The following is a 144,179-nucleotide window of genomic DNA, read 5'->3' as shown; positions in this document are numbered from 1 at the left end:
GTAGATGGTTTTCTTTCTACTGACAAAGACACATATATACAGATGAAGTGTCTTTCTATTCCATTGTCAGCAACAAGCTGTTCTATTAGTAATAAAGCATGCCTCTGCCATGGGGCAGATCTGAACTCAGAGTCAGGCTCACCCTCCACACCAGTGCCAGTTTTGTTAATTAGATACCTACCATGTTTGGGGAGGGGAGTTTGTGTGAGTCGGAAGAAAAATCTTCCTGCTAGCTGAATACAAAATTAGATTTGGTATCTCCACCAGCTGGGCCTTCAGCATTTTATATGTTTTGTTCTGTTACTAGAATTTTTCCTCTTATCCATAGCTACTCCCCAGTAAATTCACCTTACCTTCAGCTAATAAAACCAGAAAGAACAAGTGTTGTGTTCTGAGAGTGATCTGATAAGGATTTGTTTAAAAACCATGCAACTGGCATTTCTGTCTCCCCTTCTTAATTTCCCTGTGGTCACTCAGGATTTAACATTTTCTTAGGCAGCAAGTGGCCTGGGACCTGGAATACTGAATTTCCATCTAAAGAGGCAAAAGGTGATGGTGCAAATACATGTTATAGTCTGTTATCCCTACTTGGGCAATTCTCCTTGGCTTTCTAATTAGTTTCTTATTGACTCGTTTCAGAAGGGAAAGAACCAGTCTACTTGAGGAATACCTGTGGCCTTCTATTATCTTTGGCATGATACAAATGGAATTATTTTCCCAGGAAATAGAATTGTTTGCAACAGACATAAATTAATTTTGCTAAGAATATTGGGGCTGATGTTTCCCTGGATGTTGGATTACTTTGTTCTTCAGAGAATTGTTATGAATTAAAGAGAAAGATTCCTCATCATGGCTGCTCCCAATATAACAATGAGTTTGTTGATGCCATAGATGATTTTTACTAGAAATTGTTGGTCTGTTTGTGTCCTTGTATACATTAATATAAAATACAAAAATTAATGCTTTCAGTACACTTCCTTTGAGCTGTCTTTCTGTGAGCCACATCTCAACTTAAGGCATCTCAGATGTGAAAGCAAAATTATGATTCTCTGCTCTGAGGATGAAGGCCAGGACAGGAATGCCATTGCTGATGTAGGGAGAGGAGAAGCACTAATGTAAGCAACTCTTCCTTTCCCCTCCAGGTAACTGCTGCCTACATACTCCAACTCTTCTCTTGCTCAGTGGGGCAGGAGTAATTGCCAACACAGCTGTCCTTGCCAGAGGTAAGGTGAAGTAGGAGCTGGCCCCATACTGCTACTCCCAACAATATGGTAACCTATACACAACAGCTTGGTTTCCCATGCGTTCGAACAGCCATCCATGAGCAAAACTGCAGCTATTAGGAAAAAAATTAATTTATTTTAAGGCAATAGCAAATCAGAGTAGGCGACCTGTAATTTTTAGTGCAGTGTCTTGGCTTAGTTTTGCCTAACATCTCTAAAACTTCAATCTGATGGAGTCCTATAAAACTCTTGCAGTAATAGTTCAGAACAGCTAGTAATTGGTGAGTGGAAAATAGCTTTTATTCCACCCAAATCTCCCTACTAAATGTTTGTTTCTGCCTTTTGTCTGTATGCTGTTCGAACAAGTAGTAACTGTGAGCTGACTAAACAATCCTAGTCTGCTAGGGAGGTGTTTTCCTTAGAAGCTGAGAGCTCCACGTGGCTGAACTGATACTTAAATCTTTGCTTCCAAATCTGTGCACAAGATCCTGATTTTTCCAGGATTCTGAGCAGATGTTAGTCCCTAACAGTTTTGATACCCAGACCAGCTGCATTCCTAAGTAAGACCTTACTGAACTTTCCGAGTAAATGGAAATGTTTTTGTTTTGAGAGCACACCTTACCTTCATATGTTCTTAGGTGTGCCTGTGTTGAGTTTGGGAACTGAAAAAGGAAGTGATTTTATAGTTGCCTCTGGATTATTCTTTTTTAGGCATGGAAGTAGAAGAAGAGCATGCTGTCCTGCTTACTTTGCATTTGTTTTTGCCAAATTAAAAGAAGAAAATCTTTGAAGAAGCTGAAGTGAGGTAGGATGAGCAATTTTCTGAATTTTGCATATTCAGTTACTGGTAGTACATTCCTCTGGGAATTTCTTGAATATATACCTGCTTGTGAATCTTTAACTCCAGATTATGGCTGAGATGAGTATTAATTAAATCATAAGTAGCCTTCCAAACTGCCTCTCTAGAGAGATTTCAAATCCAAAGCTCCACAAAGAAAGCACAAAGGCGTCAATTTCCTTAACAAAAGTGTTGCATAAAGCTACCCTGAATCTCCAGTTCCAACTTCTTTATAAAATGTGATTTATTGGAAAACAAATTTTGGATAGGAGATGATACTGAGGTTTACATAGCAGTCTGTTACTGATGCTACAGAATAATCTGTGTAACTTCATAGAGGCTTGCCTTTCCCAGACAATGATTAACATCTTGAAATCAGGTTTATATAATCTAGTTTCCCCATATAATGGATGTGGTTTGAGAAAGAGCACTGATAAAATCTTTGCATTAATTGAAATGGAAATTCTAAACCAATGTCAACAGAAATTTAGATCTAGAATATAAAATCACCTGGTCCCTGTGGAACTCAGTATAATGCAAGCCACCCATTAAATATTTTAGTTCACCTGTTTCCTCCACAGATTTTGTGACTATTAAAAAGACCATCTTTAGGGCTGAGTGCTAAAGAGATTCTTACTCCAAATGCTGATCAATCCTGCATTTTCAATGAGGAGCTTATAGGGGGGATGGAGACCATTTATGAAGTACTCTTCCCCTCCCTTTGCCCTAAGAAATTCTATACAAATCCTTCTCTATGAAGTGCCATGCTAAAGTACTAAATTTACAGATAGTGATGACTACCACATTTAACAAAATTATTTTATAAGAACAGCTAATACTAAAAGATTATAAGTTATTTGCTGTAATTAGCTAGTAATTGACTAAACAAAAAGTATCTCTGCTATGGTAGTTAACTAAATCTGAATTCTCTAGTCTGTTGCTAAATACTAGTATTTCAGAAGGACTTCCTCCTGACCTGGGCAGCCATGTTTCTGTAGCTGATAGTCTGCATTCAACAGGACCTGCTATTGTCCAGGACCAAGGATTCCAGAGTACAGCTAACAATTTCTTGGGGCAGTCATAGGTAAAATTGAGAGGTTTCTGCTGTTGAAAACTGTAGCAGTATTTTAAGAGTATTGTAATAACCAAATGGAACCTATATAAATCATTCTCCTTTGATTTTCCTGAGGTCATATGTAAAAAGGTGAACTAGGTATAAGCATGGGTGAATTAATTTCCCTTGCTCAGTAGAGATGCATATTTCTGATATCAGTTTTCTTTCCCACGCCTGGATAAAAGCAGGTGTTGGAGGGAACAGTTGTATGATCTTCTTCCCTAACAAGATGAGCAGGCCAGCACAGAAAGCCCATGTTTTTGCCTCATTCACTCCTTTATTTTCCCTGGAAGAGAAAGGGAGCTGCCTCTTCAAGAAATGTAGCTGAAGGAGTGGCATGCTCCCTCCTTTTCTTGTTCTAACAAGGGGTGGTGGCTGGGAAAGCATGAGCCAAGCTATGAGGAAGGGACTATTGCTGGAACGGGCAGTTTCAGTGCAGCCCCACCTATTCCCCTATCCACAGCAGTAGCAGCATCTGAATCTCTGGGATAGCAACAGCAGTTCTGCTATTTCTTAGTATGCTGATCCAAGAGAAAAACATTCTCATGGGCAAAACTGAACATGTCTGATTGGTCTTGTGAGCATTAGGCATTCCTGAGTTCTGTATTTGGCACCCAGTTTGTTCCTTGAGAGGCAGCAGAAGTTCTGGCTTAGTACAAGCAACCTACAAATCCCATCATACAACAGGAATGTCAGAGAGTCCTTAAAAGAACCCTGAAGACTGTAAGTACCTGTCTGATAGTGTATAGAATATAAGTGTAGCAGTGCAGAGTGACAGTGCCATTTGCACACGTGGATGCACCTATGAAGTAGTCAAAGGACAGAATGCACCTGACATTGTTGGAGATCCCAGAAGTGCTGTCCCTGATTTACTCATCCCTGCCTCCACATGCTCCCACTGGCAAGTAGTCTATAGCTTAGGCAACTGTCCTGGCTGCAATGAAGCTCTCCAGGCTTTTCTATAAACCCTGCCTCCTTACGTGACTCAGCTGAATAAAACATTATTTTTTAACCTATATGCTAACATTGGCTGCTGCTAAAATGGTCATAAAGGTGTTGAGCAGAGAGTCTTAACACCAGCAGTACAATGGGAAAGGACTGCATATGCCTGTTGGTCAAACATGCTTTTTTGACATTTTAGCAAAGAGTATTAATAATAAGGAGCTGGGGAAAAAAATTCCAGACTCGTGAAGTATGTCCTATGTCAATAACATATAGAGAACTTTTTTGTGTCCAGAATAGGATGGTGAGGTATCTCCAAGGGGTTTTTTTCTCTATCAGTTTGCTTCTGGACTGACAAGAATGTAAGAGATGAACTCTCATGCTAAGGCAAAATTTGCCTGTAATTGCAAGTTCAATTTTCCTTATCAATTAACAGTATTTTGTGTACTGGGAACATTTTTTGATTAATTCCTGTGGGAGATTTCTGTTGATAAATGTTGGTAAGGACTTACCAACTATGTATTGTAGTAGTTTCAGGATTGGTTTTGATTAAGATATTGCCAGCATTATGTCTTATTTGGAAAGCTCTGTTTAACAAGGAAGCCTGTGGGTAGTCTAGTAGATACTGTATTAAAAGTAATGTTGCTAATGCAAAAATTGAAGATGTTTTTATGTAATTGCTATGGACCTACTGAGTCACTACATACAGAGATTAAACTTCTGCTGTCTTGAATGTTTTTGATACCCTGTAAAGATGGCATTCTAAGTGCTACCAAATCAGTGTGAAAGCATTTCACACTAGGGCTTGTTCAGGTGTGAAGCAATGCTGGAGGGAGGCAACTCTGGAAGATTTAGTCATCAAATTCAGTCATTATCTCTGAGAAGAGCAGACGCTCTAGTCTAGAGGCAGGCAGGAGTGTGAACTGATTAGGTTCACGTTCATTGCAGTAAGTTGCTGATACTACTCAAATCCTGACTTACAGACATGCTACTCCTCAATGCTCTTTAACAGTGCAGTTCTGCTCAAACTGCATGGTGGGGAAATTGCTTCATGTGTAGGCAAGCATACTCATACACTCAGGTCTCACACCTGCTGGTTTTTGAGTATAGTCTCCTATACTCAAAACTACTACTTCAGCACAAAGTACCAAACATTTCATAGCTATTAAAATCTTTGTAAAGTGTAGCATTCTGGCTGTGATCCAGCCTTTACTGGCAAATACTTATTTCAAAATACCTCTCTTAATGCACTTTCGCAAGAACCTGGTGATGCAAAATTTCAGTTTAAAGGAATATATGTTCTTGGGTTTTACACTTCTTTGCTATGTATGTCAAAAACATGAATAACAGCCTCTTTAACTGGAAAGAGTTGGGGGAGTAATCAAACCAAATAAAATGTTTATTCTGATTGCTAAGTTCTTTGGGCCAAAAAGAACTGAATACTCTTACATATTTTGTGCAAAGTTAGGTGCTTGTGCTATGTTACTTTGTAGGCAACCATTAGGTTGTGGTACCCAGCAGATTAGCTTCCACAAACAAGCCTCGGGGGTTGCCACCATCATTATTTAGAAAAGGGGAGTTAAAATGAATTTCATGGTTTTGTCTAAATCTTGCAGAGACACTCTGAAAGGGTTTGAATGTCTTGTGAGCAGAGTGGCACCTGTAATAGCAATCAGAGCTTATCTGTAGTGCTGCTTATTTGGCATAATTAAGCTGAAGATGTGGTGAAGGCTGCCTGTGATACAACAAACTTCAGCTTGATGCTGTCTTTCTCACAGAGACCATTGAGTCATATGACAAATTCAAAATTAATCATTAGAGCTGCACAAAATCATAGAACCGTACAATGTCCTGAGTTGGAACTAACTCACAAGCATCATCGAAGTCCAACTCCTGATCCTGCACAGGACAACTCCAGGAAACATACCATTTTCCTGAGGATGTTGTCCAAATGTTTCTTGAACATGTGCTGTGACCACTTCCTTGGGGAGCCTGTTCCAGTGTCCAAAGACCCTGTGGGTGAAAAACCTTTTCCTAATATCCAACCTAAACTTCCCTTGACACTGGTTACCACAGAGTTCTGCTTCCCCACACGAGGAAGTTGCAGACTGCCATGAGATCACCCCTCAAGCTTCCTATTCTCCAGGGATTAATACAGAATATGAGCAAAATAATCATCATAGCAGAATGGGAACATGCGTTTACCCTCCTGTTTTGCTGTGTATTTCAGGAGCTTTGTTAAATACAGGCTTACACTTTAAGATAATGCATATCATCCTTTCTGAAAAATCAAGGCCCTGTAAATTTATCTCAGGTTAGACACCCCAAATGAACACTTTAAATTGTCAATTTTCCTCTTATTTTTCAAGGCTGGGAGAGATGGCATATTGCCATCCTTTCCTTACAACACTATCACATCAGACTCCTTGGGCCTTTGCATTGATCAGAGGTTTCTCATATATCAGTCTGACCTGGATAGGTCACTTGCTTTCCCTAGTCTAAGGACTCAGTTTTTCAACCTCTCACAAGACCCCTGCCTGCCCAGAGACTTCTTTGCAGAGGCTAATTCTCAATCCTTTTGATTCTAGGTAAGCATATTGGGGGAAAAAATGTCCTAAAATATTACCGAATTATACAAGTTAGACAAAGGGTTTTGATTATGCTCATCTATTTCCCTGCTGTCAGAAATATGTTCTTGAAGAGAAATGTTTCTCACAACATTGAGTGGTTTGGGGGATTGTTATTTGTACTTGGTATAACTAGGCACGTGTTAAACTGTCCAACTCTTAGAACTGTTCCCTAGTTAGCCAAGACTAATGTTTGTTAAAAGAAATGGTGGCTAAAATAGGAAATGAACATCCTGTTTTCAGGTCAACCACATTCCTTATTTGTAAGTATTAGTGTGCATATGAGACAGATAAGATGCAGTGAGGACAGACAAAGCTGAAAGCTCTTCATAACACCATGGGAAGGAAGGGTTGTGAAAAATAATGCCTCTAACAACAATGACCTAAATCCTTCATTCTCTCATCGCTCTGCATACATGTCAGTGAGAAAGAGAGAATTATTAGAAGGATTAAAAGGCAAAAATCTGTTTCTTAATTAACTGTATTTCAGTTTCCTGAGGGGACACACAATATGTTTCTGTGTGTTTTCTCAGATTTCAATGGTGATGAGAGACAGTGGATGAAAGATGTTGCCTCACTTAAATGGCCCTCAGTTCTTTGTGTTTACAGTAGATTATTTGCTACCTTTCCAGGTTTTGACTTTATTCCTGGAAATGTTATTTTTAGGGTTTCATTACTAACCTCCTTGTGAAATCTACTTGTAATGCAAGGAAAAAAAATTGAAAGAAATAAAAAAGGTTCATGGTTTTTTTTCTATCCGTATCACCAAGCAAAAATGTTTGTTGTTTTCATGCAAAAAATGTAGTGGTCAGAATCTTTCCACTTGCTAGGCTGATTGTATGGAAGTCTAAAGAACAGTGGTTCACTTCTGTGAGAAACAGTGATGTTTTGAATAGAAGGTTTAATATAAGTCTGTTGCACCCCTAAACCTTTAAAGTGCTTATTTGGGGGATGTTCCCTGCACCTTATTGCCACTGATTTCCAGAAAATTACCTATTATTCTAACTCTGGTCTCTTGTTATCCATGTCCACAAGGGCTAGGAATTCTGTGTTGGGAAAAATGTGCTCACACTTGAAACAGGCTGTGCCTGTCTCTATTCAGCAGGTGTTTTTGCAGCCTCTTGAGAGTTGTAGAGATGGACTCCAAACAGTGCAATAATACAAACAAAATTATAAATTATTTTTTTTTTAATTATTATCTCTCTGGTTACCCAGAAGTTCTACTTCTAATCTGTAGAGGACTACATATTACAGGTGCTCAGCCTTTAAGAAAATCAGAGCATGTACCTACAAGCAGATGTAAGTCTGACAGACACCCATTTTGAAAGTCTTGCCTGATGGGTGCAGTGTGGGTGATCAAGAAATTCTAATTAGGTTCTTTGGAGCTGAGAGATGGAACCATTCATATAAACCACTTTCTTCCTAGCTGGAAATAATTTTATAAGAAATGGCTAATTATTTCCTACTGTAGTGTGTTTCATTTTCCTTCCCTTGTTTTATAAGACATTCTTAATTTGATAGTGGGGAAATCAAACATGAAGTATTGATGTATCATGTGTCACAGCTGTCTCCACATCATTTTCTCTTCTATTTGCATAAGTCAGAACAGAACTGAAGTACTCTTCTTTCCAGAGAAGATTTCTGTTTTGGTGAGGAGGAAAAAAATCCCAGCAACTTGTATCATAGCCTTAGACACCTGTAGTTTCATCTTTACAAAAACACATTACAAAACAAAGGAAAACAGTGGCTTTTGCAAAGATTGTACAAGAGAGCAAGACTGGGGGAGCCAAGGGTATTTTATTTATTTCTGAAATGCAAATTGCAGAGAAGAAGGAACATTTTTTTTTTTGCCTTAAACCTCTGTCGCTTTTCCCATTCAGACAGCTCTGAATGTAGCAATGTAGTATTTGTCTTCTGTTTAGGATAAGCATGTGATTTGCATTAAGTATTTGAGCATGTGTCTTTCTTTTATCTCATACAAGTACTCTTTTCCATCTTTCTGTTCAGCTAAGTCATGTTGAGTATTTTATGCAACCTAGAAGAGTCTCTGTGTTCTTAATCTTATCTGCTCTCTCAACATTTATTCATTTTTCAGTCCTATGTAAGTGGAAAGGTTAAGATAAAGTAACTTGGTTCCCTGATGGTAAAATCTTTTCTTGTAAAACTCCTGCTTGCATTTTGCCCTCCATTTGCCTTTTTATTTTGTACACTTCAGCTCTAGGATAATCACATATTATGTTACATACAAGTCTTCTGTTCTTCCATAGGTGCATACAGCATGTTCATGGAATCAAAACACTGATGTATATAGGCAAAGTACAGCAGATATGCTAACCCATAAAATACATGACATAATGTTGTTGGTTGGAAAATACTAGCTGGTGTAAGTTATTCAACACAGAAAGTTTCCTGAAATTATCCATATTCTCTCAACTGAGTTTGTTATAGCTGTGTGTCTATACAACAGCATGTTACTGATGCATCAAATTATTTGTTTTGATACCCAGAAGTGTTGTTTGGGCTTTGATTTTCTTCCCTGTGTCCAGTCACACCCTATTATAAAGCTTTGGGTAAAGAATGTTCCTTGTAAGGCAAGTTAAGTCTGCAGACTGCATGCTTTTACTAATTATTTTCTGTATTCTCTGTTAGATGGATGCTCTTCAGGTTGGCCTTACTCTTATGCAAAATCATCTTGCTAGATGAGTAGCTCAGAGCAACATCTGTAGTTTATAGATATAGAAAATGCATGCAGTCTCTCACTGTCTTTACAGATGTGCTTTAGGGCAAGTGAAATGTTCAGATAATACAAAGACAGTGTGTTAATAAATCTCAGTCAGGAAGACAATACTTAGTTCTTTTCTTTAAAATAAATTCAAAGCTGAATTCCAAATTACTTTTTAAGACATCATTGGTGCTTTTTTCTTCATTCTATTGCTATTGTTAAATTCAATGCAAGATAATGTGCTTGATGTGTTATTCAAGAATACAAGTAATTATATTGGGATATTTGTTTTCCAAAACAGAATTGGTAAACCACTCAGATGCTATAAAAATGCAGACTAGTGCTTTTGACTAGTTGTTGGAGTTATTTAAGTTTCTATTGGTGTTTGTTTCAGAGAGTCTATTACCCTATATTGGAAATGACTGCTGCAGCATTAATAACATCATTGCAGTGCGTAAAGACTCTGAAGAAAACAGACTACACAGAAATTGTTGCTTTGGAAAAGACCAGTGATCTGTACAGTCTTGTATCTTGTCTCTGACAGCAACCAATATACGATGATTCAGAGGAAGAAATACACACAGCCAATTGTGTTATAGTGTACTACAGAGGTAAATTTCTTTCTGGCCCCAGATCGTGCTCACTTTATGCCTTAAAGCATGAAGATTGATAGTTACTGTAAATTTTACCTCAGCTAGTGTAACCAAATTGGATTGCTCCTTGTTGTCCATAACCTGCCCTTCACCTGGCCTTCAGAGAATTATAGAGCTCTTCCTTACTGCTGGATTCATAGCTTTTACCTTTTCTGTTTTAATCAGATGCAGTAATGCAACTCAAAGACTTGTGCCACCATTTTACATGTCACACACATTGCATTTTTTATCAATAACAGCCTGGTTCAATGCTTTTAGTTAAACTGAAAGTATTACTTTTCAGTGGGGCAGAGCAGATACCCACCACAGATATTCACCACTGTGTCAGTTCTCTGCTATTCTGAACACGGGAGCTTTAGTCATGGAAACAGTTGAAGATTATGCCTAGAACTGATGCTGTAACACTTCTGTGTCATTGCAGTTGCCTTGAAAGGATAAAAACTGGGTTTGGAGCATTACCACATCCTGCAAATCTTGACCTCAGCAGCCCCTGAAGACTCTTCACAGTGTTCTTTTATTTCCTATATTGCTACACTGGAGTGCAAGATGCTGTTAGAGAAGTCAATATTGTTCTGTTACTGTGTATATGGTGACATTTAGACCAAAACTTACCAAAGTACCCTGGGTTTAGCTGTAACAGAAGCAGAGACCAAGTTCTTTGTAGTAAGCTTTGGTACATTTAATTTGTTGTGCACCTATCTAATAAAACCCTGTAATCTGAGACGAGCTATCTGAGAGTCTGGTAAAATATTTGTTGCAGACAAAAGCTGACCTCATTTTAGTCTGTCATTCATAATGCAAAACAGCAGAGGCCTTTGAAACTGCTTGCATTGATGCTGCTCCCCTTCAAGACCTTAAGTACAAGCTGCTTTGATGGAGAACAATACTGCATGTCTTACTGGTTTGTGCACTGCCTTTTAGCAAGTCCCTTCCTGCATCCAGAGTAAGAGGAGTATGCAACAGTAGTTATGCAATTACTGTCCTTCTTGTCTTTGCCTCTGTGAGTGCAGATCAGTCTCTGACATCATGTATAATATTAAACAAAGCAGCAAGCAGTTATCACAGGAAGCAAATTTTGCTCAGCAACTTGCAAACTTGTTGTTAAGTCCTGCCTTTCTGCCCTCAAATGCATGCTTCACTATCTCATTTTGCTCCTTCTTGAGAAATAGTTAAACACTCGGGTCTCATTGCCAAATGACCAGTCAAAGCCAGGGAATCTGGGTATCCTGAATGACAGTGGAATATCATAACAATCTTGGGAGAAAAAAATTTGCTTTCTTACTGAAGAAGGGAGATTCAGATTTGTTTTATACTCCTTCAATATTACTGACTATGAATTTTCTGGAGGGATCATCTAGGTTTTAAATCAGCATAAAAAAATAACCATTTTGTTGGTTGGCAAGAGGCAGTTTTCATGTGGCCAACCTCTGAACCTCAGCTGATCAAATCCAGAAGGAATTGTCCTTGAGTTGTCAGACTCTATGAGCTGGAATATTGCCTCCTCCTTTACAGCAGATTCTAATTCTACCAGCACTGCAGCAGTTGAATACTCACTCAAAGTGATGACATTTTGTATGTTAGTGAGGAAGTTCTTCTTTGTCCTGTGAAAGAAGAGGCTTTTGGTGGTGATAATTTGCTGCCTAAACTTTGGAAAAGGCTTCTGTCATCCTGGACTTCCACTAGCTGGGTTGGCCCTCATGGGCTTGCATGGTCATGTCCTCTCACCCCAACTTCCCATTCTGAGCTAAAAAATAGGACTGTAGCCACTCAAGTGGAATTCCTTCTGAAGAATCCTTTAGGTTTTCTTCTCTAATACTCCTCCTTTCTTCCAGCCCATAATGGTTACACAGTGGGGCTTCTCGCTTGGAGCCATCTGGTTACGCAGCTGCAAATCTGGATACAGCAGTCTCTGCATTCAACAACTGCAGAGGTGCAGTTCATGTGCAGTCATGCTATGTGACAATTGAAAATTAGTGAGTTTTTTTAGATGGTAAATGAAGTGTTTTATGCTAGCAGATGAAATAAAAAAATTCTGCTGGCTAAATCTCAAGTCCCAGATTTCCTTACTCTTGATCTTCCATATAGATCCACAAAACATTTTAAAATGGTTCTTAGGTGTGATTCCAAGGTACTGCAGTCAGTAGACTGCATACTTTGGATTTAAAAGAAAAAAAATCAGTTTAGTGTGGTTTAAAGATGAGATGCAAAGACATACAAACAAGAAAAACACTTTTAAGCCTTCAGTGTACAAATTTTTCACTGAGTAAATCCAAGATTTCTGCAAAGTTCTTGCTCTTCCACTTGCTCTCTGTACCCTTAACTGCTTCATATTCCTCCTCATTTTAATTACTTTTTGTATGTTTGTATAGAAGTTGCAAAATTCAGAGATCCCTAGGTCATAGCTTTAAGAAAAAAAGCATGTTTCTATATTGAATAATGTAGATAAGTGTGAGGAGGTTGATGTGAATCCAGGACCTTCTTCAAGTCTCCCAGTCCAGGTTTGTAGTAAGCTTTGGTACACTCTGGCTGGGCTTTTGCAAAATGGCCAAATGACAAAAAAAGGTGTGTGGAGTGGTTGAACTCTCAGGGGGCCACGTCCTACAGTGGCACTCCCACAGCTGCAACAAGACATGCCTGCCGCTGCACCTGGTCATGCTACATTTCTTTCATTTTGATGGAGTACCACCCTGGGCTGTGGGAGCTTCCAGCAGTGTATTCAAGGGACTAGGGAAAGTCTTTCAAACTGAGCTCTCCTCAGTAAATCCTGGACAACTTCAGGCAAATGAAGATGAATAAAAATCTTCGTTTCTTGGTCCCATGCAGTCTTTTAGACCTTGTTGGCCTCAGCATGGTTGCTTTGAATCAATAGCCCCTCCTCAGCATGGAGGCAAATTCTTGTCTCTGGTGTTGGAAAGTTTCTCTGTTCCTGTTGACCTCAGGGTTCAGCTCTGCTGTGGAAGTGAGATGCTGCAAGTCAGCTGTGTGATTGTGTCTTTCAGCTGCCTGAAACAGTGGCCTCTTGGCCCACCTGTCCAGCAGAGCTGCAGGAATCCCAGAGCAACAGCAGCTCCCACTGCATTTCAGAAAGCTGTGACCAATACTTCACATGGCTCTGCTAGCTTCAGAATAAATCCATAATGGCATAATCACACTATTCAGGCAGGGCTTAGAAAGGGGGCCTGGTACAGGGGTGCTGAATGAGTTAAAAAATACTCATGGAATGGTGTTTCAGAATGAGGTGGGGAAATTCTCTGTGTAGGATAAGAAAACTGTTGTTTTGCATCATGTCCCAGCCAAAGCTGTGAGAAAGAAAAGAACATTCTTTCTCTCACTGATGTCTATTAGCCTCCCTTTACAGGAATGGGACTCATGCAGTGGCAATGCCAGGTTGCTGCAGGTTACTGAGGAGAGGGTTTATTGTACAAACATCAGGTTTCAGCAGTGCTGGATTTTGTTTGGGATTTTTCTTTTAAAAGAAGCATAACAACCATGTTAAATTGATTTGTGTGATCCATGGAAGCTATTCAATGAGAAGGAGGCCAATTGTTCATCAGTCTTTCTCCTGCCCCTGTGTGCATCCAGAGAATCTCAGATCTTCCATCCTAGAAACACATTCACACAGTGTGGTAAGATTTGTGTTTGATGAACTGTCTTGGTTTGAAGGACAGGTGTCTCCTAGGGAAGGCAAGAGCCTCCCTTAGATTGGAGAATGTAAACCCCCTCTCTCTGAATTAGTATAATTTTGAAATTAAGGGGCTCTCAGGCAAAGATACGGGGATAGAATAACAGTTCTTTACTAGTATGTACAACAAGACAAACAAAACAACAACTATGGAGTTAATGACAAACAGAACCAGGAACCCAGTGCCGGTTCCTCTCGGCCGCAGGCACTTTCCCTTTGGTGCAGTTCCCGTCACAGCCGGCAGGGAGCGCTGGCGGCTCCCGGTGCACGGGGCCGCTGCAATGATCCCCCCGGGGCTGCAGGGGGCGCTGTGCTGAGAGCTCGGGGAGCACGCGGTAATGGCGGCTGGGTCTGGGATGGGAAGGGATGGAAAAGAGAGGGTTTGCTTCATGAACCCTGGGGCAGTGTCGGTGCCGGTGCTCCAGCAGGACTCTCAGAAACAGCACGCTGCAATGGCAGCTGCTCTGCATAGTTGAGATCATGATGTCAGGCCCAGACAAGCTGTACTAAACACACCTTGCAATTTGTCTATGTTCAATGTCCTTCCTGGAAGATAGCTGACTTATTTTCTTTTCCTCCTATGTTTCTTCACCTTTTTTTTCAGTCCTATATGGCAAATCTACATCTGTGTGAGATGCCAGACTAGAATCTACTAGCTGCCAGAAATTCTCCTCCAGGAGAAACAAAGCAAACCCACCCATGCCTAGCACAGTCACTATTGTGAAAATTGATAAAATATTCGTGTTAATCATAAAAGCATGGGGGTTTGTATAAACCAGAATACTTAGGTCTGAAATGAAGCATGGACATTAGGTAGAGAAAAATATATATGATTAAATAATTTTGTTTAAATCCCCCTGTTATGTATATTTTGGTTTTTAGTAAATTGTATTTGATACCAGTTTGTAAAATGGGGGTTTCCCACGGCCTGAAAGATATTGCAAAATCAGATTTCCTGCCTTTGTATAATCAATTGCAACCTGAAAGATTTTGCAATACCAGATTTCCTGCCTTGGTGTAATCAATTGCAACCTATGTGTTAAGACCAGACCACCCATGTCTACTGTTCCTTATCTACCAAGACCACATGGCTACCTGACAAACTGTCTGGAGACTACAAGGAAAACCATATTATAAAAAGGAGCTGCAGACCAAGGTTCGACAGAGCGTGGACTGGGCAGTGACCCCTCACGTTCCCCAGCGCTGCTGGCTCCGTCTATATCAAATAAAGCAATCTAAATTTTGCTAAATATCAAGACTTTGGTTCTCATTTACAACACTATGTGCTATTAGAGTTCAGCCCTAGATTTGATGCCATTAAGAGGTGCTGTATGACTCCTAGGTGTTTCTTGGTAACACTGAGTAGAGGAGGGACAGTCATGTTACTGCTAATATTTAGTATTGAAATATGGACAGCCATGAAGCTACTTTTCTTAACAAAGTTGACTCATAAAAATATTTAATGTTAATGGACATATACATGTTAAAAATCTGATAATTTAGGAATTTGTTTGCTGTAAAGTTTATGAGCCAGACATCCTAGCTTGACACCATTGTGTGTGCTGTGCTTAGCTGTACTCATAGGGTACGTATATTACAGCTGTTCTCATTACATTAGTGCCTTGGGTTTTTTAGGAATAAGCATATTGTGAAAAAAACCCCATTTCAAACATTGTACACAGAAGTAATTTGTTTCATTACCCTGGAATTCTTCTACAGAAGATCTGCATGTCTTTTGATTCACTACTCTGTCTTTATCGTGTCATTCCCCAAGACACGCTGTCAGTATTCCTATGAAAATGTCCTCTAATGCAGAAAAAAGCATTAGCACCCACTAATCTCTTCTAAATTGCTCTTTTATGCTTTTGATTGCTGAAATGTGATAAAGTAAATAAAATTGCAGGCTTTTCTTACTTCTCTCATATTTCATGGATATTGCTATTATTTACTTTATTTATAAATAAATTAAGGCCAGCATGTTCACACACATACAATTGAAAGTGTCAGCTGGAGTCCCTTGCTGTTGCAAACTATAACATATCAAGCAGCACCATTAAAGTAGTGACTGTTTTCTAATGGATAAGACACTTTGGACAGTTTCTTCTTTTGCTCTGTCACTGTAGCAGTGATTGGTTTCTGCAACCAAATTGCCCTAATCTGAGACTGCCAATGTTCAGGCCAATGGCCAGTTCATAATGTGTTTTACTCATTTGTCAGCTTTTCTTTTCACTTCAGATAATATCCCAGTTTTCTATCAGTCTAAACATCTCATCTTCTCTGTCCTTCTCTTTTTAGATGTCCACTTCTAAATGGTTGCGGTAGCACTTTTCTGCCCTGTTCTGGTTTGTGAATCTGTGTCTTAAATGTTGAAGACACTATCACATACAGTTTTTGAAAGAAAGCCCTTGTACAATGGCAGTACTTTTCTATCCACACAAAATACCTTGACTGATGCTTCCTGGCATTACATTTGTCTCTTTCACCTCTGAATCTTACAGATCATTCATTCTCCCCACCTTAGTAATTTCTTATTGATGAGCTCTCAGCTTCTTACAGCAGTTTTTGCAGTTAGCTCCGAAGTGAAGAATCACAATATTTTTTTTTCATGTGGGACTCATGTCAAATTTCTATTGTTCTTGTCACCAAAGAAATCAATTTGTTTTGGGGTAGATATTGCAATCCTCTGATATTGGCAACAACACCCCCCATCACTGACTCTCTTTAGCCTGGTTGTTAATGCCAAGATTATTAAAGAAAATACTAAATTAGATTTATCCTTGAAAAACTCCAGTAGCCAAGCCCCCTGCTGTCTGAAATTCTTCCCCTTAGTACTTCTTTTCCTTTGCATAGCTGCCTACCCACTAGCTTTCTAAACTGACATGATTTCCAGTGGAAATGCTTTACTCAAACCTACCTATATAAGACTGACTGAATTTCTTTGTCTAAAATATAAATTATGTTGCCATGTCAATCTGGAGAACTCTTTAAATTTTAGCCCATTTTGCATTTAGGTCCATGTCACTCATAAACCATCCTTTCAAAATGTGTTCTAAATTCTCCCATACTCCTGAGGTCAAACTTACAGGACTGAATTAATTAACATTATTTTCCTGTTCTTAGTCAGACATTGCATATGCTGTTCTCCAGTCAAATGACATGGCTTCTAACTGGATAGACTACTATAAAAATACTTGCTACAAGGCTATAGCAGACAATTATTTCTATGATGTATCATTATAATGGAGCTGTGAAAATGAAAGATGTAGTTCTGTCTAGCTTTATTTTCTGAAAGAAACTTCTAATCATGGTAAGGTGAGAGAGCTTGGTTGTGTGCAATATGGTAATTCTTGTCTGTTTATTTTTACTTAGCCTTTAGTCTTTTTTAGTGTATACATGGGTTTTCATTTCAGTGGCTGTTTACAAAAACAGATCTTCTTGGAATAAGAATGGAAACAAAATGAATAGTACAGTGGTTTCTGTTAAAAAATAAAGAAGTCAACCTTTGTCATTTTATACAGAGAGGAAAATTACTTTGGTATCTCACTTCTCACAACCTGAGTTGGTAATAGCAATTGAGAAGCACTGAAATAATGTTCTTAAAGAGCCGTTCTCATTTTGATAGGGCTGTCTTTTCCTTACATTTTACCAGTTTTTGAGCATTCATAAACTATCTTGAATATGACCTGACATGACAGTACATGTTAAAATAATTTTATAGTATTTTATTAACATAGGCAGTATGATGACAAGTTATGCCAGCTGTGTATTTGTTCACAAATTGCGGTAAGCAGAATGTAATCCAAAATATCAATCTAATTTAATGACTTTGATGGGAAGTTTTTTTAACTGTCTTCTTCTTTGTTTGATGATGAACTTAACCTTAGAAAAACAGAATATCATCTTTTGATTTGAGTTTACAGGCAGCATTTAGACAGGACCTGTTCTCTTTTTAAGAAAAATCTGTGAATTCTCTAATAAACCAAGGCAGTGTTGGGGAGCACTGCATTACATTAATTTTTTCATAGTGCTTATATGTTGGTTTCCCATGGTATTAGGTAGGGAATTCCTACCTAGGAACAAACAAGGAACAGAGGAAGGGTAGTTCTGAGTCACTGGCAGTCCATCTGTGAAGGTGTTTAGTAATATGCTGACATCAGGGAAGATACTACCAGATGGTCCAACTATGGACCAAGGAATATTCTTTGATTTCACTCCATCTTCCATTTTAGTTTTTCAGTTTGCTGCATATGGATTTCTCAGATGTTGGGGTCTGTTTAAGGGGCAGTTGGACTTATTTCAGCTGAACTGTGCACATGGATATAATAAGCAAAATTTGTCCATTTTGTTTCAACTTATTTTGTCTTGCAGATATGTCCTTGAGCCAGAAAATTTCCACATTTAAAAACGTTCAGATCATCGTTTGCATTTTTTTTTCCTTTTTCAGAGCTTTGGAAAAGGGTAAAAAAAGAAAATCTAAGTATGATTATCATCTAAATTGTGTGATTGATTCTGTAATAATAAAAATTTCTACCAGAAACACATAAACTTGTACAGAAGTTCAGTGAAAAGATATGATTTGTAATAACTTCTCAAACCCCAATTCTTGCATGGTGGCAAATAAAAAATAGTAGAAAAGAAGTTTCTTGGCTTTGTTGCTAGCTCATAATGCAGAATTCATGAACATATTTAATAAAATTTTAAACAGAAAGGACAGTTGGATAAATGTGTGGGCCAGTATTGCAATCATACACAGAATGGACAGCTGTACTATCATTTCCCCATCAGTAATGCAGGGTTTACATTCATATCAGACACTGATGTAAATGTCTTTATGTTTTCCCTTTGCTTAGATATGAAATTATTTAGGTAATGGATCCTTTATTGCATTATGTCTTGTGGCTATGCAGCTCATTTAATTTGGTACCTTACCTACCATTTCCTATAGTAGGTGAGAAGATCATATAGTGTAGAAAGCTGTAATTTAATAAAATTTTTGAAGCCTTGACAAGGTGTGTTGTCCTTCAGGGATCTCCATCTCAGGTTAAATATTTACATGGCTTTGCAGCTACATATTCACATGGACATATAGCTTCCCATCTGTTGGGGTCTCGTACCTGAGGAAGAAGAGAATTTAAAAGCTATGTAAAACATTTTAAAAATTATTTTTGAAAGATTTCTAATTCTCTTAAGGCAGTCCCCAAATATTCATTATTTTATTGCCCCTCAGAGGTGACCAGCCATTATCTGTTTCTTGGCTGGATCTCATGCTTCATTTATGGATAGTCACAATATTATTATCTAATAATAAGCAAAATGGAGATTAATTTTCTGTAGACCTTGCAGCCTTTGTGTAAACCTTTGAAAAGATTTTAATGCACAAAGAAGGGTTAGCACTGGGCACCCCAAAAATGTACTGTACTCTTGCAGTTTGGCAAGTACCTAGTGGTCCAGATAAGCTTGATAATGTGATATTGAATTTTCCTTGCTTGTTTTGAGGCCAAAAAGCTGACAATGGGTTGCAATTCCTTTTGGTACTGTAATATATTGTTACAGAAATCTGCTAAGTGTAATTGAGCTTTGTTGAATGAAGAGATGAACTTAACCCTCCTATATTAAATCTTTCTCTGCAGGTATTTTTTCATATTACTTACAGGACAGTCAGATTTTTAAAATTATCTAAGTGACATAAGATCATAGATTTCATTCAGAATCAATTTTCAAGTCTCAATTTTTCTTAAAAGCAAACAAACAAAAACCCCCACCAACAAAAAAACGTCCAAACAAATTCTAGGTGTACTTTAGAAAAACTCAGGAGAGTTGATTTCATGTCTGCTTAGCCTTTTAAAAGCAGTGTGGCAAGCTGTTATTGTCAAATCCCAGCTTCTTTGGTTCTTCACCTACTGGTTGGCAGCTGAAACTTATGCTTTTCTGACTTGTGACACCTCATGAATCTGAATTTCCAGGTTCTCAGTGCTGCAGTTCCCACATTTCTCAGCTATGGAGTAGTCTAGCGGCACTGATTTACTTGAAAGGAAATCCTGAAAATCCTGTTTGGTAGGAAACGCAGATAATTTGAATTCTTCTTATTCCTTTAGGGAACAAATATTCCCTAGGTATGTTCTGAAGGTTGGTATTGTTTGTGTAGTAGAAACATGAGAATTGCTGCCCAGATATGCTCTGAAGTCCTTTAGATGACTTTTTGAAGTCCCATGCTGAAATCTCAGTTTTGAATAAGTAGATTTCTCTGGCTGCATTCAAGAAGGATCAAAAGCAGGAAGCAGTTATTGCCAAGTTTTCTGTGGCAATGAGAAGATCATGTATTGATGAGCTAAATTTGAGCTTTCGCTTCATTTTACCATTAGTGATCATTATTATCGCCTACACTAGAGTAATTCTCAGTTTGGCCAATGCTGCAGCTATTAAGGTCCATCTGTTGGAGAGATGCAAATATAAACAAGCAAAAAAATACCATCCCAAATTAATCCATGTATTCTGACATCAAGGCAAAAATTGCCACTTTTCAGTATACGAAACTTTACTTGTAAAAAATATTCTCTCTCTCTCTCCCTCTCTGCTTATCTTAGGTGATTTCATGTCTACTTATAGTACATCCATTCAATGCTTCAAGAAAAGCAAGAGTGGTGGGTGGTGCAGTGTAAGAAGGCCCTCGTGCCTACTGATGCATGAGGTTTATCAAACAAGCCTCCACTGAGTTTATTAATGCAGTGGTGCAAACAGTAGAAGCTGCCTAAGGCCCTCTCTGTTTCTTTGGAGTAATGGTGACATTTGGTGGAATAGTGGCAATAGTGGTGCTATTGATGCAATAGCAAAAAACGGGGGAAATGACAGCCAGTTAAGGTAGTGGCTGCTGCTTACTAGGTAAAATAGGGAAAAACAGCAAGTGCCTTGTGTTCTGTTTTTCCAGTGTGGTAACCACAGTACTTCAAGTGTTGTGGCCATGTGAATAAAATGGTAGCACCAGTTTGAAGGATGTTTTAGATCCTGCACTTGCAAAGTTCCATGCTGAAGGGACAAGTGCCACATCCCTTCACATCTGTATGTCCCTCCTTTCACTGTACTTGCTAACAACATCTCTAATTCCCTTGCTGTCCCTCTTTGAGCAAGGTATTCACGCTTTCATTGAGGCTTTCTGCAGAGGACATTGTGTTCTTTTGCTAGGGCTGTTAGTGATGCGCCTTAAATCTTCTTTACAATGTTGCTCTGCCTGTTGGAAAGCCAAGCAAAGTATTGACTGTGGATACAATGCAGCCTTGTTTGAAGTGCCAATTAAATAAGATGCAGTATATTGGAAGACAGAGTTGCCAAATGCCTAAGAAGGGAGTGAAAATTTTAATACTTTTGTGGTCTTCTCCCATCTTTCTCTTAGGAAAAATAGAAGGCATGGGAAATCTACTGTTTGGAAAGAAGTTCTAAACAAAATGTTTGTTTGCAGAAGCTCCTGTTTGCAGGCTCTTGTAAAAAGTAAAACCCTCAAAAGCTGCTCTCATACCAGTTTCCAGTGAAGCTCATATTGGATTATTTCTCATTTCCAGTTTCTTTGACAGCTCATCATCAGTCCCACCTCCTCCTCACAATTTTAAGATCCTGTTAAATAAGTAGAAAAAGTATAAACATGGTTCTGTACTCCAGTTATCCTGGCCGATGGGGAGGGAGGAGAGGAGGAAAGGAGGGGAGGGAGGAGGGGAGGAAAGGAGTGGATAAAAAACATGGAAAGACAAAACAGCATGTTCAGTGAGGAGTTTTAACAGGAGAAATCTCTCTTCCCTTTAAATTTGGAGTGTTGCCCTAACTTTGAAATTTTTTTTCTCTCTGTTTCTTCTGGCTAGACCTAGGTCCTTTTCATTTTTCTCTTCCCAGCATACGTTCCCCTTCCTTCATAAGCACTGCTGACTCTGCTCCTTCCTGTTTCTCCCTTGACTATGCTCTCAGAGTATCATTGCCTCACTTAGCCAGGACTGTGTTGTGAATACTGCATACTGTTCAAATGTGCATGTCTGATGTGCAAAGTTCTAAATTAAATGCTTCTGTAGATAGAAACTGTGGCGGAGGTATCACAAATCGGAGTCAAGAAAATTGCTGTATTTTCTAGAGAGAGAAAACACATTGAAAATAGTAATTTGTAAATGACACTTATGCCTAGTGAGTGAATCATATGCAATGTTCTAAAAACTAGTATTCATCAAAAAAATAATTTAAAAACAGGGATCTCAAGTTTGTGTTTAATCCCTATCTACAGGACAATTCAACTGTACCTCAAGTATTGCTACTCTATCCTTTTCAGAGGGATTTCTGTTATGCATATTAAGTTTGCTGATGGTTTGTTTTATACCTGAACAGAGAGGATATTTTAATTCTTCCTCTTTGCAGCAGCACTTCATATGCATGTTATAATATATTAGCTGATTTCCCAGTATCTCCCTTCCTCAGGAGCATCTCTCATACTTTCAGCATTTGCTCAAAGTTTTTTATCCAGACATAGTTCATCCTAGTTTTCTTACCTCTGAATTCTAAGTGGTGTACAGTAGGTGGATTTTATGAAATGTAAAATACTAAACTGACCAAACTACTTTAGGGGAGGTTTGTTAGCTCTTAATGCTGTGTAATGTTTAGGAATTTGATTTTCTTGTCCCGACAGTGTGATAGTGTTGATTGATACTTGATTTCTGAGCCATTCTAGCCCCCCCAGGTTGTCTTCTGTCTCCTTGCTCGTCATCCAGTATTTGTGCAGTTGATTGTGACTTACAGCTCACTGACAAGTGAAGTATAGCACTGAGTGTTTGTCTTTATTGAGGCACTCCTATTTATTTCAGACCACTTTTCCATTTTCTTAGATTTGTTTGGAATTATATACCTGATCTCCATTGGTTTTTGCCCTTTTCAACTTCCCTCGTCTGTACCCACAGCAGGTGTATTACATCACTCAAGGCATTAGTGAAATGACTGCTCACTGTGAGTTATAGTAAGACAATGAGCTAGTGATTATCTTTCAAATGCAGTTTTTGAATTAGGAATGTGCATGCTTTATGTTACTCACATTCTCTTTGGCTCACTATGGAAGGGCTGCATGACGTAGATCAGGGCACCACTGATACGTTCTAATAATGCCACAGGAGTTTGGATTGTAGTCATCTGTGTTGTCTGCTACTGATCACCTTGCTATCTTCTCCATGCCAGTAGAATAACAAATCTTCATTATTCTCTATCCTTGCCAAAAATTACAGTTAGGTGCACTGAAATCTGAGTCTCTGTGTTCTCCTCTTCCTACTCTGTGTATCTGCATTTTCCCAGTCTTTAAGTATCTCTTTGTCTTCCAAAACTTCTTGAAGACTTTTCTTGGAAACTTTTCTCGGAAACTTTTCTCATCAACAAGATTGTTGTGATTGCTTATATCAGGCTGACACTTTTTACTTATGCTTTCTTGAAATTATTTGCTCGTAGATGTCAGGTATTGTACAAGAAAATTTCAGCTTTTCAATTAATAGATTATTTTTAATTACTGTTACTGCCCCCTCACATTTAGCAAAGCCACTCTTTAGTAGCTTTTTGAGAAGAGACTTGTTATTTTTAGAAATTTGTGGTGTGCCTTTTCTATTTTATTCTGGAGACTTGGGGCCAGGTTCAGACCTAACCTCAATGTCTCAGTGTCTTTGGCTGTCAGGTTTGATCCTCAGTCAGAATGAGGAAAGGGCATTTAAACTGTCTTAAGGTAAATCATCCAAACTGTGCCCCAGGCCACATTTAGGAGGTGAAACCATCTTTTCTTTTTGTCCTTCAATGCAAGCTTAGCAGATATCTGTCTCATCTGGGAAATGAGCTCACTGAGTTTACATTAAATATTTCATTCACTTAACTTTTCTCCCCTTTGAATGTAGTACTTCTTTAAAGTGCCTTTGCAAAGTTATCTTTCTTCCCTTTTACCACACACTACAGGTGAAAAGGTTGCATGACTGAAATTGGTATAAGCTTCAGTTACGTCAGAAACTTCACCCTAGAATTTAAAGCACAATTATATTGTGCAAGCCTTAAGTAATATTCTCATTTTATTAAGCTCGCTTGTTCTGTCTAATGACTCTTCAGTCAAAACTAAGTAGAGAATAAAGAAAGCAGCACTTATAATCTTGATTTTGTATAGACAAAAACAATGTTACGAGCTAATTTTTATGTTTTCAGAACTAGGCCAAGTTCTCTGCAAATTTTTCATTGCATATTAAATAAATCTGGATAAAGAATGGATCTGTGTCTCCGCAAACAATCTCAGGAAGTCTGAGTTGAATTGATGACCTTGACATTGGCATTACATTCTCATCTTTTATCTTTTCCATCTGTAAAATGAGAACAATGATGCCAGTATTTCTTTAAGGCCTTTGGCTGAGAACTTTTTTGGCTATAGAAGTGACATACACAAAAAAAAAAAATCATCTTTTTGTGCTAGCAATTGCAGACTTCAGTGTTACTAGACCAGGGATATTTTTGTAAAAATGAGTCACGAGAAATGGGCTCTTTCTTTTGCAGCTCTTGGTCTTGCAGCTACCAGTTTTGAAGCTCTCAGGGAACAAGCATGACAGTTCTCTTGCAGTTGGAAAAGGAAGCCTGTGTAGGACTCTCCTCTTTGAGCATTTTGTTTTGTTTTGTTTTGTTTTTGGAGTCCAAGTAGAGACCTAAGTGTCTTTTAGAATATATTTAAATAATGAAGGGATTAAAGGATATTGATGCTTTAAAATAGCACAGAGCTGTTCATAATGACATAGAATAATGGTTCAGAATAAAACAGTTCTGACTACAGAACATAAGAAACAAGGAGAAATGTAAGAAACAAGGCTCTTACATAAGAAATGAGAAAAGAAATCGTTTGCTTGAAGACCAAAATCCCGCATTTGTAGGAGAGGAAGATAAAGAAACTGAGGGATCTTGTTGCATTGTTGCAGTTTCTGGTAGACTATGAAAGGGAAGCTTTTCTAATTATCAGGAGGTTGAGGGGGAGTGTTGTGTGGGTTTATGTTTTGTTAAACAATTGAGGATTTCAAATGAGAGAAGTAGCTGTTACATAATATTTAGCACAGAAAGATCCCAAGGTTTCTGTGAGATTCCCTTGGCATGGAGTCAAGCAGGGGTAAAGCACTTATGTTTCTATGTTTCTTAAAATGACTTTTTAAACACTCTGAATGGTTCTGGTATCTCAGGGGAGCAGTCTAGGCCAGACTTGATGGTGGAGTTGCATCATAGGCAATATTCCCAATGGAGATGGGAATAAGCAGACAGCTTCCATTAGAGACCACTGTTGAGATTACAGCAACTTGTCGGAAGTACTGTTTGCATTCCAAAGAGAAATTGCACATCACTAGAACACATCCCTCTCTGTTTCATGGCAGAAAAAGTCAATATTGGCTTGGCAGGGAAAGGAAAGAGAATTGCTTACTGCAAGTGGGCAAAGCTTCAGACCCATATTTCTATCCCATAGAGAGACGTATTCTCTCTCCTTCCTTGCAGAAGCCTATAAGAGCTTGTACACTTCTATTCTCAAAGTTTTACAGCCTTATATGTTTTCCAGGTTATGGATATAAATTGCTATTCTGGTTTGTTGTGTTCTTTTTTGTTTTAATGTACTTTCAAAGCCAAGGTTCTGCAAACTTCAGCTGCTTGCTTGGGAGGAAACCATTCCACTGCCTATTAAATTTTACAGTGAAGCAACTTTTTCCCAATGATCTGATTTTTCTTGATATCTTCCTGTAAATCCTTAGATTCTTCTCTTTATTTTAACCCACAGATTTCCTAGTTTCACATCTTCAAATATTTGTAGTTTTTTTTTTGTAAGCTGTTCTTATGTCCTCTTCATTTTAGGTCTATTGAACTCTTTGGAAATCTGCCCTGTGAATCCTTTTTAATTATTTTCCCACATTAAAGTGATTGGCACTGAATGCATAGTCTTAAAATGATCCTTTCCTATGTACATCTTCTGCTTACACCTCTGTTTGTGCAGCCTAATCTTTCATTTGATGATTTGTTGCCAAAGTATTTGGCAAATTTGTCTTTCACAAATAGCTTTTGCAGGTCATTCTTAAAAGTTTCCTGCCTTGCTCTGGTGCCAAAATGCAAGTTGGCTAATTTAAATTCTTGAAACACATTAGCATACTGAAATGATTGAAAAGTTTATTGAGTAGTGGAAAGCTTTCAGGTTAACAGTTTTGCATTCATAGGTGATTGCAAGGAAAGGAAGTTGGGAAGAGAAGAATATCTGGGTAATATCTGTACCTAAGGAAAACCTATGGTAGCCTGTGACTGCTGTAATGACTCTTGAGGTCACTGGTAGTTGGCATCTTTCAGCTCCTCAACCTTACTCTGGAAGGCTGGACCACCATGAAGTAGCTACAAGATGAGTAGTAGAGCGCAAAATCTAATTTAAAACTGCAGCTGCCTTTTCCTCCCTGTTTTTGCCAAATATTTTGTGAACAGCATTGCTGCCTCCCTGAGTGCTCACCTTTGGAGGGCACAGGCCTCAGCTCGATGACAGCTCACACACCCTTTGTAACTGCACAGGTGCTGCTTGCCTTTATTGCAGCTGGTGTTCACTTGGCCAGTTATGTACAAGGGTGAATGATCCTGCACAATACAGTATGTCCCTTTTCTTAATAGCTATCTCAAACATTTGCTTATAGTTTTCAAGCTGTATCTTCTTTATATCTGTAGCTGAGACTGCTGCCTTCCCTAAATCCTGGTATGGGATTCTCTTTAAGGCATTTGGAATCTTTTACCAGTCTGTGTTTCCTTAGCCTATTTCTCAAGGCATTTTTGTTACTATAAGAACAGTAGTGAAATAAAATATAAAGGGGATTTACAAGAAAGATTGTAAGATTGATAGAGGGTTTTCTACCAAGGCTTCTAGTGACAACACAAGGAGCAATGGTTTTAAACTAAAAAAGAGTAGAATTAGATTTTACATAAAGAGGCTTTTAAAAATTATTATTATGAGAGTGGTCAGACTCTGAAACACATTGTTGTGGATGTAGTTTTGTTGGAAATGTTGAAAGTCAGGTTGGATGGAACTTTGAGCAACCTGATCTAGCAGAAGATGCCCCTGCCTATCACAGAGGGGTCGGGCTAGATGAAATTTAAAGGTCCTCCCCAAGCCAAACCATTTTATGATTCAGTCCTGAAAGTAATTCAGCCTATTTGACAGGTATCTAGGTGTTGAAAGTCATGTCTGTTCATTGTTCAGGGGTGTAATGTTTAATGTCCTGCTCAAGTTATCTGAATTCTGTTGTTTTTTTTTTCCCTCAGCCAGCAAGACCTGGGATGAAACTGTTTTCTTTCTGGGTACTAATGCTTGATTCATCTGTACACGTTCTCACTGCCTCTTTTGTCAGCCTATGACGATTGTATATGGGAAGTCCTTGTTGCACCTTGGGTATTTTATCATATGCTTCTGTTCAAGTGAATGGTCTGTGCTGTGTTTGCTTAGCTAGAAGAAGCAAGCATTTCAATTTCAAGGTGTTGGACAGACTGTGTGCTGCAATCCAAACCTCCTTTTACCAGTGCTGCATTTCTCTCCTTGATGGTATATTGATTTACCTTACTTAGTTGAGTTGGGCAAGGCCCAGCTTTCTGCCCAATTATGTGTCTCAGTATTTTTTTAATTTCACGTCTTAAGCAGAGCTCAGACTTGTTCCTCCATGCTGGGATCAATTTCTGTCACTGCAAGTTCTTGTTGTGCATTTCATTTGGGCTCATAATGAGCAGACACGGTGCAGATACATCGGGAGGTAAAACAAGTGGGGTCCGCTGCAGATACTGAACATCTTCTGAGCAGCATGTGGGGCTTATGCTCCTCCAGCAGGTTCTTGCTTTTCCATGCAGCATCATGGAAATGAGCAGGGCTGAGCACAGAGATGGATTTGAAAGTTTAGTTTATGGGTGCTTGATTTGTCTCTGCAAAAGGTGGTGTGGAGAGGGCACAGCCTATGGTGTCGTGAGCATAGGTCTTTCTATTTCCTCCAGAAGTGTTCTTTCTTTCCCTACTAGCAGCACGTAGGTCAGTATTCAGAATGTGTGTCTTAGGTTGCAATACACAATATGACCAAAAGTATGTATTCTATCGTCATCTGTTGAAACCAGGTGGGGCAGTGATCCTCATCTCCATGGGAGATATTCTCTGCTAATGGGCCATCTGTTAAAACCAGGTGTGGCAGTGTTCTTCATCTTTTCCATATCCCATCCTTTCTCCAGGAAGATCTCATCTGTTAATGGGCCATTGAGTCTCACTGTGACTGATAGAATTACATAATCTCACTGGGAGATGCTCCAGCCAGGGGGAGGAGCCAAGCCTTTCTTACCTAGATAAAAACTGAGATTTGGAGCAACAAAGTAGCCTTTTTCCACGGGATTCCAGAGGAAAATTGGACCTTTCTACATCATCACTGGACCTTCAGAGGAAAACTACACCCTTCTACAGGACCACTGCTCCAACTGAACCACATCTATCACTCCAGGAGGACTGCAGCCACCATTTAATCAGACTGCTACCAACCTCCTGACTGATGGGGCGTCAGTTTGTATTCTGACTCTTTCAGTATTTTGGGTTTGTCCTTTGTTATATACTGTATTTCTATTTTAATTTTCCTAGTAAAAAACTGTTATTCCTATTTCCCATATCTTTGCCTGAGAGCCCCTTAATTTCAAAGTTGTAATAATTTGGAGAGAGAGGATTTATATTCTCCATTTCCAAGAGGGGCTCCTGCCTTTCTTAGCAGACATCTGTCTTTAAAAACAGGACAGTATGCTAATTGCCTAGACACGGACAACTAAGTTGGGGCAAAACATCTGATTACTTCTATAAGGAAAGCAGTCCAGTCTGGTGCAGTGATACATCCCAGATGTTTGCTGGTATGGTTAAACTGGTCACAGGATGTGGCTCATAAGCTGACCTGCCTGATTACTATTACCAGAGGGATTTAACCATCTGAATGGGGTCTGGGTGTCAGGTGAGCATGGGAATGAGACGGGAGATATGGGAATGGCAGGAGTTGAGATGACTGCAGCACCTCTGCTTTCCCTGGAACCTTTTGAGATATCAGCCTAACTCAGTGTTCTCCTAAGGCTTTAGCATCTCATCATGATGTTGGGAGAGGCAGATCTCCTTGCTTCTGGCCACTTGCTTCCCCTGTGTTGGCAGCTAACTGACCCCTTTGAACCAATTGAACTCCATAAGCCTCCAGAAAATTAACTGTTTCCAAAAATTCTGAGTTCTCCAGCTGTTTCAGCAGATTGACTCACCACTAGAGCCAGTTCCACAGGACAGCAGGAGCAAGGCTCAGACTGACCACTGTGCTGTGAAACAACAGTCTTCCCTAGCTCCTTCCCCCAGGCTAAGGTTTGGTGCTTGGCTTGGTTTGAAAGATAGGTATTGGCTAAGAAAGGCAGAAGCCTCCCTCTGAAATGAGGAGTGTGATCCCTGCTCCCTCCAAATTATTATAATTTTGGAATTAAGGGAGCTCTCAGGCAAAGATACGGGAATAGAAATAACAGTTCTTTCCTAATATATCTAACAAGACAAACAACAGCTATGAAATTACCCACAAACAGAACAGTAACTCAGTCCCAGTGTTTTTTGGCTGCAGGCACCTTTTCCCTGAGCTGCAGTTCCCGGTGCTGGGGGCGGGCGGCTCCCGCAGAGCTGCAGGAGGGCTCCCTCCCCCCTCCCTCCACCCCCCCGTGATGGCAGCAGCCCACGTAGGAGAGAGAGAGATGGGGAGACCCCTCCACTCATGGTGTCGGTCACAGTGCTCAGAGGGTGCCTGGATGATGGCAGCCTGAAAGCGAGAAGGCAGCAGTGCGAGGTCGGACAGCAACGACGGTGGCTCCCGGCGCTGGGATGGCGGGGAGGTGGTCCCTTTCATCTGGCTCCGTGGCCAAACGGGGACGAGGCAGTGCCTTTCCTTTCCTCTTCTGGCTGTTTGAATCTCACGGGCTTCCCTTTCCTCTTCTGAGTGTTTGAATCTCGAGGGAGTTTCCCTCTTCCCTCCCCTCACTCCTTTCCCCTGTCATTAGGGCCCAGTCAACAGGTATCTTAGCATGACAATGGGGAAAATTCCACAGAGGGAAAAGGGAAAGAACCAACCCCCAACATTGACCAATGCCTTTAGACTACCTCTAAACCTAAGAAAACAGTAATTCACTGATTTAGCTGCACCTGGTGTAGAAAAAGCTGCAGTGGAGTCTTACAAAAGCTGCTTTGACATTCCTTCTATGTTTTTGACAGAATAGTTACTGTATTTTTTAAGAAGCATGAACATGGCTTTATAATTTACAAATTGCAACTATCTAGCCCAGAACGTTATTTTTTTTATTCAGACACTGTGATGCATTTTTGTGCTACTTTGTTAAAGTATGAATTTTCAGTCTGAAAAATAATGTTATCCCAATTTCTGTTGCCGGACTGTCCTCAGCAGTCTGCAATGCTGCAGTTTATACCAACAGTTCTGCTTCACTGCAGTAATAATTAAAAGGGAAAAAAATATTGCATTTATTTACTGGCAAATTATCCAATTTTTTAAGATTGGTCTTCAGATTGGTCTTCTCTGAAAGATAAAATGAAGATAAATGCAAAAGGAAAATTAAGTCATTAGTGTACTCTTTGCTTCTAGCTTTCACTTCATTTGATTGTAAATTGTTTGAAGGAAAATTAAGTCTTTAGTGTACTCTTTGTTTCTAGCTTTCACTTCATTTGATTGTAAATTGTTTGTAGTAAAATTGCAAATTAGTAGCCTGCATAAAGCACTGTTAATTCCTTCAACATCAGATTTAAATGAGGAAGAGTTGGGCCTCTAACCTTCACGGAATATAACTGTAGCTGGATACATTCCTCAGGACTTATTATCCATTCCTCTATATTATGTGCTTGAACTCTCAATTGGTCACTGTTCAATGCATATTGAGATGCTGAAAAATGCCTAAGAAGATGTGAGATGGAAACCTAGGCAGTGGCATGCTGTTGCTACCACAGACCTCAGAGGATGTGCCACATTCCACAGCAGGTTTCCAATCAGGAATGGCTCTCAGAAAACCATGTTGCTTTTCAAGAGTAGTGAAAAATTTACACCCTGAGCTGGCAGAGAGACAAAGGTTACACTGAAAATAGGTTTTCCACATTTTGTAAGAAGAGCAGATTGAAATAGCAGGGTTTCCATCCCTCCTGGAAAAGAAAAAAATACTGCATGAACTTCACAGTTAGTTGTCTCCAGCCTCTTACCAAGTACAGAAGTGTCCTAAAATGTAGGCAAGGTAAATTTTGGTTTAATATGAGATACTACTACGTAATTTATTTTCTAACTGGGGTAATTTCTTTCTGTTTATCACAGAGTTACTCATTGCCTGTGAAGCAGTATCTTTTGTTTCATCTTTATTGCTTTTACTTCAAGCCAAAGTGATAGGAAGAAGAATCTTTATGGGAGATACCCTGACTTTTTAGAGAAGAGCCATGGGGAGAGAGAGATTGAGATCCTTCTATAGAGGGTCTGTTAGGTGTGTGGTGGCTGTGGCCAGCCAGGAGGGAGAGGTTGGTGGCTGAAGGGATGACCGTGTGTGCTACTGCTGGCCACGTGCTTGGAAACAGTGTGTTTCTGTGATGCAGAAAATTATAGTTCTTGTTTGTGTGCATAAATAACTGGACTCAGGTACTAATTAGAGATAACTTGTCTGGAAAGCCAAAGATTAAAGGAACACAACACATTTTGTCTGTCACAACAATTTTGTCTGCATTGTACTGTCTGATAAATCAGATTGCATAATGGGGGTTTCATGTGGAATTTTGGATTTTCCAAGAATAAATCAGAATATGCTGATATTTTTTCAAGGTTTCTTTTCTTCTCTGGTGCACTCATGTCTATGAGGAGAACTATGTCTATGAGAGAACTTCTGCACCCTTTGCTATTTGGTTTAGCTGCCTTTGTCTGCTATGTGGTGGCTCCTGTTAGCTATGCAAGGTACTCTGGTTGTTAGTAGAAAAGGCTTCTGCACCTTAGGCATTTCAGATACAATGTTTGTCACATATCCTGCTTTTTGAACTCTGAACTTCTGTCTAATTCTAACTTATTTTTTCTGATCCAGTGATCCTTCAGCATGGAAAGGATGAGCAGGAACACTCATCTATTGTCAGCCTGGTTCAAGCCATGGGGGAAGTAGTGGCTGCTGTCCTGCTCTGTTTGTAAAACAACAAGCAAGAGCAAAATGCCTGGATAGAAAAACAAAAAATTTTAAAAACCCAACAACTCTGTAGCAGATAGTATTTAACTGTCTCACTGAGTAAATGCAGCCATACAATCTGTGAGTATAGTATGCACAGTTTGGGCTGTGTATTGACTGGGAATACATTTACAGGGTGAGGAGGTTACCTGCAATTATTAACAGTATCATTAAGGGGAAATGAAACAAGATGATAAAATATTCAGGGACTTGGATTTGAATTTTGTTGGTTTTGCTTGTTGTTGTGTGGGTTTTGTTTGGTTGGTTTTGCTGCTTTTTGTTCTGCAAAGATGGGGATGTCTCATCTGTTACTTTGTTGCCCTGGACACTGTTGTCATTCTTACTAGCTTATCCTTTTGAGTGATGTTGTTTTAGGACAATGCAGAAGCCAAGTCTCAGTGCTGAATGTCTGGGGTTTTTTTTCAGTGGGATATATTGTGTCACTAGAACTTAGCAGCACCAGGACAGTCCACCTGGTCCACAGTCACATCCTACACTGGCTCCTGAAGTTTTATTGCTTGTGCTGTCAGTGCATATTAAGAATTAGTGAGCAAGTGCACTAGATTGTTTTAGACATGGTTTCTGTATTATTCCTAACATCCCCTGACAGACTGTGCTATCCCAGCTGTGCTGTGTTGGTAGTAGCAGAAGGAATATCAGCCATTGTTTTGGAGTTTGGAATACAGGTTCATTTGCAGCCTCAAATCCTTATTTATTATACAGAGCTTTATAAAATGGATATCTGTCAGGATGATCAGTTTATGTCCAGAGGTGAACATTCTAAAAGTTTGTTAACCAAAGTAACTTCCAAATACTGCACAGATTTAGAAAATCATGTATTACCCTATGTTTCATAATAAGGAGCATTTTCAAAATTACCTTTACATACTAGATTTCCTTAAATGCAAAACATAATTTTTAAATAAAATATTATATTTTGTCAGAAAGCAGAAGGAATGCTTGGTGAGTATTGAATTAGACAATGCTTGTTGCTCAGCTGTTTGTGAAATTGGTAGTAGACAAGTCTGTGCTTAAGAGGACCTGATCCTATTGCTGTTGGACCATTTGAGTTGTGGACCATGGATAGACAAACAGTAGATGCAGAAAAATAGTTTAATTTTTTGGAGTCCTCCATATTTGGTTCTCATCTGGCTTATGTATCTCCTGTATATCTTGTATGTACAGAGGGGTGTGAAAAGACTCCAGCTTGCCAACTCAGATCTTGGAATGAGGGAAGAGAGGAGAGCTGGCTCTGACAGTTCAAAGCAAAGATGTTCACAAATGAAGATGAGGAAGATAAAAAATCTGGAAAATAGGGGCATTGACGGTAAAACATAAAAATAAAAACAAAAGGAACAGGACAAATGAGAAAAGGAAACACAAGGAAATTGAAGCGCTCTAGTCTGCAGCTTTTATGTAAAAACGTCTGTTGTATTTATAAACCTGCACTAATGCTTGAATAGGTGTTTGAAAAATTGTATATGCAAGTTTTAGATGAAAAAAGAAAATAATATTCCTGCTTTTATGAAAGATTCAGTGGTTGGTATGGCTTGGATATTATCCTTTAAGTAAAAAACAGCTTGTCAGAATGACCAAAGTAATTGCTGCCAAGTTTGTCTTTATTATTATTATTACTATTATTTTTATTTGGCTCTTCTGTACAATTGCACAATTTCACTGTTTCTTTTTCTGAATGATCAGGCATTGATTTACTGGTAGATTTTGACCAGACTGATTGTAAGAGATTTGCATTTCTTTTACTGGATTCCATATGCTGATCAGAAGCTCTCCATAGGAATGTTGAAAGAGTTGAAGGCATCTGAGCTTTTTGCTTTGGCAAAACCTTATAAGTGATACAAGGTGGATTCTGTTGGGATGGTTCTAATTACAAGTGAGGAGCCAGGGGTGCTGTGGGAGAGGAGCTGTTGATGGTTATGTCCATACCAGCAATTAGTGCTGTGCAGTAGGAGCAGAACTGTAATGCCAATTACAAAATGCTAGTCCTGAAGACTTAATGTCCATTTATATGTATTTTTGACGTGTTGGACTAGTTCTGGTTTGATCCCACAAACTCCTCCAGTGGCTTGAGTGCCTGGTGTGTGCTCCTGAAGAGCTGCTCCAGATTTAGGATTCCTGAAGGAATCCTGTTAGTGGTCTCCAAGGCAGCACTGTGTTCTGTTGCAAAAGCTGCTGATCTGAACTACAAATTGGCATAGACACAGCTGTTAAATGTCAGGTCCTAGCTCTTGAATAAGTAAATTGAGACCACAGGGACAGGTTATTGGAGAAAGTGGCAATACTAGTTCTGACTTACGGTTGAATAAAATTAAGGTCCATTAAAAATTGTTACATAAAAACACCCCAATGTTGTTGACTTGGTTTCACACACAAGAGAAAGTAAGGAGGCTCTTTCCAGGGCTAAACTAAAAGAAAAACAGGAATCAGCATGAAAAGAAGAGAGCAGAAATGCCAGAAACACCACTGCAGTTATCTCTTTAGGATAGCTGCAGTATTTTGACATAGCCTATGATGACTAAGCCACTGGATTCAAGAAATGTCTGTGTATTGAGAACATAAAGATGTTATGGTCTAAAACAAGTATTCTTAAATGTTTTTATTAAAAAAAAAATCCCAAAAGCTCCACCCACCTTAGAATCAAAATCTAATTACACTAAATTGTTTCCTAAGTAGTCCTACTTGAAGCATGTGCTGCCAAAGAGTTCAGTGCGAGCTATGTTATGGTGAATACATCAACAAGAGGGAGAGTGTAAAGAGAAACTTCTTGGTTTCTTACATCTAATGGGTTTCCTACATGACTATCTTTGAAATCCTGTCACTTAAATCACAAAATTTCTGCTTATTGAGCTGTGTTGTTCAGATAGCTCATAAGCAACTCCTATAAACCTAAACAGACTTCACAAAATTAGAGTCTTTAAAGTGCCAACACAATTAACTTTGTAAAGTTTTATTGAATAGGAAAAGCTTTTCTAAAAATATTTTTAAGTACTCTTGTTTTTCGTATTTAATGTGACAGTCAATCATATCTTGACTTTGCAGCCAATAGTTTGTTTGAACCTAAATCTGTGATGAAGGAATCTGAAAATATGGTTTGCTTGAAGTTCAAGTTATTCTGTATTAATGTGAACGTTTAGATACTGCTGGAACCACACTATCACACAGGAAAACTTCTCAATTCTGGTTAAGCACATTTTCCTTTTGCTCATATTGGCTGCCTAAAATACCTTGATTTGTTAGTTTCCTTCCTCTGTCAGTTCACTTTTCTGCCCAGATTTGTATTCCTGCCCTCCAGTGCAACATTACTCAGAAGCCTCTCATCCTCCTGCATCATCAGGACAGCACCTCCACTCTTTGAAAACATGTTGTTGCAATTTCTAAAAATCATGGAAGAAAATTATATAATCTTAAAAGCTATTGTTTTTATCACTGTATTAAATATTCATATTTCTACATTTCTATTTCCATCCCTTCTTACAAGTACTTCAGCCCACACTGGCAAATCTTCTGCCATCAAGGGAACTCTCAGCAGAACCATGACACAACCTGGCAGTCTTTCATTGCCATTTTAGAAAGGATTAACTCTTTAATTGTTTTTATATAAATAAGAGACAATCACAGCTTTTATATTGTCAGTGCTTGCTGCAAGCTTTTTCTCTTCAAGCACCAACCCAAGGAACAGAGTTTTACAATTTGGAGCTGCTCAGTCAGTTTGGATGGCTTTTTAATCTCCAGAGGCCAGATGGAAGCACGATCCTTCACCATTGCATGTTTTGTGTAATGTAAGGATTGGAATTAAATCCTGTTTGCACATAGTCTTAGATGTGTAAGTATATAAATATTTTTCCTTTCTATCCATGCATTTCCTCTTCTACTGTTTTGTTTCAGTTTTTTTATGACAGCTTTCTACAGGGGAAAACTGTCACAAACAAGCAAATGCTATGCCCTGAAAGAAAAGCTTACACAGAAGAAAACAATTATTTTGGTCAAGGAGATTTGAGACAGAACTTGACACTCAAGTGCTAAGTTTCTGAGACAGATGATGATTTGGTTTCAAGGCTCTGATAAAATTACTGTTGGACTGATGTGGAATGATGTTATTATTTATTCTGAAGTTTTATTTCAGGCTCTCCTACGATCCTAAACTTCGATTTTAGTTGTATTTATAGATTTATTTTTTTGCTGTCAACTGCAATCAACTGATTGAAATCAATAAATAATAAACATCAGGTTTCAATTTAAGATGCAGTAATGAGATGCTATCGGAATAAGTCTTAGGTACTTTAGCAGCTTTCTGTTGCTGCCTCCCCGCCCAGAGCAAGGTCCTGACATGTTCCTTGTGAGGAATGAATGTCCTTCCTGCATGTTTGCCAGACCCACATGACAAATCCTACATGGTAACTGAAGGTGAGGACACTCACACACCTGTGGAAGGGTTATATAAAAATTCCCCAAGACATATTTTAGCATGTACCAGAAAGATGAGCAACTTGACCTGCTTTACCCCTCACAGGATACATAATATTAAATTAACAACTAGAAAATAAAAATAAATTAAAAAGACATACTAACATGAAAAAACACATTTTATTGCACTTAAGTTATAAGAAAATAAAATTTCTAAGTGAATCAAACCATAGACACAATCCCTTTAAAGGTTGTTTTCCTCCATCACTTCAGGTTGTTACATAACTAAAATCATCCAACTGGAATCTGATTGTTTTAAATCAGACTATAAATAAAACAAAAACAAAAAATAAAAAAGGAGGAAAAAAGATCGCCAAGGATACAGTGTTAAACCACTTTCACAGTTCATCTTGAGTTGAGGAGAGGCTCTTGGAGAATGAGGCAAACCATTTGACTCTTTCTTTTCTCATTTTGTTTGTGTGTGACATCTTTACAAAAATGTACGCTTTTGCTCTGTCAGTTCCTCCCAGCAATAACTGCAACATTTTTTTCTCAAATACTGTAAAACACTAAGACTGACCAGCAACTTTATTTTAATTTTTGCATTTTATAATATTTTTTTAGAAATTTGTCACTTTTTTTTAAATGTATGTTCATTCCATTCACCACAGCCCTCACAAAGAAAAATTTCCCCATAGAACAGGCTGCAATAGCTTTGTTCCAAGGAATGTGTTTTAATTTTGCCCAGAAAAAAGAAAATAAGCTTTGCACACACACTCAATTCTTTATTTGCAGGCAAACTTCACTCTTAATTGTCTGAAACTCTTCCACTCTCAGCCTCTTAGAGGCACAGTTGGCTCAAGTTTCAGTGGCAAAAAGTCTTTTTCTGTAACCAAACTAGAGCAAATTTGGAATTCAGTCTGGGACTAAAACGTCACAGCAGAAAAAAAATAATAATTTGCTTTACTTTCTTCATTTAGCAGCATAAATAAGTTTGGCCACTGGGAATACAGTACAGGGGTGGGACAACAATCCCGTAATTGAAGACCTACTTCTAGCACCAGCATTATTAATTAAATCCATCAGAGGACTCTCAAAACCCAGGACAACTTGCCACCTCAGAGCAACTTATGTGTTGAAGAGTGTAGATGGAAGCAACAGCAAATGGATTAAACAGAGGCTAATACTGTGAATGACATTGGCAATGGTTGGCAAAAAATAAAAAGAGGAATAAAGAAAAAAAAAAAGCTCTGATAAAACTGTACAAAACAATTCACAGTAATATTTTAGCTTTTCCACACCAGGAATGGATTCTTTGTTTTTGTTTGTTTTCTCATTGCAGATGCTCTCCAGTTTTTGAAAGTCAGCCACTGACTGCTGGTGGAGGTTGGAAGGGACCTTAGAGGGAGTCCTGTCCAACCCCCTGCTCGGAGCAGGGCTAAAGGACAGCTCGTTGCTCAGAGGGGCTGATGGGACACAGGGTGACCCAGGGGTGCATGAGCAGGCTCACCTGTGCAGCTTATTTCAAGATCTTTGTAAGATAACTTGTAACATTTTGTTTTCACTCCAAATTGCTCAAGAAGCTTTTGGAGGAAAGTAAAGAAATTAATTGCACCTGGTTTCATTTCTAAGGTTGGACTTTTGCAAAGCTGCCCCAGTCAAAAGTGTAGACTTTTTATGTGACGAGACAGCTAAAGCCTCTCTTGTCAGTAATAGTTTGTCATCTTTGTCTTCTCCTTCGTAGTCTGTAGGTCTTTAGGATCTGTTGCCCCAAGGCAACATCCTGCACCACCAAGGACAAGGGATTTTTTTCCTTTTAATGTTTTCTATTTTCTTTTTTTTTCCAGGGGGAGGGAAAGGAGAACATCATCTACACATTTGGAAAAATTAATCTTTCTGCCCTTCACTTCATATCAACGTCAAAGTCCAACACCAGCAGCTTTGTTTCCTCAGTCCCATTGCGGCTCCCAACTGCACACACCAGCTTTGTGTTAGAAGCTCTGATTCGCCACACGACACCTCCACTTCCCCCGCTCTCCAATGTGACTAGATTTCGGATAAATTCACCCGTTTTCAAGTCCCAAAGTTTTACAGTCCCATCATCTGAGCTGGTAATTACAAAGTTCTTGTTGAACTGTAAACAGGTCACAGCACTCTGGTGCTTGTTGGGACCTGTAAGAGTAAACAAAAACATTTCTACTTGTAATAAATTAGAAAGCAATGTCAGACAGTGCTGCATCTAGAATAAACACCTTGTTATTTGCACACAGCTCCTTCCATCTATTAGAACTATTAGAGAACTATCTGTTATAACTCCTGGATTTGTACATTAAAAGGTGCAGAAGCCTTGCCATGCTTCTCAAAAATTCTCCCCCAGTATTTTCTTCTTTGTTTCAGTGATCTCATTGTGCTGTATATCAGCAGCTGGGCAAACATGCACTTGAACATCCATAAAAATGAATCATCCATAATGACATGACTGCTGTAAGAGTTAGTCTCCAAGTCCCTTTGAAGTGTAATTGTGAGTTTACTCCATCAGTAAATACTGACAGTTATATGCTGACATATAGCTTAAAGACTATATGTTTGTTAAACTGTTAAAGCAGCAGTTTGCTTTAGAGGGAAATAAAATTCCCTGCTCCAGCCAGCACTGCTGCATCTAATATACGAGAATGACATAAGACCTTTTTCTGTGGGGAGAAACACAACCATGGGTTTGTGTGCATGATTCCTGAGTGGCAACTGTTAGCATGTGGGGAAAAAAAAATAAATCTTTCTCCTTATTGAAATAAAGAAAACATCTTCCACTTGCATCTCTTGATTTATTGCAACAGACAGTGTACTTTGCCTCCTGATCCAATTAAACTGGAGGCTTTGAAACATTCAAGTGACCCCTAAATAAATACATTGACTGTCTATTTTGAGATGTAATTTCCTACATGTTTATGTGGCTTATTAGGCTAATATACCCATAGCAAATTGCTATCAGTCCAGACCATCTGCCTTTTATAATAGGCAAATGATTTCAATGGATTAGATTAAAAACATACTGTTCTTCTAGTTCAGAAAAAGATCACACAGCTATCACCAGAAAAATATTCAAGTTTTAAGTGGTCAGTGCTTGTTTCTTTGTACATAATTATTTCAAAGTTTTTTTTATGTAGAATCTGCAGCACAGAACACTGTAGGCCGCTTGATTTACATGAAAATAGTTTCAACTTACCTTGCAATGTCTGTAAACATTGTCCTGTTTTAATGTCCCAGATTTTGACTGTAGAATCAGCATTCCCAGACACAAGTATATTGTCCTTGAGTTCCATTCCACTTGTGAGTGACTGGTGGCCTGTTAGAGTGTGAATGCAGTTGCCTGTCTCCACATCCCAAACTCGGATGGAAGTGTCAAGAGATCCACTCACCACATGGACACCATCAAACTACGAGAAAGGCAAATCTATTACAAGCAATTATATTGGGATCTTACAAAGAAGGCTATTAAGCATTTAAGTCATTATATGCAATATATATAGATACTATACGTATTTATATAGTACAAAGTAAGAAGTCAGTAGAGATGGCCATGTTTGATACCACAGCAGGTGCTTCATGGTCAGTGCAATTTTCTGTTGAAGATGTGGGCTCTTGAGGGACATGGTTTGAAGAGACTCAGCCACTGGTCTCTGAAATGCAATGCATCTCCTTTAACCAGAACAGATCCTGACTACCCTGCAGTGTGCAAAGGTAAGAGAAAGTACTTTTCCTAAGCGAGATGTTAAAAAGCCAACCTTGCTTTTTACAAGTCTGAGGGACTTCAAGCAGGAGAACAACAACATTAAACCAGAATCATCTACACAAAACTCACAACATAAGAAAATGGAAGGAAATGTAATTGAAAAATGTGGAATTTAGCTATTTTGTAACCCTAATTGTGTACAGTAAGGAAGTGTAACTTTCCAGTCATTGTAGGGAAGGCATACAGGCTAAGATATGAAATTCTTTTGACCAAGAGGACTCATCATGTAGAGAACAGAAAGGTGGAAAATAACTTGACCTACAGTGACTATAATATAACAGTCCAGAATTCTCAAAAAAAGGAAAAAGCAGTAGAATAAAACTAGTGGGCTTCAAGCAGGCATACTTAAAAATCCTGAGACCTCCTTCCCATGAGGATTTTATGTATCTATTCTCTGAGGGGAAGAAGAGTTCAGGACAGTTGGCAGTTTCTTAAAGACACAAACTATCCTGTGTAAAAGATAGCAAGTACTGTAAATTACTGAGACCCACTTGGCTAAACCACAAGGAATTGTACAAAAAGTAGAAACTAGATCAATAGACGTGGATAAAAGAGCACACTGGGACAAAACCAGAAAGGCAGGGCACAACACAAGATAAAACTAGCAAGAGACATTTCACCATTGCATAAAAAAGTCCCAACCAGAATCATAACAAAACCAAACAAAACCCACCAAACAAACTAAACAAACAAACAAACAAAAAAACAAAACAAAAAAAACCCAACAAAAAAAACAACAAAAAAAACAAAAAAAAAAACCAAAAAACCAAACAAACAAACAAAAAAAAAACAAACAAACAAAAAAAAAAAAAACAAAAAAACAAAAAACAAAAACAAAAAAAAACCCAAAAAACAAGCACATCAAGAGGAAGGCCAAAACCCCCTCATTTATCCTCAGTGGGAAGGAAAACACTTATTGAGGCCAGGTATTTAACTTCTTTTTGTCTCAGTCCTCAGTCACGTGAGTGTGGGCTCACAGTAGTAATGTCAATGACAAATGAGTACAAGGATTTGCTAGAATGGGGGAACAAAATCACATAAGGCAAGTTAAGACAGTATCAGAGACATCTGCTGCTATTTTTGAGAACCCATGGATGATGGACAAGTTTCAGATGGCAAATACAATTCCTTCTTTTATTGAAGGAGATGATGGGATAGAGGAATTATGGATCAATCAGCCTAACTTCCATTTCCACAAGTAGTTTTAAGCCCTTTGTAATATGGTAAGTAGCAGCAAACAGATTTGTGGGAAAATTATCTTAACCAATATGATTTTTTTTTCATGATGGAGTAAAAAGTCATGTGAAACAGTGAATGTCTTGGTTGTATTTTTACAATTTTTACAAAGAGGGAGACAAATTTGAGGCAGTGATACTATTACTTTGTTCAGGGTACTATTAGAGATACCAGCATTTCAGAGAGGTCTGGCATTTACTATTTTCATTAGGATTTGAGTGACATTTGAAACAGTAGAACTGACCAAAATCAAGGAGTGTAGGAGTCAAGTAAAAAATGTGAAGATCTGAACTTGGCAGGGAATGAATGAAGGTACAGCTGCAGCCTGGGAGAAGGAAAGCTGGACAGGAATCTTGGTTATATTTAAGGGTAACGTGACACTACTTGTCCATGTGGACTGACTGGTACCTGATAATGCAAGAACAAACCCAATTAAGGGAACTCTGGGGCTGCTGCTTCTTATAAGACCTGCAGAAAATTAGTATCTTAGATCTCTGCAGTCGGACATGGCTAGCATGGCACCTAGATTCAAAAGAATGGAGAGTGACTGGCACACAGACTGCTTATGTGCTGTATGCACTGCATTTTATGAAATGCATTTAAATGCATTTTAATATGCATTTTCATAGGTGAAAATACACTAAAAAAGACCCTCAGGTATATGAATGGAAGGCATAAAAAGAACTTCACTTCTAGCAAGCATTGATAAGACTTTGCACCCTTTTTTGGGTCCCCTGCTTTCAAAAGAGGATGGGAAATAATCTGACTTCAGATAACAAGACAAGGAGTGCCAAGTAGCCCAACAGACTTGAGAACACTAGAGAATATTTTTCTATCCTAAGAAGAACTAAACCTGATTGATGTAATGAATTTTCAATTCTTTTCCCCCTTTCCTGCAAACTAATTGTAGTCCTTTTTCATGAGGCATCCACAAAGAAAGGTTTAAGGCTGGGCATCAAGATAAATTGATGGTGCTGCAGTGAAACAAACAATATTTTGGATCAGTGAGATATCCATGAACCTTGAGAATCTGTGGGTTACTGTGAAGGCAGGTAAGAAAGAGTAAGAAAACTCAGCATGGTTAGTGGCCTTCAACTGCTGCCTAAGGATCTCTGGAAAATACTAGGTCTACTCATGGGGAAATATCAAGATATAACAGAACCTGCCTTGGAGGACTGGCTTATTCCATTTGATTATTCTATTTATGGGAGTTCTGCTGTTTGGGGCTACTTCAGGTTAAAGGGCAGGAGCCACCAGGCAGTTTTAAGGAATCTTTCTGTTCCAAACCTGTAAACACCTGTAGCCTCCAGCTTGCCTTGCCCAACCCCTTCTCATTTGTTTCAGAACATACCAATGTGTAACACAACCCAGTTATTTGATCAGTTAGTACTACAGTATAAGAGCAAAACATAAATATTCGTAAGCCAAAACAAGAGTCAGTGGTGAAGATAAGGTAGAGTAACATCTGTTCCCAAACTGCTCCACATGTAAGAAATCCTCAGAACATTTCTGAGAGGTAGACAGGTAGGTAGGCAGGTAGGTAGGTAGGTAGTACAGCATTTTTAACTTGCTTGCTGCTTGTCTGGAGAACTCTCTTCAGCATATGAATATAAGAGAAGAGCTGGAGTTTTTGATAAATTTTGCTACATATTTTTGAGAAAGGAAACAAATTAGGAACTTTGTTCATATTTAATATATTATGGAGAGATATGAAACACTTTATGAAAAACCTCTCTAGCACTGAGCTTCACTTTCTGGGTCACAAACCAGAGCAGTTACATGCTGAATGCCATTTCCCAATTTTGATCTGTCTTTGCTAATTTCGTTTTCAACTCCTGACATTGTGGTGTGAACAGGCACAAGCATGAAATTAATTTCTTTTGCCTTTCGATGCCTGGAAGTGATGTTTTGACTCTGTGAATGAACAAAATTATGTTTTGGGTTAGTAAAGGTAAGAAGACCCAAGACATGAGGTTTGTGTATATCTTTACCAGCTTTATTGGGTAAGTGGCGGGCAACAGAGAGATGCCACAAAGCAGCACCATAATAGCCTGCACCTACATTAATATGTTGCTGTTGAAAAAGCCTCACACTTGTATATCTGGCCTGTACTCAGAGAAGAGGAAGTAGAAGGCTAGAGATTTACATAGGATCATTAAAATTTTAGGTTCAGCCTTAATGTGAATTAGAGTTTAGAACTGGAAGATAGGACTGGAAAATGACAATAAACAGATCTCCATAAATCGGACTAGAAAATGAGAATAAACAGATCTCCATAAATCATAACATTAATCAAAGAGGGGTTTTGGCACATTGTCAATTGTTATATACTCTGATTTATTTAAAACAATAACTTTAGAATTTCTTGAGGAAAGTAAAAACACAGCTCCAAAATACATGCAAGATTTGAAAAAAAAATCTGAACCAAACAACCCATCAATCCACAAAACAATGTAACCTGCTGGTACAGAGATTTGGGCTTTATTGTACTGGGTCCTTTAAAAAAATGCTACTCTAAAAAAAATCAGTTTCTAAATTAAGACAACATATAAGTAGTGTAACAAAATGAAAGAGGGGTTTATCACAGATGCCTCTGTATTCTTGTGGTCTATATAATTCTGTACTAGGTACCCACAACTTAATAAACAAGATAAAATAAACTGACTTTAAATGTTACTTAAGGAAACTAAAGCAGCAGATAAAAATCACATACCTGTAACGAGTAGACTCTGTTAGTATGCCCTTGCAGTGTGTGCAGACAGGTCTCTGTCTCTGGATCCCACACTTTGACCATAAAATCATATGCACCACTTACAACCCTTCTGCCATCATATTGAACGCACCGAACTGCAGCGACGTGGCCCATCAGAACGTGTAAACACTGGCCCGTCTCTATGTCCCAGACTCTCAGCGTAGCGTCTCGAGACCCACTGACCACCCTGCAGCAATGAGAAAACCCCTCCTGTACTTAGCATTGGACATAAAAGTACTAAAACAATCACACTTGGCTATAAATGGGTTCTGAATTTTAATTTTGGGACTTTAGATGGAGTTGGTGCACCAGCCAACAAAGTTCTAGCTGGTGTGACATTTTAACTGGGTCCTCAGATGACTGGAGTGTTCTTCTTCCTTGCTCTACTCACATCCTCATCCTGTCTATTTGATATAACTAGCAATCAGTATTTAAAAAGGCACTTAATTCCTGAACAGCGAAACAATGACATGAGAAATTCTGTGGACTGTTGTTATCTACCTATGAAAGCTTATGAACATGGTGAGCTCAAGTTGGTGCTACAGGCATTCTGTTTTACCAACTGAGTTGACTAATTATAACAAATAAACAAAGATCTTTAGAAATATCACTTTTAGTAAAGTAAGAGTTATTCTGCTTGATTTTTTTTCAGTTTATACTGCTGTAAGGTTTTTTAGGCAATAACAGAAATGAGACGGAAGCACATTAATGGAATTTATATAGAAAAAGCTCATCATTCTTTGAAAAAGAAGATATGCAACCAACAATCTCTCTGTCAACAACTCCATACCACAGACAAGTAATGGAGCTATGCCAATGTTTATTGAATCAAGACATGGTTTACTGTTGCAAAAATTTATGCTATAATCAGTTAAAATTTAAATAAAATACTGCAGTGACAATACTTATTTGATTATTTGGTAAAATGAGTAAAAGTTTGCAGCATTGACAAATGAAGGTATTAATCAGTGCAGGAGACTGGATCACGGCATAACAAATAATTAGCTTTGAAACAGTGCAGACTCTGACTTTCTGAAATACATGACTCAATTTTCAGTTCTTCATTTAGCATTTTAATGCTTCTACTCCTATTAATTATCTCCTCCCTTGTGTTGGTTTATGTTTTGCCTGGTTTGTGTTTCACTCAGTTCTGGATGAGGTCCCCAAGTCTCAGGAGAACTTTCAGTGAGCACAACTGTATAAATGCCCGGCCAGGCTGTGGCTGTAGCTCTGCACAAAGCTCTCACCTTTTCTCATGGAGATGCATGCATCGAACGGTGGAGGTGTGTCCATACAAGGTGTGGATGCATTCCCCAGTCTCAGCATTCCAGACTTTCAACGTTCTGTCTGTAGAGCCACTGATGATGATATTGTCCCTCATCTGTGATGACCACACTCCGCCTGTGTGCCCAACCAGTGTTCTCAAACACTGAAAATAAACATTTTCCTTAGTTACCCTTTTAACACAGGGGAATGGAAACTAAGAAAAAGCAGTCTTGGAGGTAACAGTCGGCTCTCATAGTAAGAGCCAGAAGACCCCTGGAAACTTCTTTCTGATTGAACAAAAAAATTCCCCTTTTAAAAAATACTCATCAAATTTCTCTCTCAATTGTTGGTACTTCAACTATAATAATTTTTTCTTCCAACCTTTTCCTTTCCAAATTTCTCAATACAAGGACATGTTTTGCAGCCCTGAGTCATTTTCCTGGCATTTTTCTCAGCCACTGCAGGATTTTCAATAGCTTTTTGAAGTGTGTTAGAAGTGGAGAGTACACACTTGGTAGTTTTACAACCAGTCTATAAACCATGTATTTTTGTTGTATTTTTCTGGTTTTTTTTTTAAATCCAAGAAACACTGCACTCTAAACCAAGCTACAGCATCACTCCTGCAAAACCATGTTTCAGACCTTTTTCAGACTTTACTGTTGCCCAGGAGAGGATCCCACACTACATAAACACAGCCTCCCTTCTCTGATCCCAAATGTATGACATGATTTCTCACTATGTACTGACAGTGTTTGCTCACACCTTATTCTATAATACCCCTGTTGGCCCAGAACAATGGCTTGTCTATGTCTCCCAGCCTGTTTTCCCTAAAAGTAATGACTATATATGCTTTCCCACCAGGCAGCAAAAAATGGTAATTAGCAGAGAGAAGGAAAAATCCTTGCAGGACTGCTTTACAAAGATGCTCTGTGAAGATTCTGCATTTACTTTAACAACATGATCTCTATAATTACCCATTTTCTAACCCATTTAAATATGTGCCATGTTGATTTTTGCATTATTCTATTTTCTTCAGTTCTTTTGTGGGGATAGAGTCTTTCAGCACACACAGCCATCTACTTCTGCACTATTATTTTTATCAGTCAAACCTGTAACTGCACAAGAAAAGAGGTAAAGGCAGTTTGAGGATCTCTTTTTCTGTAATCTAATCCTAAGTGGCATTAATTGCCATGGTCTTCCTTTAACTGTTAGTTGACTCCTCCTGCCACAGTCCAATATTCTTTATCTGAGATAGTGTATCTGAAATACCCAGTCTTTTGGTTTACTCTATTTAAACATCGATGCATTTTAGCTTTCTAACCGTCCTGTCCAGGATCTTCTCCTTGTGATCACATACCTCTTGAAAATGCACTACTTTTAAGCCAAAGATTACTTTAGAAAAAAAATAAACAAACAAACAAACAAATACAGAGTATCTGGATCAACTCTAATAAGAAAAAGCATAACTTTGGTAGTTAGCATGAGTTTCCGCTGAAATGTTCTATTATCACTGCATGCTGTATTTCCATAACATGAGTTTTCTTCCAATGTATTTTTTTCTGCATTAGTGACAGTATAGTAATTTCTGTTGTTAATATCCTGTTCTTTCTAGCATCCTTGAAAACGGTTTGCTTTTTTGTTGTACATAGGTTTACTGTTCTTTAACAATTTTTAACTGGTCTGCAATTACTGGCTCCTGGCTTAATTCATTGCTATCAAATCCATCTTTTTCAGTTCATAGCTGATGTTCATTTTTACAGTTCTCTTTTTTTTTTCCTTATTTCATCCAATGTGCTTATATTTTAAGAAATAATCCTGTAAAAGCAGTTAAGAATACAGAATCCTTATTTTGGGCTTTACATCTATCAAGGGAATTATTTAGTCATGTTCATTTCCACAAACCAACCTTCAGGGTTTCTTTATTTTATTAATTCTTCAGCATCAGTAAGCATGAGGGCTGATACAGCATGCTTCCATCTTTCAGACACAATTTCTGGCTCTCATAAAGGTTTGGGGTAAATGGCCACATTAGGTTTTGCAAATACTTTCAAAAAATTACTGAACAGTAATTAAGTCATGGCACTGTGCTTAATTTGATATATTTAAGGGAATGTTTTGCTTTTGGGAGTGTGGTATGTACAAGGAAAGTATTTTTCATTTGTGTTTAGGTTGCCCTTTTCAATTAAAATAGATGCAAATTTCATTGTGGAATCCTTCATTAGACAGTTTGTGGTAGGGAATTCAACTGCATCAGGGTAAGGCAGCCTATGGCTCTTAATTTTCTTCTTACCTACAGTAGGATTAACAATCCCTTCAAGGATCTTCTGGACATGCAATGACAAATGCTGAATACATTCAGCTTCCACATTATGAAGTGGATACCTTTTGCATCTTAAACATGCTATCTTCAGCAGCTGTCCTGTTTTTATCTATACCATTAAAACCAAGCTAAATGCACAAAATAGCAGTATAAAAGGAAAAAGTACTACTTCATCAAGGCCTTTTCTACATCCTTGGTCAATGTCACCTCAAAAAAAAAAAAAAACCTGTGGGCTGTGTAGATGTAATGTTCTAACATAACTGAAATGCTCAGTATTGTCTTTTTGACTGCACATATTGTTTTGTTCCTCTAAGCCAGAATTAAATTATTGAAGCTTATTACATTCCTCCCCAAGTTGGATCTAATTTAATAGGAAATATTTAAATCTAAAGCAAATTTTTTTTTTTTGTGGCTCAGCAATATAGTGGGTTGGAAAGAAAAACAAACTCTCTATTTGAAATCTGAGCCAGTAAAATGAACACTCCATTGCAAAAACTTGAAAACAACTGAAAGAATGCTAGAAGATAAATGAGAAAATGAGACCCAGTGGGGTAAATGGCCTAAGTTAAGCTTTAAGGAAGATAAAGTAATGTTTCTGTCCAAATTCTTTAAAATCCATGTCACAAATGACTCCACAAAAATAGCAGAACTGCGAAGAGAACAAGGATATATACCAGTGGTAACATGAATAGCACTGCAATTTCACATCAAGGTGACTTTTTTGAACTGGAGGAGTTTCTGCGTAGGGAAAGGCAACCCAGATGTTTATCCGGTACATTATCTGATTCCTACCTCAGAGGCACCAAAGGCCACCCTACAGCATGGTCTGATGGCACAGTAGCATTTTTGCTGTGCCACTGCTCTACATGTGACTCATTTCCCAAGGAATCCAGCAGAGCAGCCACCTTACCTTGCCTGTCACTGCTGACCACACTTTGAGTGTGTTGTCATCAGAGCCGCTCACGATCCGGTTCCCACAGAACTGCAGGCACGTGATCACATGGTCATCATGACCCTTGAGCACCTGGCAACCAAGAACACAAAAGCAACAGTCACAATTTAATGCAGGAGATTAGAGAGAAGCAGGAGACACAGAGTGCTCTTCTGATTCATAAGTTACAAAATGCTAGAGTTGCTTCAGTAACAATAAGGCACCTTAACCCTGTGTGTCAAGTCTAATTTACTGCCAGCTGGGACCAAAGAAGGTGTTTCCCTCCTTCCATGGAGTGATGCCACATTGCTTAGCAGGTACACTGCAGTTACTGCAAGCCTCCTAAAAGTACAGGGAAAAATCACTAACAAAAGTGGGCTGAATTAGTAACTCAACACTGCTCTATTTCTCTGCAGTTATTCCATCTCTTTATTTTTCAGTTGAGTTACTGTTACCTTTTGTTTCAATCTTGAATAAAAAGGATGGGCTGATTATTTGCTGAGTATTTTGTATGTCAGTGCTCAAGGCTGACTACATCTATTTTTTTCCCTTACCAGCCAAGCATTGTATTGTCTTAAATGCCAGGCAGCACCAAAGGCAAAAACTAGAAAACCATCAACTCAAGTAAATAAAAACAAAAGCAACAATTTCATGTGTTAGGAATGTGGACTGCAATGTTGCTTTATAGAGGTGGGATTTTCAATGCTTAATTTTGGAAAAGCTGTAATTCTGTATAGCTTATTGCAATGCAGAAAAAAACCCAAACAAACAAACAACAACAACAACAACAACAACAGAAAAACCACTCCTTAATAGAATACATAGGATGAATATTTTTTTTATCTTAGATATGCAAACATTTTTCAAGATATTCATTGAAATGAAATGGCATTTGGATAATGCCAGAGGCTGTAATTTTAACAATAATTCCAATATAATTTGATGTGGCATATCAAGGCAAGAAATACAGAACTGTTGCCAGAGATGGACATAAGTCACGGCCAAATAAATAGAAGGATATAGCCAAAGGTTTTCCATGGGAATTCTTTTGGTCCTATTTTATTTTGCAATTTTTAATTAAGAAAACAGGTAAATTACCTTAAAACCTTACAAACCCACAAATGTGGGTTTTCTTCACATTTCTGGCTGCTTGTTCATTATCAAGTTTGATTAGAGAGCTACTATTTTATTTACAAAAGGTTTGAAATACTGAAGATATTCCATATCTTCATATTGGAAAGTATGTAATGATATATATCAATGTCATTGAAAGAATTTTAACATTTAGAAAACCCCACAAAAATCTTAACACAGAATGAAGTTATTGTCTTGTGCTGCTCAATTTAGAAGAATATATTTAAAAATAAAGCATGAATTGATCACAAAACAGTTGTGGAGTATTTTTATGTTGCAACATGACCCAGCTCTACCAATACATACATATACACTTATAAATAAACATGTCTGTATGTTTAAATATAAGTATTTCAATCAAGTTTCCATGACTACCTGTCTCAAAGAAACAGGCATATTTATAAGAATTCACAAAATTGTACAGAAATTCTTAGAAGTGCATTGAAAGGATTCTGCAGTATGAAGCATAACACATTGCCAAAATAGTGGTCAGAATATAATTTAAAGCCAGGGTAAGCTAAAACACGAATTATTTTTTTCTGTAGCAATTCACTGCTTTTTGTGCATGGATAGTCTTGTTTGTTAAAAAGAAAGAATCCGAGCCACAAGCTGATCCTACTTCATTCACGGCCTTGTGCACAGAGCTCAGAACCTCACCTTGGGCGATTTCAGTTCTCCTCGCCGCCAATTGGTATCAATCCTGTGCTGTCTGATGTAGGCACTTTTCCATGGACTGTGTATAAAGCCTGGTTTTATTACTTTCCTCCTCTTGATATGTAATGGTTCATCAATCCCTAAAATGGAATTTTAAAAAGCAGGGGCAGGGGAAGAGATGAGGCCACCCCACAGAAAACACCTTCCCTCCCAAATCTTTACTGTGACCCCTGACATTAAAATATGGCAGAAACGTAACAACCTCCTGCAGGCCAACATTTGTGTGTCAGTGACACCACCCTGCTCCTCAGAGATTTATACTCTGTCTGTCCTTGTCAGTTCAGCAAAATCATTACCATAATCATGACTGAAAATGCTATAGTTCATCATTCCCTTCTGGCAATCTCCTAGTTTGGGTTTGGATCCCCCTTTCCAAGAAAACGCAGCAGAATACTGCCTTTTACAAATGGGTATTGTCCAAAAATGTCCTTAACCACTTATTCTGGAACAGTTCAAGAAGTCAACCTTTCTGTCTGTGGTTCTCCACTCTGGTCACTCATCTTCCTTACCTTTAAGTTCACTGTGACTCCTGGTATCAGTGAGCTTTCTTGATCTTAAAGGCTGTGTGCTTTTGGCATTGTCTTCTCTCGGCTGGAGTTAAAGTATAGCTATGCACTTTCTGACTTGACACTTAAGCAGTAGTGCTTTGTTTCAGCCTTGCTACTACAGATTTTTTTACAGTTCTCTCACCTTGCTCTCTTTTCTATGCAGCTCCTTTATCCACTGCATTTCATTACTGGCAGGAATCTCTGTCTCTTGGCAGTATGTGGATTTCACTCTTCTGCCTTTAGCCCTGTCTCTGCCTGGAATCTTGAATTGAGGACTCCTTCATGTTACTGAGCAGCTCTCAGAGGCTAAGAAGGCTGCAATACTGACCTGCTTGCCTGTGCTCTCCTGCCTGGATGTATTTATTCTTACTTTGAGCTCACAAATGTAAGCTCATTCCCCTTTCAACCTTCTCCTTTTTTCTCACTCTGTCATTTTAATGCATTTTCACTGAAATTTTTAAGAGAAGAATCTTTAGAGAAGATTTAGGAGGTCAGACACCTGCTTTCCATCACAAAAGAAAACAAATTAGTTTAGGTGCCCTCACAAATAGCCAGCTACAACTGACATTGTTATGTTTTTTGAAGCCTTTGCATCAACCCCTCACAAGTCCTTGTCTCCATACTTGAAGGTAGTCTGGACACGGTCCTGTGTCCAAGATGAGACTGCTCTGGATCACATGTATGTGCTCTTCTACCCCCCTCCTCCCCAGCACAAAGAGATTCCTTGTTTCCATAATTCTCCTTAAAAATAAAAGCTTATATTTTCCATGTGCACAAATACATGGCTACTTTCATGGAAGCCTTTTTTTGCCCATTCATAACAGTGCTGAAGCACCATATCTTCTTGAATTGGCATGAGCAGAACAATATCCATGTGGCTAATGGACTATGTGTTCCTCTCCAAGCAAACCTTTTAGCACCTTCTCCCACTACCATGTGCCATATCTGCCTTAATTACCCCACAAGTGATGTGAAATTACACCAGCCCTTCTACAAACCACTGAAACAGTTTTTCTTCCACACTACAAACTGTCAGATACTCCTATCATTTTTACACCTCAGCTGTTATTTCTTTTGGTTGCATTTTGAATAAACATAATCCTCAAAAAGAAAACCCAATTGTATTACAAAAACATTCAACTGGTATACTTTATAAATAAGATATTAAGCCTAAACTCTAGCATTCCATGGCTTATTTCTATTACCTTCTTTCAACAGAGATACATACCATGTAGCTCAAAGCATAACTAGCACTAAATCTAAAGTCACATGAATTGCCTTCATAAAACTTTAAACTTATTATGTAAATGAATAGCACTTTTTATGATGGCAACACTTTGACCATTACATCCATCATTTTCTTCAGCCTTACCCTCCTCTTTGCATTTCTCTCTCCAGAGAAGATTATCTTCAGCCAGAATTCTCCAGTAACGACATGTCTGGGCTGCCTGCAGAAGGTCCCTGGGTTCCAGGAATGACAGCACATACAGTGCTAGCTGTAAAAAAGAAGAAGAAAGTGTATTTTCTGCACTGCTTTTGAAGAGAAAAGTGAAATAACTCCATTTACTATCACACATCAGGGGCTGAAATACAGAAAATTGGAACGATAAATTATTAAACAATGTCTGAAACTTAACAGACTCCAGTTTATTCCTGTGAGCATGTGGAAATATCACAAGTAACTAAATCCTTATAGATCATATCACAAAATGATTCTTGCATTTGCAATAAAACAGATGTCAGCTGCAATAATTATTACATTTTTGAAAAAATATAAGCCACATTACTTTGAATCATTAGAATTATTACCAAAGTAATTATGTCTGTTATTTTAGCGAACAATTGCACCAAAAGTTATTTTGAGAGTTGAACTGAAAAGTACAGTGCTAACCACGTGAGTACATAGGGATGGACACTTGATGTGTAACGTCACTCAGTAAGCCCAAATACAGAACAAGTAAATGCTATGTTTCCCACAGCTTAAAACCAATCTGCAGCCATAGGAAAGGCAGTATAGGTATTGCTCATTTTCTGATGAGAATTCAAACACACTCCTAGGTGGAGTTTCAAGGAGCTTTATGGATTGGGATGCAGTAGGATTAAGATATGTAACTTTAGAGCAGCTTGTTACCGAAATCACAGGGCAAATCCTTAAGAGCACCAGAAAGTAAATAGAAGATGAGCTTTTCCACGTGACAAAACTAAAGTTTATTGGGAAAAAATTCAGATTTTGTCTGACTGACCTAAGCCATACAGTGACCACAATAAAGCCCTCAAAATCTCCACATCTCCATGAAGCCTTAAACAGAGGCATAAAAATCACAATCCAAAACACAAGGACAGCTATCATTAAGGGCGTGATGACCAAGTACAGCTTTTCTACTTGACAGCAACAATGCAACTACCTAGCAATGGAAAATAAGTGTAAGGTGCAGGAAAGTCACAGGAAATGCAGAGTCCCTAAAAACTCTGCAGAAAGAACAATATTGACAAACTTTAATGCAGAGAACTACTAGCACGCTCACAGAGTAGGGTCTCACAGTAGGGTCTTTGTCAGTAATTAACAGGATGCAGAAGCTGTCAAGGAAATTAGATCACCCATTTTTACTTCTGCTTGCCATGTACTTTGTTCAGGACTTTCAATTAAATTTTTAGGTGAAGCTGATAGATAGACAGACAGAAAGAAACAGAATCTGCCCTTCAAAGTAGCAAAGACTGAAATTTACTGAGGGAGTCATAACTGCAGGCTGCTGACCTCAGCAGATTTTTGACTTCACTTTGTGAGAAACATTTAGTTTTAGTAATCTAGACAAGCCACTAGCTGAGCAGGAAATAAAAATTCAGAATGTCACAACTGTTTGCATTTTGGTTGCACACACACCTTTTTTGCATGTCATCACCTGCAGCTCATGGGGAGCCCACATTAGAGGGAGGGACCTGTGCCTTAAATGATGTGTTAGAACCTGTAGGCACCCCAGGCCACAAACCTGAAGAACCTTCTTCTCTCCTTACTCAGGGAGTCAGCACTTGGGATCTGGTCTCTCTATTACAGGAGCAATAACTGTACCTGTCTTTTTAACTTTCTGTCTTCATTCCTTGGCATGTGAAATTATTGAAGAAGTGTTTTTCCCTAACACACATTACATAGAACTGCACATGACAAAACTCAAACATTACACAGACCTTTTCCATTTTTTGCTGAATGTTCCTCAGTTGACAGCAGTTTGTTTAAATATTACCTGTGCTATCTATACAGACACAGATATTTGCTATGTTGGCGTTAATTACACCTATGAGCCAACTGATTCTAAACCAGGTTAAATATGGGCAACATATATTTTAGACTACATTTATCTAAATAGTCATCAATGGTCAACACAGCCCACAGCTGACTTTAGGATTAGCAGTGGATAAGAAAATTTCAGGTAGCAAAGATCTGACTTTTGACTGAACTGGATTTAGAACTACTCTCTGTTGAAGTGTTAATAATACCCAATAGTAAGCAGTCCCTTGCCTTTTTCTCCACTTACACAGAACCAACAAAATTTCTATGGCTGATTTCAGCAAAATTCTATCTATTGGTTTCCTGACATGACTTTCATAAATAAGCAATTTGAATTATTATTTCTATAGTCTCAGCAAGAAAACAAAGAGTATTTATTTTATATTAACTATTTGACTATCTTCTTGGGAGGAAAACAAACATTTCTACGGTTATTTGGCTTTTAAGTTATTGTCTTTGCATTGCAGACAATAGTTTTGAAGCAAAGCCTTCCTGTCCACATCATCTTCCTGTTCTGGTTAGGTAATAAAATCAGCACATTGCATCCAACAGCACTGGAGATAACCACAGATGTTAATGTGGAATGACAATCCAAGGCAGCATGTTTCCACAGGATGATGGCTTCACTAGGGAAGCCTCTTCATGGAACTACTGGTCCCAACAACTCATGCCTTCACAGCTCAGAGCATCACCCCCCACTGCAGCTAGCACTCAGCAGCTGGGGACAGCCCTGCTGAGAAGATCTGGGTGAGGGAACATCAGAGGAGATGGTGGAGTCAGCTCAATGGCTTTTTTAAACTCAGTTAATTTTGGTGATAGCGACTCGGGGTTAGGAAGCAAAAATTATTGAAGCCAACTTCACTGGTGAAGACAGCCTGTCATGAAGCAACATATTACAATAATCTGGTTTCAAGAGGCAGGAAACCCACTGGAAATAAACAAATTAAACATTAGTAGTTTACAGGGGAGTGCAGAAATCTAAGTGAGGAATTTTTACTGCTAAGTATTGTATTTTTTCTGTGAAGAAATTGTGAAAACTAAAATTCTAACATGATCTTTACTTACAGTGAAACTCAATCACTGGTTGTACATCAATGAGTAGTGCCAAAAAATCATGCTAAGAAAACTGATATCTGAGTTACTGTTATCAATTCTCTGTCAAATTTTTAGACTGAATAGATGCAGAAGTGGTCAAGTATCTTCTGTCTCTTCAAAATATAAAGTCTCGTTGCCTTCGTCTCCCTCTGATGCTTTGGGCAGCCTCTCTGGAAACATGGCAACCATGCAGAGGTGCTGCTAAACTCTTCTACTCTCCCAGTGTCCTTTTTGCTCCCTGAGAAGGCTGCTGCAGGAATTACTTCTCTAAATACTAATCTCATGTCCTGTGTACTAAGTTAATACTTGGTACATTAATTGATTCCAACCCTTAAAAATCCCAGCCAGCAAGAGAAGGCAGTGACACTTCCAGACTTGAGAAGATATGACAGTGTAGTAAAGGAAAGTAGCTTTTTGCACATGCAAGTATTCAAAAATAGGATATATGCCAGAAGAGTGTCAAAGAACAGAACACAAAAGGTAGTAAAACCACATCAAACATAGCAACCAAATACAAACACCAGAACACTTTGCTTTGCAAAGTGTTAGGAGCTGAGACTTAACTTCCTAAAATCAATCAATATGAGAAGTACTATTTATAAGTCTACTAAAATACATTTATTCAATAACTGCAGTAAACTGGGTTTATAATCTTGCATATCCACACTCATGTTCTAGTAGTGATGACATCACAAATTACTCTTGTGTGGACAGCATTTAGTTACACACACCAAAATCTAAATCTCAGCTTCTCTTTAACTGGATACAACATTATCTGATTTTCAGTGAAGGATTTACTGTAAAGTGTCTGCTTAATTACTGTTTGGCTTTATCCTTAGTAAGAAGTGCATTTCTGGGTTTATTTTTGGTTTATTTTGTACAGATTTTAGGTTTCCATTAGTCTAAAATAAATTAAAAAATAATATTAACAAGTACTCACCACTTACAGCATTAAAAATAATGCTTATGCTCACAGAATAATGTGCAGAGAGGTCTTACATCCAGAGGAAATCTTTGTGTGTGTGTGCCTCAACAGAATTGGTCCCCCTCAAAAAAAGTACAACTGGCCCAATTAAGATACAGAAATATTTTTAGAGCTATTGGGATTTTGTTTAAAGGGGTCATCTGTATTTCCAAGTATTTAAATGCTATCAAGAGATAGAGATATGTAACCTGAAATTACAGTAGCCATGTTATGGCCGAGTTCCAAACTGTGAACCTCTAACATGAGTTTAAGTCACTATGTTGGCAAAAGTAGCACAGAACTTTTCTAAAGATGGCAGCCAATGCACTTCATAGTCCAATATTATGTTGTAATCCAATAATAAGATGTAATTCTCACCTCTTTTGGGAGCAAAGAAATGAAGTCTCTCTGAAACTGGGGCTCTATCACTTGCATCATGTGTTTTACTTGTGTTGGTTCGCAACTATCAATGAGTTCATCTAAAGCAAGTAACTTCTCTGGTCCGCTCCAGCTCTGCAAGGGAAGAAGAAAGGAACAGTGAGCTTAGTTTAACTAACTGGTTTGGTTTATATTAGTAAGTGCCACTGTTGTGCCAATAAGGCAAATTAAGTTTCCTCATTGAGCTATATACAAGCATATAAAAAGCCAGGAGATAAATGTTCATGCTAATGATACAAAAATGAAGATTTAATCAACACAATATATTCAAAATTACTACATTAATTCATAAGCTAAGAAAGGATTTGTTATATGCACAAATACAGATTGGCAACTAAATAGATAATAATATTTTTTAATAATAATTGACTTAATTAACCTTCTTTTGAAGTTGATGAAATCTACACACATGCTACAGACAACAGAGGGGTTGCAATAGAGTGAACTCCTTTTCTCTATTGTGCATTCAAGTGAGATGATAGCTTTTAACCTTCATGTTTCATCTGGTATACCAAAATCAAAGGAAAGGAAAGTAAAAACCTTTCTTGAAAAGTACATTAGCTTACTGTTTGCTTATAACTACAGTGTGTCGCTAAGTGACAATGTTGTAATTTCAGAATCCTGGCTATAAATGAATGCATATTTTGTAAGTATCAATTCACACTTGAATAAACAGAAAATTTTGACTGGTAATTGTCTTACTCCACATTTTTACTAATGGGCACTATAACATTTGAAGATTTCAATAAGGCAGTCAGTTGGGAGCATAGCAGATTATGAGCATCATTTGTGGAAAAAAAAATAGTAACTTAATATACTCAGTATCTAAAAATCCCGTCTTAAACTCATCTGTGCTCATCAAAAACCTTTGATTTGTTATGTGAAAAAAATTACAGGAAAAAAGCAAGAGCTGCTGCTAGATGATTTAGCAACAGAATTAGAACACAAAGTCTTAGAGAGAAAATGAGACATCACAATTTTTGCGAGCAGATTCACATTCCTATTCCTGGATATCTTCTAGAGTGACATCTACAAGTAAATTAGCACACACAAATGATATTATAGTTACCATAAGAGGCTAAATGAAACTTTAAAAAAAGGCAGGATACCTCACAATTCCGATTTCTGCCATGTATTTCAGGACCTTTACTGCTCAGGTTCAAAATTTCTGTTCCCTGGATTTGACTCTGACAATTCACTCTGGTGTCAACAATACTACAATGTTTGTGTACTGAGCAGTTTCTGCAGAACAATGAGGCAAGGGGAGAAGTAGGCAGAATTTCTAAAAGTGAATGCAAAGCAGATAAATATCCAGCTTTACTCAATGTAAAGAGGTGACTGTGTTTCATCACTTCTCCTTAATTAAAACATCAAAATACTTGAAATGTCAGTAGAATTATCATTTACCCAAATGATGGCCTTGGGAACTTTCAGGTGACTCGAGTCCTTCAGAGCAGTGGAGGTGGCTCCGTTATGGAGCAAGCACTCTCTGGGACTGCCGTGGAGCAGCCATGCACAGCAGTTGCCTCACTGCACTGCCATACCCTTGCCATGCAGCAAATATGTTCCAGGTAATAAACAGCCTACCCTAATGGAGGAAGTTCCTGACCTGAGCTTTTCCACACACTGTGGGCAATTGGTAAAATGGTTTCAGCTGGCAAGAAAACATTCCCCAACCACCTGTGTGTATGCAGTGTCACCACAGGAGATGAGGGTTTCCATGTCTCATACTCAATACCTCAGAATATTAAAAAGAAACAAGATTGTCTCAGCCAAAGTTGCAGCAGTGCTATTGTAAACTCCTTTTATTATAAATTTATTTCAACAGAAACATTTCTATCACAGAGCATTTCTCCATAAATTGTGCACTGAAGAACTGTATCTCACCAACTTTCCAACTGCTGTTTGTTTCATTAACACACAGCTTAGCTGCTGTTAGGTACAAACGTTTGCAGTCTTTAATCTGTCAGCTATGTTTGAATTTAGAAGAATTAAAAAGAAAGTAATACTTGTGCTACTTCCTTATAATATAAATTTCCAAGGTCATTCTACTCTTAATTTATAAGAATTAGAACAACTAAATTAGAACAACTCTACCTGAAGAGCACTTGCTGCTGGGGCAAATGTTGCTAGCAGTTACGAACATGATTAATAATGTCACTGTATGCCATCTTAATCTGTAACTCTCTTACACTTAGTTGGTTTTTAAAACTTAATACAGATCTGGACAGAAAAGGAAAAATGATACAAAAATGGGAAAGAGTTGCTAACGACTAAAAGCGGAACTCTTTTATCTGTCATCATTAGCGGATGGGTACAGGCAGCTTCCTACAGGTCTTCTTAAGCAATCAACTACTAGAAAATGTTGTCTCTAGGACACTGTCCCTCAGTCTTTCACTTAAGTAAACAAACCTCCAGCTACAGTTGGTAAGGGGTCTCTTGAGAGAAATGTCTGGCGTGGAAAACTGGGAGGAAGCCTTGCCAGATGAAAACTGTTTGCATTAATGAAGACAACACTAGTAAATTCTGTTTCTGGGCCCTGTACCTTGATCCATTTTCAAGGAAACTGCATGCAGCTCATTAGGCAGAAAGGATAAGGAGTAATTTTGTAGCTTTGATGAGAAACAACAGAGAACAAACACTGCAGAAGAGAAAGAAAGTAAATGCGTGTCAAGCAGTTTGCAAGGTTTCAGAGCTTGTAGATGACCAGAGACTTTTGAGAGGGGTGGCATCCTGACCAGACACCTTGGATTTCTACCAGGCAATTCCCTTTCAGACTGAAGATCCTTGAAAAGAATATACTTTAAAATACTTTTGCTTAATTGTCTTCCTTTGCTTTCCTTGTCTTCAAAACTGAAGTTTAATTTTAACATAAAATTAAACTAAAGCTTTTATTATGGGCAGGTGTTCCCTTAGAAAAGGAAACTCCAGGAGTCATTCACATAGCCCTTGGGAAGCCAGCAGGGCGAACTGATACTCCTCTTTGAAATGACTTCGGAATCCTAAAGAAACATACCCCCTCTTTCCTCCCATTTCCTCAGGAAGGTGTTGATTTGTCAGCCAAAGCCTGTTGGCTGTTCATGTAATTTCCTCATCCAGTAGAGAAGCTGCTGCATCGATGGCACTACCTAACTGAAAACTATCCCTTCTTTTCCCCCTTCACTAATCTGGGTTAATGTCTTCCCTTTCTTACAGTCAATATAAACAATAGCTTTGCCGCTTCTACAACTTCCACCTCATACCTTCTGTCTGACCTTCTCTCCCTGCTTTTGTATCATCATCTCTTTCTGCACCTCTCCTCTTTCATGACCTGCACTCTTCTATTGCTCAGCTCTCATCTGCTACCTTCAATTTGTACAATTACAGCTTGTAGCAATTATAACCTTTTGCTATAATAGATATATTGACAACCTATTTTAAAGAATTTAACTTCAGGGTGCTGTTCTCCATTACTAAGTTCTGTTAATGAAGGCCTGTCATTACTGAGACCTGCAGAAGGACACTTCTTGGAGCCTACTTCTGTCTAGCTCTTGGATCAGTTATTGAAAACCCTGCTATCCCCCAGCTTGAGGGTACCTCAGTCTGGATAAAAAGAGCACATAAGCACTGAAACAAACACTGCTGTACAGCTCTAGAGCTGTAAAGCAAGTAGTTTGTCACACCAGGAGGGATTCAGGAGCAGCTGGTGCTGAAGTCCCCTCATTAACCCATATCAGAGTCCCAGTCCCCAGTCTGGTATCCTGGGTTGAACATTCGCAGCACATGTGATGGACCTTATCTAGAGCAGCATGACACAACATCCCTGCTAGAGGCTGGGTAACACAGAGTTTCTCAGAAATTCAGTTTCTCTGAATTTCAATTCAGTTGAATTTGTATGTAACAAAACTTCCATGAGAGCCAAACCAAAGGGAAATAAGCAGGGACAGGTAGGAGACCTGCTGTAAGTCTGCAGGACTCCTCTGACACAAATCAGAGATACAGCCAAGAGGGGCATTGTTGGGGGCTGGTTCTTTCCCTTTTCCCTCTGTGGAATTTTCCCCATTGTCATGCTAAGATACATGCTGACCAGGCCCTGGTGGCAAGAGGGAGGGGAGAGAGAAGAGGGAAACCCCACGAGATTCAAACAGACAGAAGAGCAGACAGAAGGCTCTGGCTCGGCCCATTTCCCCCATGGAGTTCGGACGAGAAGGACGATCGCCGCCTCAGCTCCATCCCTGCCATCCCAGTGTCGGGACCCATCCTCACTGCTGTCAGACCCTGCACTGCTGCCTCCTCGCTGTAACCTGCCTTCATCCAGCACTCTGCTGAGCATCGGGACCCACACCGTGAGCAGAGGGGTCTGGAAGGGTCTCTCAATCTTTCTCTCTCCCCCTGGGACAGCTCTGCCATCACCCCCAGCCCTCCTGCAGCTCTGCGGGACCCGCCCGCCCCCAGCACCGGGAACTGCAGCTCAGGGAAAAGGTGCCTGCAGCCAAAAAACACTGGGACTGAGTTACTGTTCTGTTTGTAGCTAATTTCATAGCTGTTGTTCTTGTTTGTCTTGTTAGTTACACTAGTAAAGAACTGTTATTCCTATCCCCATATCTTTGCCTGAGAGTGCCCTTAATTTCAAAATCATAATAATCTGTAGGAAGGAAGGATCACATTTTTCAGTTCAAAGGGAGTCTTCTGCTTTCCTTAGCAAACACCTGTCTTTCAAACTAGGACAGGCATGAAGCTGTACTGCAGATCTCTCCAAAGCTGCTTGCAAGGGTTGTACAGAAATTTGACCTAGGCCCTCCACAAGACATAGAGCAGAAAATGCTGCAATGCTGGTTATGGTACAATCTTTACTGCCTGCTTCACATAAGAGGTGGACTACTCAGTTGTACATGTTTTCATTCCTGAGCATCTCTGAAATGGAGAAATGGAGAATGGTAAGCAATTTGAATTTAAGTGACTAAGCCGACTATTTATCTAAACAAAAAAAAAAAAAAGAATGCAGTTTTGACACTATCTAAAATGCTGTTGTAGGCAAAATGATAGCATTCACTAGTTATTCAAAGAGATTGCCTATATTAGTGTGCACGGAACAACTTTTCAAGGTCAATTTTCCATGAAAATACCACTTTTAAATAAATTACTTAAATAAAAAAAACCCAACACCCTAAGTATATGAAGTAGGAAGACGAGAGAGCTTAGTAATTTTTAAAGCAGATACCAACTCTGACTGAACTTAGCATCCAGCTGACTTTTTTTCCTTATGGCAAGAACTTTGGTGACTTAAAACTTCTTGTAAAGAAATTTTGTAAAGATACACTTGGGCACTGGGTTTTAAAAACTCTTAGAGTGAATTTTAAAAAGACCTGAAATCAAGAGCCACTGCAAATCAGAAACAATAAACAGGCCTTTAAGAAATTAACTGGTTTGAAGCTCATAAAATGCTTTTCTGTTCTTCTTTCAAGATTTCAGTGAAATCCATATACAACTTTATTTTTAAAGGGAAAGTGCAACTACACAACTGTATCTCCCTTCTGCATTATTTTGTTACTTTCAAAATAAAAGGCTTAGATCAACTATAAAACATAACAACAGGAAGCATGCATAAAAATCCCTGTAGACCATCTTAAGTTTTCTTAATATTTGCAGAGTCACCTTGATTTTATCTGAAAACATAACACAGGAGAAGGACTGAAGGCCAACATATAGGTGAGAGTCCTCAAAATAGCTAAGTATCACTGGTCACTGCCAGCTTCTATGCCAAAGAACAGTTCTACCTGAAACAGTACATATGTCCCCCTAACATGCCCCTAGAAACTGAACTTTAAAATTAATTTGAAATATATTTTCAGATAAGAGAGCTATTAAGCTCGACTAGCAAGTACACAGTACACAAAGAAAGTTCCCTCATTCCTGCTTCTTTACAGGCAAAACTTTGTGTTATGAGAATGATGCTGCACATGCCATTTAATCCTGCCTTTTGGGCAGAGCTACCTCCCCTATGAATGTACTTTTATCATTTGGCTGTTTAAGACCTTCCCCTTTCATGAAATTCATGTGAAAAATAAGCACACAGAAAATGATGAAGCAAGCAGATGTAACACTGAGATAGAGCTACGTGACTCTGAAAGCTTTTCATTCAAATGTGTTCATTTTGTGAATACAACAAAAGCTACCAGTAAAAGACGTGATCAGTAAGTGCTGCTCAATGATCCCCAGTTAGGAGAGAGAGGCCTCCCTCTCTCTCTCAATAGTATAGACCAACATCTAGGCATTTAGCACTGCAACTAAGTATTTTGACAAGGTGAAAGTATCTAAATATTTATGTATTAAAGTATGTTTTCTACATTACACACTGTTACATTACACATTTCTCTACATAGGCAAAATTTGCATGTGCTTATAGACTACTTATCCTAACCAAACAGCCAACAGCCTTGGTCTTACTGGCATGGGTGTCTGCACCACTCTCTCAAACACTTCAGCCTTTCATAATATTTTTAAAAAATATGTAACTATCACTAACTATCAATCTTACATTAAAATATGTTTCATATTGTCAGTAACAAAATAGCTTTTGCTAGTTGAAATGCCTAAACATTACAAAATGTTAAAATACAATGTAGTATTACATTACCATATATTTATATATATAGTACCATTCAAATACGATTCTTAGGGGTTAAAAAGCCATATTTCTGTGAACAGTCTCAAAAAAGATACACTACAGTAAATAAATGTGAATATTTTAAAGAAACTGGATAATGTGCAAAAGAATCTTAATTTCAAGCTTCCACTGGTTTAAGCAGATCATAAATGTGCAAAAATAAAGAGAAGAGAGGGTCTACATTATGATTGTAATGTTCAGAACTGACAGTGATTGAGATCAATGGTATTATGTGGCAGCATGAATCAAGCAAAAGTACACTTCTGCCTGCAAAACTGCATGATAGATACCTGTATCTATAATATTGTTCTTTTATCTTTGTCTGTTACAGTAATTGAAACAATGCCTGTATTTGTTAGTTGCTCCTTTTGAAAATGCTTTTAGAAGGAATGGTTTATTAATCAAGACAGGAAGACATAATATTTCCATTTTTCAAATCAACAATGAAGATTCATCCCTACTTCTTAAAAATACAGAGCAAAATGTTAAGATCTCCATGGTACAGGTTGTGGATCAGAAGCAGAACCTGCCCCAAACTTTGCTTGTATTACCATACACAAAATTGGCTCAGGTGCTCCCTGACTAGTGTCCAGGCAGATTTCAGTTTTAACCTGTGCAAGTGGTCCATAGTATTGTCCTTCACATCTTTTCTTTTGTCCAGATAAGTAATGTTTAGGTGTTGCTGAATGTATTTCAAAAGATATGAAAAAAAATTCTTCCTTCTCTTCCTCCATTCAGCTGGCTGACATGTTTAGTACACAGAGATCAGCAAAAATACACAGGGAGTTTCCTTTTAATCTGTTTTTGATAAACTTTTCTTTTTAATCTTAAAAGACACCAGACTTGTGACAAAACTAGTGCTGTAACTGCACTGAAGCAAACTATGCACCAAAGCTTACTAGTCTCAAATGAAAATGCATTGAGGCCATGCAGGTAGCCCTTACACATTGGACAGACTTTGCAGAAGATGTGAAAGCATTACATAGGAAGGATTATATTATTAAGAAAGAAGTTAAAGCAGTTATTTTTTTTTTCTGAAACAGGGAACAAGTATCCCTTAAAGTTGATGCCCATTTGTTATTGCAAGAAAACACTAAATCAATGGCAGAGACATTCTGGGATATATAAGGAGGACCACCAGCTCTACTGAAGCACTCCCTTACATAAGCCATGGAAGCGAGTTGCTTCAGATGCTTATATCTGCAAGCATGGTTACCTGAAACATTTTCAGCCATTCCTGAAGGCCCGATGGTGGCTGCACAGATGTAATGCGGCGCCGCTGCTGTCCCTGGCCATTGGCTGCCCGCAGGTCCCCAAATGTCGTTGGTGTGGCGGAACATGGCACCAGCCCTGTGGTACTGCCATACAAATTAAGAGTGATAGCCATATGTAAAACATCAAGGAAAATTCACAAGAAAACAAAAAAATCTCGTACATAATTTGCAACTATTACTTAAACTCTTTAGCTTAAAGCAAAAGCATTAATGTGAAGAATTGCTCTGCTGGTCACTCAAGAGGTCAGTCCCTCACTTGGATAAATCTGCCTACTTCTACTACTGCTAGCCCTCCAACTAGGGGAAAAATAGGGATCACATTTCAAGGCTGAAAAACTATCACTCTGTTAACTGGCCAGCAAGTTGTGTGTAAAGATACAGGTTTATACATTCCTCTCCTTGTGACAGTATTTCCTTTCCTTTTGGGCTACATTGGTGCCTTCTGAGGGGGAATGTAGGAAGCCAGACTTCCGAGTTCCACCTGTATGTGAAATATTCTGGTGCTGCTTCATCTCCAAACAGAAAGGGGGAAAGAAACTAATTTTAGGTTTTAATATATTTTGTTGACAAAGAGCTAGTAATATCAATCGGTTCTAGTGGCTTAGTGGTCTGGGATTGGGCTTTGAAATACTCTATACAGTGTTTTAAAGTTTCTGTGTTGATAGAATGACACAGGAATTAAGGGGGAGGGGTGTGAAGTGAAAAGGGAAAAAGAGCGAAAGGTGCTTTCTGAATCACAGTTTGATTTTTTCACTCTGACATGTTAAAAACCAGCTCATTCATATGGAATGGCGCTTTTAAAAGAGCTGGGATTAAGCTACTATTGTGGGATTCTAAAGAAATACAGCTGACAGTGTTTTCTGGTTTTGTTTGTTTGTTTTGTTTTTGTGGTTTTGTTTGTTTGGTTGGTTTTGGTTTGGTTGGTTGTTTTTCATTTTGGTATTGTTTTGGGGGTTTTTTGGTTGGTTGTTTTACCATTTTATTTTCTACATAATGTAAAGTACTTCGTTCATAGAATATCAAAGCTGTATTCCCTAGCATGATATGGAACCCCAGTAGTATTTGCACAAGCATGAACACTTTGAATATAGTGTGAGACTCCAAAAAACCCTCTGCTTTTTTGCAGGATAAACCCAGCTTTTTGGTAGGCATGAGCTTGGAGGATTTACTGATTTTTCAGTGGCTACAGGAATGGCTATAAATGATACAGGGCAAGTTCATTTTAATATTTACCTCATTATGCTCTACAAATATTTCATTCTACTCTTCCTTATTCTGAAGGACAATCATTGCACATCCTAACATTTACCCAAACAGGTTAAGAAAAGTAAAGCTTGGTCTGAGCAGGCCTATTTTTAACTGTTCATTTTGCTGAGTAATAACAGAAACAGAAGCTGGTATGAAAATACTGTTTCAGAGATGAAGGATCCTCTTAATGGCATTTGTTTACTGACTATCTGTTATATGCAAACAAAGTTCAGCTGGTCAATTTTAGAGTGCCTGATGCTAGGGAAAATGGAAATAAGCAGGGACAAGAACTGCACCATTTGCCTACATATTATTTAGATAAAACCAAATCAAAGAGTTTAAGAGAGAAGGATCAAATGTTATTTAAGGATTCTTTTATGACAATAACTACTCAAAATCCAAGTAGTGTCCGTAAAAAGTATTGAAACAAAAATGTGATTTTACAGCTTAGTCATTCTACATAGAGATCCAGCAAAAGGCCTATCATTCAAGGTCCAAAATAAGGCACTTGAAATTACCTTTTATTGGTTTTGAGCAGTATGTAGCCTTGAACCTGCCCCAGTAGAACAGTTACACTTTATTTTCTTCTGCTGTAAACTGGCTCTCAGTCAAAAACAGTTATTCAAAACAGGATCTAAAAACTTCTCTCCTTTGACCTGAGATTAAATCACAAGATACTTGTTCGTGCTTTGTTTTTCTTCTGTTTTCATTCCCCTGAAACAAGTCAGGTCTCTGTGGAAGCTTGACAAGTCCAGCAGGTCCTCCGAATCTGACAGACACACTCGACAAAAAAGTGTTCTTTGGTGCTGAACTGCTTACTCCTCTGGGAGTGCAGAGAACTCCCAGTGCATCACCTGAATAAATGGCGGCCAACAAGAGGGTCCTTCCATTAGATTGACTCAAAAGTCAGAAGATACCACCTGCAGGCTTGGGGGAATGTGAAGGCTGCAACAAGTGCCTCTCAGCAACAATACATCACTTCCTTTACTGTGCTGCAGCATTTACACATCTGAAAAATAACCCTATGACCTGCAGCCTAACGTTTCATTCATCACCAGATAAACCTCTAAAAGGAGGAGAAATAACATATAAACTACTTTGAAAGATCCATCAGTGACTGAACACTCTGCTATGTGCTCAAAAGAAGTGCCATTTCCAGAAAGCCTTGGGAGGCAAATGCAACGCTTATGGGAGGTACGATGTTTATAGTGCAGAAAAAACATAGAATAGTGCAAATTGAAACAGAACGGGAAGCAGTGTAACATCCAAGCACAATTGTTATGGCAACTACATAGTAAGAATACAGTTGTAAGGCATGCATCCACAGCTCTGCTACTGCTGCTTATGGTGAGGAGTGCTTTACCTCACGAAGCACCTGATGGCAACAGCAACAGGAATCTGTGCATCCTGGTACCACACAGGAGTAGCAAGGAAGTGGACCAGAACCCATACTTTCACATCGGATAGCAAGTATGCATATGTTCTTGTTAAGATCAGATGGTCTGCTCCACCTACATGAATTGCCATTCTCTCATTCCTGTTACCATAGCAAAGTGATACATTTGATCACAATTTTAATAGTCTTAGGATTTATCATTATGTCCCTTTTTAAAATTTGACTGACTTTCCCAAGAATGCTCCAGCCCTCAAAATGTCTCTTAAGTAAAATGGGCATGCTATATTTAGAATGAAACACAAACCTCAGCTGAGGAAATGCAAGTCTGGCTACTTCATTAAAACTCATCTTCAGTTCACATAATTTAAATTAGCAAAGCAATATACAAATGCTGATACCACCTCTTCTTTGCTTTACAGTGTTTTAACATTAAGAGGAGCTTAATTAATCAGGCTTAGCAATTGTAAAGACAGGATATATACAGGAATCAGGATCCAGTGATCTGTCATTGCATAATTACCTTGTGTATTCTGAGACTTTGCAGGGTTTCTTTCCCAGAGAGAAAGAACGGACCTCAGAGCCATGGTCCAACTTTCTCTTCATCTGCAAGGTGAAGGAAAAAGAGTAATAGCATGGATTTAGTTACACAGTCAACCTTACTTATGTGTACTTCTGTAAAATTAACACATTTTTATCTTCTACTTTTATACCAAATTTGAAAAAGTTGACACTCATAAAATTATTTAAAGCAACATTTTATTTTCTAAATTCAACAATATTTTATACATGTTTTACAGGGTGCAGGTACATATTATGGCTCTTTTAGGGTCCAAAATCAATTGGAATTACATTCTTTTAATTCCCAAATTGTGAAAAAATGTGCAGAACTTAAATTAACTGTGTGTTAATTTATTTTGTGTTGGTTTATTCACTAAACTGTTCTCTCTCTGTCCTCCCAGCAGAGGAGGGAAGGAACTAAACCAAAACCCTGGACTTTTTGTGTTCAGGTTCATTGCTTAGTCTCTCATTAAAATGGTTGCATTTTAGGTAGCCTTTCTGCATTATAAACCATATTTATTTCAAGGCCTAAAAAATTAAATTACTGTATCTTTTGTTTATAGTTTTATTTAAAAGCTGTACATTAAAAACATTTATAAAACTGCAGTAAAACAGACTGACAGATTAACCAGTATTTTTCCAAGAAGGGTAAGGAAGAAAAACACTACACCCCAGTCTTGAATGTCACTTGCAATTAGATATGATCAAAACCAAATAATGAGCGGGGCAGCTGCTAAAAGGGGAAGCCAGACTGCAAAAATTACCAAAGAGATGGAAACCAATGAAAGCCATATTTATCCAGGCAGACAAATAGAGATGACTTTCTACATATTTGGGTAATCTTTAACCACAGGCTTCTGGACTAAATGAGACATATGTGTGCCAAATGCAACTTCTGAGTTTTTTTCAGTTTTCCTTTTTTTTGAGATGTGATACAACACAACAGTTTAGCCAGCTGAAGAATATTTACTGCTGTTTACAACTATGAGCTTCAAAATACATAAACTACTTGCATTACATCTCAGACTTTAGTATAACCATTTGCTTCCTTTTTTCATTTTGCATTTTTCAAAATTTCATGCTTAAGATAACACTTTAAAAGTTGGCATATTTCTTGCACAATTGATTTGATCTTTTAAAATATTGTAGTATTATAACACATTTATTTAACCATTTATTGTATCAGTCTACCTACCTAAAACAAAACACCCCAAACCCAACAGGATTCTCTAACACTTATGATCCATACACTTCTGTTGTGATTTTGGTTATTTATACTTGGAAAATACCCTTATGGTTTTACCTAAAAACAGCCACTGAAGATCTTGTGTTCTGCTTCATTAGTGCTTACACAGGAAAGCTAAGGCTTGTTTTTACAGGAACAGCTACAACACAACCAGAAGAGTTTGCCTTGTAGCTCTGTTTTGTTGCCCATGCCCCACATGGGACACTCTACAGCATTTTACCAGACAACCACTGAGCCAGAACCACCCTGCATGCTTCACCCTCACAGCTTCCCCATGCCCCAGGAGGAGTGACCCCCCTGTTCCCCCAAGAAAACCAGTTGCAAAGACCACTGAAAAATAATGGATACCATCTTCTGCTGCTGTGCTAGGTGGGTGAGCCACCAAAATTACTGGCAGCATAAGTAAGATGTTTGAGAACAAATTCTGCTATTTGATGATAGACTTTTCAAAAAGGATTCTTCCTGTTCAAGGGTAATTTTTATTTCCAGACTGCCTTTCTGAGAGGTTATCATCATCATATTCCTCTTCTGCTTCTCGTAAGAGGGAGATGCAGTTTTTCAAAAGCGCGCCTTAAAAATAAAAAGTAGAAAGCCAACAGCAGACTAATCAACTTTGGTGATTTATTCTTTCATGTTAGTAAAGAAAACAAGATGCATTATTATATTGCATAATAATGATTTCACCTGTTCCTTTTGGCTGGGTTTTTTATCAGACATTTTAGGCAACTTTCACATGGGGTCCACCACACAAACTGACTTTCAGTATCTCAGAAGGTGCTAAACGCCGTTTATCGTATGAAGAAGATAAAACTTTCTCTACAGCAGAGAGGTCTCGTGACAAGATTCAGACATCAGTAAGGTCTCTGCGTAACCGAAACACAGAAACCGTCGAGCAAACATGCTCTAAACATTTAATTTGTCGCTAGGAAAACACAACTCCTTCAGACAACGTTTATTTATCAAACTAATCGAGACGGCAGTATAACAAAAAATTAAAACAAAAAATATTTTTAAAATTGAAAGAAGAGGCAGCAAACTGCATACCGCATCACCGCCTGCCACTAAGCGCTGGGCAGCGCTCCCCGGCAGCGCACTGACTGCAGCTACGGCCGGGTGGCAGTCCTCCGCCGCCGGCACGTCTCCGCCCGCGGGCCGCCGGCGCGGAGGACGTGAGGCCACCGCCCGCCCCTCCCTGCCCTCCCCGCCCTCCGCGGCCGCGCACCCGCGGGGAGTGGATGGGACGGCCACTCACTTTGTAGAAGATCATCTTGAGGGTGCCGTAGAAGCCCATGGTGTCGGCGCGCTTCCCCTTGCGCGGCGGCGGAGGCACCCCGCGGGCCCGGCGGCCAGGCAGGCGCTGGCAGTACAGCCCCTTCTCCGGCAGGTAGGTCACCGCCTCCCGCGCCGACATGCTCGGGCACGACCGGCGGCGGCGGCGCTGCTGGCCCGGCTGGCCTGGCCTGGCCCGGCCCGGCCCGGCCCTGCCTGCGCGGCTCCCCCTGCCCGCCCTGCCCGCCTGCAGCCGCCCGCCCTCCGCATCCGCCCCGTCCCTCCCTCCCCGCCCGCCTCCGCAGCGGCGGCGCGGCACTGCGGGATGTGCGGCCGGGAGGGACCCGCGGGCCTTGCCTGCGAGAAACAGCCCTCACCCCGCACCGAGGGGGGGAAAAATTTAAAAACCCCCACGGCGCTGCGTGGGTTTGGGGCTATTTTCCCCTTTCACTTTTCTCCCTCCCTCCCCTCCCACTTTTCCCGCACCGCCTCCGAGGCAGGGGCTGTCACCAAGCCCTCGCCCTGTTCTCTCAGTGCCACTTTCTCCACGTTTTTCCAAACGGGTGCAAAACAATCTCATTTCCACTAACTATAATTATAACAGCGCCTTCGGCGGGCCTGGCTGGACTCGTCCATGACTGCATGTCGTGAACAGACCCAAATTAATCCTTTAAAAGTGCGGGTAATTTTAGAATAATTTGAAATGCACTACAGTTTTGCCAGGGAAAAAAATATGCTGAAATACCCTCTATTGGCTAGACAATAGACTAAATGGTTTTTGAAGATTAAGGAGTTGAAAGATCCGAATCCAGCAATTATTTAATATACATTAAAATACTAATCCAGAGCAGAGCCGCGGCGGAGCTGTCAGAGGCAGGAGCGGGGTTTCCCCAGCAGGGAGGCGGGCAGCCTTCCCCGAGCACCTGGGACAGCCTGAACGCACGCCCACTCCCCTCTTCCGTACAAGGCGGCTCTTGGGCGGCACCAAGCCATCTTAGCTCAGGCTTCAAATCCTACGCAGGAGTCTCACTTGTGTTAAAGTGAAAGCACAAGGAAAGCCCTTGGTAATTACTTACTAAAGAACACTCCTTTTTTAGTCATTGTTCACCAAAAAAAATCTGTCCAGTTCACCCTCACGGCTCGATTCAAGGGCATTGAAGTTCCTGACATATGTCTGGGCTCTCAGACAGCTACCTGGAATTGGCACAGCAGCTGAGTATCTTGATTTTTTTAGTTTCTATACAGATGACTCAAGAGACTTCAGCTTCTGAAAATTTTCTCCTTTTCTATTTTTTTTAATTTTATTTTTATTTTTTCCCCTCCTGCAAAGTTTTCTGCCTAAGCTCCGAACAGAGCATACCCTGAACATAATCTGAAGCTGTGGCATTCCTCTATAATTTTCCACAAGTGCAGTGGAAACTGAAGATGCTCAGCAGCCCTCCAAACTGATATACTCAAACAGAAGGAAGCATGTAGTCTGTTCCTGCTGTCCTGAGGGGAAACCATCTTCTTCTTTATCATCCAAAGCAGAACAAAAAAGGTTTTACCTTTACAGAACACACATCTAAAGGAGTGGAACTGTAAAACCCATTAGCTTCCTCATTAGTACTTTGAAAAATCTCATATGTATTATTACTTAGCTATAGATAAGTGTGGCAGGTGTTAACATACCCCGATAAGGTGAAATCACTACCCCCACAGCACAGTGATTCTGCCTCTCTATGGTTTTATGTATCTCCCATCCAGCACTGAGTACTCACAGTGTTTTAAATCTCCCAGTGAAAATGGTTCTGCCCATCAAATCTTAGCATTTATGCCATTATCCACTAAACTGCAGTGCTGTATATTTTATGAGAACAAAATGGTCTGGAGTTGACTTCATACCTCAGATATGAACAGAGCTGTACATATCCAAGGAGACTATTTACTGCTTTCCTTTGCTAGTACATCACATGCAAAGGGGAAGGGAAAAAAAACACAGGCTACATATACACATTAAATAATCACAGGAAGCAATTTAATACTCAAATCATCAGAGTAAGAAAGAATTTGAACATTATCACTGTGAGAACTTTATCTATGAACTTTATCTCTGAGTACTTTATCTATGTGCCTGCCTAATGCTTTGTGATGCTTACATCTATCTCTGCCCCTTCTCCCATCAGTGAATTTACTTGATGCAGAGGGGGGATGATGCCTACTCTTGCTCCAGCATAGAAGCAGGAGCGGGCAGGAAATCCCCAAGGATTAGCCTCCCCCCCAGCCCAAAGGCAAGTGTAATCTGACAGCATGGCTAGATTTGTCTTTTGAACAAAATGTGCTTCAGAATTAAGCAGTCAATGAGTTGAATAATAATTAGAAATTACTATTTTCCTCCCTTTTGAAGAACTACTATTGCAGATTATGTCTCTTTTGATCATGACTGGCAGATATTCTCTCATGGTAAAAAAACCCCACTGACTTAACTACTAATCACTTTGCCACAGTCAGGACCCATGTAATAACCCCAACAATCATTTGCTAACGGTAGAAAACTTGGTATATCAGGTATTTGTTCTGCACAAAAGATTTGGGATTTTTCCTAATTTTAGGTACAGATATCACAGATAGACATGACATTTGAACAATGACCATCTCTCATCTAGCAATCTGCCTTTCTCAGAGAAAAAAAAATGCATATGGTTATGGCTCTGGATCTCACCTTTTTAGTGTTTTTCTCTGGAGTGGTCCCACTTTTGATTCTCCACAAATAATGAAACATTCCCTCTATCTCAAACAAAGTTTGATAGTCTCTGAGTAACTGCAAAATTACTTTAGTTGGATGTTTGTTCTTCCCCAAAATGCCTAACCACAGCCTAAGCCCTCCTTAGTTACTGGAGAAGAACATGCTCCACCAAAGGCTGAGGGCACCTACTGTTAGAATCCCACTTCTAAATTCCTGTCTAGAAAAGACTTTGTCTCTCTCCCTTGACTTTGAGAACAACCCCAGAAAAAAATAATGTAATGAATGTACCACACTCTCCTTTGTAGGAAATTAATTAAAGTTTTGCAGAAGTAGTGTGGAACTGCCTAATCTGAGAAGACTGAGGTCACACAGCTTCACTCTGCGTCTTCTGGGAAAATACAAAGATGGAAGAATAAGTCCCCAACCCTGCAGGTGCTCTTGAGAGTCTGACAGCAAGTAACAAAGATGATGCATTTACTTACATCTCTACCAACATTTGAAAAAATATTTACTACAGTAACTTAATGCCCCAAGAATACTTAAGAGCATAAAGTAAACATTTATCACACATTAAGGTACACTGAGGAAGACTACAGTTTAAAGAAATGTTAAGAAAAAAATCAAAAGTTACCATGTTTCTTTCCCTGTTTGGTATATATTTAATTTCAAAGGTTGGTCTTACCTTGTTCAAGCTGACAATAATTTTTTCAAGTTCTTAAAACCAAAAACGACATACAATTCATGACATTTAGAAAAATGTCTACACCAAAATTACACAGTTTTCAGTGGACACAAGTCCAATCTTATTTCCCGTGAGTATTGCCAACTCTTAATTAAAAAAAAAAATCACAGCATCCAATTCTTTTCCTGTTGGCAACACTTCTAGCACCTTTACCAGTTTGTCTTGTGGCATGTTGTAATTAAGACCATCTATTACTTCTAATGAAAAACTAGAATGAATTACAGAAATCACCCACAGAGCTATATAATCCCCAGAAGAACAGAGATTACAGTGCAACAGACCAAAGAAACTATTTTTTTTGTTTAATTTGGTTTTTTTAGTTGGAGAAACATTTTTGAGTGGAGACACCACAGGACCGTCTGGCTGTGTTAATGGCCAGTCAGCATTTTGAAAAAACACTGGTGCTTAAACCAGGGAATGCAAAAACCATAATTGGCATTTCACATACACACATATGTGAGTGAGGAGCATAATGTGTGCAGGAGGAACCGTGGAGCAATATGGTTTGGTGTCTCCATTAATATTGGAAAATACATCATTCAAGACAGTGCCAGAAGGGATTCTGTGTACTCTGCACATTTAGCAGACATTTAGCAGACTGACTCCTTTAGAAACATTTCAGAGGGATTTTTGTGTGTTTTCTAATAGGATTGCAGGGCTTTTTCTATCCAGGAAATCAAACATCCTAATCGGGAGGGACCAAATCCTTAGCTGTGCAAGATTTACCCTGGACACAGTGAAGATGACCTGAGAAGAACAGTAATAATGCTTAGTTGTTTTTCCCTTTCTCACAGTTGGACCCACTTAGGCTTTAAATACTCCCCTTCTGCTTGGTAATCTAGTTTGGGCAGCTGCAGGAGCCAGCATTTTGTCTTCTATATTTGACCTATTCATCCAACTACATACTTCATTTAATTTGCCAAATGCTCCCATTCAGGAAAGAATCAGGCCCCATAGAGAGATACTTCCACCATCTGCTTGAGACATTTAACTACAGCTTAGCTTAGGACACCTACATTTAAAAGCCTAAGTTCACACGAAGTTCCCAGTGAGAAAGGCACATGCTAGAGTACAGCACGTGTAAGGTCTCAGAAAAGGAGAAAAATATTCCACAGGATAGCAAGTGTTTAACATGTTTCAAAGCAATTCAGTAATTTCCACTACAAAAAGGCACTGCTTTTATGGTCAGATCTTTTTCTTTCTGATCTATTATGAAATTAAACAAGTGACCCACTGGGATCATAGAAATCCTGTGTTCCCACAGTTTCTCCCAGTTCAGTTTGGGCCAGGCAGAAGCCTTACAGGCTACAGATTTGAGACTTATTAGTGTGTATAGTAGTTGCTGAGCTGGAAGTATTTTATGGGTAAATTCCAGATCTGTGGGCAGGGTGAGATGAAGGTTTAGCACACTCACCAGTTAAGAAAAATGGGCATTTGGCTAAGGAAGTTCAAGGGTACAGTGTAGGATGTACCTGTCACACAGGTGTAACTGTGTAGAATATACCATTAGTATTGATGCCACAAAACAGACCTGAAGAAATGAATGTAGGTGCACTAGTTTGTGACCAACAGCTACTATGTTACAACTATGAGGGAAGAAAAAAGCAACTTGGCTCCCTGGAAGCCATTCAGATAGAGGAATTTCTGCTCAATTTGTTTATAATGTGCACAGCAAGCTTAGAAAGGTTCATTCCTGCATGTTTGCCTGAACACAGTCACAGGAAGAAATTTACACTTATGATCTTGTGTGTGTGTGTAGTTCAAGTGTAATACAAGGAATTCTTGACACTGCAATGTACACTGATCAGCAGTTTAATGATAAATGACGTATTTTTATAATACTGATGAACTTAAGGTTCAGGAGGAAGTAGTGAAAGCAACAGTAACTCTGTAATGGGAGGAAGGACACAGAGAGGCTTTACACTATGTTGCATGAAGCCTTCCAAAGCTTACGTAAGTGGAGTGGAGAATATGTATTATGAAGTATGATAGGTAATAACAAGCCATTTCACTAACTGTATAATGTTTCTTGGCAAAGCATTTTGAAGACTGCCTTCAAAATGAAATGTGCCACATATGATTATCCGTGATTTCCATGCAATGTAAGGTACAGTAGTCAAACAAAATGGTAAAAAGACTTTAAGCTTTGTTTCTGCAGAGAAGGAAATGGTATTGGAAGCAACTGAAAAAAATCAATTAATATTTATTTATAAATCCTGATCCTGTTAGAATAGTGTGAACTTTGATTGCAAATACCATTTTAAAGGTATATATAGCAGAGATTTCCCATAAACCCTTTTCTTAAAATATTTGCCTTTTAAAAAATAGAGTTCTAACTGCATTGTGATAGAATTCCAAAGGTGTGCTAGTTAATGGCTGTAAAAACAGCTTTATAAAGGATTTAAACATGAAGTGTATATAACAGTTTTCAGCACTGGATGCTTTTAATAAACTTCAAATTATGTTTTAAGAGCAGGGAGATTTCACAGACAGGCTTAATGTAATATGGCATCAGTGTGTCTCCAGCAGAGCAGAACCCTCCTCTGAAGGTCATATATCCTGTTGTCTTTGCTGGTTCTCTGTAGCTGGGCACAGAATTTGCAATATATGCTTTGATCCTTAGGTTATTTTAAAAGAGTATAGCCAAAGCTGTCATATGCCCATCAATGAAAGGAACAGATCCATGCACTCTTGCTTGGTGATAACACCAGCTTCAAGATGTCCCAGTCTCACCTGCTCATTCCCATCTCCAAATGGCTCTTGCCCTTATTTCTGCAGGAACAAACATCTGTAGAAACATCCTGTGAACCAATTCATTAACTGATGCAGGGTGAAGAGATACAGGTTTAAGTTTTTACCATTAGGGTTTTCTTTTTTCTTTCTTTTAGAATTAGTTGCTAGTTTAAATTTCCACCATACTTTCACAAACAATTGAGCCAGCAGAAGCATATGAGCCCCACAGGCAGGGCACAAACTCCTTGAGATAGCTACACCACTGAGAAAAAGGTATGAGTAACTATGACCTGAGTGTCCCATACAGAGAGGATAAGCCTATTATTTACACCTAGAGGCATCACTCTCTCAGATATAGCTTAATGTGCATTTAAGCCAACACAGCCACTGGGGAGAAGGAAAAAAAACAGTTTCTGCACTTGTGGCTACCCTTGGCCATTCATTTCTATCCATGCATCTCTTCTCAGATGCCACTACAGCCTTCGTTGTATGGCTCTGTGGCCAGCTACAGTGGCAACGGACCTTGGGTCACCTTTTTGCTAGGCTATTTTCCAGTCAGGTCAGATTCCTCATTCTCCCTCACTGCACAGTCATACACACATCTGTGCCTGCATAGCAAGAGGTACAGCCCATTCTCTCCTTTTTAACCTCCCCAAGCACCCAGAAGAGCTCCCTTACCTTGAACGCTTGCAATACTACAGTCTTAGGTGAAAAGGCAAGGAACTGTGGGGTTTGGGCTTTGCGCTCCCAATCCAGAGGAACTGTATTATCACCAGAACAACTTATTTGCATTGAAAAATATACTTCTGTCTGTGATAAATGGAAATGGACATTCAAGATTTACCACAAAACAAGAACAAGGTGAACCATGGGCAGGGGGTATAATGCCAACCTTCTTTAAACATGTCATGTTGTAACTCCAGGAAGCTTGTCTCTTTAGAACTCTGTATTATTTCACTGAATAAAATCAACAAAAACAGAACATTTTTCTCCCCAAAGCATTTTTCTTCTTGTTAAAGAAAAAGAGAAATTAAACCAAAATATCAGTGCAGGTAAGTTTCCTGTTGCTTTTAATTCCCTGTGACAGTAACCACATGCAAGTTTACTACACAGAAATATATGTTTTATTTTAAAACTAGCAGTATTAGCATATAATAAGTATTTTTTCATAATGCATATTCATAAGAAGCAGAATTAAGATTGATAATACAACCTGCACTTTCACATTCTTCACTGCTTTCTGTGCAACAGGAACATTATAAGTTGCTGTTTTGAGTTTTGTACAGAATTGTAAGATTATTCATTTTTCAAAGGAAGAAGGTATTACATATAATACAGCTTGCAAAACATTCTCTAATAGCAGCAGATCTTCATAAGAACTGCATCTCCATTCATTGCACTCGTATTAAATTTAACTGTAATCTATTTATTATATCATTAAACTTAATGTATTGTAAGATGAATTCTATTTATAGATGCAGTAATAGCTATGCTAATCACTCAATTCTGATTGAACCAGGCTATGCTTCTGGGTCACAGTCAACAGCAGCAGCTGCTTCAGAGACCAAAGGACATTCCTAAATTTCTGGAAGTGATGACCTTGCCTGTTATGCACTGGACAAGCCCAAGTTGGCCTGCAGAGTAGCCCCTGCAAGCTGCTGGCTCCCACACTTGCACTGTGGAGGAAGCTGGTACCACACATCCCATCCACTTTTCTCCCTCAGCCGACTCTTCTCCCAGATATCCATACACACCACTGAAGTCAAGGGCAGTGGCTGTACACACCACAACAGCAACCAGAGGCCACCTTGGCACAGGGTAGTCTGTTGGCACAATATGAAGGTATCAGTCACTGCCTGGGATCTTTTAAAAATAATTTTACCTTATATTCCTATCATAGTAATTTCACAGATTCTGCATGTGACAATAGTCCATAATGTTAGAAAACCATGCACTAGAGACTGCTCTTAGGCACACAAAGCACAGGCCTTTCTTGCTGATCAACAGATGACAGACAAACACAATACAGAAAAAATTAATAGGGATCACTTCCTCTTTTCAGTATTTCAGAGAGCTGAGTTGTTTTGTTTACATTGACAAGAATGTTTCCAAATTAGAGAAGTGTGCATTTCTGCCTTTGAACACCAATGTTTAAACTGTTTCCACTCTAATATAAGCGGGTTGGCAAATCACCTTTGTACAGAAAACTAAATTCGTGTTTGGACTTGGAAGGCTTACCAAAAAATGTTTGTCCTTTGCACTGAACACAAATGGAGGACTGGTATCCACTGATGTTTTCTGTTAAGTTTTCCTTTTATTTTTTTAGAGATAGCTTAATTTTAATTGCCAAGAGAAGTGTTTGTTTATCTGGCATAATCTATACAAATTTATTTACAAAATAGTTTCTCTTGTCATTTGTGATACATGAGAATGAGAAGGGGTTAGTTGTGAGTCTTTAGGTTACAGACAGAAGAATTCCTGGAATTACAGATTAAACAAGAAGGATTTAGGAAGAATGTAAAGAAAAAAACTATAAAAAAAGTCAAATCTCTTTTCCTAGCTGTTTTACCTAAAGGGGCTATAAAGGTTACAAAACCAAGCATTCAAAAAAATTTGAAATGACAGAAATAAGATGCTTTTACGCCAAAAAAGCTGCTTAAGAAGACAGCCTGTGCATGGTACATATTAAGTAAGAGAGATCGTGTGGAAACACGGTGTCTGAGCTTGTGATTTTATTATACATTGCACCTGTGCACGTGCATCAAGTTTGAAAAGGCAAACATTCCAGTGCTTTAGGCATGCCATCCTGGCATCCATTTTATAGCATCAAGGGAATTCACCCCATCATATGGCAACACATTGACTCCCTGTACAGTGTGCCAGTGACATGGAACACAGCCTGAGCTCCCATGTGACACCAGCAGGTCCAGCTGGGTAACCAGCAGTGAGGAACATAGCGGGATGCCACCTTTGGTGCAAAATCTCTAGAGGAAGATGAAATGTGATGTGCCAGGGCAGTTTGATGGTAACAGACGTGTAGGATCCTTGAGTCTCAGCTTTGGAGAGGTGACTGTTCTGTTTAACATGTATGAATTTCCCAGGTGCTCTCCATCCTTTCCTCCTTGTTTCTCTGCAAGCACCATCCCCAAGGTCCTCCATTCTCTTGCCACGTGCTTCCGTATCAATCTTCTGTCCCAGTATTTCCCCAGTAGTTTCCTCCCTCCTGCCTTCTCCACAGCATCACAGTCCAACAAGACTTATTATCCCCCCTTTTAACTTCTTTCCTTTCCTTTTCTCAACCAAGTGTTCTCCCTCCCTGGAATTCAGAGGAAGCATTTTTCCCATATACAATGTTCAAGCATCTGCAAGGCAGGGGACATCTGAATTGCATGACACAGAATCATATAAAGGCCTGTGTTAGAAGGGACCTTCAAGATAATTTAGTTCCAACGCCCCCCCCACCCCCCCCGTGGTCTTTGATGTCAACCACTAGATCAGATTGCTCAGGGCCTCATCCAATCTGGCCTTGAACAATTCCAGGGATGGGGCATCCATAACTTCTCTGGGCAACCTACTCCAGTGCCTCCTTAGCCCCTTGAATAAAGAATTTCTTCCAAACATCTAACCTAAATCTCTCCCCTTTCAGTTTAACACCATTCCCCCTTGTCCTGTCACTACCTACCTGTATAAAAAGTGACTCCCTTGTTTTTATAAGCCTTTTTGAGGAACTGAAAGACCACAGTGAAGTCTCCCTGAAACCTTCTCATCTCCAGGCTGAACAATCTGAATAACCTCTCCCAGCCTGTCTTTGCAGAAGTGCTTCAGCCCCCTGATCATTTTCATGACCTCCTCTGGACTTGTTCCAGCAGGTCCGTGTCTTTCTTGTGCTGAAGACCCCAGAGCTGAACAAAGCACTGCAGGTGGGATCTTAACAGAATAAAGTAGAGGCAGAATCCCCTCCCTCGCCCTGCTGCCCACAAGGCTTTAGATGTAGTCCAGGACACAACTGGCCTTCTGGGCTGCAAGCACATTGCTGGCTCATATCCACCTTTCTGTCCATACCCATGTCCTCCTCTGTAGGGCTGCTCTCAGTGAAATCTCCCAGTCTGTACTCATGTCTGAATTGCCTTTACTCAGGTGCAGCACCTTGCACTTGGACTCCCAGCCTCCAGAGGTTTCCATGGGCCCACTTCCTACCTAACCTTGTCCAGGTCCCTCTGGATGGTATCTCATCCTTCTATTGTGTCAACTGAGTTGCCAGCTCTGGTCAGCACCTCTGCACCTAAGGTCAGTTTCCCTGGGGATCTAATCCACTAATTCTTTAATGGACTTAAAGTTCACTTTTCTGGAGCTCACAGTCCTGACTTTGCTCTTTGTCAGGGCCATATTCCTCAAGATCAGAAACTCAACCAGGGCATGGTTGCTACAGCCTAGGCTGCCTCCAGTCTTAACCTGTCTAATGAGCTCCTCTGCATCAGTAAGCACCAGGTCCAGTAATGTTTCTCCTTTGCTTTGTCTAATACTTGCACCAGCAAGTTATCTAAAGCATATCTGGTGTTTTCTCTGCCATTCTTGCCCACATCTGCAGAGCAGCTGGAAGCAGTCACTACAGGGAAGATGCAGTTCTGCCTACATTGCCTTTGGCTACAGAATGCTCAGTGCATCCCAGGTCAGTCAGGTCAGTCTGATCAGCACTATTACCTGGTAGGACAGAGACTCCCTGCAGCCCAGAATGTCTCTGGTACATGGAAATGGTCATTTTCCCATGCCCTAGCATTAAGTGGCAATGGTGGTTATGGAATTGCACATTCTAACTGCTTGATCCAGCTTCCTTATCTCACCCAACCCATGCCTATGCTCTATGGTTGAGCACAGAGAAGGGAATTTACTTTTTTTCCATGAACCCTCATGATTTATTGCCATGACAACTCTCCCCTCTCCAGAGGCGTGGGGGAGCCCTGTGAGCTTGTTTCTCTTGAATACATTCTTCCTGCAGCAGGGGATGGATGCCAAACCTTTGCAGAGCTGAAATGAATGCCAGGCATCCCAGGGTCACACTAGATGCTTTGAAGGCCTGCTAACCCACTGTCATTCACCTTATGCTGTGCAATTGCATGTCAAAATGGGCTACAATCAAAGCATGCAGGCCAGCAAATCTGCCCCATCTAAAAACACTCTTCCTCAAACATGTGCTACCAGTCTAGAAACCCCACAGCATGCTTGCCAGCCTCTACAGGAGACACAGCACTGCATAACTTCGGGTAACCAGTCCCTGATCCAGAAGTGAGGGATGACAACTGGTAATAACTTTTTTTTTTTTTACACTGAATTTAGCTTTACCAGCACAACTCTTTGTAACAGATGTTTCACAGGATTCACGAAGTATGAAATAGGTGGCTCATTTCACAATGTTTCAAAGTGCTACCTGTACAAAAGCTAAGAACTACAGCATAAAAGAAAAAACTTACCATACCTGTGCACTGTTATGTCTAAGCTTCTTTTGGGAAAGCATTTTGTTCAATAAAAACTTATGCTTCCTTTATAAAATGATAACATTTCTACTTGAATTTAAAAAACTACAAGTCAAAATCCCATGTTTCTACCCTCAAGGAAAACTTCATGTTGCAACCTTCACATAACCTCAGACATTATGTATTTAACCATTTCTCTAAAAGCTTCTGTCAACTTACCACATCAATGTAATGGAACTGATGTGCTCCCTAAACCAATTCATTCACTGTGGGTTAAATAGCAAGACAGTTAACTAAACTCTTGGGTTTTGAAGCTTACAATTGCTTTATTTATGGACAGGATAGAGTAAATTAAAGATTTCCAATTTTTTTGTTTGCTGTTCAATTCACTTTTAACCACAAAATTAGATGGCACCCATGGTTTTAAATGTGCACGTTAACGGAGACTCAGTATTTCACAAGTCCAAATATTTAAGGAAATACAGTCTAATGTTAATGATTTACCAATTAAATGATACAAAGTAAAATGCCAAGGAATAGTCCATGTCACCATGTTGTTGGTAGAACAGGGAAGTATCTTAAAACTATTTTAAAATTAAGAGGGGAAAAAATAGCAGAATATTGCAAAGTATCATTTGAAACTAGCACACTAGAAGAGAGATTTAAGATTCTGTAATAAAGCCTGTGCAAATATATGTCCTAGTTCCTATTCCTTTTATTTTGCTAAAAGCAACTACTAAAGCTTGTTACTAGCTAAAACATTGCTTAAGCAATGCCAGCAATGTTCTGAAAAATCTCTAGGGATTTTTTTACCCACTTTCCTTTTATTATCATACTCCATTTCTAATATTCAATCAGTGCCAAACTGGTTTATGCATGCCAATCTTTCTCAGAGAAATGAAAAAATATCCTGCTATATGTCATAGGCTTGCTGATGTGACAGGAAGAGACTGAATGGAAGTAGGAAAGGGAAGCAAAAGGGAGGAGGATAAGACTACCAGCCTGCAGTCTGGTATTTGGCAGAATTCTCTCCTTTTTTTTTTTTGATCAGAAAGTTGGCAAAAAAATCAAAGTGCAGAGTAGCATTAGTTAGGTCCCTTTTAATTTAACCTTCAACACAAGCTTCACACATTGTATGGACTCTTCCCTTTAGTCTAATTTCAGACACAGAACAAACCTGTGGGTTGAAAACTGGCCAGACCAGAATAATCCCCATTTTACTACCTACCTTCAACAAAATATGCTACAAGCCACTGACCAGATCATTTGCTGATGAACCTAAATTTCAATTTCTATGCAGTTATTTAAACACAACCCAGTTGTTAACTGAATTTCCCCACTGGGACAAGATTGTATAATGTACACTTTTATCCCTTGTAAAATCATAGAAAGTGTTTAGGAATATTTGATTAAAAAGAAAATTCTGGGAAGAACTTGTTTGCTGCTTGTATAAATATAGTTCCTCATTAAAATTTTATAATAACAGTCTTAATGGAATACTACAATCTCATTCATGCTTTTGAATAAAGTGATTTAAATTGGCATGAACACACTTTAAATATACTTCTTCCCAGCTAACTGTTGGCAGCTTTTTAACAGCAGGTAGGGACAGGTATGACTCATGCCTGCTCTTCAAAAACTTTTTTAAAATGCAGATTTTTTTCACTGGTCTAATGTGCTTTACAAGTAAACTGAAAGACACTAAAATTAGAAAGCAGACAACTATCACCAGAGGGATTAGGAACTCCTAGCTATGCTGATTCCAAAAACTGAATTGGTTGACCTGTACTAGGTAGTCTTTTATTTTGGTTCCTACTAGATTTCTGGCAAACTTTATCCAAAGTCTCTCCTGGTTAAAAATTATTTTAATTCCCTGTGTTTAGGAACAGCGGGTGGTCTCCAGATTCTCATGCAACATTGCAATGAGCAACCTTCATTCTCTGCTATGCAAGACTGAAAATAATGAAGGTGTTCCCCCTAAGTAAGTCAGCATGAGAATACTACCTGGTCACAAGTCATATGGTAGAGGTAGTGTACACTGAAGTTAAAGACATGGCTGTACCAAAAGAAACCTCATCTCAGAATTTAAAAAAAGGTGTGGAAAAACATAATGCCCCTTTCATCTCCACAAAAACTAGACTTTTTTGTTGCAATAGAAAGTGGAACTCTTAAGTTAAAAATTTAGGAGATGCCCAAGTATGAGGATGGGGATGGATACCAGGCTAAAAAGCTCTCATGAAGGCTGTGAAAACAGCCAGCATACCATATTCAACCCTCTTGATATTTTGGAAGAGTATTTTCTATATCTGCAACTTGCAGTTAACATTTTTCTGGTTTTATATCTACCTAATATATAAATAAGCAAGTGTCTTCAGCTCCTGAGGAGAATTTGTGCTCAAGGGTATGTGACACCTAGAGAGATCCCAAGGAGTGGTTCATACACCCATCATATTTTCTCAATACTGAGGTATTGACTTAACCCTCAATGAAACAGAATGTGTAACTGGTCTCCAAGCAAGACCCCATCATGCAATCAGCTAGCTGATGCAACAAGAGTCAAAGGGTGCTGCAGTTTTGTCTAGCCAGGCCTCTGTTACATATCCAGCTTACATTCTCTAACACAAGTTTGAGCAATAACACCTAGATCTGAACAAATCTGGTTCTGTCCAACCACAACCTCAGTCTAAAAGAAATTATCAACTCATTTCTTCCAGACAACACAAGAATTTCAGGAAGGCAAATTAACCATTTTATGCCCTTGATAGGTCTTTCTAAACCTCCTGCTATTCTTCCAACTTTTCATTTCCCTGAAAGAAAACCAGAACAGTTCTCAGAAATATTCTGGAAGAATAGACAAGTAAGAAAAATTTTCCCAGTGCTCAGATGTTAAGCCTCCCTCCGGCAGCATTAGTGTCTTCAAAATGTTTTTACATGAACAGGAAAAGAGAAGTAGCTTGCAGTAGTTTCCAAATAATGCAGTTTTACTACCTTTTATCTGTAGGGATGCCATCATGGAATTGCATTATTCCTTTAAGGGCCTTTGGGAATGAGGTGAGAATATTATCTTGATCTACATTAAACCAGTAACTGAATTGAGTGTATTTGCTTCTTCATGTTAAACTAATTTCAATAAGTTCCTAATTTGTTAGGACTTTTCAGAGTGATCTTGAAGGTGCAAAGGAAGGGAACAGACAGCTCAATGTATATAACAAAAGGTTTGTCAAATAACAATATTCATCCTAACAAGATTGCCCTTTCAAAGTAAGAACTACTTAGAGATATTGCAAATACCACAACTCCAAGGGACCAAATGGAGCAAGGGGCTCACAAGTTTGAGGGTTTAACCTAGAGGTGAAGCAGACTACAAAACTTGGCTAGGAATCAAGACTGCTTCTTCATGTTGCCATTCCCACCTTTTGGTTGTAAACAAACTCTGGGGCCATGGCTGGGAACACCAAGTCTGGAAGCACACTCTCCACATCAATGCCTCTATGCAGAGCAGAAAGGATGGCTTTAGACAACATCAGTAGAAAACCTCAGTTGACAAGGAAATAAATCTTTAGGAAGAGGAGGATACCATGTTTTTACCAGTTCAAATCCCATTTTCAAATATATGTTAAGATTACCACTGACAACCAAACATGCTTTACATCAAGAACAGTTCTAGTTCAGAGGCCCGTCTGTACCAGAAGCATTCCTCATGCCTACTGCTATCTCCTCCCAAGAAAATGCCAAAACCTTTCTACATATACTCTTCACTGTAAGACAACATACCTTTCGTAAGCTTTTCTTAAACAAACTTGTCAAAACCAGCTCTCAAAATGGCAAGCCATGGGCATATTCTCTGCTGGATATAGCTGTATCTGAAGAGATTACCCTCCCCTCCTTAACAGATTTCAGTCAGTGAGCTAAATTGGTTTATACAAGATATTTGACAATAAATGCACATTTCCCCCCTTAAACAGGCTAAGAAGTGATGACATGAGCAGCTTAAATGGCAGATCTGAAACAGCAGAAGTGTGCTGGCTGGATGCATGACAAATACCTGCAGGTAGCCCAAAGGGTGGCAGTTCATCCTGTCAACTTAGCTGAGCTGGAAGATGACACGTTCACAGTACCAACTGGTCACAATCACAGAAGCTAAAATAAGTTGGATTCACTACTGGTAGGATAAGTACACTGAATTCACTGGGGCCTCATGGTACTGCCAGGATTTGACCCAACATATTATAATTACTGCCGCTTTAATCATTAAAACCTCCCAAATCAAATACCTGCAAAGAGTGGCACATCTGACTTCAAGAGCTGCTTTCTTTGAGAAATTCTAGAGGCAAATTACTTAAGCCAACATCAAGATATCTGTCATGAAATTCAGTTGTGTTTGCTATCCACTGTTGCAGTTACAGGAGCTTCTCCTGTACTGGCAGTTCCAGCTCATTCACACATATATACATGAAAATCCCCTATTTTCAGATGGGACATGCCAAGTCATCTGTTCCATACATGTTTTCAATAAACAGATACACAAACAGCATTGCTAAAACACATTTCAGTTATTCATTTCAAAAGACAAGTTATTTGAAGAAACCAGCCTTTGGTCTAATTTATCTTTTTCTTTTTTTAAAAGGAGTCCTGAGTTCTGTTTTTACTGTTGCTACATGTGACTTTGTGCAACACCTTAGCCCTGTGAAGGGAAAACTAGTAACCTACACAGAGGATAGATATGCCAGAGGCCTAAGTTCTGCTGAGAATTATGTTAGCAAATATACATGGGGTCAGCTTGCAGACAGCTAAAAGCAGCTGCATAAAGTGAAGGCTTGGATTCATGGCCCCCTGCTTTCTCAGTGTATGAGACAGGTTGGAGAAGCAGTGAGAAACAGCATGCTGCAAGAGGTTTAATACTAAAAACAGATAAAGCATAATCTTTTCAGAAACCCTTGATTACATACTCAGAAGCTCACTCCACAATGATTTCCTTATTATCAATCAGGACTACTAAATTAAACCACACTCAAATTCTGCAGGCATAAAATATACATCAGCAAAATAAACTCTAGTAACTTCTTATTGATGTATTTTTGAGGTGGTTTTGGTTTCACCAGAATGAAAGGCCTTCCAGTGAAATCATTCTGCTTAGTATTATTCGTAACATGCATTTGCATTCAAAAGTCTCAATTTCAAAACCAACTGATTTTTATTAATGAGGGTGTGTTCTCCAAACCCATTGATGAAATACCTAAAATATCTTCAAATCACACATTTCTTTCACTTTCCACAGACTTCATACTGCCACACCAATTCACAAAATTTTTTCTTGCAGAGCTCTTGCTCTGCTGTCTTGATGACAACAGAGCCTCCCTAGGACTGTGACTACCCTCCAGGCTGACACTTAGTTCCGATGCACTAGTGGAAGCAGTGTCCACTGCGCCTCAGTGGGTAACACACTTTGCCTGTCATCTGTCATTCATCCTTTCCTCTCTTGTACAAACAGCCCAACCTAATCCACTCCAACTAAACAAGCCAGGTTGGCAGAGCCTTACTATTTAAAATATTTTGACAAACAACATTGCCTGCAGATTTGAGAGTGCATTTCCCTTAAACAGAAGGGTTGTTTACCAGAGCTTACCTAGGCAAACAATCTATAAGGATTCAACACATGGTTATCAGTGACTGCAGTGGTGTAAACTAAACTCCTGGATCTTGCAGACATGTGGCTGTGGATTGTTAGCATATTTCTTCTACTGGTTGGGCTAGGGGAGCAGAGTACCCAGAAAAAGCTGGATAAAATAGTATCTTAAGTTGCTGCAGCTTCTTGCTAAGACTGAACTCTTTGCCAGTGAAAGTGCTCTTTGCCCACCTTAGCTGTAACCAAGTGAAAGGTTTGGTTAGCAGAGAAATATCAGGTAAAAATTGAACTTTCCAAGCCATCAGCAAAGCTACTACACAAGACATAATCACTTCTGTGAAAAGTACTCTGGCACACACAACAATGCTCACTTTTTTGTCAAACCAGAAAATCTCTGAGTGTTATCATGAAGGCATGGTCATCATCCATGTGACTTGCCCGTAAGAGTGCAAGCCATCAGAGATGACAATATCCCCCTCAAAAAAAGCCCCAAAACACTTTGGCAAAGCCTAATCTGTTTACAGAAGTTGAGAGCATTTAATAACCAACTTGAAGAACACCTTTAAAGGCTGTATCTACAAGCTCTTTAAGAAATCCATTCATGCACAGAAATCTGCAATATAAAAAATCCTGGGAGGGAAAGTTCAAATATGAAAAAAAGCACAGAGTCAAAGACAGGACAAAGAGTTTACAACCTTCTCTCTCGCTCACTCTCTCTCTTCTGGCTTTTTATAAAACACTTCTGTTTGAATACCTGATTTTTTTTCATTTTTTCTGCTCACAGGTAAATAAACAGAACAGGCAATTCCTTTCCCACCTGTTTCAGCAGAGTCATAATAGTAAACTATTTTTTTGTTTGTTGCAGCAGTTGCAAGAGGTGAACAGTTATTATTTAGTGAACCTAGTGGATTTATTTAAAAATTCTTTTATCAATAAAGCCCTATTTTTCTTTAAACACAATAGACTTCTCTTGAGATTAGAAAGTTTCTCTCTCACCATAAACAATTTTCCTTCCATTTTAGCTGAGTTTCTTGTGCCAAAATGTTTGAAAAAGGCAACTTACACAAATATTTATATGTTAAATCCTCATGACAGAAATTACAAAAATAACTTTACGAACAAAAGTGACTTTCTTTATAATCAGAGTACAGAATTTAATGCTAGTATTTAAAACATATATAATAACTTTACCACAGAGAAACATAACACAAGATCTACCTCAACTGTCACAGTCAACTTTTCTAGTATGTTTGAAAAAGAAATCAAAAGAAAACAGTAGGAAAAAGTATTAGCTTTGCTTCTGAGAGTTGAGAGTAAAGAACTTCCATATTGTTGTTAACTCGTGTCATACAAGAATTCAGCCATTATAATTTATGTCCTTTTAGAGTTCCAAAAATGAATGGGAACCTTACTCTCAGAACACCAGAAGCCATACAGACAACACAACAAAGAACTGAGAATGTGATGGAGCAAGTAATGAGAGCATAAATCTGAAGTTCAGCACTTCTCTCCATTAGCAGTGCATGGCAATTTTATGCTATTTTCTTCTGCTGAGGCTCTTTTGAACAGAACATTGAAGAGTGATTACATGTCCAAACTTTAATAAAATGCCAAAATCCACTGCTTCATTGTATCTGCAATTGTGATGGATTCCTCCTACATGTGGGATAAGAAAGCATAGAATTTTGTACTCATGGTGCTCCAAGCACAATGTTTGAAGTAGGGGCTTGATGTAAATCAGTTATTTGCCAATGAGAAAGTCATTATTATAACACCACATTTTAATTAAAAAGTCATTTTTGCTTTTAAAAATACAGCTTCATGTCTTGAATACACTTCTAAAGATTTTTAAAAATTTAGTGGCTTTCACCACAAAACAAATCTATGGCAAACATTATGTGTCACCACTACAAGGGGGACAGAAGATAGTGGATTGGGTTCTTCCCTGTAGTTTCAACCCTGATCGAACTGAAATAGGAGAAGGGACCTCTCTTTTGGGAAAAGAAGCTGCAAAATCTCTAGTTTGGCCTGAGTTTCTACCCTTTACAAGCCAAAGCTCATATCTCCAAGCTCTGAGGTCTGTCCAATACCAATGGAAAAAACAGGCATAGGCAACTGGGATAGTCGTGCTTCCACCTTCCTACCTCAGGTGATGCTGTCAATGCCAGATGGAAGATGGAAACTACAGGCAAACCAGACCAGGCATCAAAGACACATTCACCCTGCTCTATGGAACTCCCACCATGTGGCAGCTTATACAGTCAAGGTTAACTATATCCTAACCTGCTGGCTAAAATTCCCCCACTTATTTTTCATAGCGCAGGTATCTACAGACAAAATAGAACCAAACTTTTGATTTCTCCCTGTATTTTGGATGGACCCTCTTTTTAAAATGAGACCACATGTGAAAACTTGTTACTCAAAAGAGATTCCTTTTTCACTTATCCTATTCTCTACAGATGGTGATAAAAGTAGTTCTTCCTACCTACTGTAGAAAAAATAATCACTCTTTGAGTTTCAACAACCAAAGCAGTGTAAAGATTGTATACAACCTATGCCCTTCCCCTGGTAGAGGGAACACATCAAAGAGAAGACGTCTATCAAGAATGCACAGTGAAATGTTGACAGGCAATCCAATGATATTTAGTCAGCTCTTGCACACTGGATGTTGCAGAGCTGAACAGCAAATCTTACCAAAACCTTCTTGCCAGGAGATTTAGCTCTCCAATAAGCTGGGCTTTGACACGTCAGAAAGGAAAGAATAATTCTTGTATTTTCTTTGGAAACAATGCAATAGTGATTGCGAGATGTATTTGTCTGAATTAGATGTATAATACCAAATCTCATAAGAGACACTCTGAACTTCTAAAGTTTGCCTGGTAGTGATAGGAGCTATTAAGGGGTCTGCATTAATGGATAAGAAATATGACAACTCCCACAGAGCATCAACTGGTGCTGTGCTGGAAGGACGGAAAACACAGTCTTATCATTGCACTCACAGAGGGAAAAATGAAAACACAGTTCACATCAAGATCTCCAAAAGCGTCCATCCTGATTTTTGTTCAGAAATACATGAGTGAAGAACTTTGACTTCTTACATCCCTTCTGATAGAACTTACTGCAATTAAATCGAGCATTTTTTTGTATTCCCCAAGTGTAGTGCAGGTCCAAATGTCAATCATCATTTTCAATCTGATGGCACTGAAAAGAATCTTGAAATAACAGATCTGATTAGTGAGGCAAAATCATGAAGCTGGTTTGCCAGCCTGAATAGAAGTTGTCTGTGTTAGTCCTGCTCTGAAAAATGACATATTGCACCTAGATTATTGCCAGCTTTGTGAGACTGCTCTCTCTTAAATCCTGACAAGCACGGAGACATAATCATCATCTTCATCATCATCATCATCTTATTGCTGCACCGTACTCATTCCCTCAACATAAAAAGGCTGACAGCAGCCCATTGAGTGAATCACCAGGGAGGATGAGTACCCACAGACCAGATGTCACCCCAAAATTAAATTCCTGCCAGGAGAACCATGCTGTCTGATGTACATTTTTCATCTGATTTAGAACACACCATGCAACAGGAAATTTCTGTCACCAAGAGGAAGGTGACTATCTTTCTGCCTTGGAAATAGATGAACCCATGATGGCTATTATTTATAAATTCCTCATCAGATGATGTTTTCAGCTAACCAGAATAAATCTATTAGCAACAGTTTCAAGACCTCAGTGTCTCCCCACATTGCAACCATTCTTCCTGGTACACAGTGCCTAAACTCACATGCACCAGAACAAGTGCTTTCCATTATTTGCAGCTGACATCCATAATAATAAATTGTCTGTCTGTTTCATAAATGGGAGACATCTTTGTACTTCTCATATTATCTTCAGATGGGATAGGGTACTTGTTGCTTTGAAAATCCTATTTTGAATTAAGGCCATTTTCAATTATTTTATCAATATTATTCTCAGAGAACAACTTATTCCCCATGGTTTTCTCTTTCAGTGTAGGCCTTCAGGCTGACTTCTTTGACACTGTATATCCACCCCACTTACTGGAAACCATGATAGGCTGAAGAAATGCATCCATTTGCTTCACCTTTCCATTCATACTTGTCCAAAACTAATGTGAATCAGGACTTTCTTCCCTCCCAAAACCAAATGTAGGATGCTGCAACAGAAGTGACTTTAACAGCCACTAGTCATACACATAGTAAGAGAATAGTAGATGGGTTGGGATTATGCTAAAAGACTTCCTGAAAAGCTTTATAGAAACATGCTGTATAACTCCATTCTGAATTTTTACATAAGATCCTTTGTAAACTGAACATACTTCAGGGATCGCTGAAGATCTGAAGCATGATAAAGATACAGCACTTGTGACTTCTGCACAGCTTTACATAATATATTTACAGGATAACATCCAATAACTTTATTTAAGCAAACTTACAGACAGCTACTTGGTGACTCAATAAGTGAAACTGAAGAGAGTTTTACTAATGTAAAACCAGATAAGGGCATATTTCAGCAAAGTGGATTACTTCACCAGCAAGGCTGATGAGTAAAGCTACTAACCACCTTCTTTCAGAACTTTTATGCTGTTGCAGGTATATCTTACCTTATGATATCTGCATCTGCCATACATACACCTTGTTATGCATGTGTTTCAACAATATACATGAAAGGCCAACACCACAACAATTTGTAAATTATTTTAATTTGCCTCATTTTTTGGAGAAGGTTCCCTAATCAATATTAAGCATAGAAAATGCTTCCTCTTGAAGCTTCACTGAACTCTTGAGTTTAAAGTACAGCTGTTAAAACAGGCTTCAGAGACACAGAACTAACTTTTTTTTGTTTGTTTGTTTGTTTTCAACACTGAATGCTTGTTAGCAAAGTCCTAGAGTCCTACAGAGCAAAACTATTCCCAACAGAAAAATAGAGCTAAAAGTCTGTCTTTTACTAGGGAAGCAGAAAATCTTTTCACAAAAGCAAAAAACTTCAAGAGGACATCCTCTGTTGTCAGTAACTGACAATTAGGTTTTGTCCATGGGTTGCAAACACTACGAAGCATCCAGTACAGGAGATCCCATCATGACAAAGACAGAACCACAATGTCTATGAACACTGTGAAGTTTCAGTAATTTCCATCCTTTCTCTGAAAACTGTCTTTGATGTGTTCTCATCGTCAGTCATTTGCTTCAGATGTTGATTTCTCATTACACTGATTTCTCCACTGTTCCCAGTTTACTGAAGGTTTTATCACAAACTTTTCCAAAATATAAAATATCTTCAGTGAGATGACATTTTGGATGGAGCTTAATTCTATTTCACCCACAGTGGTGTCTGTTCTCCATCTGCTTACTAGGAAAATTCTTGTGGCTTTTACTGTATCTATTACCTTATGGGCACTTTAGATCCTACCACAAACTTTATCACAAAACTCACCTGTAGACGGTGTAACAGGCAAAGACAGATAGCTGGAGATCTCCAAGTCTGTTCAAACCTGTGCATCTGTTCTGAGCACCTAATGTATTAGGTAACACATTAGTCTTTGTATGCATTATTTTTTTAAATAATGTGGAAAATACAAACAATACACCTATAAAATTACAATGCATATTTTTCAAAATATTTAAGGTAGAAACATTCAAAAGGTTTTCAGAGGTGGTTCTCAGACTTTAAAATGTAATTTGCTTTTCACAAATCCCAGTCATTTGAGATTCCTTACCACAAAGATGACATCACAGATCTGAGAGATTCTAACTTGTACCATGAATTTAATGATTTTGTATTTAATATGAAAAACTTAACTATGCAGTCTGACTTATTTTGCAGCAAAAGCTTAATTATTAACTATCCAAATACTCCCACTGAATTAGTTTTACACATTAACTTAATTAAAATTAATGCTGAAGTTACATGTTACTTAAAAACACCCAGACTTAGATGATAAAATTCCATGTTACCACCTATACACAGACTCAAAAGTACCTAGGGCTTTCTGCTATGGAAGAACAAACTGCTCATTAATTTACAGTTGTCCTTCTCAATTTAGCTACAATGATTTCTGAAATATACTCACATGGCCTTTTGTTCATCTCTACTCTTCAAATCACCTCATAGGAAAACTAAACTGAAGCCACAAAGTTGGGCACAGCACTGAGTGGGGTCCTTACTCAAAGAGCTGCCCATTTGTCACACCTGGACACCACACAGCTTTTGTACCATGGCTCCCCCATGTTTAGCTGGGCCACTAGAAGATGCTGCTGTCCCCACTGCAGAAGTAAAGGAACAATAAATCCACTTTACGTGAAACTAGCTGGATTAGTGCAAATCACCCATTTAAATTGGCTAAGCTTTTCTGGCTGATTGCTCCATAGCCAGTGTGGGAGCCCTACTGGCTCCAGTGAGACCATAATTACCAACAAAGGGGCAGTAGGAACCTACCTGGAGGAGATGAAGGTTTCCAGTGGCATGGATTTTAGCCAAGCGAACATCTGTCTACGACCTCCAGCATGTAATTTTTAATCAAAGTAATGTTACTAGCACAGGCAGTTGCAGGAGGGCCTTTACAGTGACAGCAGCTCTTACATCTGCTCTTCATGCACCACAGACACATGTTCATTTGGCCAGTTAAAGACATTTAACCCCTGGGTATTCTACCACCTTTATACAGGAGGTTACTGACCTTAGAGCTCTGATGCTCTTTCATCTCCTTCATGCAAAACATTTTCCAGGTAGCTTAAATCACTTTTGATAGCCTTTTAAACTTAATTAACTTTTCCTAAAGCAAGTTACATCATTTACAGGATTCATTTGCCAGCAAAGCTGAAGAAAGGAAATAACTTCCGGCAGACTACTAGGCAATACTTTAAAAAGAGGGAGAAAGCAGGAAGGTGGACTGGAGGCAGAAGTATGCAAATAAAGCCTCCAGAATGCACAGCTGGATTCAGAAGATGGCAGCTGTTCATAACCTCTTCTTGTACTTTTGTATAACTGCACTTGAAGACAGATGTGTGAATGCAAAGTGCTAGTTTATATATTCAAGGGGTGGAAGGGAACTATCCCTGCTGCAGCAGCTATTACAACAGGGTCTTACTTTCACCATTACTTTTCTTTTTGCTGTACTTCAATACACATCAAAAACTCCAAAAATATTATTCTTGATTTAAAGAGTTTGAACAAGATGCAGTTAGCGAATTTCCCCACTTCACTCACGACAGAGTGAATGTGCTTCAGATGTGGAAGCTAACCAGTGAATAGCATTTCACTTGCAACTCAAAAGTCATATTAAGCTGTGCTTAAATCGTCAATGTCCTCAATGTAATTTTGAATGCTATCACTGACTCACTCAAAGCAAAACTCTTCATATCACATTTTCCAAGTGTTAGCTCACATTATAGAGAAGCAATGGAATTTTGCAGTTGAACAGTCCGTTCTTTAGACTCTTTTGATGTTTTGTAACTATTCTTGGAAAAAAACCTCAGGTCAATAGTTGAGTAGATAAGAAATATCTCAATTTCTTCTTTCAAGAACATAAAAATGTGGCCTAAATTGTACATATATCTGTGAACGGGTTTGGAATGAGATCTCATCTTCTCACTACCAGGCACTGTCTTTACACATTACAGTTGTTTGCTACGCTGCAGGACCAGTATCTACAAATACAGCACACCTCGTTATTATCAGTAAAGGAAGGTTTATGGGTAGTGGCAGAATCTTTCACTATCCTAAATAATATAGCTGGGATGGGGGAAGGGGAGGAGATCAAAATGTTGAGCTGATAAGGTTCCATGTATACCTAGTGTGGTATATATTTTAGATATATATCTGAGACTTGCTAGTTTCCACCAAACAGAAAAGGCAGTGTTAGTAATCAAGGAGTAGCTTGTCTCCAATTGCAAAGAAAGAGGTAAAACAAGGGGAAGAACCCCAAGATTATAGCATCCCATGAAACCAATAGCTCTATTGACTCTATGGTTTTATTGTCTCAACTGGTTTTATATTTCCAAAGGCTCAATGCTTTGGAAAGCATTCTGTAGTTTTTCCTGGAGGAGTAGGACTGAGAGGGTCAGAGACTGTGTAGGTACTCTGAGAAATGTTAACCCACCAATGTTTCTGTCCTTCATCAGCTGTCAGAGCACTCCATCTGTGCAAGGCAACTGCTTAGTCACCCCTGGGCATCCCAAGAGGCTCAGAGCAATGCCAAAATGCACCAAATTCCAGAAGGAAGCCAGGAATTTGATGATCCTGTTACAAAGGCCGTGCACTAGACCCACACAGAGCTGTGCTAGCACATACTGATTGCCTTGTGATTACCTTGCATTTCAGACAGTAAATGATTAATTTACATGTGTAAATGCAGAACACCTGTTCCCAGCTTGCACTTAGCCTCATAATTTCTGGCTTCCATTGCAGGCCGTGAAGAGCAGTCCCAGACCCTAAAGCTTGTTCTCCCCTCTCAGCTGCAGCAACAGAGCCAGTAGAAGATGTACTGGCTCTTCAGATCACCTCAGCCAGTGCAGTGCTACCCATTCTGCTAGCAAGAGAATCAATTTCCATGCATATCTAAAGGGTTGGCTTCTGGCAAAGGTTTATATAATTGTACATAATGCAAATTTCAGTAACAACATCAAAAGGAAAATTATTTTTCCTTTCATGATTCTGGGATATTTCTGTTTGTTCACTCATCTGTTTTGGCAACAGCCCTGGATCATGAATGCAGTATATATGATCCTATATTATTTTTAAAAACCCACAAACCAAATCAGGAGATGCTGAAGGAAATGAACAGTAAAGTGGGGGCAGCAGGATAGCATTTAACATTTTTGCAAACAATCCATTTGTCACGTTCATAGACCTGGGTTAATTAATATTCTATAAAGGTCTTCCAAAAGCTGAATACCTCTCAAGTCCTGAATTCATGGGGCTGACCTTAGACTTTCTCAGAATGATTTTTAACGCTGTCTGCTATCAGCAAAACCCGTTTAAACACATGTCCCATCTGCCAGTACCCCATTTGCAAAAGAGCTTCTTATACTTGCAGACAGTAATGCTTCTGCCTGCTTCCCTCCCTCCTCTAAATACCAGCTGTATGATAATGAGCACATACAGCTGAAAAATACTTCACAGTAACAAAGCTGGTATGAAAAGGGCAGAACAACGCATCCACTCAATGAGGCAGTTGTAGCATGAATTTAGCAGATTAGCTATTGAACAAGGGTGGGGGGAGGTTTGGAAAAAAATGTAAACGGTCTACACAGACAGCAAGAAAATGAAAAGAGACCAAAGGGGCACAGGCTACCAAAGAAAAGCCCAGATTCTAAAGTACTTTTGTTGAAACTGCATGAACCAACTCTTCACATTTTCTAAAGCTTACTCGTCCTGTACTAATAATATGCCAAATGCTATTCTGATCATTTGCAAGTTCAGTTAGTTTTTAAAGGAGGAAAATTGTTAATGAAAGTCTTTCATTCATTAACAAATCTGTTCATTGGCTGGGGGTGGGAAAATCCTTAAGAACAAGAACACGGTCTCTTACTTCAGTCTCTGGTACTTTCAGCATGTGGGATCAACAAGAAGCATCTATCAATTAACTTTAGCTACTATCTATTAACTTTTTGCATAATAGCCCCCTCAGTCTATCAATTTTTAAAGACTTTTAAAAAATGCTGACAACCATGCTACCCTCCAGATACTAACAAGCTTTTTAAGCAGACACTTGCTTTTAAAAAAAATTTGTATGTAACTGCATTCAGCTGATGTACATACAAGGCATGCAGTTGAGTATTTGTTTATACAACTAGCTAATTTGATACACACTGTTTGCATAAAGTCTTAAAATGGCACATGCACTTTTGCACTTGAAGTCACACACATCTGTCTACTGGCAGATGTGAAAGCTGCAAGCAGTTTAGTTACATAAAGCTGATGTGAAAATACAGGACTTTTTTTCTTGTTCACCATTTCCCAACAGCATCTAGCGTGTTACTGCTGCTTTTGAAGAATTGGAGCCTAACACTTTCGAACAAAAACATGGGAAAAGATAGTGTATTGACACTGCCTGAGCAAGTGCTCTGTCAAAAGTCTGATACATATGGTTAGCTGGTTTTAACTTCCTAATTTAAAAGCCTTACTGTTACAATCCCTCAGCATCCTAACATTTGTCTTTAGCAACAAGTAAGATGTTTTTCAAAGATTCATCCACTAAGATATACTGCAATAAAAATACTATATTGTTTCTAAAAGTAATGAAGAATCAAACCTTGTATCTGGGCAAAAAAAGTATAGTTCTAAGCTGATCACAAGGAAGCTCCTAAGAAAGTGATCTTTTAACCTTTATACATTGTACATAGAGAGTTAAACAGAACAAATCATCCATGTTACTGGCTTCTTTTCACTGGTACCAGAGAATAAACACAAACAAAAAGAGAAAGCCATTTTCTCAGGCCATGAAAGAGCTTGTCATTTAGCTATACAATGGTATTCACAGATGATATTTTTATTGCTCATGTATATCATAACCCTGTAATAAAGAGAAGAAATTTGTATTCAAATACAAACAGTATTGACATTCACAGGAAGTCTCTACCTAATTTAAAATTTTAATGTAAGTCAAATCTATTGAATTTAGGTTAAAGAACATATAATTTGATTGTTCCTGAAGAAGAAAAGATGAAAATACTTTTCATCTTTTAAGCATTTTAAAGAACTCATAACAATTTTGTCAAAAGAAAAAACAGGTAACAGACATATTCAACAGAGATGCATAAAATGTTAGCTAATGATTAACTAACTATAAATTACTTACTGGCTAAAAAAGTGTTAATATTCAGTTTATATACTTACTATTAGTCATTATAATTATCAGTGATTCCCATAATTCTTTGTACTTAAAACTCAGCACAATTATCACTCAGTTCTTATTTTAATTCTGCTCTCTGAATTGTTCAATATGCACCAAGATTAAAGCTGTTAGCTCAAAGACACTAAGCAAATTAAAGTGGTTTATTATGAGGCAAGGTACAATATTTGAACCGATGGAAAACTTAACTGTCAGAATTACTTTTGTTCTTTCCAGAAACATGTATTTCTTCAGCTCATCAGCACTCCAGGAGGAAAGATTATGATACTGCAGAAGTGCTATTTGCTATGTCACTAACCCAAGTATGCCTTGGTACCTTCAAAGGAGCCTCAGCTGCTCAGTATCATCATTTAGCTTTTCAGATGATGTTCATGGGGCACTAAAGCAGCAACAATGAACAAGGGAAGCCCCACTTATTCTAGAGATGATTTAAAATGGAATGGTGAAAGATTTTTTTTTCCATGTTTCACATAAAATTTCTTGGAACTCTGTATTTTATGACTTAGAAACAAAATTAAGCATTCACAGAAACAAGCCCGAAGTTGTCTATGAAAAAACCCGCCAATCTGACATAAAATATTCAAAGTATGCAAGAAAAAGTTTGTCAATGAAATTGGCAGAGCTACACTTAGTTATTTTTAAAGTTTAACCTCAAAATCTTCATTATTCTAGCATTTGGACAGAACACCAGCTAGAACAACCAAAAATCATAAGAGAAGACTGGAGTGAATGTTGGCTCTGTTGAGAAAACAGTGACATGAGAAATAAGCACAGAATCACAGAATGGTTTGAAGTGGAAAGGATTTAAAAAATCATCTAGTTCCAATACACTTGCCACAGACAAGGTGAAACCCACTAGATCAGGTTGCTTGTAGTCCCATCCAGACTGGCCTGGAACATTTCTCAAAACTTCTTTGGAAGACCTACTTCAGTGTTCTGCCACCCTCAAGGTGAAGAATTTCTTCTTTTAAACTTTTCTTCCTTACAGCTGAGGATTATACCTATACTCTTTGTTTCAGAGAATACATGCCAATATTAGGACCCTTCTCTTTGCAGTGGTGGTATCAAGAGACATTGACAGAATGCCTCCTTTGGATACCAGCTTATTCTACTGGGTAAAAATATATCAGGCAGCCTCAATATTTCAGTTCTGGAAGATGTAAATTAATTCATATAGAATGTGTCATTCACAATGAACAAGTACTTCAAATGTACTTTAATACTCAAAGTGAAAAAAACCAACCAAGCAAAAATTGCAATGAATTTGCTTTGTTGATACCTTTTATATTTCAAATCTAGCTGTGGTTTGCCAGCACTTGTCCATAATCTTCATGTGCTTTCACCATGTGAAAGCCTTTAAACACTAACAGTCTTTAAAAAAATATTGAATAATATCTATATTCATGAGCATAAACAGTGTCAAGGGGAAAACAGTGATTCATTTCAAACAACAATGTTCTAAACTGTACTGATATTTCTAGAATATTTATTTAACTTAAAAGAATTATCATACTTTCTTACAAGTAATGCACATATATACAACTGATAAAGCAACCACATTTTAAATATGATATTCCACAAAAGCCTGAAAAGATGAACACAGAGGAAGATTTATCTACAGCACTACACTGCCCCTTAACAACCACTACAGAAACAACACCACAAGCTGCATAATGTAAGGGGGGGGGAAAAAAAATCACTGAATATTAACATAACAATTATGTTAAACTACAAATATCCTAAATATTTTTATAGGATAGCCCCTTGCTCCCCAATAAAAATACATACAATGGAGGAAAAGCAGAATAAAATCAAACTTTTACTTTAGTGGGAAAATCACCTATTTTTTCCTTGATATGCATATTTAGACCTTCCCATTTTAAAAATATATAAATTTTCCACCTTGTTTACACAGTGGATGAGAATCGATGAAAAAAACCAATTCAGATAACATTTCTCTTTAACGAAAAAAATACTAAAATGGATACACTTAGCTATGACACAAAGTTTTATCTAAGAATGGAACAATAAAGATTTGATCAGAATCAACTCTTAATAGCATGAGAAATTATTTATGAGCATCTAAGATGCTTCATACTTCCAATAAATTCCCTCAGCTTTTAAAAGAACACAGTTTTCCTCCCAAGCATCCTGTTTCTTCGAATTTAAAATTCAATTGCTGTTTTGCTTGTTATTTAATGCTAAATGGATTGTTCTGATGGATGTATGGGTTATTATTTTTGGTAGCATTAACCAGAATGTCAGTCAGGAATTTCTGATTGAATAAAAGAAGGTGTCTCATATCTCCACGAGGCAAATTTCTCAGTGTATCATTAGCACATGCATTCTGAAGCCTCTCTCAAGCCAAGACGAGAATTTGTCATTCTTCCTACCCCTTCCTACAGTATGACAAATTAGCATAAATGAAGTACAAGATAACAAGGACCTTACTCAACTCCGTTGTGATCCAAAATTATACTTTTCACTATTAAAGAAAAAGGGTACACAACGAGACCACAAAACAAACCATTACATTTTAGAGGCCAAATAAATTTTTTAAAGAAGCAGAGTGGAAAAATTGGCAATTTAAAAAAAATATGCTCAAATTACTTTTGTGTGCTACAAATGTTCATATAGTACATACGATCAGCATAAGTAGAAAATGTGTATTACAAAATTCTTTTGATTATAAAATATTCTAAATGTGTTCTGTCCATTACATTGGTATGGTAACTCTATAAACAAATGTTGTATCAGAGTTCTTGCTTCTAGGTGCTCTTTATTAAATCCATGAGACATTTTAGGTAAGCTATAGTTCACAAGAACATCGCAAATGTTTCTCTCGGTGAGACTAAAAAACCCACCTACCTTAACAGAGTATGATCATAATTTAGTTTTCTCATGGACTAAACCGCTATCAATCAGGCTATTCAAGTCATCTACATACAAGCATAATCTTATCAAGGAGAAAGAGAAAAATTAAGTTGGCCTATCAACAGTTATAAAAAAGGGTGCAAAGCATTTATCTGAACTCTGTGTTTTGGAAAATTATGCAGAGAAATTTCAAACCTCAGTGCAATTTGCATGCTTCAAAAAATGGTAAAGAGGATTTCCTGGTTTTTTAACTTAGAGCATCCCCCATCAGATTTTACCACATTATTCTTGCTGTGCCTTTGTGAGTTTACACATACATCATGTATTTAAGAATGAAGCTTTACAAGGACTTCTTACACAGCTTCTTAACCAAGGTCAGGGTAAGGCATCCCCTTGCTAACAAAGTGGTACAAGAAGTAGCTTCTAATATTAAAAAAATGTAAAATATTATAAATAAAGGCATGCTAGGTATAGCAGAAAACCATTTTCCCACAACCATATAGATAATATCCAAAGAATTCTCTAGTAACAATGGGAGACAAAATTCAAGCTTTTTCTTCTGACTACATGCAAATAGAAACAAGGGGACTTAAAAGACAAGTTTGAAGTTGTTTCATAATAAATATTGAAAAGTAGTTATTACAGTTAGTGACAGTATTTGGGCCATTATGTATTTTATTTTCTCCTCTCACTACGTATTTTTTTACACAAGTGTCTTTCACCAGAGTATCCTTCCCTTAAAACACATTCTGAGCTATGAAATTAAGCTGAGTCTCAAGGGAACCACCATGACCTCTTCAGGGTTTCTCCTCTATGAAAGAGGTTGTGAAAAACGATTTCAATAATGGGTTAATTGAAAGGCTTTTGATTAAAAATAGGGATTCTATTTCTATCCAACTAATGGCACCTAGAGGTCAGAACCCTATAAGTGCAAATAATCCAGCTGTGACTCTACAAGCAAGGCACAAAACCAAAAGATTTTTAAAAGGCACTATGGCATAGTTTGCCTATGCAACACTTGGCGTCAGGTCTTCTTTATAATAAATGAAGGTATTCTCAAATCATGATATATTCTTTCTCAAGAATATGTTCCTGTTCGAGAGACTTCACTGTATAATGTACAGTGTCACTTTTAAAAGTGACGTGTAGTTATTGTCAAATGGGACTGTCACCTTGGGAGTACAAAAAACCCACTTTGATATCTTCTACCACTATGAAGATATTCTATTTTGCTGACATGCATATACAGAAACAGCCACATTTTTAGCCATACAGCTCTGGCTGCTTGGTACTATAGCAACTCATTTTTCTGTTCCACCTTTCGTCAGTCTCACTTTCTGTATATCGCATGTCATTTGTAGCCAACCAAGCAATGCTGCATCTATGACACAAGCCTTGGACCAGAATGTCACTGCATGGCTTCCTCTATCCCGTGATAACCACAATATTGCTAAACAGCCTCTGAAATTTGAAGTATCTACCACAGAACCAGAAAATGCCATTTCCTTGAAGCAACCACTGTAAAAAAACAAAATCACTGCATTAAGTCCACAGAAGTGCAGCTCAAGTTGCATCTGTAGAAGACAAATCTCTCCAATTATTTAGGGCAATCTTATCAAATGCTCCTGCCCACATTCAATTTTATTTTCAGGTAAGAGTCAAATTTAGAGATTTTTGTATTTTTATGAAAATAAACATGGCTGTAAATTGAAGCACAAACATTGTCATTCATAAATGAAGAAAGAAAACACATTTTACTTTAATGTAGTGGCGGTCTCTCATCTGCTTTTGTCTTGATGCTAGATGCATTCTGGACCAGGGATGAGAGTCTGAACATCCCACATGTCCAGTTCTTTAAACAGTCTGTATTACCTCAGAGACCTCCAACTTCTAACTTGCTGCAACGAGACATGTGGCCAGCATTCAACACAAGTATTTTTTCCATTTCAGTTTAACAGAAAAAATCCACTCTTGTTTTCCAAGTCAAACAAGGAAAGACAGGGTTTCTTAGAAGCAGCTGTTTCCAAGTCTGGAGACTATGACAGCAGCCACAAGGTAAAAGAAACAGGGAAAAGAAGGACATAAGGCAAGACTGACTTAGTTTCCAGATTTGTTTATGAAGCTACTGCTTACAACTATATCTTGGTTCTTGTCTCCCCTTTTGTGTATACAGTACATAAAATGCACACAGAAGATAAGCTGGGAGAATTTTTTTTATTTCATTATTTTCAAGACATGAGGGGCAAGGGACTGAATAAGGAAAATCAAGCTTCCTTATTTATAATATGTTATGAGACAACATTCAGGATTTCTTACGTTTAATATTTTTCCTATTAAAAATGAACTCTTGTTTATACAAAAATAATTACCTGGTTATTTTAAAGTCAGAATATAAGGTAATATAAATGGAAAGAAAAATAAATTAAACTAACTTAAGCTTTTTTCTGCTGTATAATAGTAGCAAATGTACCAATTTGTCTATCTATTTGTGAAAACCATTAATGAAAGCACACCTAAAGGAGGCCAGATAAAATCTTTGTGTTTGATACAGTTTTTGATATGTCTGCAACAGATACACCTAATCTAGAACAGAGTTTTATGAAGCAGCACTGATGCTACTTATTGGCAAGAAGCTAGAAGGAAATCTTGAAACTCGCCCTGAAAGGAGAGCATCCGTGTATGTATGTATCCGTGTATGTATTCTGAGGACTATTATTAAGGAGTATTAGATAATGAGATACTATGACTCCCCAGTTCTGAATGGAAGAAGGAAACAATTACCTACCAGCTATAATATTGTGTGGTACAGAGTGAAAACTATATATTGTATTCTGTATTTTAAAAATAGACCTTGAAGTTCACAAGCAGTGTCAAAGCAATTCAGAAGTTCAGAAAGGTTTTTAGCATATTTCTTAGCAGCAGCTGACATTCTTTTAGAAATATAAAGATGGTTGCATATATTAGGTTTTTAACAGGGCAACATCTTTGTGATCACATCATTACACACTTTGGAATTCCATATCCAATATCTGGCACACTGATCCTCCAAAGACAACATATGTTTTATGTCCTCTCTCCTAGTAAGCTTTAAAAGGGGGGAAAAAGGCAATTCTTTAAGTTTTCAACAGTTTAGTCTCAAGACTCCAAATTCTTTCCCTATATGTTCACATACCACAAAAACATTAACTATTTCTCAAAACCCTGTGCAGAAATTAAATCTCCTAGTAAAGAGAGATCAAATGATGGACAAAAAAAGTGCATGCGTCCCATGTTGCCTCACAGCAAGGAACTGCTTGCATGAAAACACACAAATAGGTGTCTTGACTTCATGGTTCTGAAGGAAAAGCAGAAAAAGAAGAAAAACTCAAACATACAGGCAATCTGAAATTAAAATTGAAGTGGAAAATAGTTTAAACTACATTCAAAACTACTACATAATGTACTTCTTTATTTTTTAATAATTGTCATACATTTCACGTCACTGAGGTTGAATTTGTGTCACTATAAAGAAAAAGGATTCTATTTAGTTCTTCCAAATACATTAATATACAAATACTGTACATAATGCACACAGTTGTTACACTAGGTTAAAAAAAGGACATTTTTGTGTTTATAACACAAAGATTAGTTACTTCAGAGAGACAACAGTTCAATTTAAAGGTTTATTTCTCACTAACATTGTTCATGCTTAAGTAGTGCAAATTTGAATTACAAATCTTAGAATCACTGAGAAAATACAAGGCCTTAGGGCCAATTACTTAATATCATGTTTCATTTTTTCTATCAACATACATACACAAAAGACAGAATATGCTGAGAGCAAAGAAACATACATCTCTTGAAAGATTAGATTCATTAGACTTGCAGCATCTATTATGACTGGGTAACTACGTATAACGTCAGGGGGGAGGGGAGGAGGGGCATTAAATATCTACTGAAGCCCAAAGAATAAGATGAAAATTTTCAGCAATTGTAATTTATATGGTCTGTGTGTCCACTGCCAACACTTCTTGTTTCTATAAATTAGGTCCCACAAGTCAGTAAGATACTCCATAGGTGAAAATTACAGGTTTTAGTATTTTTACAAGTCAATGACTACTGGGAATTTTTATTGCAGGTTTGCCTCTGTATCAGGAGGAGAGAAAGAGAAAAACTGGGGCAGGGGCATGAAAGTTTGCACACCATACTCTCCTCATCACCATGTTTTCAATAATTAATTAATTCCCTGAGGATGTCTTAGATGTTTTTAGATTTACTTAGATTTACTTTCTCCACACACCAGAAAGAACAGGTCATTTCTGATATGGCCTCTTCCTAAATCAGGAAAAGTAAGGCTGGACCTGCTAAACATGGCCATAAACAGATAATATTCAATATTTACGGCTATTTAAAACATTCCCGTGTGCTTAAATTAAAATGGGCCAGTACTTCAGAACAGGAAACTATTTCCTCTTCACCCACTCAAAAGTTTGGATGACTTCCCAGAAATCTCAAGACTGGCGCAGGGCTTAGTGCTGCGCCTGCAAGACAGCTGCATCTGGATACAACCCTTCATGGGAATGTACAAGGCAAACCAAGGAAGGCAGGTTGAGCAGATGTAATTAATGGAGGTGGTGCCAGAAAATGATCCCTCTTAACCAGACGCTCCGAAGAAATTCCTCTCAGTAAAGCACCACAGGCCTTTTGGAAGGCTACTTGAGCTGTACCAACAGATCTCACACAGCTGTACCCACAATCACTCACACAGCTTAGAACCAAGCAGCTCAAGCTGCCTTTTCTTCTGGGAGGGAATGGCTACAACTCACTGAAGTTTTCTCCCATGATGACCAGCTCTTTATGCAACAAGAAAAGGGAAGTGGACAAGAAGCTAAAGGAAATTTACATATAGCAAATTAATCTGATAATTAAATTTAATAATCCTAACAAAATCGTTACATTCTCTAACCCATATAGGAGGGGCATGGTGTGTCTTGAAAAATATCAAGAAACAAATCCCCAAAATCAATCTACTTTTGCAATTTTAATCCATGTAATATTCATACTAATTAGGCATCAACCAAATTAGCTGCTGCTATTCTAACTCATTGTCTTTCTAAAGTGAAGAAGCACTCCTATGTATGTGCCCTTAATAAATCCGGATATTAACTGCAATTAGTGTCAAATTTTCACAGTGCAAAGTGACCTCAACATAGAATGACATTTCAAACATGATGAGAAAACTAACCATTTCTATGAAAAGCAATTTTATACCATTAGATGAATCTCAGTCAGAAATAGCACAGACACTGAAGATCCTACCAAAGGTTAAAGGGATGATTTAGTCTCGTTTCTGTAATTTGTATTAGTAGTTTTTTTGTCTGTTACCTATTTTTTGCATCACTGTGAATGGAATTGCAAGTAAGTGGCAAGCACACAAGTCTAATACATTAAATGAACAGAAGCTTATTATTGCTTAAAACAAAAACATTCCTCCCAAAGCAGAAAGGTACACAAGCATCTATTCTGAATGCTATTCAACAGAAGAGAATTAGTACCAACTGTGAGAATTTATCAACTGGAGATAATAAGGCAAGGGTAGGCAGTGGAAATTAATTGACATGTACTATTTTAATTCTGAATTTATTATACTTAAAGCTAAACACATGTATTTTTAAAATCAAGTTCTGGATGTTGTAGAAGTTGCTATTTTCTTTTTTTTTTTTTTTTTTTTTAGCATGATGGCTTATCTGGTTCTCTTAGGAAATACAGCCAGTTACAGATAATTTTTTGTTTTCTTAAAGATGGTGTGTGGGCAGAAAGGACTAGAACAGTTCCCAGAACTGTTTGCAGGATAAGCAGAGAGGTAAAGGACAGGAGCACTGTGGGTGTAAAGAGGCAGGAAAGAAAAAGAGAGATGATCTATAAAAACTGTGTGGGCAGAATAGACACTAGACAGTAGAGGACCTGTTTGACAGCTTGGTATATAGACAGGATTTGGAGAAGGGAAGGCAAAAGGGAAGACTGTGAGGCCATGAAGAAATTCATGGTAAGAATTCAGTCTGAAATTTCACTAAGAACGTACCACAGGAGAAATGCAAGATGGAATGTAGCAATGCTGTAAATATGTTAAAATTGCAAACATTCTTGCCAGCTGCTGCTGTTATCATGAGAAGTAATCTTGTGTTAGGGTTTATTAATAGCAGCATGCTTTGGAAGAGACTGCCTTTTGTACTTACGAAACACTGCACCATGCAGATTGTCTTAAAGCAACAAAATCTTAACTGTTTAAATATAGTAGTGAATACCCAAACATTGGTACTCCAAATGTACCTCTGTGTACTTTCTATGATGTTCTTTTCCAATTTTTAAAAAGTAAAATGCTGTTGGGAGAGTATCCTTAGAGAAACACCAGTATGGTATCACCTACAGGTTCCTGGCCTATGAACCATGAACAGTTTTCTGCTTGCAGCAGCTAAAAACACATCCTGTCTCTTTTCTTATTTCATCTTCTGTCTTTCATCCCTACAAGCAGTAAACTCTCTGTGCAGGGACAATTTTGCATACAGTATATCAGAGTATTATATTACAGTATACTATATTATATTATATTATATTATATTATATTATATTATTAATAAAAATGTTTGCAAATAAAACTGTGCTTTTTAAAACCATGTCTCTATACATAAATGGGGGCATCTAAATCATGAGGAAAGATCTCACATTATTCCATCTAGGATCAATATGCTGCAACTGCTTACTATCATTGTACACTAGCTATATTACAAATCTAAAAATGAAATTTTAGAAATTCCACAGGAATTTAGAACATATTAAAACATCTTAAAACATATAATAAAACATCATATATTAAAACATCTGGTCTCTAATTTCCTTGTGTTTACGTATTATAGATTCATTTAAAAAGTTTTTTACCTACCTGCATCTTCCAAAGTTGCCTCTTTTTCACAATTTACAAATAAAACTCTATTTACTACCTTGCATGTGCAAAGCCATGCACCACATACAAACTTAGAAACTATCAGAAATAATGAGCCATCTGAAACAGGAGAGAAAGAAGCAAACAAAACACAAAATTTTACTACCTTTGCTACATTATTATATAATTTCCTGGAAAAAAGAAAGTTTCCCTAGCTAATGAATAAGTTGACTACATTAGTATTTATCAAGGTTTATGAATGCCTTTGATACAACATGTAAACTAAGCTGGGCTAAGGAAGTACTGCTACACATAGAGAATTCATAAGGGAAGAACATTTGTAGAAGAATGTATTTAGATTTCTAGCATCATTTATGTTATTTTAACTTAATCTCCTTCTTGCTTTGTCAATTAGTTTAGGGTTAGCAGAATTTTGGCTGTCCTTCAATATATTAGAATATGATCTACAAAACAAATTAAAAACACCACACACAAATCTTACTTGCCTATTACTTCCAAGTGTTACAGTAGCAGCAGAATTATTTAAAACAGGTTTATTGCACTGCCTTCTTGCACAGCATCAATGTTTTCATATGACATATACAAGAAGCACTTCTTTTTCACAAGCATAAATATTTGTAGTGCATCAAAAATGCACTACAGGTTTTAACTATTATTTGATCTTTAAAGAAGAATCATTGCTCTACTTCATAGATTGTATCTTTCAGTATTAAAATCATGTCCGTGTGAGAAGCAAGTAACTAGAGACATTTTTCTGAAATGTGATCGAACTATACATGACCACACAAATGATACGCAACCATCTCAAGCCTCTTACCAAGAAATTTGACAATCAAACTAGTTACTCAAAACATACTTTAAGGAACATAACAAATTAAAAGTACAGGGTTCCTTGAATAAAAATAAATATATAAAGGGAAAAGTCATGTCAATTCCAGGCTTTTTCTTTCTTTTTTTTGCCTTTTCAAAAAGATGAGTAACATTATAAAAATACCTGAGCAGCATTTAGAAAGACACTGCTGTTCTTCCTGTGAAAAACTGTATTTTCAAACATGGTAAATAAAGAGGCCCACTTTTAACAGAATGTGAGTATCAGTGAGAAGCTGTAGGGAGAAAGCAGAATTACCAGTCTAAAACTAGGTGAAGGGAGGGTGAGGTAGAGTAGACCGGAGCCATAGATGGAGTTTGAAAGAAAAACACAGGCTGAGCAGTGAGTCTAGGAATGAGATGGGATTGTTGCTCTGAGGAGTGGAGTTATTCAAACTGACAAAATCATCATTCACTGACATCACATAAAGAATGACAGCCAATTGGTTGTGGTAAGTGGCAGAGATCCAAGAGCAAGGTATCAAGGCTACAACCCTGCCTATGACTTGTCTGAGTGTCATTCTAGTTCAGTTTGACTTCCACTCAAAATCTGGGGAACACTGGAACAGAAATCATCAGTTTAAAATAATTTGCCCTCTGTGTTTCTGTACTAATGATAGTCGTAACAGAGCAGCACAATATTTTCATCACAAAGGATTCTTCCCCCATACCTGAAAAAGAACTGTTCAGGAAATTAAAGTACCTTCATTTGCTGCAGAAGGACAAAAAGCATTTACCTAGTGATAGAAGGGACTGCAAAAAGAGAAAAGGGAGATTCATAGTTAAAGCAATTAGGTTTCAAAGCAATCACTAACTATTTAACTACACATTTCATGAGTTCCCTTTTAGCACGATCAATCACCAAAGAGGCAGCTGGGTCAGTTTATGGCATCACTGTTGTCTTCCATTCCCTCTTCTGCTGGATGTTCTAACCTCCACAGTTTGAGACAACAAAACAGATGGACTTGAAGCAAGTAAAGACTTTTTCCAAAGTTAACCCAGCATGTTTGAATGAGACCATAACAATAAAAGCTTCTAAAGACATCTAAACATTTGGGCATAAAGGAGCAAAATCCCAGAGGAAACCTTTCTTCTAACACCTCCTGAAGGGAAGGGTCTGGCTGCAGAATCATCATAGTGTACTTTTAACATCTGCACTCCTGCAGTCCATAACAGACAGCACTGCTCATTGCAAGAGGAAATGGAAATTTCAAATGCATCAAAATCTCAAAAAAAAAAATAATTTTAGTTAGTGTTAAATATAAATGAGTTTCCAATTGCTGCTTCTATCTTGGCCAGATAGGTAAAACAATTTAAACAACAGTGTTTCTCTAAGAGCCAGTATGGTGACAGAGGATCCCAGAATACTCTGGAAAAGCAGTTTTTGGGAGTGCTATGACATGTGTTGCACTGCAGGTTTGAAAACAAACTAACATACCCACCCCCAACCAAACAACAAAAACTCAAGCAAGTTGTCCAGCTGTTTATGACCCACTACACCAGGCTGGACTAGATATGCACAGGTTAGCTACCAATTTTATTCTTTCCATGGGATACAGGGAACAGCTGTTTGAACAGTAAACAGTGCTTCCTCCTACAAATGGCTATCTTAAGCCCAGAGCTTCTCTAACACCCCAGAGAAAGGCAGGGTTAGAGAGAAACCTATTTCTACCTGTATTTCATTCCACAAAGCCATAAAAACTGGCTACATCTGACTGTAGGCACGGTTTAAAAGACAGATTTCATTAAGGCTTGGTAGAATTGGTGAGCATTGCCAGGGAGATCACGGGACACTACAGCTGAGCCAGGTTGAATCACCCCACCTTGAGCTGACCAGACAATTGAGGGTCTGTACACTTTCCACTTCTGTAAAACCTGTATTATTCCCTCTCAAGTACAGTACAGTGTAAGTTTGTTTGCAAAAAAAAATGAGAATATTGCAGAAAGAAGCATAAAAAGGGTGTAGAAGATAATTTTTAGACTCTCGTAACATATTGCTCTTTCTTCAAGGCTACCACCTCACACATGAAAAACATTTCTTTCTCTTGTGAGAGTAGATGAAGGCATGGGGAAAAGCAGATTCAGAGTAGACACACTGCATGTATGTAAAAAAGAAAAGAAAAAAAGAAGACAAAGTTAATTATCCAAGACCATTTATCTTCTAAAGGCATGACCCTCTAGGCAGAATGTTACAGAAGACTGAGCCTTCCTCATTTCTGTATCTAGTCAGTATTGCTTCCTTTCCACTCAAAACCATTTTCCTTTTCATTTAACTTCCTTCTACTAAGCTTTTGAAGTATTTCTGGTTTACTCCAGATTTTCCAAAACTGAAACACCAAAAATAATAAAAACAAGAAAAAAATCCCACTATAAATTATGAATTTAACAACAAAAAGTAAAATATCTAGAAGACAGGCTTTATTGTGAATACTTGGAAATCCAGAGCAATGGACACACCCCTTTATGAAAAATAAACACAGGTCAAGAACAAACTTCCTTTCCTGTTAAGTATCAACTGATCAGTCCATCATCTGTACTTCTCTGACAAGTTTTCTAACAAAATCAAGAGAAATTGAAGTAAAGGCTAAAACAGCATTGAAAGAAAGCTATTTCTGACAGCCATTCAAAGAGACATCTTAACACCAGACGTCATAATTTAAGTTCCCTGCCACCAAGTCCAGAAACAAAAATTCTCTTGTAGAAGACACAAGCATTTGGGAGTGCTCTGATTTGTCCAGTGACAGACTCTGAAGGCTACCTTTAGTTTTACATTAGAAAACTGTACACATATACATTATATATGCACACACAAATGCACACTTTCACATCATTTTTTCTTTATGTTCTTCTGTCAGTCTCTTCTTACCAAATGGTGAGAAATTCTGAGGGAAATTACTTATCTTTTATTTAAGGGGCAAATAGATTAGTGCTTTTTTACATTATCCAGAACCTTATCCAAAGTCATCTGCAGTACAGGGAAGTCTAACAGGGAAGACATATAATTTCAGAGAAAGCTAAACAGTCTTTTGTTCATTAAGTAACTTCTTACTGTCATCCATGAAATCAAGTGCTGTATTCAAGCAAGAAATATGATTTATTGTGGAAAACTTCAGGCCTACATTTGTTATGGATGGACAATGAATGGTTGAACGGCTGGCACAAACCCATACATAGATTTGAGGGAGAGTGAAAAGACTGATTTAGTTATTTTAACACAGAAATTAAGAGATAAAGAAACAAGTCCAAATAAGTGAAGCTGTTCATCCATAAGTCACATCAGTGTTTTAAATATACTACTAGCATACCTGTCAACTGGAGGAAGGAAAAGGAACTGCAGTTTCCTTCCAAGTGCCCTACTCCACAAATGTGTAAGATCAGTGGATGTTCTTTTACACGAAGCATGCAGGCTGGTAAAAAACAATGCTTCAAATGCTTTACCTTGTCTTCACTTAACATACAAATATTTTCTACAGGCAGAAGCATTTCATTGATGAACTAAGCTGACAAATTGCCAAAATTTGGTTGGATGTATTTTAAGGGTGAAATAGACACACATACAGGAAAACTGTTCTCATAAAATCATTGAGTACAACAGAATCTTTGGTGTTTATGAGATTACAGGCACTGAAAATGAATACATTTATTACCTTGATTTTTCCAGCTTGGAATACCACAGGGTGCACACTGAAACCCCTGTTTTATAACAACTCAGTGCTACTTTAATCCACTTGAAATGAAGGAACACTGCAAGTGAACAAGTCACTCTCACAAATTCTCCAGCTTACTAGCACTTCTTAAAAGACACCCATTCAATGTGATGAAATTGTTATACAGCAAACTTCAAGAGGATATTTCAAGACAATTCAAGAGAAATTTCAGGGAAAAAAAAACCTTGGAAAAATAAAGAGGGAATAAGTCTATTTGTTAAACAGCTTTTCAAAGAGCTGAGAATTACAAAACTTCAGAAGGAAAAATACTTTTGTTAGTGGTTTAAGAGCATTACAAAGTAAAAACTGCATACTTAATAAAGAGACCAATTTTTTTGGTCTGCAATTATTTCTGGAATCATTTACTATGATAAAAAAAATGCGGCACTTGATTTTGGAACATGTGTGATATACGTGACTATGCTGTATGTTCAATTATCAGCTACAGTTACATCACACAAAAGAGCTAAATTATATCTGATAGAGCTGGTACTGCGTATCAGCTAAAAGATATTAATTGCTTTTTCACTTTATACTGCAAAATCTGCTCCGGTGCTTACAAAAGATGTGCCAAAGGCTAAAGAGGACCACAGCTGACTACGTCTGGTGATACTGCATCTATGTTTCCCTTGACAGTTTTGTAGGAATACACAGGTTTACTGCGTAAGTACAGGACTTTTATAACTGTGCACTAAAGTTATCCTCAAGTGCTACACAAAGAATGCTAAGCAACACTGTTTTTAACTGGATTCAGATTAGTGGTATTGAAGACAAGTGTTATAACTACTTGAGCAAAAGGACAAAATGCAAAAGGGCAAACTGCTAAGTCCTGTGACCATTTATAGTGCACTTCTTGAGAGAAGCCCAGTATAACCAATGCAGAAGATGCAGAAGCTATGAACTGTCAGCACTCATAAAAGATCTTATTTTTACTCTTAAGGATCACAGAACACATTTTTACAATGTTTTGTTAGGTCTGATACACAACTAAGGAGAGGAAGAAATGAGTTCAAACAAGGAAAAGGTCACTATTAAAGTCAGATCAATGTCTAAATGGGCCAATCATGAACTTGCCCAAAACCAAGTGACATTCACATATTACCAAATCAATAACCTGGAAGAAAATGGTAGCTCATGTTCTAAAGCACATCAAACTTAGCTCTGAATATTAAGTACTAAATCATTTGATGCATTACTTATTAAATGAAAAGTAGATGTTTAAATAAATAAAACTAGAAGTTGCATGAAGTAAAGACTTTGTGTCAAAACTCCTGTTTTTCATAAAAATACCTTTTTCGTTGTTATGTTTATGTTATACTAAAAGAATAAATCTAGAAAACACAAGTATTGACTCTCTCCTCTGTTGATATGAAGAATTAGATTAGGTTTTACTATTAGATTTTTTTCAACATGTAGATCTTGTATGCAACCTCTGCGCATTAGCATGGAAGGAACCACATATGGTAACTGTCCAGGCTTTGGACTACGTCCAGGCTTTGCCTGTTGAAAGGCATGGGACTAAAGGTGGAACTCTCATGTTTTCCACTATCACAAACCATCATACTGAGAATATCAGAATACAAGATAAATAGACTGACGAAAGCTTAACTGGTAAAACATACATTTACTAAATCTTCTCCTTAGTTCTAATGCTAAAAGAAAAGTAGATGCTGAACACCTTTCTCCTCCTAGAACTAAAACATTAAACTGACTGACTGAGTGGGGTATAGGACAGAACAAATGAAATACTTCTGGTTATTCTGGAACAGTGCAAAATCTTGATAAAACTACCTTCAATTTTGGCAAGGTTGTTTTGGGGTTTTTTTGCACCTGTGATAAATTAACGTATGATCATATTTCTCATTACAGAAAATACACATATTACACATCGGCATTCAAGTTCCAAAAGTACACCATACTTATATAGGTGTTGGGGGTTGGTTCTTTCCCTTTTCCCTCTGTGGAATTTTCCCCATTGTCATGCTAAGATACCTGTTGACTAGGCCCTGGTGGCAAGAGAGAGGGGAGAGAAGAGGGAAACCCCACGAGATTCAAACATCCAGAAGAGGAAGCGGAACGCTCTGGCTTGCCCCGTTTTCCCCCTTGGAGTTTGGACGAGAAGGACGATCTCCACCTTCATCCTATCCCTGCCATCTCAGCGCCGGGAGTCATCCTCACTGCTGTCAGACCCTGCACTGCTGCCTCCTTGCTGTAATCTGCCACCATCCAGCACTCTGCTGAGCATCAGGACCGACACCGTGAGCAGAGGGCTCTCTCTCCATCTCTCTCTCTCCCCCTGGGACAGCTCTGCCATCACCCCCAGCCCTCCTGCAGCTCTGCGGGACCCGCCCGCCCCCAGCACCGGGAACTGCAGCTCAGGGAAAAGGTGCCTGCAGCCAAAAAACACTGGGACTGAGTTACTGTTCTGTTTGTAGCTAATTTCATAGCTGTTGTTCTTGTTTGTCTTGTTAGTTGTACTAGTAAAGAACTGTTATTCCTATCCCCATATCTTTGCCTGAGAGTGCCCTTAATTTCAAAACCATAATAATCTGTAGGAAGGAAGGATCACATTTTTCAGTTCAAAGGGAGGCTTCTGCTTTCCTTAGCAAACACCTGTCTTTCAAACCAGGACAATAGGCATGAAAATACTTCTGAAGTATATCTACTAAACTCATCCCCTTCACTGTCTACTTTTTTTTTTTCCAAGACAAAGGAAATGAAACTATCCAAACATATTCCAAATGCTTACTTTCAAACAAACAGTTCCAAATCATATAACAAAACTAAAAATACTCTATTAAAATACAGAAACTTACTTTATCATTTTCAATATTATGAAATGTTCCTATTCTATGTTCAAGAAACACATATGCATAATATCGAATTTCAGAAAAAATACTTTTCTGAAATGCACATGATCCAGTATTGAACAGTTGTGTGTGTATCTATATATATGTGTTCTAAATTTTGCATTGTTGTAGACTGACGTTAAGTCACCCCCTTCAATGCATGCCATGTATCTTTTACATATAAGAAACATTTTAAGATATTCCAAACAACATAGTACAAAAAAATCAAACCTTCCAGGATGATCTTGTCAAATTTACATTTTGTCTGTGTAAACCAAGTTTGCTAAAAAGTGGTAAGTTGACATTCAAAGAAAGCCAGCATATTTAAAAAAGGTGAGCTAGATTTTTAAAACTTGCATCGATAAACTGAAACACTATTTATTCAGCAGCAAGAGAAAACTCATATAATGTATTTTAATTAATATAGTTCCTGAAGCTGTAGTATTAGACCCGTGATAGCTTGTCAGGCTAGGATTGTCTATATATAAACCATATTGCAACCTCCACATAGTAACATGCTATTTTTATTTTATGTAACAGCAAAAAATATTATCTTCTTTACTGAGTTATAAAAGTACTAAAATCGTATTTCAATAATTCTTACTAAAAATGTTTAAATATTGATTAGTTTAACATTCCTAAATTTTCTAATTTAATATCCAACAGGTCACATATGCCACTACAATTCAGAGCTGAGTTCAGTGAATTATAATCCAAACTATTTTCATGATCAGAAAGACTGAATAACAGCAAAAAACACATTTATGAGTGCACACGTTTAGTACAGCATTTGTTTCCACCTACACAGTTTACAGCTCTAAGAGAATCACTGACATGTTCCTTTAAATGAGTAACAGCTTGGACAATACATACAGAATTTAATTAAATTAAAGCACAAGAATTGATGAAATAAATTACCAAAGAGCTCCTCTATGGCACCCTGAGTGAATACACATAAGTACTTCCTCATGAGTAACACACATAAGTACTTCCTCATGGAATGAATGCACCATGACAAAGCACTGAGCTCCAATCCAAGTGATGAAAATACAGTTTTAAAGACTTTTACACTTACCCGCCTATGGCAGAAGGGCAAGCCCTGTGCAATGATGCTGATGCTAAATATCTTCATCACAGTTTGGTGTGGTAGAGGTTCTTTGGCACTTTTAAGATCAACAGGAACCAAGCCATGGCTGATGGCAGTTTTCCCAGGTTTGGACATTTTATCGTTCCTACTTTGTCCAGTCTACTAACACTGCAAGAACATTGCTAAAATCTTTGCTTTAAAGTTGCATGACTTTTTTATTTTGTTTTGTTTCTTTAAGTTTCAAACTGGTGATTCAGCTCCCCAGAGCCTGCTGCCTTTGTCTCTAAACCTTCTCCTGCCAAGTGTCCTGACCTGTCTGCTGCTCAGTGAAGTGCAAGCTATCCTAGTATAGACAGGAATTAAACCACCAAGGGGCAGGCAGACTGCTCCTGTCAGTCAAACAGCTGGTGGACCTCCCCTGCAATGTTAGTAGTGCCTTTCTCCAAAAAGGGATCTGCAGACTGAAAAAGAAGAAAATCTTGACTGCCTGGATTTCTAATAAGCACAGTCACTTACATCTTCATTTTAAAGGAAGAATTTTCTTTTAATTTTTTTTTGTTTGTTTTAACAAGCTGGTATTACTCTTACAGAAGGAGATTGCAACTTTCAGAGGATAACAGTGCTGCTGCACGATCAATTATATCACTCCCAGAGCAGATTTCTTCCAAACTGTCAATACAATTAAATAAAAAACTGATCTGGACTTAGCTCTTTCTCAACCATGGTCTCTAAAAAGGTAATATATTGTCCAAAAGTTTAAAAAGGAATAAAAATGGATTTTTAAAATTTGAAAAAAAATTAGTGTCTCCTAAAAATTACAAAACTAGCTCATTTAATAAAAGTAGATGCTATATAGTGATTTTTAATTCCTTCCCACTGGCCTTTCTTACTTTTGTACAGGTACTCCAGTCTGCACCTCTTCCTCTCTCCCTGCAGGGAAGCACCATCTGATTGGCTTTTGCTCTAAGGATGCAATGGTACAGTAGTTTTCCCTCTTCTGGCCAACTCATTTCCCACGAGTTTGGGTACCAGTTTGCTCAGGCCTATCCATCACACCAGTGGAAGTATGAGGACTCTTCCTCCAAGAACATAGCATCTCTTAAAGGATATGGGAAGAGGTCTGCCTGCCCTTAGCAACAAACCCAAGGCCCATTTTTCAGGAAAAAAGTTCTTACTCCACTGAACGAACCTACAAAGCTATGTCTACTACTCATATTTTCCACAATTAGTTTACTTCCATTTTAAATAATTTCTTGATCAGATTAGCTTTCCTAATATGTCTCCATATGTTCCCACAATCCCCTTCTGGTGTCTGTACTTGGACACGTTTCTTAAAAACATATTCATATTTTGAAAATATTTTTGAGGAAAACTAAGTGGCAAGAAACAAAAGCCTATGAAAATATCTTATGAAGCTGCTGATAAGAGATGTAGAAGACCATCAAAGCTCTTGCACAGAGTCAGTACAGTCCAAAGCACAGTGAATAAATGATCATTAAGAAATCGTACAAGTCTCTTTATGCACAAACCAGCAAAGATAATTAACTGTATAATCATGTGAGGGCAAAAGAGGAAGTGGAGAAATACTTTAATGCTTGGAGCACAACAATGTAACTTGACAAAAGACTGCATTAAAATATGACTGTATTAGCATTTCCACTTAGTCCTTTGTTTCCCCTTCAGAAAACCAAGCTGTAAGCATGTCTCATTTGCATACTGAGGACCTCCCTGACCAAGCATTTGCATTTGGAAAGTTTTAAATAGGAAAAAAAAAAAGAAAAAATACAAATATCCCTAACATTTCATTGAGTGTGCAAATACATTACAGTAAGCACCTACTCATAACACAGTATTTTTCACAGACAAACATGACAATCCTTATTTCTTTACAGATGCTGCATACAGAAAAGCTGTGACAGAATGCTGGGTAGCACGGTGTTTTCTTCCACAAATGACTGGTTTTATTCTATTCTTGCATCCCATTCAGATGTTATTTGAAAGCACATTTAGATACCCATTTTCTTTTAAAAGACTCTTTACATTTCCTGGTTTATACTTCCAGCTAAAACTCCAAGGAACTGTTTACCGTTAGCCTGCACACAACACTAACAGCATTACTTTATAACCTCATTCTGAACTATTTCATATTTTACACAAGTACTAGGCTTTCACTTGACTGGAATGCTTCAGAATAAGTGTCTCAGAATCTCAGTTTTATTCAAATAAGAAAATTACACCGAAGTACTCCAAAGAGGGAAAAGAACAGCCTTTTCTTTTTACTTTGAATAACTAAAGTGAAGAACAGAACCAAAAGCTATAAAGAGACTAACTCACATACCCTATTGATGTATCACCCAAAAAGAAGCAACAGAACAGTTTTCCATTTTTTATTAATGTTTTAGTCACCATCTGAATTGTTCCAACAATGTGTGAAATTTACCAAAATGTAATATAAAATATAATTATATAAATATAACTTAAGATCAGATCAGGATCAGATAGAACATTCTGTATAAAGCAAGCCTTACTTTCTTCTTTAATAAATACTCAGTATGTAGTTTAGTTGCATACAGAATTGTCTGTGCTCACTAAGAGAAACTGCTAAACAAAACTCAGTTTTAAGAGTATTTCATTGCACAATTGCTGAAAGAATTCAACAGTGTGCCAGACCACCAGCTGTTATTGGCTGATACAAGAGCCTGGCATCTTACTACTTCACAGACTTACTCCCCACCTTTTTAAAAAAATATTAGCTCATAACATGCGTGCAAAATAGGAACATAACTTGGGCCATTTACAGATTTACATACAACTGGGGAGTAAACAAGACTCTAGTATTGCATTCTCCAAGGACTGCTCACCATGCCAGTTCTAGTCACAGGTGATTCTCACACTGAAAACACAAAAGTCAGGATTGTCGGCCCTTCTTCATTTGCGGTTTGAGAGAAAGTCCCAGTCGTACAATGTTTGTAATTAGTGTAGTCCCCTTTTAGTGGATAAAGCCATGGCAAAATAAGGCACTTTTTTTTGCCCAATGTGAAATCACAGAGCTAGATTTCACACTTTTCCACAGCAATAAGAAAAAAACTTTAGTTTTTACCTGTGTCTTCCCCCCCCCCCCCCCCGGTTTTTTTATTGCTGTCTCCCAGAAAAAAAAGACATGCATTAGCAAATGAGATCTTGTCCCAATTTTACTTCCACTTATCATCACTCCAGTTTTTAGTCTTGTATTTGCTACACATTGCTGACTGTAAGTGTCACTGTCTTACAGTAATGTTTAAAGGTCGCAGGCTAATGCTGGAAAGTTATAAAATTTTAATAAGTGAAACCAGAAAACAAAATGCAGTCCAATTTAAGCAGCAAGAGAGAAGACAAAAACAGTCAAGGCCGACTATCCCAGAAGTGTCAGAAATACATTGCATATTGTAGGTAACATTTATTTTTATATTTGTACTATACATATAGATTATCAATATAATTCTAATATAAGCTTCAAATGTAAAGCTTAAACAGCCACCCTACTGCTTTTATCTGTAAAAGAGTGTACTTTTTCATTATATGGGATGAGAACATGTATAAACCTGACAAATGTGATAATATGAAAATTTGAGCTTTAATGCCTTGTAATGCATTTTTCTAACATTCTGTTTCTAAATACAGTTGGACTGATTTCCAATGGTGCTCTTTTCAAGTGCCTGCCTCCTTTTAATCAGATCACATTTGAAATGAAATAACATGAAAGTGCCTGAAAAACTAGTATTCTTAACCTCAAGTTAAGGCTGTCATGAACTTTCAACTGTAAACATAAGAATCCAGAAGACTCCTGTTTCTTTTTGGACAGGCCAGTGAAGACATGCCTGTAAAATGAAAGCGTGTACAAAACAGCAATAATCTTTATACCTTTCAGTCGGAGTAATTCAAAGTCAGCTTTTTAGGATCTGTTTACCAGGAAGCAACTGTTTCAAAATTAGCTAGTTCATTCAGTATACTGAACTCAGGAAGGCCATAATTTTAAGATATAGATTTGTGAAATTATCCCAACACAAAAAAACAGTTCATGAAAACTTCCCAGAGTTTTCTTCTAGAGTTGTTTTGCATATTAACATTACTGGGAAAAAAACCAAAATCACAACATTTTAATATGGTGGTGGAGCAGTACACAACCTAGAGAGACCTAAATGAAGAATTTGCAAGTACAGAAAAACTGAAATGCAGATAGCAGAACACTAGACAGGGGCTCCACCATTCTTAACATCAGTGAACAGCTGCCCTCAAATGGATAAAGCAGAGAACTGCAACATTTGAAGTCACCTCAAATTAATCATAGTAGCATAATCACCTTCTGAATATATTTGATAATTTATTTCCTAAAGAATCTGTAGTAGGCTCTTCATAGCTGTAGCTTAGAGAATGCACTATAATTTACATTACACATAAGGCTAATTATTCATTTGCTATTCATGCTGGTTGCTGCCCATGTCTAGAAAGACCAAGAACCACTATGTCAGCAAAGCAAGGCAGCCTATACGACACTATTAACAACTTATCCAGCGACTTTGGTCCCAAGTTTATTTATGTGAGGGATTTCTAATACCAATATACAAGTAGTTTTCAAATGACAGATTGCATATTAGCCTGCTTTGTGCAGGTTAACAAATAAATTGTATAGATAAAAGGCACTGCTGAACAGAAGTTAACTGCAACTGTATTACTGGTGCTAGATAGAAAAAAAAAAACCCTACTGCTCTAAAATGACTGTTATATCCAAATTTATCCAGTACAAAAATCTGCACATATAAGAAAACATAATAAAGACTTCTGAAGAGGCTATGATGGAGACCAATGGGGAGGATAATTTTGATCTTTTGAGATCAAAATGTTCTCAAAAATGTACACTTTATTAGCATGCAAAAGGGACAAAAAAATTAGTAAAACATGCAAACTGATGGCTTTCTCCATTGTCCATGAGAAAACCTCAAGTGTAGACCTGTTGTAACACAAGCAACAGAAAGAACAAAGTCTGGCTCCAGGTTAGATTAATCTACAAGTTGAAATTGCACTTGAATTACACTATAGCTTCTCTAGGGCCTTATGGTACCACAGTGTCAGGGGACGTGATGAAAGCATCACTCTGAGCAGTCCAGGCATAGCAAACCTTTATTTCAGGCTTATGTGCTACTCTGAGTGCTGACTGCTAAATGGCTTTATACTGTAAAGGAAGGAATAAATGTTGACTGAACCTGTATACATGATCACAGCAAAACCCAATTCCACAAGGATTCAAAGATGCCTAAACAGGTGATGGCCACCTTGCAGACTTCCTCTCAGCAGTCTCTCCCCTTTCCTACATAGCTACCCTCTATTTATCTTGCAAACTTGTGTAATGTTAATCTCTCTTTTTGCCAAATCACGTGAAAATTAGCCAAGAGATGCATAAGATCTGGAAAAGATGACAGACAATGACACATGGAAGTCTCAAATGCACAAGTCTTGTTTTCTTTGACAACAAGGCTTAAGAACACAGTGAAGAAAAACCCAGATTTTCTTAACTTGGATTAACTCAAATGATAATTCCTGGTTATAATTCTGGCTCTGAAATCATATCAAGGCATGGTCATTATAAATTACTGTGTCTAACAGAAAAGAGCTACCTTACAATTTTTGCTCTGGAAGATCAAGAGGAGCTATGCCTTTTGTAACTGCTGATGGAAGATGGTACAACTTGTATAACACTCCTATATTAAAAAAAATTATAAAGTTTCAAAAAAATATAGATAAGGACAATGGTAAAGCTGCTGTCTGGCAAAAGACTTCACATTACACAAGACAGCACTCCCCAAAATCCACTAGTAGAGGTCAGGAAGATTAAATACCAAGTATATCAGCAAAGGGGAGATCATCAGAAAAACATACCTACTACATATTTTTCATGCCTATGTGCATGCTCATAACTGTTTAAGCATCCTGGCATTTACGTGTGAGTGCACAGAGACATAAAATGAGACTCAAATTTGACCTACTGGATTTAAATACTTGCGTATGGGGAGCCCAGCAGCAAGTCAGACTAACCAATGGCAAGGATTCACTACTCTCAGTATCTAATTGCAGCCACCAGTTCAAGCAAGTTTGAATGTCACTCTGCAATAAAATAATATCTCTACTAGATCTGTTCAATCCCACATCTGATCCTCTTTATAGCTGAAAGGAAACAAAAACATCCAATGGAGACTCTAGAAGCAAAAAGGAAACTATCACTTCACCCCTTCTATCTTTGGCCAGTTTTTCCCAACTCCTCAATAAACTGGCAGTAAAATTTGTCAGGCTTGTGAGCTCTGCAATAACACCAGTAAGTAAGAAACCTGAACATTCTCAACTTTCGTTGTTGCTAAGTCATTTTTTCCACCAGATTAGCAACTGTAAACAGCTCAAAAAGCAGCCAGATGCATGAAGAGACAAACAGTGTTTAGAAGTGGAGAGCAGTCAGGTCAGGCAAGAATGACTTATTAGATCACCTCTCTTTGTCCATGGATCCATTAGCATGTGATACCAGTCCCAAAAAGATGACAGCTTCCCAGGCATCTCACCAAGTGCGGAATTCCATCTCAAAAGAAAGGTAGGGGAACTTGCAGGTACATGCAGCTACAGGCATGGGATGTGCCCTCAATCATGACAGTACTACCACAACAGAACACATTTGCATTGACAGAAGGTAATTTTTGGTAAGGTCTCATGAAGTGTTTATAAAAACAACATAGACACTCTAGTAAAATGCATATTGACAAGACTATATAGTATCAATACTAATGATGCTATCATAATAACTATGAGCATCTAAAAAAAATTATGCCTACCTTACATAACTATTTGAAACTAGAGGCCTCTATTATCTAGCTTTACTCTACAAGCAACTACAACTTTATCACTGTATTTACAATACTATAGTGTCATGTTGTCATTGTCCCTTTTTTTGAAACTATCTTTAAAGCATGCATCTTCATTTCTCCAGTAATTATTTCAAAAAACATTCCAGGTATGCAACAGAAATCCAGCTGCATCATCTTGCACTTAATAAATATTCCAGAAATGTCTACCCAGTTCTCATTGGCTATAACAAGACCTGTTGGATAAGCAAGTTCAACTCTTTAGTCTAGTCAGTGTTGCAACAGCTGTTAGAAAGAATTTCTACAGTTGCTCTGTAGGAATTTATTTGCTGACCACTTATTTATGCTGATTTTGCACCTTTAAATAAAGCTGAGACAAGAATTAAGAACTGCAACGGAAGTCATACAATATTTAACACTGGATTAAAATGCAAGTCAAATTCCCAGCTGAGGATAAGCTGGGGGAAGGGAAAGCAGGTGTTTTTTTTTCAGCAAGGAGGCTGCTTTTATGAAAAGGTAAGATAAGGAACTGAAAAACTACTTTCCATACTGCAAAAATTAGCTTTTCTTACCACTGTATCACCCTTCCATGTAAAATGCAGCACTTTAAATGAGAAATTCTCTACTTATACAGCTACGCATACAAAAATGCACAAAGCAGTACCAAAATACATAAAACATGTTTCGAAATGATGTACAAAACACACTGAAAAAATGAGGTTTAGAGTTAGACCTTTCTTTCCAAATATTAAATGGGAACAAGAAAAATCCCCAAAATATCAAAAAAGGTATTATAAACATTTCCACCATCTTACACACTTAAACATTTTTTTCCTTCTGTAGTGGAATTCTGTCCTGACACTGTTTATTCAGCATTTTTTAAAAAATCCCAATAACACTCTATGAATTAGCTATGTTGACAACTGCCAAAATAAAAAGCTGAACAGTGCAATGTATTATATTTTGTATGTTTGAAACAAAATGGTTTTCTAGGCCTCTTTTGATGCAAGACTATTTTTCTTACCAGCACTGTAAAATACACATAAACACACATAAATCTAACAAATGCAACAAATGATTTTTACAATGGCATTCATTTGATAGAACCAAATTAAGCTACACAATCCTTTTCAGCTAGTAACAGAATATTGCAGAGGAGTGCGAGACTATTTATAAAGCTCAAGATATATGAAGTAAAGAATGCTCAGACCACAGAAAAAAACAGGTAATATGTGGAAGGGCTGGCATTCTTGATTGGTATGGTTGACTAAATCCAGTTTTGAGCTTACTGGCATTCTGGTACTAAACCCTGCCAAGAAAGATATGAAGTGCACCAGCATCAAATTCTGATTGGTACAGTGTGGGAAGAGTCAGAGTCTGTCAACAGTCTATCCTCCAAAACAAGTACATGGGAATACCTGCACACAGTGTGCAGCCTATCTGCTCTAGGCCATGGAATACTAGCAGTTTACACCAAAGCCAAAAATTGTGCAGAAGCATAAGTGCCTCTGAGTACCAACAGAAACTGTCCTCACTTTGGATGAAGTCCAGCTTAAAAGGCAAAGGACAGCATTATTACATTTGGCAAGAACTAATCCATATTGAATGATTTTGGTCTGATTTCTTCCATTTAGCTGCGTCACTTTATTTTATTTTTACATATTCATTTTAATTAAACCAATTATTTTCTACGTGTTTTAGGAAATCTGACCAAGATATCACAACCAAAGGAATTATGACATTGGCAAAATGAGTGTTTATTTGTTGTCTTTTAATTTTTTTTTAGTACTCAATATATTTGGGGCAATAATGATCACAGTAGCTGCCATCCTTAAGGGACACTCCATAATTTAAATGAGAAGAATAAAGAGTCCCCTGCCCACTTTGAAACACTGACTAGGTAAGAATGAGATTTGCACTTACAGGAAATGTTGCTAATACTTGAAAGTAGTGATGATTTCTGATGATGAATAAGGTGGAATTTATCCCTGCTGGCAATCTATGGTGGCAATAAGTACATTTTTCCACTTCACAGAGGGGCCAGGGGTTGAACAAATGTATTAAATTTTATAAGCAGTAACTGTGTAATACATCATGACACAGCTGAAAAGCATAGCCATTCTTACAAGAATGAATTACACTGAGCATTACTACAATTCACAGTTCACTCTTTTCATATTATGCAATATATGGTCAGGTAGTAAATTCCGCCTTTTAGTAGGAAAAAAGATTTTAAAAAGCAAGGTTTTACAAATAAATAGTTCATTTGGACCACCTTGATTTGGGATAGAATCTCTGCACTTCCTTAGTAAATGTGTCCTTCTCAGATCCTCTCCCTCTTCCCAAATTCTTGTTACAAACTAAAGAAACAAAATTTGAAACTAGCAAGAAGAGTAAAAAGCAGAAATAAGACAAAAGATGCCCAACAGCAATGCTTTCTGCTTGTATTTCACTGATTATTATCAAGATACCTATCTATCCACAAGAAATCATGATTTTCTCTTTTAAAACCTCAATACTACTTAACCATATAAAATATTACATCAAAAGCTGTACCATACAGAGTCAAGGCACATGAAGTTTTTTTAACATAAAACACATTTTATAGTAATTTGATGAATTCCTGAACTTTTTTGGCCAGGAGAGAATGGGCAGAAGTTTCACAGATTTTGCATGAAGTTTAGACAGCATCTTCATTAACCACACTATGGAAAAAAAGGGAGAACATGCTTGTGACAAAAAGAAACATTTATAGAAACACCTGTTCTAGGTTCTACAGGGATTTTTATAATAGAAATTTTACCAATAAACCAAACTGTAAAACTTTTACATAAACAAAACATAACAGCTCATCAATAAATCTACAGAAAATGCACAGTATATCATTACTACACAAGTACAGCTGTATGCATAGATCAGACACCATGCGCTAGCAAAGAAGAATAGTTCATGTGACAAAAATCATCCTTTGTGGATGGATATTAGATGATGTCTGTTCAAACATTTGCTGAAACAGCTTGGAAATTTTTTTAAGCATTTTTCCTGTTCAGAAATCTTTAAACTAGCAGAGAAATTGATATTGTCTACTTTCTCTCCTTATAATCAATAATATATAAAAGTATGTAAATTCCTTCACTGTGCAGAATTTCCTGAATGGCCATACATTCTGTAGGTAATGAAAAGTCTCCTACAGAAATAAAGGACATACTGTAATCTGCAAAATAGCTTGGTATGAGAAACATATCTGGAAAAAATGCTAGCTGTGCAGCAAACGTTAAACTTAGTTTTGGTCTTCAGATAAATTTCTAGTCCTCCAGCTCCCTAAGCTCATTTCAGTCCCCATGATTTTATAAGTATAAACATCAGCAAATGCAAGCTTACTAATTGTAGCTTGCATTTTTTAAACATATACTTCAAATCATAGCCAAAGGAATCTTCAACAATCATATGGGAAAGGATGTGTCAACAAAACCAAAAACTAACTTATCAGCAAAAGTTGTACTTTCTCCACACTTCAATTCATCATTTGCATTGTTTTATAACTTGTAATACCAACTTCAAAAGGAGAGGCAGCTTAAAACAGACAACAGAGCAACAGAAAACAGAGCAACAGCATCTACTGATAAATGCTCAAGAAAACACAGCTGTATCACTACAGACTGGAAATATTTGGGCTAACGATCACATCAGGCAATAGCATGTGCCACATTGTCAAAAACAGCAAAAGGAACAAATGGCATATTTAAGTGGGGCAGAGCTCTCAACTGTATTTGTTAGACAAGTCACATATCCCAGCAGAGTGAGTATACTAAAAGGATTCTGAAGCACATTTGAATGATTTCTACTTCATAAGACTGTTGTCATATAATTGGTTAGTTGAAATAGTACTACTGCACACTTTTTCTTTCATTCTTTTGGAAAAAAAAATCTCATTTTCATTTTGATGACAAAAATGCAGAGCAAAGACCACAGGGGCACTGAACTGACATTAATTTCCAAGTCTATGAAAAAGTGCGGGACAACAAGATGCTGATTCAGGTAGTTATCCTGAATGCATCAATTTAATTTATTCTACATAAAATAAAGTGATTTGGAAGTTTGAGTAACATATGCAAGTACCTCCTCAATATTTACCTTTAGGGAGCAATGCCTATGCCAAGCAACCAAAGGACAATTCAAGTATTTACCCTGTTTCTGCACCCCCTTGCCCAAGGCAGCTGGCAACTTTACTGCTTTAGGAAACTAAACAACCAATCAACATAGCTACAGGAGAACATACTAGACATGTCTGGTAAAACCCACCAGGAAGTGGAAGGTGTATGCCCTGATGTAGGCTTCACTACAAAGAAATGGCATTTGTATGTTGTCAGATGCCTCTACAGAGAAAACTGGCACAATCCAAAGCTCTGTACACTTATTTTCCAGTGTGGCTAGTTGAGGTAAATCCCTTGCCTGGAGTTTAAAGACTGACCTCAATTACTGGCATAGAAGTAGAAAATTTCTTGTGTCTTGCTCAGCAAAGACTTCAGTCTAGTAAGCAATCTCCATAATGAGAAACTAAATCAGCAGTACCTCTTTCCACATTTAAAAAAAAAACAAAAAACCCAAACAAAAGAAAAAATTTTAAAACCACCAAAAACCCTGCAACGATCTGCAGTGAAGGGGAAAATCAGTTTATATCTACTTATTAAATAGAATTTAGTAGTCCTAACTATGACCCACAGTCAGAATCAATGTTTTATCTTAAACTTTTTTCCTTTGCAGGCACAAAGATACTCGATTTTACTCTTTAAACAGAATCACCTACTCCACAAATTATATATTAAAATGGTCTTTGTTATAATATTTGAAAAAGTCATACTGATAAATGGTAAGACACCCCACATAAAGGAAAAAATTCCTTTTTATTATAAATTCCTTTAATTTGACTTGGACACTTTAACATAATAGTCAAATATCATTATTAAGTATTTCAACAACCTTGCATGACAAAGCTCGACTAGATATCAGAGTTGTTAGAGAAACCACAAACTCCGTTAGAAATAACGACTTTACTACAAACATAGCCCACATATCAATAAGCAGACTTCAAGATCCACTTACAGAGTAGGAAAAATTAGCAGAGCAGCAATTATGTAACACATTAATTTTATGTACAAGTGAAGGCATAGGAAAATTTACTTAGAAAATGCAAAAGTATACATAAACCTCTATAAGCCTTGAGAAGGAAATTAAAGAATAAATTAACACAGTCAAGTAAAAGCACAGGAAGTAAAAAGTACTTTTCAAACAAAACACTGGTATTTGTAGAAAAGCATGCTGCAGGTTAGTAAAGTTGGAGAAGTAACTTGCTATCTACAGAGAAACAAAGAATCTTCATTCCTTCCATGGATGCATTAATATTTAACAAACTACATCTAATGACAGTTGTGCAACCTTTTCAAATGATCCTGAATGCTTGGAATGATTAGCACTAAGTTGTGGAATTTATAAATGAGAAAGAAGTCAAAGATAGGAAGTGTTGATTTATATTAATTTCCAAGTATGAATATTTTTAAAATTATTACCACCCATACAAAAAATAAGGCTTTGTATCAGAAAAAGAAAAAAAAATTAAGCATCAAAACTTGCTTGAAAATAACTAAACTGTCATTGCAATGCAAAAGGAATTCCAACTGGCAGTTAGGAATCATAGAATCATTGGAAGGGACCTCTGGAGATCATCCAGTCTGATTCTCTGGTAAAGAAGATTCACCTGGAGCAGATTGCACAGGATCATGTCCAGGCATGTTTTGAGTACTTCCATAGAAGAAGACTCCACAGGCTCTCTGGACAGCCTGCTCCAGTGCTCTGACCCTCAAAGGAAAGTTCTTCCTACTTTTCAGATGTAACTTCCTATCTTTTTGTTTATGCTCATTGCCCCTTATCCTGTCACTGGGCACCATTGAAGAATTTTCCCCAAATATCTAAACGCCTGCCGTTAAAGCTTTTGTATGTTTGACAAGATCCCCCTCAATTAAAAAATAGAATCATAGGAAGAAGCAAGAAAAAAAAAAAAAAGAACTGCCAATGCTTTTTCTGTTGCCTTTTTTCAACAATCAGAGCAATTTTTATGTGAAGGTAGCCTTTGCGACAGTTTTAGGCAAATTATTACTTACTTTAATACCATAAAACATTAACTGAAAGGCATGAAGAATCTACATACCTTTTTGCATGTGATCCTTGCAAAAAAAAAAAAAAGATAATAATCTTTCTGTAGTATGAAGTTTTTTCTCTTTCTCCTGTGTACTCAGAGCAGAGAACTAAACATCGCATTCTCATCACACAGGCCATCTGAAAATAAGTTTAATACTTGTTCTTTTAAAGGAAATATTCCTACATCATTTCCTATACTGGAAGCATATTTCCTGGGAAATAAAAAATACTGAGTCCTTCTGTTCCAGTTACATTTATTCCCTACACCTAAAAATCATGCTTTAGGCTTTTAGCTACAGAAGCAAGGAAAACCTTTGCAAAGGAAGACCAAGCAAGTCTGCATAGGGCTGCAGCAAAGCACTAGCAGCCCCCTCTGCTGCTCAGAGAAGGAGAAAAATTATTAACAAACACAAACCACCCTCCACCTACAAACACTGCAACTTTTGCTTAATTCCATGTACTGCCTGTACAAACAAAAATTAATCTGCTCCCAAGGATCAGCATTTCTGTAATCATCTCTGAGTCCCCTTTATTCACCTATCCTGCTTTTAGTACATCAATAATTCTGACAATAACTGTAGCCTTTCACACAGGAGTCATTCCCACTTTACATTTGCACAAAATGCTCAGTGCAATCTTACATTTCCTCAGTTTAAAAAATTAATGCTGCCTTTCTACATAAAGCCAAAACTCCCGGAAAAAATAAAACCTTATGTACTGGAGTGACTTTATGATGCTTGTATCCCCAGTCATCTGTTCTGTTTGTGCTGGATGTTATGTTCTGCAACTTGGAGACTGGATTCATGAGTGAAGGGGGAGAGAAGAGGTGCAGAATTTGTTGTCAGAGACTGCACTCATTTCCCCACATCCTTCACACTGTGTTGTCTGCAGTGGACAACAGGAGAAAGCTGTTCTTTGTTTTTAGTTAGTTTTTGACTAGCTGAGACAGAGAAGTTCCCTGCATTTTTTTTTTCCTTTTTCTTGGAATTGTTTGAACCTGCTCTGGACTGCAAACCCAGAGAAGCACTGGGAGCTCGCACCTGTGTCCCACCGGGCCTGGCCTGGGCTGTGGCATTTCCCAGCACTGGAGGGACTGGGAACAGACTGAGTGAGCTGGGCTGCAACCCACGAAAGGGACTCTTCTGAATTTGTCATCTATTCAGAGTGGCGAGAGGTTTTTTGTTTAGTATTGTTCATTTTTGTGCTGGGGAGTGCTTTCCCTGTTAAATAATTTTTTTTTCTCACTTCTCTCCAAGGAAATATTTTCCTGAACCAGTTAGGGGAGGGCCTGCTTGACTCTGCTCCCCAGAGGGGCCCCATTCAGAGTTTTCCTCCCAAATTTCCCCTAAAGCAGGACACCTTCTTATCTCTGGGGCTGTACACACAAGCTTAGACCAGGCACCCTGCAGCAAAAAACTGTTGCAACCTGCACCATTTAAGAGCAGAAAGCTCTGTATGCAAGCAGGGCTTTAGATTTGTCTCAGAATTGAAGAGATGGGTATTTAAGATCCAAAGGACAAGTTTTCCTGTGGTACATCCTCTTCCAGCTCCACCCAAGTCAATCCAGTTTATTTCTTGTATCTTCCCTCCCTCTACTCTACTATGTGAATAAACAATCAAGAAGAGGCACTCCTGGACAGCACCATTACTTACACACACTCTCTTGTCACTTACACAAGTACAAAAGTATTATGTAATATCCAAATGGATAGTATGGTATAAAGTATGGTAGAGGATGCTGCAATCAGAGTACACTGGTTTTACACAAAAATTAAACTGCTTCTCAGCCTTTACCACTGTTGTTTTGTAATACATGTCATGTATTAAATGTATCTATTAAAAAAGTCTTATTACCTTTAGTAATGAAGCAAAGAAGCAAATGCTAAAATATGACAACTTCTGAAAGGGTATCAAAGTGTTTTGTGTGGTTGTTGATGCAACTACACAATAATTTTTCATCTTCATTTTAGCTGATCTGTTTCCTTGAAAGCTCTGCTAACCAACCAACCACAACCCATAATTCTGCAACAAGCAAACATGCATCTGAAGAGAAGACTAATTAGTGAAGTTATTGGAGGGTTCTGCACACAAGAATGCCTGACCTGTCATGAGAAGTCACCATCACAATCCAAATAGTTAACACAGAAGTAACATTTCACATTCATAAAACCTAATTTGCTAAATTTTATGACAACCTCAATATAAGAAAAGGAAATAAATGTTTAAGTAAGTGAGGGTTGTTGCAAAGATTCTTGTTATGAACAACAGTGCCTGTTGTCCAGATGGATAAAGCATCTCACATAATGGGCTCAAACACTCCTTCAGAAAATCCTCCAGACAAGTAGAGCAGACGAAAGTGTTTTCTGAAACCCCAAGCAAGAAAAATGGCTACGTACCAGCTAACAATCTTATTGCTCCACCTGTTCACTTGGATTTTAAAATTCAGGTCCTTACATAATACATTTCATTCCTGTTAGTCTGATATCAAGTAGCTATTTTGCTTACACCATAGAAATCTGTGACAATATTTGCTGGAAATAATGCAGCTAATGCTTTTCATGAATTCATCTGTTTAATTTTTTTTTTAAAGTGGATATTTCCTAACTGAGGTGGCTTCAACATAAAAGACATTGAATATTAAAAGTATTATGCAATATTTAATTTTTATATAAATATAAACTAATTGAACAAAATTAAATTTGTAGGAGCTTGCAAACAAGTCACCATTAATTTTTTCCCCACAAAATCAATTCCCCATCAAACCTATACCAGAGATGAATGAACCTGTAAATTACTGTAGCTGTTTAGAAACAATTTCTAATAAAATAAAGAAGCCAATGCTCCTCTAAATATGAAAAGCTTTTAGCAGTTCCAGAAAAATAACGTATCTTAATGGGAACCAAAATCACCAATAAAAAACAAAATATTAATGTATACTGAAGTCATTACTATTTATAAACTATGAAACTGGGAGTTGCAGAAACGGTTATGCAAAGACAACAAAACAGGAATAAGTTAAAGATTGTATCAAAATATTTTTACAAATTAGAACAATCAAAATATTTCAGAAATACCAAGTAAACCTAATTATTTACAGGAAAAAAACTTGGAAAAATAAACAGAGTACAACCAAGATAACCCTATGGTGAAACCCAGGTGTCAGTGCAAGAGAAAAGAAGGCACTGGTTGACATAAAATAGGATTATAGCATTGATGACATTTTCATCCACAAAATCATGCTGGTATCACCTCTGACATAAACACCAATTTTGATAAACATAAAATACTGCTGGCATGATATATCTGCTAGTACTACAATTTCAAGAGTATGAGCACAGGTAGACAAACAATTTAAATCTCCAGTAAGCAAGAATGATAATTTACAGAGCTGTTTCACAGTGATGGAAACTGCCAGTAATATATTCTTGGCCTTGCATTGCAGCAGAATCCCACATATAGAGGGATAAAAGCATTTAAGTGCAGTTGAAATAAGGGATGTAAGAGTATTTGCTTATGTTGTAGTTAATTTTTACCCAACAGAATTCAATTAATACAAAGTCATCACAGAGCACTGGAAATGGATGCCACAAATACAATGCAAACAGTAAAGAATCAGCATCAAAGTCATGTTTTTGTCAGACTGCTATATATATTTACTTAGCCCTCTTGTGCTATTTAGTATTTTTAGAACAGATATGACAACATTTGACAAGACACAGATCAACTGGAGTAAAAATTAAGAAACAGTAAAGGATCTGTCTGACATGTGAGAAAACCCTGGTCACTTTAATACAACTGAGCATCAGTTCTTTAGGTACAAAGGACACAGGCCAACCTTACAGAACAGAAAGTTCTCTGATAAAGGCTTGTATTATATTAGCACGTTTGGCACAAATCAGCCAAACATGAACTCCCAAAGCATGGAGTTATTTGATACGTAAATAGGTAAATACATTGCATAAACAAATTTTAACTGTCCTTGGCACAGCTGGTACTGGGTTTTAATCACAGTTATGATACCATAGAATCATTTAGGTTGGAAAAGGTTTCTTAAAGTCATCAAGTCCAACCATTATTCTAACACTACTACAAGTCAAACACTAAACCATGCCCCTAAGTGCTTCCTCTACATGTCTAAATACCTCCAAGAATGGTAACCACCTCCCTGAGGAGCTTGTTCCAGTGTTTGACGGCCCTTTCCCAGAAGGAGTGTATCTTAATCTAAATCTTCCCTAACGCAACTTCAGACCAGTTCCTCTTGTTTTATCCCTTGTTACCTGGGAGAAGAGGCTAACCCTCACCTGGCTGCAACCTCCTTTCAGATATTTGTAGAGAGTGATAAGGTCTCTCCTGAGTCTCCCTGGGCTAAACAATACCAGCTCCCTCAGTTGCTCCTCACAGGACTTGTGCTCCAGATCCTTCACCAACCTCATTACCCTTCTCTGGACTCTCTAAAGCACCTCAATGTCCTTCTTGTAGTGAGGGGCCCAAAACTGATCACAGGCTTTGAGGTATTGCCTCACCAGTGATGAGTACAGGAGGATGATCACTGCCCTGGTCCTGCTGGCCACACTATTGCTGATACAGACCAAGATGCCATTGGCCTTCTTGGCCGCCTGGGCGGACACTGGCTCATGTTCAGTTGCTCTCCAGCAGCAGCTCCAACTCCTTTTCTGCTGGGCAGCTTTTCAGCCACTCTGCCCAAGCCTGTAGCACTGTATGTGGCTGATGTGAGCCAAGAGCGGGATCCAGCATTTGGCCTTATTAAGCTTCATACAGTTAGCCTTGGCCCATCAATCCAGCCTGTCCAGACCCCTCTGTGGAGCCTTCCTACCTTCCACCAGATCAACACTCCCAACCAACGTGATGTCACCTGCAAACTGACTGAGGGTGCAGTCGATGCCCTCATCCAGATTGTTAATCAAGATATGAAGACATCCACAATTCAAGACGAATGTTCCAACACCAGAATGCTCAGAGAAGTATCATAACAAGAACAAAAAATAGAAATATATGCCCAGTGTTCCCATTGTCCTTATTATTTACATTTAAGAGTTCTATCAGGGAAGAACTTGACTGCACAAAGTATGGAGAGAAAAAAACCACATTTCTTAAACAGCTCTTCAATACAACATGCAAAAACAACAAAATTGTAATAGTTGGAAAAAGACAACAGGAAGAAGGCAGCGTAAAGGTGGAGAAGTTTAAACACTGATGATAACTCACAAAGTATTAAACTAGGCTTGTGAGAGATTTGCCTTGCTACACAGTTTCCTGTTTTCAGTGACATTTTTCTAAAAATAAGGTTTAGCTTGCACAGAAGTCAATAAAGAACAACCTAATATTTTATGTTGGAAATCATAAAAGGTAACCACAAGGATCCTTCTAGACTACTGTGTGGTGTTGGTGAATGCAGTGAAATCTCTCCTGAACCACCGGCCTTCTCATTTCAAGTGCCCATGCCCTTTACCCATAACATTTTCATAACATTATAGCAGCAGTTATTTATCAGTTATTTGCACAGAGCAGTAGTATGAGCCAAATATTTTTATATATTTTATAGATTGTTATATCTATTATAAAAACATTATATAAAACATGAGTATATATAAAAATTATTTGAATATAAATACAACGGGGTTTATGCTTCTGATGATGTTTTTCAGGTAGAACACAGCATGCTTGCTGCTACTAAGGTGACAGCCAGCAAACCCAAGCAGGGTACACTGTGGTGTTATGGGCGAAATATGACATTTCCTTCCTTAGCCACACAGAATTGTGCAGGTCAACCAAAAAAAAAAAAAAAAAAAAAGTCAGATTAGAGAAAAGACTTTATTCAGCAGTTTATGAGGAAAGGAAGAAAAAGTAGAAGGGCACAGAACAGAGATATTAAAAAACTATGATGAACTGTACAACATCTACACTAGTAGCAGTTGCTATTTTGTTCAGTCTCACAATTATCTCTTGGTATTCGGTAGCGTAATGGTTTTGGTTCATCAATTTTAGATTTCCCAGCCACCGCACCAATTTATATGGTGGGTTTACTGTTGGCCAAGAATACTTACTTTCTACTGCAAGACAGGATTAGGAGAAGAGCAAAGCAGGCTCAAACTTTAAAGGGTATAAAGAAAAACTTCATTAATAAAAACTAAAAGAAAAAAAATAAGAATCAGAATAAAACCTTCAGAACACTTCTCCCTCCACACACTCTCTTTTCTTTCCCACTGACAACGTACAGAAACAATTCAGTTTATCACCTCTAGAATAGTCTTTCTTCAGTTCACTTACGGAGTCTCTCTTGTCATGCTATGGAGACTTCTCTACAAGAAAACAGCTCTCCTGGCTTCAATTTCACAGTGAATCAGCCACCCAGGAGAATGGAAATCTGATCACTGGGTAAAGTTCCTCCCCTTGACTTACAGCTTTCCCCACAACTGTTTTGGAGGACTCACTCTTTAGCTAATGGGGTACACTCTTAAGAATGTACTGTTCAGAAGCAAAAGTTCTCTTTATCTATCTCTGAGATCATCGTCATGTCTGGGAACAGAGGTCTTCTTCTTCCCTGGGGGCATAGGGTCTTGATCACTCTTCTCTCTCTTTGTTCAAACTTCTCATGGGTTCACAGCTACTTCAACATCTGCTTACTCAGCATGGATGACTTTGATCATGTCATGCAATTTTAACGCTTCTCCCCCCATGCTTTTTTCAATGAGTTACAGGGGAAAAAAAGAGTCTGATGTAACAATCATAGCTTCAGTATACCTCACAAGAGAATTTCAGCCCAGGAACAAGGCATCTTCTCATCTCCTCCCATCTGGGACCTGACTCCTTGCTTACTGACCTTGATGCCTTCATGTTGTTTCTCTATATGTCTTCACTTTGTACTTCTCTTTCACTTGAGAGAGAATCAATATTTGCAGGTCTCATCTGTAAACTGAAAGAGTTAATATCTTGCCCAAGGTCTGCAGAGGGTCATGTGGTCCCTGCCAATTGGCTTCGGGAGTTATTTACAGTGGAGAATCCTTCAGCAGCCACGCTGGGGGGAAGGTCAGGATCTTCCAGGGGTGTAAGCCAGAACGGAGGTGGCTGCTCTGGCCACACGGCTGTTTTTCGGCTTTTGCTGCATTTAATTCCAGTAATGGGGCTGATGGCTTCCCCTCCCCTTGCCTGGCAGCCACTGAGGCCCAGCCTGGTACCCCAGGCCACATGAGCCACAGCAGAGGGGGCCCAGCCGAGCTCGTAGCCACTCCTGGGGTGTAGCAGACCCCGGCTCAGCCCAGGCCAGCAGTGGGGCAGGGTTTAATGTTGGTAAGATATTAGCAGTCACGGCCTGGCCCAGCCTCGGCTGAGGCCCACAGCCTCCCCTCCCTCACCCGGCCACTGGATGGGAGGGGGAAGAACTTCTTTCTGCAAAGTTTGGAAAGCAAGAGAATTTTTTCCCTGACTTGTTTTTAACGTGTATGTTCACAGAGGCATGTTCAGTTTTCTTGGTGGTTTAACAGGTTGTCAGGTCTCAAAACTAATCACTGATTGGTTTTTATCAGACATGGAGAAAGCTCTTAGCAGATCCTCTCAGAAGAATAATTTCCATGTGTGGCTTCTAGCCTCCTCACAAAAACTCAATTAATACAAAACAAGCACAGGTAGTGGCAAAAGTATGCCCATATGTACAAGCAGAACAAACAGTGTTGCATTAGGAATGCTTCTGAGGAGCCACGTTTACACCTGACACACAAACATGAAGTAGGGCATTCAGTCATCACTGCCTATAATGGTGGCACAAAGCAAGTTTCACAGAGTACAGAACACAGCAAGGTAATTCAACCAGAGTTTTAAGAATTGTAATCAATTACAAACACTGAGGAACATGTCTGAAAAACTAAAAATAAGTCCACCAGTTCAAGTCTCCTGGGATGACTCTATCCTCAACAGGTAGAAGCAGAAATCCCTTGTAAATATAGATAATGAGTCTGCTAACACTCCCTTCTCTTCTTAAAAACAGCATATTAATTAGTCATGCTTATTTTTACTCTGGTAATTAATTCATGCTTTCACAGATGTATTTCCACAACACTTTCTAAAACAGAATGAGTTCCTCTGGTTAAATATTGGTCTACTAATGAATTGGTAGCATTAAATGTTGCATGTTGTCCGTTCTAATGTGTAACCATCCTGCTGAGCAGTGCTAGCTGAAGCAGCTTTCTAACCTGTGCTGATACTTCAGGTACACAGTTGAAACTTCCTAAAACAGAGCTGCACCATGAAAAAATTCCCAGATATGGTTTGCTACCTGTCTGCCCAACAATTCTTGATGAAGCACAGCCTGGGAACAGAGCACAGACAAAAATGGCCAGCCCTGCACTGAACATGCAGGGCAACTATCAGACCACACAGAAATTTTGAATCTGTACAAAGATCTTTCAGACATCTTCCCTCAGGCTAAACCAGCTTCTTTCAGTTCATATCAAATACTCCTCAAGAAAATAAAGAAAAAGCTACATTCATTATTGAAGTTAATAATAAAAACCTTCAAAACTGGCCACCACTGAAAATTATGTTCTGCTATGTCTGTACATAATCTGAGTATAGTTACTTACAAAGCACTTCAACAAGTTTCCAATTCAGAGACTTAGAAACATATTTTTGAGTATAAGAATTTCCTACATTAAATATTGTCCATACTGGATGCAAGTTGTTAGATGATACTCAATAAAACATACTAAATCCAGGAAAACCAACGTGCTGAAATAAAACCAAGGATTTCAGGTCTAAAATCCAATTCAGTGATATGAAACATAACAGTATTACACTCCAAATTAGAAACCATATGCTTTGGTACCTTGAAGAGTAGAATTATAAATATAAAATTATAGAAAAACATATGTGAAAACATTACAACTTTAAAAAAAAACCACATGTGAAAACATTACAACTTTTAAAAAATCAAAGATGTTAGCTGAGATACCTTAAACACGGAAGTGAATTGCATACTATTGTTATTAACAAAAGCATCACTGTAGATTCCAGAAACAAATGCTCACCCTATTTACCTGTTCCGGTGCACGGTCAAGACTGATTATCTACCTCTTTACATTTATGATCATACTCAACCTGTTAACTTATGCTAACTGACTTTTTTGTGGCTTTGTTTTATTTTTTAAATCAGGATGTATTTTTCAAAAGCAAAATTTAAAGTTTGAGGAGGTTTTGTTTTTTGAAAGGTGAGAGGAGGCTAGCTGTTCTATTAACAAATAATGAGTAAGAGAAAGTAATTTGTCCATACACTTAGGAAGAACATTCCTCCATAAGAACACTGGCCCACTCCTCTTTCTTACTAGCCAATTTCACTTCTTTTTTATTTTGTTGCTCCTATGAGTTAACGGAATTCCTTCTTCCCAAAGAACTTGGAAAATAAAGTTAACTACAAATGCAGCCAATAATTTCTTTTTAATCTAAAATGTTAGGTAATAAAAGCAGAAATAAAAGTATGAAGATTACTTTCCAGATTCTTGCTGCAAATCTGAACTTTTCAACAACTAGGTTCATGGTCCTCACAAACAAGGTACTGTAAGACATTATGTAATGACTTCCTAACTGAATGACTGGCTATCACTTTTTTAAATCTGTATTTTGTCAAGAAACTCAGCAGGCCAGCAGGAGGGACTTCATGTTTCTGTAATATTCCACCCTACTTTTTCATCACAATGTTTTCATCTAAATGAACCAGAGCTTGTTTGAGAAAACAACACATCTTACCTTCCCTTCTAGCCCACTTGGAGAAGGAAAATAGCATAAATAACACCAGGAGGGTCTTATGTAAAAATATTTATAAAGAAACATCTTGCTATTTTGGCCACAGTCATCAGAATGCTATTCCTTAAAATATATAGGGGTATTTGCTCATGTCAAATGCATGCAAATATTTTTATTATTAACAGATAAAACAGCATAGCTTTTGAGTACTACATAAATTCTTCACTGTAAGCTCTTTGGGAAACAGAATGTTTACTTCATGGCAACATTTTAGTTTATGCTAAATGTGTAAATTTTTTTCCAAAATCCAAAGTTAATATGGATTAAGAGCACAAAAAAATGCAGCTTCTCACCTTTGTCTTCATGTAGAATGGCGATGACTGGTGAATGGGCAAGTCCATGAGGCTGTTGGAATTTGTGACACTATTACAGTTACAATGTTCATCTTCTCTACTGCTGTCATCAGACTGATCAAAATCATCACTGTCCTGGTCCATTTCCTCCTCCTCTTCCACCTCTTCCTCTTGATCACCAGCACGTTCATCATCATCTTCCTCTTGGTTACAAGTGGAATCTTCATCCACTGTAATAAGTCTGTTATTATTTTCTTCTAACTGCTCCTGCTGAGACTCATGCCTGTCATCAGATCCAGGATCTTCTCCTCCTATCTCCCTGTTCCTCCCAAAGTGTTGCTCCTCTTGTCGTCTTTGCTGCTGCTCCTCCACTTCTATGACCCGATTCATCTGCTCCTCATCTACTTGGCCTGAGGAAGCATTACCTCGAAGAGATCCACCAGTACGTCGCCTCTTGCTGCCCACAGAGAGCAGTTCCTGATTCATTTCCAAAAGCCAGCTTGCTACTTCTTGGACCTTGGCTAGGCTATCTGAAGATGCAAATGCTTTCACATTCTAAGGAGATAAAGAAAAAGCAGAAAATTACAAAAATTGCTTATTTTTTTATTACATAAAGCAGCAAAAACCTATTTCATGGTATTATTCCCTGCAAATAAAAACTTAACAGGAAACAAGGAAACTTGACACACAACTAGAAAAAAATCCCAAAAAAACACTACAGGCAACTTTCTAGCAAGAGAATGACTTGTTCTGTCAGTCTGATCATAGTCTCTTTAAGCACCAGATTCTGCAAAATTCAGAAGAACTAGTTGCCCTTCTAGAGAATCCACAAGAGCCATTAACATTCACGTTAGCAGAAGATACAAGTATGCAATACTACTTGCAAAAAATTGTACACAGATCATTTCAAATGGCATTTATTTTCCCTCTCATTTGATTACGGACTTTGCATATTATTCAAGAAACAAACTGTTTTCGGTCTTATTATGCATTTAGAGCAGCATATTTTCAGATATAATTGAAAGTCTCATTTCTTGTTATTCTAATTTCCTTTTAGATTACTAAAGAAGAGAACGTCCATTAAAGAATACAGCCTTATCACTGCCAAGTCTTCAGCTGGCCAGAGAGATACCCAGCGGTCAAAAGAAGACATCACTAGGCAACCTGTGTGGCCCCAGAAATGGCACATACCTCACCTGGAAAAAAAAAAGATTTTTAGTAGTAAAGTTACCCAAAGTCTAAGAAGCTACAGTAACTGCTAAATGAGTCTCTGAGATATTAGAAAAGGCCAAAATTAGGTGTATTTTAATAGAAACTGAAAAACACTAATACAATTTCCTAATTATTCATGCATTCAGTTACCCATGTGTCTCCAAGCAATATATAAGAACGGGGGACTATAACACCAACTAATTAATTATTAAATCTGGTAACAGATTTCCAGCTATATAGTCTTTGAGGCTGGCACATCCAGACTCTGGTTTTCCTAGATTCAAGCAATGTGTTGAGTAGATGAAGCCAGACACAACTTAACAAGTAGTCAGATCCAAAGGCCATCAAAGCAGTACATGAAAATGTGTACAGAGAGAAATTAGCTTTGTCATTGTGTATAGTCACTGTACTCAGGAGCCCAGAGCCCTACCCACCCACTCAGCAGGCCACACTGTGAGAGAGCTTCAGAAAGCACAACACAAATACCAGATGGGAGCACAAGTTCTGACTCCCCTTGGAGTAGGATGTTTCCATGAGTACTTCAGCACAGGATGATAATCTCTGAACCTCCACCACCACCACCCTCACCCCCTCCCTTTTCTTAAGTCACCTATCTCTTAGAGTTTAATTTTTTCTTTCTTTTTAACAAAAAACCTAGGGCCTTGTATGATGGACAGGGAACAGATAAACACCAACTTTACTCCATGACACTTGCAAAAACATTCACCTTATTGGTTAGTAGGGAACAAAGTACCAGAAACCAGAGCTCTATTGTAATTTTCAGTGTGTTGTACCATAAAAGGTACAGATACACACTTACAGGTGTTTTCCCACTCTTTCTCTGAGGCGGATTCATAGCTGGGATTCTGCACTTCTCTGCACCTTTCTTCCTCTGGGAAACACTACTTACATCCAAAAGACAGGGTTCTCAAGTTTTCATGTATCTACCCAGGTGATGATTGCTCCAACTAAAACCTTGTAAGATCAGTCACAAAAATAGGTGTTCAAAGAAAGTATCCATTAAGTTCCAATCAGTGAAAGAGAAGGTAACACTGAAACACAATTAAGTGCCACACATTCAATGGAAGGAAACAGACACTGAGCTGACTCACGATTTTTCAATGGAAAAAGAAGCTTTGGGTGCACGTGACCCAAACCAGAAGCTAAGGTCTATGTTTTTATATTCAAGTGGTAGCAAGAGCAAATGTGTTTATTTTTCTGTGTACAGTAACTAGCACTTAAGAAAGATGACATAGAGAGTGCTCTCTAAGAGAAATGTTTTCATCTTTCCCCAAAGCTCAGAAACCTTAGCATGTGGGAGTGATGTTTAATAACAACATTTCATCAAAAGTCAAATTGCATCAATCATCTGATGGTAATACAACTTATGTATCAGGCTTGCTACATAGTTTGGGCATTATGAATGAAATAATACTACACCTTATTTTCTCAACATGGAAATTTGAAGCACTAAATAATGTAAAAATTGATAGTTTAATGAAAAAATTAAAAAAAACCAGCTGAACAAGAGGTTTACATCTTCTTAATCTGGAAATTTCAATTTCCACTACAAATGTTTATGTAAGTAGCCATGGGTATAGCTTAAAAGTTTAAATGTATTTTTTTTCAGTATCAGCAGCAATACTGCTTTCATTTATACTTGATAAAACTGCAAATGCTGCATTTGTTTCAATTGTTTCATTTAATACATACTTCCAATTTGTATCTGTAAGCAACAGACATAAATGGTCAGCTTTGAAACGTTAAAGTAATCAAATGCAAGAATACAATAAATGTTTAAGTGACAAAAATATCACTGTTGTTACTGTTATTATACTCAAATGAAATTCCAGCCAATTAAAAGTGTCCACAAGTACTAGCATATGTTATTAATTATTCCTACATTTTTGAGTGACCATCAGTTCATGAAATTAGCTTTAGTTATTAGTGGTTTCCATTTTACTCTGCACTTGCATGAATAAATTCAACTTTTTTTCAAGAAGCCTGTAAAACACATTATCAAAATTTAATTGCAAACAGTGTTACATCTGAAATCATCAGTATGCAGAGGTGATGCATTTGCTAAATACAGATGGATGTACATTATCTGAGAGATTTGAAACATTAAAGCCTTCTGTCATGTAAGTGCTTTCAGAATTAACTATTGTCAACTAATACACGAGATATAAAATTTTCCATATATAAGGTAGACAAGAAATAAGAAAGGATTAATATTTTGCCAGAAGAAGTGTACTTACAAATCAACTTCCGGAAAACTGAAGTTATGTGTTTTCAGCTAATAATGTCTCTTTGACTTACACAGTCAGAGACCAAAATTACTCACATCAACTAAAAACCAGAAGAAATACTGAGGAAAGCTAGTTTTTCCTACCTGTCTCAGACCACAAAGGGTTTTTTTGAGACAGACACCAAAACATAGCCAACCAAGTGGCAAGACTTTGCATAAACATGCAAAATTCATTAAACTTGGTCAATGAATCTAACTTGGCAATTCCCAGGTAAGTTTCTTAACACTTGGCATTGTATGGGAAAACAAAATGCAAGAAACCCCTAAGAAAAATGGAAGTCTCCAGACTGATCCAACAGCAAACTCAGAGCTGGTGAAGGCATCCCACACATCTTTTGAAGACCACATGCAGCGCCCAGCTCTACTGAATATTAAAAGTTACTTAAGTGTAATTCTTCAG

General features: G+C 38.1%; 1 protein-coding gene across 4 annotated transcripts; it reads right to left on the bottom strand.

Annotated features, from left to right (window-relative positions):
• Nucleotides 1-36,639: 36,639 nt before the first annotated feature.
• On the bottom strand, nucleotides 36,640-140,745 carry FBXW7 (F-box and WD repeat domain containing 7). Of its 4 annotated transcripts, none has more exons than XM_062492906.1 (11): nucleotides 140,260-140,745; nucleotides 68,034-68,116; nucleotides 64,812-64,953; nucleotides 56,890-57,024; nucleotides 52,542-52,665; nucleotides 50,565-50,701; nucleotides 48,753-48,866; nucleotides 45,504-45,685; nucleotides 44,218-44,443; nucleotides 39,702-39,912; nucleotides 36,640-38,650 (listed from the first exon to the last, which is right to left on the bottom strand). In XM_062492906.1, exons 1-11 carry the CDS (start codon nucleotides 140,743-140,745, stop codon nucleotides 38,382-38,384), a joined length of 2,109 nt encoding a protein of 702 aa, XP_062348890.1. In that variant the 3' UTR covers nucleotides 36,640-38,381. The 4 variants fall into 4 exon arrangements, with proteins under 4 accessions (XP_062348890.1, XP_062348891.1, XP_062348892.1 ...); XM_062492907.1 differs by lacking the exon at nucleotides 140,260-140,745 and adding an exon at nucleotides 117,066-117,212; XM_062492908.1 differs by lacking the exon at nucleotides 140,260-140,745 and adding an exon at nucleotides 70,570-70,734.
• Between the last annotated feature and the right edge of the window lie 3,434 nt (nucleotides 140,746-144,179).

This window comes from Cinclus cinclus, chromosome 5 (assembly GCF_963662255.1).
Source record: "Cinclus cinclus chromosome 5, bCinCin1.1, whole genome shotgun sequence".
NCBI classification, from domain to species: domain Eukaryota; kingdom Metazoa; phylum Chordata; class Aves; order Passeriformes; family Cinclidae; genus Cinclus; species Cinclus cinclus.
This window is presented reverse-complemented; position numbering and strand designations above follow the sequence as displayed.

Coding starts and splice junctions, on each gene's coding strand:
- FBXW7 (XM_062492906.1), bottom strand. CDS start 140,745: ATGAATCAGGAACTGCTCTCTGTGGGCAGCAAGAGGCGACGTACTGGT. Junction 52,666..56,889: donor TTTCTTTGCTCCCAAAAGAG/GTGAGAATTACA, acceptor TCTTTTTTACAG/CTAGCACTGTATGTGCTGTC. Junction 50,702..52,541: donor AGAGAAATGCAAAGAGGAGG/GTAAGGCTGAAG, acceptor ATTCCATTTTAG/GGATTGATGAACCATTACAT.